This window comes from Muntiacus reevesi, chromosome 10, assembly GCF_963930625.1.
Source record: "Muntiacus reevesi chromosome 10, mMunRee1.1, whole genome shotgun sequence".
Classification (NCBI taxonomy): Eukaryota; Metazoa; Chordata; class Mammalia; order Artiodactyla; family Cervidae; genus Muntiacus; species Muntiacus reevesi.
The window spans coordinates 73,792,590-73,933,309 of NC_089258.1; the positions used below are offsets into that span (position 1 = coordinate 73,792,590).

Genomic DNA, 140,720 nt, shown 5'->3' on the forward strand with positions numbered 1-140,720 from the left:
GCTTTCAGTGGCTCAGAGAAAAGAGCATGCAAAAAAAGGAAGCGGAGGATAAGTCCCCAACCCTGCCTCTACTGCTCATCCATCACCTTTCTGGATGGGAAGAGAGATCAAAAGTGATGACCAGCAGGACAGGACAGCATTCTGCAAACGTTTCCACCCCGCACCTCATTCCCACCTGTGAGGAATCACTGCCTCATTAAAAGTCATTTGGCCTTGATTCAGCCTCAGAGAGCGGCTGTTGCAGTGGAATTCCCTTCCGGACTTAAGAGTGTCTCTGCTGAGCAAAAACAAAAAAAAAAATGACAGGAGAGCTGTGTGACCAGGACCGAGGCGTCCGCTGCGCTCGTCTCTGAGAAGTTCCCTGGCCTGGGAACAGGAGGGCCGGGTGGCAGACCTGCCCGTGGCTCTCTGACGACCCTTCCTAGGAATGCAGGCCTGGCCCCTGCACCGCCCAGAGGAGGGCTCCTGCTGGTGGGGAGGGGGCCGTCCCCTTCTCCCTTCCTCCATTTGCAATCACTGTTTATTTATCTTTGGAAGTTGAAGGAACCAGAGCCTGCAACTGGGAGAGGCTTGTGGAGCCAGAAGAAGCCCGTGTCTGGGCTCAGCGTCTGCCGCCCACACAAGGGAAAGAAACCCTTCCCAGGAAAGAGGGTGGGAGGGGGGGAACCCCGCTGAAAGGCCACTGTGCTGGAAAAGGCACCACACAGGACCGCGGCACCAAAGAAGGCGGCGGTCATCAGAGAGACCACTTTGGTGGCCCAACGGAGGACGGGGAACGGGGGGGGGGCTCGCCTCAGGGGTCCCCCAACCCCGGGCAGCCTGCGTCTCCACCGCAAAGGTGCTATTAAGTGGCAGAAAAGGCCGCCTTCGTGGGGAAACTGAGGGAGTAGGCACACTGGGCCACACTTCACTCAGCCCTTCCTTCCCCAGCCGGTTTCCTAGCCGACATTACAGCCCATCTAGGACCCACTGAGAGTTTTCATCGCCACCGGGGTCGCCCCCGCCCACTCACTCATTCGCAGGCCACAACTTGCAGTCACCAACTAGGGGGCGGAAGGGCCCCTTTGGACTGCGGAGATTTGACACCCCAGGATGTCAGGGACTACGTCCTTAATCAGAGCCGCCCAGACCTGACCGGGCCCTCCTGACTCACTGCAGTGCTCTTCCCACAGCCAGTGGGAATCCCTGCTTTTGCCTTCTCAGTTCTGCTCATTCCCACCCACCAAGCAACCCTCACACACACCCGCGCGCGCGCCCATGCGCACGCACAGAGACGTGGAAAAGGTAGGCCCCTAGATCTGACCTGCCTCGGCCTTTGACCCCTCCTGGCCCAGTGACATGCAACCCCCGCTGGGCGAGGTCACCCGGCGAGTCCGAGAGCCTCCTTCGTCTCCAGCTCTTATGGAGCAGGGCTGCGAGAGTGAGCTCCGGGCTTCCAGCCTGGCCCACCAGGTCAGGGGTCAGGGGAAGCCGAGCCTCGGCAACCCCGGAGCGGGGTACAAAGTTCATTTCCACCCAGGGACATCTCTGGTCAAGCCCGCGGGCCGATGAAAGCCCCAGAAGCATCGGGGTGCAGGCTGGACGGGCAAGAGTGAGGCAGGATTCCGTGGGAAGTGCCAGCGGTTGGCTGGGGTTGTGGAGAGGAAGAACCTCGGCTCGGGGGAGAGGGGCGGCCGGGAAACGTCCAGGGTCAGGGCGGGCGCGGGGGACGCGTGGGGCCTCCCGCCGGCAGGCCGACTGCGACTCGGAGGAGGGCAGCGGCCTGGCCGCGCATCGGGAGGCGCTAGGGCCTCGCGGACGGACGAGCTGGCGAGGGGAGGGCGCCCTCTCGGGAGGGCGGGTGGGGGCTGGAGGCGGCGGCAGCGGCGCCGCGCCGAGCTGCCTCCATCCATGGCACGGAGCGGCGGCGGCGGCGGCGGCGGCGGCGGCGGCAGGAGCCCGGCGCGATCCGCTAGGTCCCAGCCCCGCGCAGAGCGAGCAGGCGACGCGGAGGGGCCCGGCCTCATCCGGCCCAGGCGCACGGCGCCGAGAGTCGGGCCGCGCCGCCGGGGGCCGCCCGAGCTTCGCTGACAGCCGCGCCCGCGTCCTCCCCGCCGGGGCGCTCGCCGGACATGCCCCCGGGGCGCGGCGGCGGGGACCCCGGGGCTCGCCTCCGCCCAGGGCCCCCTGCCCCGCCCTCGGGCGCCCCGGGCCCCCGCTGAGCACGCCTCCCGCCCGCCCGGATCCCTCCGGCAGGCGCGCAGACGGGCCCTGGCGCTGTGGGTCCCCGCGGGGCGATGGGCTGATGGGCGCCGCGGGACGCAGGATGCGGGGGGCGCCCGCGCGCCTGCTGCTGCCGCTGCTGCTGCCGTGGCTGCTGCTTTTGACGCCCGAGACTCGGGGCGCGCCCGGCTGCCCAGTCCCCATTCGCAGCTGCAAGTGCTCGGGGGAGCGGCCCAAGGGGCTCAGCGGCGGCGCCCCCAACCTGGCGCGCAGGAGGGTGGTGTGCGGCGGCGGGGACCTCCCGGAGCCTCCCGATCCCGGCCTTCTGCCGAACAGCACCGTTACCCTGTGAGTACCCTACTCGGGCCGGCCGGGCCCCAGTCCCGACGAGGGCACGACAGGACACCAGACGGGAGGACTGGGGGACAGAGACGATGCCACCACTTGAGAGACTTCAGGCCTGAGTCCAGAAGCCGAGAAGGGAGGCTTGGGAGAAGCAGAGGAAAGATTAGGGATCCAGGCGTGGAAGGAGCACTAAGGACGGATGCACCCCAAAGAGAGGCACCGCGGGGCTCCCACTCACCTGCACAGGTGAAGGGGAACGCGCGCTGGCGGGACGCCCAGACCCCTTGGCTTTCTAGCCGGGGCTGGTGTTGCGGACTTCGGGGACCTGAGGTGGGTGGGATGGGAGGAAGGCTCAGCGGAGATCGGCGCCCGCGGCCCAGTAGGTGCCTGTGGTCGTTACCACCACGGACGCTTCCCTGGCCGCACTGGGGGAGTTGCCCGGGTTCACCCCGCGGGCCTGGATCCTCCAGATGGGGGCGCCCCATCCGACCCCGGAGCCTGCCAGCCCCGCTTGCAGCCCGTCTCTCTAGCTCAGTCAGGAGGGTGGGTTCGGAAACATGCCTATCCTTGGGGTGCAGGCGCTTCTGATGTGAACGAGACCCCCCGGCGTCCCGATTCCTCTTGGGCCCCTGTCCCGCCGCGCGCATCTGTGAATTGACCTGCGCTCCTAGTCCTGCATCCCTTCCTCCCCTCTCCCTCCTCGGATGTGAAGACGAAGTGTGGCCGTTTCTCGATTGACTTCGCGCAAAGATTGCAGAGAAAGAAACCGGGCGGAGGGGAAGGAGGCTGCCTCCCAACCTCCCTCCGTCGTCCCGTTTCCCTTCTCAGCCCGGGCCTTATTAAGCCCTCATTGGCAACCGGCTCTGCCCGCCGCGCCACAACCCAACCCCCAGCCTCCCCGATGGGGGTCCGAGATCCCGGCACCCCGCAGGAGAATTAGCGACCGCTCCCCACCGCCGCGATTTCCTGCGGGGACCACGTGCTCGGAGCTCCACGCGCGCCGTGGAGTGGGGGCTCCGGCCCTGGCGGCGGCCCCTTCCTGTCCTGTCCTAGACCCAGCCTCCAAGCCACTTCCCCTTCCCTGTCCTCCTGACCCCGGTGGCGAGCGTTTCCCCACCGCCCCTTGCCCTGGAGTTGGGAGCTGGCTCAGGGTCTATCCGATTGTGTCCAGAACAATACAGTCAGGACTCTGGTTGGGTGAGTTCAGAGGCCGTGCGCTTCCTGACAGGACACGACTGCTCAGCCTCTGACGTTGGCCGCCTGGCCTGGGGTGTGTGTGTGCCTGCATGTGTTAGTGGGGTGGAAGCCGTGTCTCTCTGCTCTCTACCCGGTTCCCGCCGCTCAGGGGATGGGGCCATGGCCTGGGAAGACAGCTGTGGCAGCTGACTCCCGCCCCCCCTGAGAGTCCACTGGTGTGGAAGTGTCCAGACAGGCCTGGGCATTCCCCAGCCCACTCAGTTCTGGAGGAGAAAAATGCTTGCTGTGTGGAATGGTTGGGCCAGTGTGTCTGTGTGAGTCCCCGCTGGGTGATGAGAATTGAGCTCCAAGGGGGGTGTGTGTGTGTCTGCCGTGGATCTTTCAGCCCTGCTCACACACATCTGCTGAGATTAGGGCATCCTAACATACTGATGGCAGAAAGAAGGGGAAAAACATTAAACGTGGTTTTGCAGTACATCTTAGAATGATTTGGCAACTAATGCTTTCCAGCCATGGCTAATTCCTGTGGACGCCACTCCAAGGAGACAGAGTGGGGTGAGAAGATACATTCTCAGCAAGAGAGATGCTGGGTGAAAAAATCTGGGGACAGGTTGGCAGTCAACAGGATCCCTAGCTCACCTTCCCATCCCTAACCATCCCCAGAGGAAGGGCCGCCCCCCTTTTGTCCCAGGCCACCGACCTACCTGGCTTAAGATACCTTCCAAAGAACAGCCTCCCACCCCTCAGCCAGGCTAGACATCTCTGCAGGGACAACGGACAGCACAGGCCAAGCTGGAGCAGACCCTGAGAGCCCGCTGGCCCATCAGCCCGCCCTAGGGTGGGACTGGGACCAGCCACAAACATTTGCTTCAGAGACCACCCCACGGACTCCACCTAATCCAGATCCAGACTGCAACCCGTCCCCCAAGCTGGCTTCTAAAGGAAAAGAGCCCACATTCTCCTTCAGCAGAAGCTGGGCACAGATTCTCTTTGGGGGCTCGGTTCCCCCAGTAAACCCATCCCTAGCCAGCATGGATCTCAAGGGAAGAAGGGCTGGGAAGGGGCTTCAACCACTCCAGTCTGGCAGCAAAGGAAGGCGGAGAGCACAGAAACCTTCACACCCTCCCAAATGCCTCCCTCCTTTATTATTTCCGCCCCCCCCCCAAATTTCTCCTTTCCCCTTTCTGCCCATGACCTAGGGCAGACAATGGGCTCGGGCCAGTAGCCTTTGCATTATAACTTTCCCCTCTCTCCTCCCCTGTTTCCTCTAGAATGGACCGCCAGCTCTAAGTTCCCTCCACACACTGCCCTGCCCATGTGGGTCCTGGGCCGGCAGGGGGAAAGTCAGGCCTCTACCTTGGGAAGCCTGGCAGGCTCTCCAGGCAGAGAAAGTGCTAGATAAGGTGCCCGTCTGCAGCCAGCCTCCAGGCTGATCAGGGGCAACCCTGTCAACAGAACCGCTCACCTCCAAGGAAAACCCTTCCACCCCCACCCTCTTATCTGCAGTCCCGCCTTCTGTTTTGCAGGCCCCTCTCTCCACCCTTGGCTTTTTTTTTTATCCTTTCCTCTAATGGTTTTTCTTTCGCAGTTTTTCCAGGAAAGTAGAACTCTTGGCTTTCTTCCTGATCCATCTGCCCACCCCACCCCCTAGTCTCACAGCTGGTCCAGGGGGCAGCTGTGGGCATGTCCCCACCACCCCGCCCCCAGCCCAGAGCAGGAGCCTTTATGGGCCTCCCTCGAGGGGCAAGTTCTCTTGGGGGGAGTGGCTTATCACAGGCAGGGGATGGAGACACAGACCACTGTGAGCCCCCTACTCACCCCTGGGCAGCAGCTGATGGGCCTGCCCTCTGATTCTGGGCTCTGGGAGTTACGGAGATGGGGAGAGTGGAGGGGGGATGATCAGGGATTCCACGAAGAGACTGATAATGGATAACTCTAGAAGGAAATCTCCGATGAGGACCTCCCAGGACCTCTGAGCGGGCCCTCAGAGGATACCTACCAGGCAGGGTCATAAGTTCCTGGGCCCCTGAGCCGAAAAGAGCCTTAGAGACCAGCGGGTCCAGCCCCTACATGAACATCTGACAGCTGAGCAAACTGAGGCCAGATGGGGAGAAGGCCACGTCTTGCCCAGAGCCTCACAGCTTAGCTGGCTCATGCCAGCGTCAGGATTAGCTGGTGGGGTTCCCCTCGTGTTCCTTTCAGGTGAGAGAGTGTGTTCACCTGGCTGGACTTGGGAGCCAAAGGACACAAAGGCTGATTTAGAAAACCGGGTTCCTTCCCAGCAGGACCCAGGCCCCTTTGACCTGGGAACATTCCCAGGCTGGGTGGGGATGGGAGGCAGGCATGGGACAGGGGCAAACCCTCATCCACTCAGTCTGGGGGGTTGCCCACCGCATAGGCTGCCCCCACAGGAGAGAAGGAGCTTGGGCCATGCAGATGTGCCTGGCGGTGGCGAGGGCCCTTTGCTGTGAGTTTGGTGGTCTTCAGAGCACCATGGGGGAGGGAGGCCCCTTCCCAGCCCTCCCCCGATCCCCTACCCCTGTGTGCCCTCCCTTCAGCGCCCCTGGCCCCAGCCGTGGGGTCCAGTTAGGGGGAGCTGGGGGCAAAGTGTGCCAACAGCCTGCAAGGAGCCCCGAGGGGAGGGGAGAGATGCTGGCTGGAGGGGCGGGCCCACGCGGCCTCCCCACCCCCCCTTCCCTTCCACCCTCTTTCCCCCATATGGTTCTCATAAGGTCTGGGCTCAGAGACAGCAGCCAGAGGAAATGGCTGTGTACAGAGAGCTTTTGTGCGGGAGAGGAGGGGGAGGGGGAGGGAGCGAGGAGAAAGGAGGGAAGGAAGGAAAGGAGGGAAGAGGCTGGGGACTCCAGCACACTCTCCCCTGGGGGGGGGGCTCTGGGACCCCCGCTTGTCTGAAGTGAGGGGCCCAGAAGAAATCCACGTGCCTCCCTGACTCTCCCCCGACCGCCTCCCAGACTTGCAGGACCACCAGAGCCCAGGTTCCAGGACTCATCAGCCCTTCCTGGAGATGCTAGGAACCCGTAGGTGCAGGGCCCAGGGTCTCACCTCAGAAGCACTAGGCAGACAGTGGAGCCATCCATGCTTCGCTGGGTTGAGTCCTTCTTGCACCCGAGATGTTGGACCTAAAATTCAACCCCCATTCATCCCCGAGTGGGGCCAGGACTCAGAATGGGTTATTTACAGAATTATTCAGAACCCGTGCAAGAACCCAGACACTCCTGACCCCCCCAAGGAAGTCTGTTTTTGCTACTTCGGCTCACCCCTCTGGGCTGGGCTTTCGGGGGATGGGGAGGTGGGCTGGGATGCGATCCTTAGTCCTAGTGAGTCTGAGAATTTCCCCCAAAGGCACAGGCAAAGCAGTGTAATTTGAACCTCACCATAAATTGACCCTTAAATTTGGGGTCATGTTTTTAAAGGGAGCGAGTGTTCCTAAGTTTATGCCACATGGGAGTCATTGGGGTAAGAACTCTTTCCTGAAGAAGAAAAAGTTCCAGCCACCTCTGAGTTGATCCCCATGCTTCCATTCCGGCAAGCATGTCATCCCCAAAGCCCAGAGAGGGGAGGCAAGTTCCCCAAGGCCACACAGCCTGGACTGAGACCCCCCTTCACTCCCCCCCCACACCCCTGCGGTAGAGCCTTGGCCTCCAGGGGCCCAGACGGAGAGCAGGGGAGGGGAGGGGAGGGAAATGGCCCTGGGCTGGGGAACCAGAAGGAAAATCCGGTTGACGGCTAAGACAGGGCTGTTCAGAGGGGCTGTTTATTTTCATTCCCCCAGCCCAGCCGCTCTGTTCTATTTAGAGCTCAGACACTGACAGGACAAAGCTGCCTCCTCCCCTTCCTCCCTCCTCCTCCTCCTCCGGGGGGCCCCCATCCTTCCCAAACTCCAGAACATTCCTTTGCTTTTAGGACTGGGTGATGGGGGTGGGGGAGCAGAGACACTGTGAAGTGTAGCTAACGCCCAGCAGCCTCCCAGGACACCGCTTTCCCAGCCCTGGGAGTGGGGAGAGGCCGGCTGGGGGACACGGGGGTGTGCAAGATGGATGGGGCCAGGTGAGGGGCAGGGGACAGGCTGTCACGGAGGAGCAAGGAACCGGCTGGAGGGAGCAGCCCGGGAGGGAGTTCCAGCCTGAGCTCCAGGGCCCAGACGTCTCCCAGCTGGAAAGCAAAGAGGAGGTCGAGAGCCCCCACCTCCGGCTTCTCTCCCTCCCGCTCCGCCCCCCGCCCCCAGGGCGCTTCGCCTGCTGGGAGCTGTGTGTTGGAGCAGAAACTCTAGACTTCAGGAGACTCAGGGTGGGAAAAGCCGTCACGCTGAGGAGTGGGCGTTTCCAGTCCACCCTTCTTTTCCTAAGAAAGCACCCCAATTGCAGCTGACCTGCCCAAGGTCACCCAACTCCCAGCCCGATCCCTTGACTCCAGGTCCTGGTCAACCCCCTGTTCCCACATTGACCAATCAGAGCCGTCCTCCCTGGGGACCAGGCAGGGAGAGAACCAATCCGCTTCCTCCAGTGGGGCACCCACCCACGCTGATACACGTGTGCTTAGGGGACCACTGGGCAACATCACTGCACAGAGGACCTGCTGGGGAAGTGGAGGCAAAGAGGAAACTGCCTCCTGAGTTGGGAAAACTGGGAGTTCATGGACCACCCCCACTTCACCTGGAGCTCTGCCCCAACAGACGCCCACCCACCGAGCCTGCCAGTTGCGTGTACTGTGTGTCTGGCCTCCCGTGCCAAGGGTCCATAGAGAGCTGGTCTCTGCCCTCAGGGCCTTGCAGTCTCACTGTGGAGGCTGGATACAGGCTCACAAAGCAGACAGAAGTGGAGCCTCCAAGTTCCCAAGGAGAATCTCTGGGGTGGAAGGATTAAAGGACTAATTGATACTTAGGTGTAAAAGACTGATAGCAGATCCTTTCAGGTTTATTTGGGTTTTGTTTTTGTTTTTTTTTTTTTTTGGGTATTTTTTTTTTTAAAAACCCACTTTCTTTGCCTAAAAGTCTGAGTCCCCAGTGGTGAGATTTTAGGCTGTGTCTGCAGGAAGTGTGATTAGGAGTAAGCTCCCAGCTTCCTGAAACCAAGTGGACACAGCTACATAAATAGTCCACCCTATCTGACACACCTTCTTCCACCTTCCCTGAGTGGGAAATGGTAGACATCAGGTCTCATTTGTGTTTGCAGCGCTGGCGTGTTCCCCAGGGCCCAGCACATGGCAAGTGTTCATGGAGGATTGGTGCTGTTCCCCGGGGCCCGGCACACAGTAGGTGTTCATGGAGGATTGGTGTGTTCCCCGGGGCCCAGCACACAGTAGGTGTTCATGGAGGATTGGTGCTGTTCCCCGGGGCCCAGCACACAGTAGGTGTTCATGGAGGATTGGTGTGTTCCCCGGGGCCCAGCACACAGTAGGTGTTCATGGAGGATTGGTGTGTCCCCTGGGGCCCAGCACACAGCAGGTGTTCATGTAGGATTGAATAATGAGTGAGTGGACGCCCAGGGGTAAATGCTTACAACAGACTCAATTCCAGTGCTGGGGGCTCCCACATCCCCTCAAGGCATATCAACTACCCACCAGAAACAGTTGTAGGTTCGCCTTCTCCAGTTTCTTGGTTTCTGCCTACTGATCGCCAAGATGCAGTGCCCTTGCAGAGAGGGCAGGTTAGAGAAGAGGACCGTGGGAAGGCCCCGTGTGGAGGAGCCATTGCAAGACAATTTTCCCTCTTGACCTTGACCTCAGGCCCTGCCTGGACAGCTCAGCTTCAAGGCTGAGGTCAGAGGCTGTCTCAGGACATGGCCCCCTAAAGCCTGGGGAGAAGAGGCCCCAGCTGGGTGACCTCCTAACCAGTAGGTGTTCAGGGCTGACCGAACAGTCTTCTGGCCAAAGGAAGGATGGCAGGAGGTCTGGGACTGCTGTGTGTCCTCTCCAGCTCCTCTGTGCCCTACAGTCAGGCTCCGTGGACATGGGCACAGCCTTTAGGCAAAGGTATGTGTCAGAGCCGGGCCGGTGGACCAGAGGCAGTCTCACATTTAGAGGCCCCATTGTCCCATCAGTCGTGCTAAACTGCACCGACATCCTTCATGAAACTGAACAATGATTGCTAATTGGCATAATACAACGTTTGGTAGTTCTGTGGTTAAACCTTCATTCATTTACATTTGTAGCATTTATATTCAGTAGTGATTTTTTTTTTAGCTTTCAGATGCCCTTGAGGGTCTGGAAATGCTCCAAGGCCCTGGGTACTGGGCCCACAGGAGGGGGGTTAGGGGAGGTGGGAGAATGGTCTCACATTGATAGTTATGAGCCTGGGGCCCTTCTCGTGTCTGCAAGCCGACCACCCTGCTCCCCGCACTGACGGTCTCCCAAAGACACGGCCAAGGTGCCAGCAGCAGGTGTTGGCGATGGGGCCCTCGCAGCCCAGAAGACCCTGGCAGCGGCCTGCATTCCAGGCTCAGGATTCCTGGAGAGCGTGGGGCCATGGCGTGTGTGTGTGTGTGTGTGTGTGTGTGTGTGTGTGTGTGTGTGTGTGTGTGTGTGCTGGGTCAGGTGGGGGCTGGGAGGACATGTGTGACTCTTCCTGCACGTGTGAGACCCCTTCGGAGCAGGCATATGCTGGCCCCACGCCCCACGGAGCGGGGCCCGCGGGACCCCTACAGGCTCATCTTGGACGTCGGGCCGGAATCTGGCGAGTCCTTGCGGCTGCCCGGAGGCCACAGGGCCCCAGCCGACGCCAGCCACTCGCTCCTGGGGCCTCCAGCCTCATTAGCAGTAATGCTGCTTGCTCCTCTCCCTTAAAATAAGACCCGAGCGTGGAGACAGTTCTGGAATGGACGCCGCGTGTCCCTCTCCTTGGCCGGGTTTCAGATTCTGGGGTAGAGAACAGGGGCCTCCAGGGACTGGCCCCCCTTCCTGTGAAAATGTGACCCTGGGTGGTAGTGGGGGGCAGCGGGGAGGGAGGAAGAAGTTGAGGATGTTGGGCTGGGCTAGCCCGAGAGGCAAGTGGCGTGGTTGGGAAGTTGGGAGGAAGGCCCACCTTGTAGGTGCCCTGTGCTGCGGCTGGGGAGGCTGCTGATGTCGATGCCGTTGGGAGAGCGCGGTGGCCAAGGGTGTTAGGAAGGAGGGTCAAGGCTGCACCGTGTCTGCGACTCTGGACAGAAGCGTGGGGCCGCCCAGCCTGTTGGCCTCCCATGGGAGCCGAGTGTGGTGGGAACATTTTGCTTCCTAATGGGTGAGGCTGTGTGTGTGTGTGTGTGTGTGTGTCTGTGTGTGTGTGTTTCGTTTACCCCCATAAGCAGCCTTGTGACTGCCAGCTTCCTACCTCCCCCAAACGCAGTCCCAAATTCCTGGCCAGACACACAGGGGGCACCTCCAAAGAACTGAACCCGCAGGCACCGTTATTTCAGTCCCCACGCTCTGGGACGGACATAAAATCTCCTCCGCCCGATCTAGGTTGTTAAGACTAAAAGATCCATTTCTGGGTACTTGGGGGCTAAACCATAAAGGTATTGGTGACGTCTTTCCAAGAACTGGAGATGTGGCAAGAGGGGGTCCATTGGAGGGGGGGGATGCAGTGATGTTGGCCTGGGGTCCCCACTTCTGTGGGTGACTTAGAGGGTGGGGGATCAGGAGAGCATATTCTCGAACAGAAGAGAAAAAAAAAATCTCATTTCAAGACTCTCCAGGCTGGGAGTTTGCCCTGGGCTAGCCCAGCCGGCCGCGTGGGCTGCAGCCAACCCCACTCCCACACCGCTGTTCCCTCTCCTCCCCGGCCCACAGAGGCCGCTTCAGAGGGGGCAGGATTCAGGAGGGAGCTCTTCTGGACCAGAGGCTCAGCCTCACTTGCCTCGGTCACTGGGCCCCATCCTTTGCTCTGCTCCCAGGCCACACGCACACAGACACACACACACACACACGCACACAGCACCCCAGCTGCCTCAGGATCTCCCCGGCAGCCCAGACTTCCTCGTGCGGGGCGGTGCTGGCTACAAGCAGACTAAGTCAGGAATGAGGGTTAAGGTCAGCAGCCCCATGTGGCCTCCGAGTACTTGCAGTGTGACTGGTCTGAATTAAGTTGTGCTGGAAGAGGACAGTGCACACCAGATTCCAAGACAGTACAAAAGGGAGGAACATAGTTCATTCATAATTTTTGTTATGTGTACAATTTTTATTTTGTATTTATAAGTATATAAAATATACATGTAATATTTTCTGTTTATAACATAATTATATGTTTATAATATATAATTATATATATATATATATAATACATAATAACATATTTATTACATGTTGAAATGATAACATTTTGGATGCACTGGGGTAAAGTCTATTATTAAGATTAACTTAATTTTTAACTTTTAAAAAGTGTGGCTGCTAGAACGTTCTGAATTACATATGCAGCTGGCGTTGTACTTCTGTTGACTGACTCTGGGTTAAATTTGGGGTATGTGGAAGGTGTTCAAGGGTTAAAAGCTAGAGTCTGGGGAATGTGGGGTACCTACTCCCCAACACTACCTCTAGACTTGTCTGGATGGGTTTCTCCAGTTAAGATCCTGAGTTTTAATATCAGGGATTTGGAAGTTGGAGACTTTTTTTTTTTTTTTTTTTGAGTTGGAGACTTTTTAAATTTTCTGTTTTCAATTCAGCAATCTTTAAACAAAAATCTTTTGCTGATAATTTTGAGATAATTGTTTCTTAGAAGGTATTTTCATAGCGTAAGATTTTCATTCCTAAGATCAGCGTTTCTCAAGCTGGGATCCACAGATACATTTGCAGGATATAAAAGAGCTTTCCCCTCCCTTTAACAGGTCCGTATGCCACTCAAGCTTGGCAGCGTTCTCAGGCTTCCCCCTTGGTGCTCTGGGCTGTGATAACCTGGCTTCCCCACTCCTCTGTCCTTCCATACCCCTGACCTCTCCCTGTGCCCCCTACCCCTGTCAGCATCCTAATCTGTCTTCCTCCCAAGACCCAGGCAGGAGTCATCCCTGGAGAGACCTTGGCGGGGGGGAGGCTGAAACAGATGCCCTTTCTCACCCTCCTCCTGGTATTTCAGGATCTCTCCCCCACATAAGGATACTGAGGGGTCCTCTCTCCTTTTTTGACAGTTAATGCAATCTCTGAGCCTCAGACCCTGAGGCTGTATGAAGGAATGAGGTGCAGATGATGAGGGGCAGGTTTGGATTTAAAACTCACACCATCAAAGGCTGTCACCACCAAGGGGGCGACCCCAGCCCCACCAGACCCTTAGAGCCGTAAGAACTGACAATATTATTTACAATCAGCCACTATAGGTAATGGGAAATAAAACCGTCCTTGGGAAGATTGCCTGGAGGAGGAAATGGCAACCCACTCCAGTATTCTTGCCTGGGAAATCCCATGGACAGAAGAGCCTGGCGGGCTACAGTTTGTGGAATCACAAAGAGTCAGACACAACTTGGTGACTAAATGAAACAAGAACAAACCCATAAAATGAGAATAAAAGGGTTCAAGAAAGTTCTAAGTATTCATCTGATGACTACTGTGGTGTGCTTTTTGAAATATCAAGGGGTGTGTGTGTGTGTGTGTGTGTGTGTGTGTATGAAACACAGCACTTCCCTGGAACCCGTCCACACAGTCACTGCGGATGACTCGGTGGAGAGACAGTGAGGCAGGGTCCAGGAGGGGAAGAGGGGCGTCTCTGCAGAGCAGAGAAAGCAGGGAAGGAGATGAGCTGTCCACCTCTTTCCCTTGACCCGCAAAGCCCCTCCTTCCCATGCCTCCATCCGGCCACCGTCTGTCCTCCATGTGCCCCTTGAACTTGGAGTAGCGCAGATGTCTGGCGTCCTCTCACTGTCGGGCTGGTGTGTGCACCCACCCACTTCCAGGAGGCTGTGCGCAGAGCTCTGACAGCCCTTCTCATGCGCAGTCCCTGCCCCCTGCCCTTTCTCTTACTGTCCAGCCCAGAGGCTGCCCACTGGAGAGGCGGCCGGAGGCCTGCCCCTCTGGCCTTCCCAGGTCTGCTCTCCACCGCTCAGAGCAAAGATGGGAAACCCTTTGCAAGAACTTGGTCTGAGAGGCTCATAAAACTTTTTTTTTTTTTTTTTGGTCTCACATGGCATGTAGGATCTTAGTTCCCCGACCAGGGATCGAACCCACGCCCCCTATAGTGGAAGTGTGGAATCTTAAACTCTGGACCACCAGGGAAGGTCCCTCATTAAAGCTTTTTAATAAGCAATTAACTCAAGGGATGAGCCCTTTGGCTGGTCTGGAACTCTCTCCTCCCAGCGGGGAGCCTGGCAGAGAAAGACTGAGTGGGTGGGCAGAGTGGGTTCTGTCAGGAGCTTGGGGCCCCCTTTCTACCTCCCGCCAGAACAAACGAATAAATAAACAAAGACTCAGAGGCAGAGCCTGAGGCCTGGGCTCCCCCGGGGACCCAGGACTCCATCAGTTTCTGGTCAAGGTTGTAGACAGGCTTAGGGACCCATGGGCACTCTGTTCCTCTGAGTAGGGGGCCTTTGAGGGCGGGAAGGGAGGGGTCCCCTTCTGGTAAGGCCCTCAGCTCCCAGAGTGATGGGGACCGCACGGAAGGGCAATCCCTTTCACTTGCCCCCACACCTACTGGCCTTCTTGTTCTACTTGCCAGACTTTTCTCCTCATCACTGTCCTCAGGTCAAGGCAGATGGGTCGAGCAAGACAGAGCTATGGGGCAGGGGGGTGCGGGGAAGGGGGTGCTGTGGGCTTGGCCCGGTGATTCCCAGGTGGAAACAGCGTGGGGTGTTTGCTTATATAGAGCCCAAGTCAGATCCAGGCTGTGGGATCCCAGGCAGGTTGACACTTCCAAGGTGGGGCTCACTGGACTGACTATATTCTGCCAGAGCTATCGGCTGGCTTCTCCCTGTGGTCTCCTGGAGCCCAGGGTGGGGCTGCTCCTTGCACAACTTCAGGGGGCGCCACTTACACAGAAGGCAACCTTCTCCCATCTCTGTTCTCCTTGGTCCTCCAGGCTCTTGAGCAACAACAAGATCACCGGCCTCCGGAGCGGAGCCTTCCTGGGACTGTCCCTGCTGGAGAAATTGTAAGCGCTCGGGCAGGGTGGGCCGGGGAGGATGAGGGGCGATAACTGCAAGAGGCGCCGCGACCCAGAACCTGCTGGCCGAGCAGGGCCCCGAGTCGGACTTGACCACCAAGTGGAGGTCGGAGGGGCTGGTCTGGGAAAGAGAGACCTACTCCCTCCCCGGGGACAGCAGAGAGGCCTGGGGACACCTCGCTGGTCCAGGCAGGGGTGGGGCTGTGGGAAGCTCATTAACGCTCTTTAATGAGCAATTAGCTCCAAGGGCTGAGCCCCTTAACTGGCCAGAAGCCACCGCCCCCTCCCAGCTGGGGGCCCAGCAGACCGGGCAGAGGGAGGGTTTAGTGTGACTGGGGCCTCTTTCCTGCTTCCCTAAACACAAGCAATAAACAAATTCCCCAGGGCCCAGAGTCCTGGCCAAGGGTGGGGACATAGGGTCACATCCAATTCTCCCGCTCCATGTTCCCCTACCACCCTGATTGCTGTTGCATCAGCTGCCCTGTGGGGCTGGAGGTGTTGGTGGGGCCTTCGGTTGGCAAGGGTCCTGCTAGCCCGAGAGAAGCTCCTTCCCCGAGTTGGGGACCTGCCTCCATCACGGGCAAAGTCCATGCCAAAGGAGAGGGTTGAGTCAAGCCCCCTCTCAGATCCCCATTCAGTTGGCAGCGTCCGATCCACGGCCTGTACAACGGCTATGGGTCCTATCTTCTCCATGGGACACCTGGACCTCCTGTCCCCGCTGGAGCCGCACCCTTTCTAGCTTCCCCACCTCCAAGCCCCCCTGTCTCCCATCTCTGCTCCCACCCACTGGGCATTCCCAAGGCCTCCAGCAGGGCCCTATCCCCTCCAGTACCATTTTACCTAAAAAGCTTAGATCAGAGCGATGGAGGCGACTCAAGGATAAGGCGGACGCCTGCTCTCAAAGAGCCAAAGAGATTACCGTCTCGTGAGACCACAGACCATGCCATATATAGAAAAATGAAGCAGGTCGGGGTTTCTGTGAAGTCCAAAGGAGGGATCAGGGAAGGCTAGAAAGTTCAAGGGTAGTAGAGAAGCAATATCTACATGACATCTTTATCTGGGACAACAATCTCATGAGATTATCTCTATGATGCCCACTTCTCAGGAGAAGGGCAAGCCCCTCTCCCAGTCCTCCTGGGGCTCCGGGACAGCTTGGTGGCCTGGCTGGGCTCATGGGGGTGGCAAGGCAGAGCGTGTTCCGTGTGATCTGGGCATCTTGGAGTTGGGAGGGGTCCCGGGATACTGGCCTCGAACACACATAGCCATGACCAGTCCTGCTGACCATCTGCTCCAACAGGGAGGTAGGGCTGCCACAAAACCCCTTTTTGAAAAGACTCATTAGGGACTTCCCTGGCAGTCCAGTGGATGAGACTCTGAGCGTCCACTGCAGGGGGCACGGATTTGATCCCTGCTCAGGGAAGTAATATCCCGCATGCCAAGTGATGCAGCCAAAAATTAAAAATAAGTTAAAAAAAACACTCGTGGAGATGGAAATGGCAACCCACTCCCCTATTCTTGCCTGGGAAATCTCATGAACAGAGGAGCCTGGCAGGGTAGAGTCCATGGGGGTCTCAAAGAGTTGGATATGACTTGGCAACTAAAAGATAACAACGAATATGCATTTTACAGTTATTTTTTCACACGGAGTATTTTTTTTTAAACAAAACGTTTTATTAATTAAAAAAAAAAAGAAAACTTTGTATAAAAGCAAAAAAAAAAAGCAAAATGCTCATTAGGTACCAACAAAAAGGGAAAGATTTTCTCTCCCAGGAGCCGCTAAGCACTCGGGAGCTATAATTCCTGTGCTCAGCCCAGGTCTTAGAGGGCTGAATTGCCAGAAACCAGATGCTGTCTCCAGGGATCTTTTGGAGAAAGACTAACCGCAGAAGCGTCTGGAAGCCTCTAGGACATCCTTCCAGCTTTACTGTCTTGCCTCATCAGCCCCAGACATCCTGGGTCTGCCCGCTTGCTGGGTCTGCCAGGTCATTCTTCAATCCCAGGAGGGTATATTTTCTGATGAAGATGAGAAGATGGCCCTCTCCCCTATATCCCATGCAAACCTACAGTACCCATGGGGACCTGGATCACTGCACTGCAGGTGCATTCAAACCATGGTGAAAGTGAAAGTGAAGTCGCTCAGTCGTGTCCGACTCTTTGCAACCTTTGCAACCCCATGCAGCCCGCCAGGCTCCTCCGTCCATGAGATCCTCCAGGCAAGAATACTGGAGTTGGTTGCCATTTCCGTCTCCAGGGGATCTGCCCAACACAGGGATCAAACCATCAGTCAGCCTTCTGCAGAGAGCACCGAAAGGAGATGGATGTGTGTGTCCTTATATAAACAGGCAAAGAAATTAGCCAGTTGGGCTTCCCAGGAGGCAGTAGTGGTAAAGAATTCACTTGCCAATATAGGAGATGCAAGAGCCACGGGCTCAGTTCCTGGATTGGGAAGACCCCCTGGAGAAAGAAATGGCAACCCACTCCAGTATTCTTGCCTGAAAAACTCCATGGACAGAGGAGCCTGGCGGGCTGCAGTCCATGAGGCTGCAAAGAGTCAGAGATGACTGAGCCTGCACACATACATTTAGTTAGCAGTTTTATTTTTTAGCTGCACGGCAAAGCTTTCTAGATCTTAGCTCCCTGATCAGGGATTGAACTCAGCCCCATGGTGGTAAAAGTGCCAAATCCTAACCACTGGGCTGCCAGGGAATTCTAGGAAATTATTTCTTTATCCACCTGCTAATGCAGGAGAGTTCTGTCAAAGTGGATTCGATCCCTGGGTCGGGAAGAGCCCCTGGAGAAGGAAATGGCAACCCACTCCAGTATTCTTGCCTGGAAAATCCCATGGACAGAGAAGCCTGGCGGGCTACAGTCCATGGGGGTCTCAGAGTTGGACACGACTTAGTGACTAAACAACAACATAAAGAAATTTATTTTAAGAAAACGGCTCTTGTAATTGTGTGTGTGTGCATGCGCCCCGCTGTGTCTGACTCTTTGTGATCCCATGGACTGTAGTGTGAATTGTGGGGGCTGGCAAATCCAAAATCTGTAGGACCAGTCAGCAGGTTGGAGAGTCACGCAGGAACGGATGCTGCACTCTGAAGGCAGAACTTCTCTGGAAAACCTCGGTTTTTACTCGAAGGGCCTTCAACTGATTGGACGAGTCCCACTCATGTTAGCAAAGTCATCTCCTTTACTTAAAGTCAGTACCTCCACAGCAGCACCTAGATTAGTGACTGATTAAGTCACTGGGCGCTATAGTCCAGCAGTCCCCAACTTTTTTGGGTACCAGTTTTGTGGAAGAACAAATTTTCTACGGACAGGGTGGGGGGTGGTTTCTGGATGATTAGAGTGCATTACATTTACTGTGCACTTTATTTCTATGTAGTGGCAATCTCAGGATATTCCGCCTTGATTTTAGGGTGAGGGTTCATGCTCCTGTGAGAATCTAACGCTGCCACTGCTGATCCGAGAGAAGCCAGAGATCAGGCAGTGATGCAGGTGACGGAGCGCGGCCGTGAACACAGATGGAGCCTCAGTTGCTCCCCTGCCGCTCATCTCCTGTACAGCCTGGTTCCTATGGGCCACGAATCGGTGCCAGTCTGCAGCCCGGGGATTAGAGACCGCAGCTGTAGTCTGACACATAAAGTGATCATCACAGTCACTCCCCAGAGGTGGAGAGAGGCCCTGGGCTCTGGTCCTGGAGATGCTAATGATCAGGTCAGCAAGGGCCTGGGAAAAGTTGACAAGGTAGGCAGGCGATTCTCATGCCCGTCGGGGTTGGGAACCAGCAGACCAGATGACCCTGACACTGTGGGCCTAATCGTGGTGAATGAGACGCCGGGGGCTGGCGAGCAGTTGGTGCCAGGAAACACTGATCTCTCTGTCTTCTTGGTCTGGGCTGCTCCAGAAAGTGCCAGAATTGCCTGCCCATGCCGAGTGCCCGTCTGGCCTCTGCGGATGGGTGGGGTGTAAGGGGCCCCTGTTTTGCAGTGCAGAGGCCCGAGGTCGGGGAGGGGACACAGAAAGGGGACCTCGAGGGAATGTGCCTGAGAGGATCCTAGGGGAGGTCCTGTGCCCCAGGGAGGGGGCGTGGGGTGGGGAGACACACCTTTATCAGCCAGGCAGGCTGGAAGGGAGAACCTGAAATAGCCGGGCAGCGTTCAAGGACAGTCCAGGCAGGTGACTGAAGCGCCCAGACCTGTGACGCCCTGCCTCTGAGCCCCGTGGCCCACCGCCCCTCACCGTGGACTAGCCTGTTGTCCAGAGGAAAGACCTTTGGGTGAAGGGGTGGGTGATGAAATGGCACAGGACTTCTCCCTGGAGTGAAAGGAGACTGGGATGGAATTGCTCCTCCATCCTTCACCTTCCTGGTGCCTGTGTGAGCCGCAGGCTTCTCGCCTGGATCAAGGGGCAAGTCGCGGCTCCCTGAGGGGCGATCACGGGGGTAAAGAGGCTCTCACCCAGGAAGACAGCAGGGGGACACGTAGGGCTTTCAGTACAGGCGGTCCCCTGCTCCTCAGAAGAGTGCTAAGTGGCAAGATGTCACACCAGCCGTCCCTGATCGTTTGATTCATCCGCAGCCCCCAGCCCGGGGAAGGCGGTGGTGGAGACGAAGTGTCTGCGCAGAAAGGTCTTGCCGCGATCGGATCGTCTCTCGGTCCCGCGCATCTCCGCCCGTTCAGCAGGGACCCGGCCCCCGGACTTTCCCCGCAGACCCGAGCGGACCACGGAGCCCCCGGCGGGGGTGGGGGGAGGCCGAGGGAGCCCAGGACTGGGCGTGCGGGCCTGCGTGTGGGTCCGCGTGGACGCGCGCACGCCCCCAGCGGCCCGAGCACGCCTTCAGCCGAGGGCCCGGGGTGGGAGCCTGGAGCCGAGGCCCGGGATGATTTGTCGTTGCCTAATGAGATTAATGAGCCCCGGGGGCTGGTATGCGGCGGCGCTGGGGCTCTCATTAGACGCGGATGCTCACGGGAACGGTGGGGGGCGGGCGGGGGGCTGCGGGTCCCGGGCCAGGTGGTTTCCATTAATCTGTGGGCGGGGCCGGGGCCGGAGGCCGGGCGCTGGCCTTCCCCACCCCCCCACTCCCCACTCCCTGCCCTCCCGGCTCGCGCCGCCGGAGAGGAGCGCGGCCCAGAGGCTGCCCGAGGGCCCCCGCAGGGAGGCTAATGGGTCCGGGGACAGCCCTCCTGCTCGCTGCTGTAGGCCCAAGGCCTGGCACAGGGTATGTGCTCCATAAATACCTATTGAATGAGGTCAGAGACCAGAGGGGCCCGGGCATGGGGGTGGGAGGGGGCCTCGGACCGTCTGGGTTTTCCTCCTGGACCCCAGGACCTCTCCCTCCCTCCACCCCATCCCCGAGACGTCCTCTGTACCCGCGAGGGTGTCGCGCCCACTCCGCAGCCAGCCCTCCCCACCCCCCCTTCCGAAGGAACCCTGAAAGTCCTGGAGGGCCCGAGGGAGCTGCTCTGCGGCCTCCAAACCTATAATTTGGTTTTCAAACCCACAAGCAGGGAGGTCTGTGGGGGCCAGAGGGAGCCAGCGTCGAGTGCTGCCCCACCCTGTTCGAGTGTGGGTACACACTCACACACATACACACACGCACACTCAAATACATAGTGTCATACAAGCGCACACTCAATAGTTCAGTGAGACCTAATTTACGTACCATAAAGTTCACCCATTTAAAGGGGAGGATCCAGTGGTTTTGAGTACACTTACAGCTGTGCACTCATCGTCATAATCTAATTTTAGAACATTTTCATCATCCCCTAAAGCAACCTTGAATCATTAGCAATCACTCCCCCCATCCTCCACCCTCTGTATTTTCCAGCCCTGAGCAAACGCTGGGCTTCCCAGGTGGCTCAGTGGTAAAGAACCCGCCTCCTAATGCAGCAGACTCTGGTTGGATCCCTGGATCAGGAAGATCCCCTGGAGAAGGAAATGGCAACCCACTCCAGTATTCTTGCCTGGAGAATCCCATGGACAGAGGAGCCTGGCGGGTTCCAGTCCGTGGGGTCGCAGAAGAGTCGGACACAACTTAGCTTCTAAACAACAAACAATGGTAGCTTTAACTGCCAAGCTGTTTTCCAAAGAGGCTGCGCCATTTTACACCCCCATCGATAACATATAAGGATTCCAGTCTCTGTTTTTAAAATTATAACCATCTTAGTGGACAAGTATTTCCCTAATGGTGTTGAGCACCTCTTCATGCATTCATTGGTCATTGGTATATCCTCTTTGAAGAAATGTCTGTTCACATCCCTTGCTCATTTTTTCAGCTGGACTATTTGGCTTTTTATCATTGAGTTGTAAGAGTTCTTTATATAATCTAGATAAAAGTCCCTTATCAGATAGATGATTTGCAAATATTTTCTCTCATCCCATGGGTTGCCCTTTCTTGGGTGATATTCTTTTAAGAGCAAAGGTTTAAAATTTTCAAGTCCAACCTATCAATTGATCTGCTGTTTTATTGCTTGTGCTCACACAGTTTTACACACTCAGCTCCTTGCACTCACACACTCAGTCTTACACACTCAGCTCCTTGAGCTCCTTTTCCCCAAGAAGGGTATAGGGTGAGATTTGCTCCCAGGAGTCCCCTGCCCCCCAACTTCTGCCACAGGGGGATCCTGCTTCTCCATGTGGGCACAGATACGGGGGGAGGGATATGTGTGGGGTTGGGGAGCCCGGTCTGGATTAGGAGTGGTGAGGGTGGGGAGGGAGGTTCGCCCATAAGCTGCCTTTTCTCCAGGTTCCAAGAGCAGGGAGGGCCCTGTGGAATCAGATGGGGTGGCGGGCGGGGCGGGGGGGGGGGGCCGGGAGATTACAGAAGGATGCACATCATGGACGCATCTGTGCGTCTTGTGACCTCACCTAAGAGATGAAGGGATAGGATGAGAAAGACCAGAGCAGGGGTTTGTAACCTGGGTTCCACGAGCCTCTGAAATCAGGTGCATAGTACTGGGGGGTAGTGCATTCTTCTGCGGCGGGACTCCATAGCCCACACCAGATACTCAAATAAGGATTCCGCTCAGCCAGGAAGGTGCTAAACCGCCAATCAGCCGGTAAGGGCCTCAGAGGCCCACGGAAATACCCAAGTTCTGTGTGAGCATCTCCTACCTGCCACTCTGGAAGGTACAGCCCCAGAGCTGCGCCCCCACCTTGGGGACCAGGAGGCCTGAGCTGCTGGGGGCGGATGGGAGCGGGCAGCCCCCTTTGGGCTATCAATTCAGTGCAGGGAGCTGCCCCTGGCCCGTCCCCCCCTCCCCCTGGAGAGGACCGGGACGGGTAGATCCGGGCCAACTCTGAGAGCACTCCATCCAAGGGCTGCCATGCCCACCCCGGAAGCTGCTCCGCGGGTGGGAGGCTAGGGGGTCAGGACCGCCGACACTCGCTGGAAGCTCCCCTCTCCGAAGGCCCCCGTGGCCGGCGGGGGCTGCAGGAAGCCCGGGGCAGGAAGGGGCTGGGCCCAAGCCGCCTGCCTTGCTCCCATCTGTGGAGCATCAGTGGGGCAGCTGGGTGGGGGTTCTTGGGGGGGTGGTGTTGGGGAGGAAATGAGAATAAACACAGTGAGCAGAGGGAAGGGGCGGGGGGCTGCGGCCCGGGCCCCTTGGCAGCCCATGAAGGGAAGTGACACAATGAGGAATGTGTTTCCCCCGCACGGGTGGGAGGCAGAGCCCTGAGAACGGCCAGACCCCCAGAGGGGCCAGGGGGCACAGGCCAGAGCGGCATCGGAGGCGGGGGATGTGCGGGTGGGGCTCTGGGCAGCAAGGGGGGGTGGGCAGCGGGCAGGAAGGGCAGCTTGGGGTGGGGGCCGTCCCCGTCTCCAGACTCCACCCTGCAGGAGCCTTCTGGGCGCTGCGTTCTGGCACATTCCCCGCCTGCACCCTGGGGGTGGAAGTCACCCCGTGGGACGCGGCCCTCCTGGTGCCTTCCTCTTCTTTCTCAAGGGCACAGGGTCATGGAGGTCTGGGCCTTGGTGGGAGAGGGCGCTGAGGTGTGAGGACCCCGGGCCAGGGGCAGGGCTGGCAGGGACGTATTCCACTTCCCTGTGTTCATCTGTCTCTCTGTCTCTTTCTCTGTTTATGTCTTTGTCTCTCCGTCTCTCTGTCCACGTCTCTGTTATTGTCTGTCTCCGTCTCTCTGTCTCTGTCTCCATCTCTCTGTTTATCTCTCTGTTATTGTCTGTCTCTGTCTCTCCTTGTCTTTCTGTCTCTCGGTCTCTCTGTGGGTGTTTTTGTCCCCAGCTGGGCCGGCCAGTGTGAAAACAGGCCCCCTGGTGGGAAGGCGCCTCCCCATCCTGGACACCCATTTCCTCTCCCCCTGCAGGGAGCTGGCTCAGTTAACCCCCTCCTGCCCAGAATCCAGAGCTGCCCCCAGGCTTTGGCCTACAGAGCCAAGAGCCCCTTCCTGGGGCTGGGGCTGGGGCTGGGGCTGAGGGTGGCCAGGCCTTGGAAAGCAGGTTGGCCCCACCGGCCAAGCTAGGTGGGTTACTTCAGGACCACCACCGCCCCGCGCCCCCCCCCCAGCCACGCTGCCTCTCTCCTGGGTGCTTGGGGGGGCCTGCAAGGATGCTGGAGAGCAGGAAGCAGAGTGGAGAGCCTGCAGCCCCCTCCCGATGGGCAGTGAGGCCTCCTGGTGGGGTCTCTGTGAGCCCTGAGCTGGTTTGGTTCAGGAAAGACCCAAGTGGGCCTCAGGGAGTGTGGGCTGGACAAGGAGCCGGTCCGGCCGGGCCCCTCTCCCGCTGCTGTGACCACAGGAGGATGGGGCGCTGACACAAGCCAGGGGCCTGGCCCTCACCTTGGTGGTCCCAGAGGGCTGCCGGGTCTGGTGGGGGTGCTGGGGCCAGGTGGGGGTCTCTGCCAGCCCTCCGGGACGTGACAGAGGGGAGGGAGGGTGACACTCTGGCCATGCGGTAGAGTCTGAGCCACAGACTCGGCTACCCTGCAGGTCACTGCTCCTGGGGGTGCCCCTTGGCCCTGGGGAGCCCGGGGGGGCGGCCCCCATCTTGCCTTCCGTCCAGTCTGTGACCTGCTAGAGGCCAGCCGGAGGTGACACTTCCCCTGCCGCCTTCTGTCTGCACTGGGGGCTCCGAGGCAACCTGGCGGAAGGTGGCCGGTGGCCCCTGTGGCCTCAGCTTTCCCATCTGAGGGCTGAGGGGTGCGGCTGCATGATAGACAGCAGGCGGCGTCCCGCAGCAGCCAGCCCGCCAGCCAGGGACGACTCCTCACCAGCCAGGACGAGAGAGCCACAGGATTAACTCCAGCATATCTCCCCGCAGCCAGGCTCGGGGACTGCCTTTGTGTGGCAAATCCCCGTGCATGGAGGAGGAGCCTGGCGGGCGACGGTCCGTGGGTCACAGAGAGTCGGACACGACTCGGGGCCTGAGCACGGCGCGGCAGTCCGCAGAGGACGGTCACGCCCGTTTTCAAACGCTGTGACGGCAGCTCTGAGAGATGGAGAAACTCGGGGCCACTCGTGGGAGCTGGGGCCTCCCGACACCAGGGTCAGGGGGTCGGAGCCCTCCCCTTCCATTTCCACCGGGTTCGCCGCCTCGTTCGTCCATCCGTCCGTCTGTCCGAGGCCCTTCTGCACCCTCCCTGCGCCGGTCTGACCAGGGAGCCAGGGAGACCGCGGGCACCTGTCTGATGGGCCAGGTGCTTCATGCCACCTCCCGGCCGGCACTCAGGAGAGCAGGGATTTAGAGAGAAACAGAGAGCCCACCCCTGACTAGGGCAGGGGCTGCCCGCCCAGGCGGGCCGTGTGCCCCCCGCCCCGAGTGGGCGAGGTGTCAGGGCTCCCCCGCTTGTCTCCTGCAGGGACCTGAGAAGCAACGTCATCAGCACGGTGCAGCCCGGCGCCTTCCTGGGTCTGGGGGAGCTGAAACGCTTGTGAGTGGTGTGTCCCGACCAACCCCGCGCCGCCCCCCCCCAGCCAGGCCCTGCATCCCTGGAGGAGGTCCCATGGATCCCAGTCACCCACCGTCCCTCTTCACCACACATATGGGGTGGGGGGGCAGACACTTCACACCCCAACCCCGTCTCCTTTTTCTCCGCTCCCCACACAAGCCCCAGCCTCACACGTGTGTCCCTCACACGTGGGCCCATGTGCTGCCACGTGGCCGACATGCTGAGGGTCTGCGTGTCTCTCCAGGGACCTCTCCAACAACCGGATCGGCTGTCTCACCTCCGGGACCTTCCAGGGCCTCCCCAGGCTTCTCCGGCTGTGAGTGCGGGGTGGGGAAGGCGGGAGGTGGGGGCCAAGGGACGGCTCCCCAGACCCTCACGGGCCCTGCATTCTCACGGCTCATCCCCAGCCCTGTCAGCCCAGGGAGAACCTAAGATCCTGTCTCCCTGTTCCCCTGCAGAAACATATCTGGCAACATCTTCTCCAGTCTGCAGCCTGGGGTCTTGGATGAGCTGCCAGCCCTTAAGGTGGTGTGAGTATCCTTTCCCCAGGCCCCTGCTTCCTTCCTCGAACAGGAGGGGGACACATAAATGCTGCGACCACGTGGCCAGCTCTCTGAGGAGGCGAGTGGACGATGGGCTGAGCGAAGCCCCTCTGAGTGCGGTGGTGATGGCCGCAGGGTGCACGCACGCGGAATTTGCCTTCTCCAGCCTCAGTCTCTCCCTGGGGCTCCATCCCCACCCCGGGAGTCCCGGGAACCCCTCTGCTCTACCCTGGGTCCCTCCACCCTCTGCAGGGACTTCGGCACCGAGTTCCTGACCTGTGATTGCCGCCTGCGCTGGCTGCTTCCCTGGGCCCACAACCGCTCCCTGCAGCTGTCGGAGCGCACGCTCTGTGCCTACCCCAGCGCCCTGCACGCCCAGGCCCTGGCCGGCCTCCAGGAGGCCCAGCTGCGCTGTGGTGAGCAGACCCAAGCCCTCAAGGCTTCCTCCTGCAGGGCCCCCACAGACTCAAGGCTCCCGAGGTGGTGGGCTTGATCTCCAGGGTGTCCTTTCCCTTAGATCCTACTGAGGACCCATCCTCCATCCAATTTTCTAAACTTCCTTGGGGAGCGCTGCTTGGTTTATATTTTCGTCTGGTCCCTCCTCTTGGGGTGACAAAGCGTGCTGTGGAAAGAAGCACTTTTACTCGTTCAAAACCCACCTGCTCCTCTCCTCTGCTTTAGTCTCTGGAGACGCTCCAGCCCCCTCCTTCTGAACTAGGGTGGGCTCCAGACAGAGGGGCCTGGTCCCCACCTGACACTCAGCCTCACTCGCGGTGTCCCCGCCCGCAGAGGGGGCCCTGGAGCTACACACACACCACCTCATCCCATCCCTCCGCCAAGTGGTCTTCCAGGGCGACCGGCTGCCCTTCCAGTGCTCGGCCAGCTACCTGGGCAACGACACCCGCATCCGCTGGTACCACAACCGGGCCCCTGTGGAGGGCGACGAGCAGGCGGGCGTCCTGCTGGCCGACAGCCTGGTCCACGACTGCACCTTCATCACCAGGTACAGGCCCCGCAGCCCCTTCTCAGCCCAGAGCACAGACGGGGGGAGCCAGAACCCTCACCCATCCACCCCTGGCAGGAGCTGGTCTACTCCTGGGAATATCTCTGGGCACGTTTATGCAGATCCAGAACTAAGTCAGAAATGGTCTGCATGAGGGATACACATTGAATTGTTGTTTTAGTCAGTAAGTTGTGTCCGACTCTTCTGCGACCCCATGGACTGTAGCCTCCAGGCTCCTCTGTCCATGGGATTCTCCAGGCAAGAATACTGGAGTGGGTTACCGTTTCCTTCTCCAGGGGATCTTCCCGACCCAGGGGTCAAATCAGAGTCTCCTGCATTGGCAGGCGGATTCTTTACCACTGAGCCACCTGGGAAGCCCTACAGATTGCCTGATAGGAAAAAAACTGATTAAATCTGACATTTCTTCAGTACCTTTACAATGATACAGAGGGTCTCACCTATATTGTTGGACTTGCTCTCTGCAAAAGATTTGCAAGAGAGGTTTTATTACCTCCATGATGAGGGTGGGGAGACTGAAGCCCAGAAAAACACTATCGTAAGGCCAGCATTAAAGGAGTATGAGCCTGTACCCTTGGGGACTTGCTTGGTGATCCACTGCTGGGGGCCCAGGTTCCATCTCCGGTGGGGGAACTAAGATCTTGCATGACTCAACCGAAAAAGAAAAGAAAGAAAAGAGCCTGAAGCTGGTGCCCTGCGTGCTGCGGCACCCGGGCGCTTGGGGAGGGTGGCGTGGCCGCCAGGAGAGCCTCCAGCCAGCCCTCGCCCGCCTGCCCGCCCGCCCGCAGCGAGCTGACCCTGTCTCACATCGGCGTGTGGGCCTCAGGCGAATGGGAGTGCTCCGTGTCCACGGCCCAGGGAAACGCCAGCAAGAAGGTGGAGATCGTGGTGCTGGAGACCTCGGCTTCCTACTGCCCCGCTGAGCGCGTCGCCAACAACCGCGGGGACTTCAGGTTCGGGACCACCCCTGGCCGCCCCCATGCCCCCCAGCCTCTGAGACGCGGCTGAACAGTCTCCCCACCTGCTCTAAGATGGAGAAAACACTTCCTGTTGTCATTCAGCTCCGAGTCCCGTTTTGGTGTATTTACAGAAACCATATATCCTTTTGTATAAAATCACCCTTCAAGATGTGCTGTGCAGAACAGGGGTTTGGGGATTTTTTGGGGGGGGGCAGTTGCTTCCTTACATGCATAGTTGACAAAACTCTCCCATGACAGATGTCACATTTTAATATCCCAGGGGCCTCTCCCTTAGTCAGGGCAGGTGTTACTCTCCCATCTTACAGCTGAGAAGACTGAGGCCCAGAAAGCATAAGTGACCTGAACTCAGGACTCCAAGGCCAGCCCCGCAGAGTGACAGCAGTCTCCCAACAAACACAGCTTAAGAACGCAGGGGGAGCTTGGGAAGCCCTTGAAGTCCAGTCCACGTGGCCTCTTCTGGACCCTGCCTCCAGCTCCCAAGGGGTCTGGCCTCACAGTTCTCAGGGCAGGGAAGGGACGGACCCTGGCCCCGAGGAGCCTGGGTCATCGGCAACTCTCCACCTCTGCCCCCAGGTGGCCGCGAACTCTGGCTGGCATCACAGCCTACCAGTCCTGCCTGCAGTACCCATTCACCTCAGTGCCCCTGAGCGGGGGAGCTCCTGGCACCCGAGCCTCCCGCCGGTGCGACCGAGCTGGCCGCTGGGAGCCGGGGGACTACTCCCATTGTCTGTACACCAACGACATCACCCGGGTGCTCTACACCTTCGTGCTGGTGAGGCTGTGGTGAGGGTGGAGGCAGCGAGGAGGGGGAAGGGGAAGGGGAGGAGCTGGCTGGCCCCACGGGGCTGGGGGCCCCTGCATCCTCGGGAGGCATGGCGAGGAGCCACGGGGCCCGCGCTGTGTCTCGTGCTCATCTCCTCTTCCAGGGGATTCAGACTCCCCAGGGCCACACTCAGGACGTGTGGGCCACCCCGAGCATCTTTGTCCCCCAGTACAGCAAGGTCAGCCTTAAGAGGAAAGCGTGAGGTCGTTCCGTTGTCCTTAGGCGGTGGCGCAACTGGAGGGCAGCCCTGAGTTGCAGACCTCGCTCCTTATATCTGCATCTCCCATCGGGATCAGACTAAGACGTGGGCAGGACCCTGCTCCCCAGGCCCCGTTGCCGAGCGTCAGCACAGAGAAGGGGGCTCCTGGGAGGCGTTTTGGGGGAGAAGGAGCCGGAATGGATGGTGCCCTTTCGTCCCCTCTCCAACCCAGATGCCCATCAACGCCTCCAATGCGCTGACCCTGGCCCACCAGCTGCGAGTGTACACGGCTGAGGCCGCCAGCTTCTCTGACATGATGGACGTCGTCTATGTGGCTCAGATGATTCAAAAGTTTCTGGGTTATGTCGACCAGATCAAAGAGGTGAGATTCAGTCACGCCTCTGGGTCCCTTGGAGATCACCCGCCCCCCTTAACTGCTCAAGCCTCTGCTGCCCCAGGTCCCCTCCTGCCCATGTGACTCACGCCTCTCCTGCTCTCCCAGCTGGTGGAGGTGATGGTGGACATGGCCAGCAACCTGATGCTGGTGGATGAGCACCTGCTGTGGCTGGCCCAGCGCGAGGACAAGGCCTGCAGTGGCATCGTGGGCGCCCTGGAGCGCATCGGGGGAGCCGCCCTGAGCCCCCACGCCCAGCACATCTCTGTGGTACCGTGGGCCAGCTGGGAGGCTGCCCCAACCAGGGAGGGACAGGGAGGGGCCTTAGAGGTGACAGGGGTCAGCCCCAGCCCTCATCATCCAGGAGCAAGTCCAAGCGTGGGCCGGCCGCGTGCCCGACTTATCAAGAATCCGAACGTGACTAGGGTCCCGTCCCGGTCATGTGGCATCAAATTCCAGCTTGTCAGGGGCAGTGCAGAGGACAGGGAGGCCAGTGACACCATAGAAGTTACCCAAGGCTTTGTGCGGGGAGCAGATTTGAAAGGCTGTGTTGTTGTTTAGTCACTAAGGTGTGTCCGACTCTTTGCAAACGCATGGACTATAGCCCGCCAGGCTCTTCTGTCCATGGAATTCTCCAGGCAAGAATACTGGAGTGGGTTGCCATTTCCTTCTCCAGGGGCTCTTCCCTGCCCAGGGATTGAGCCCACCTCTCCTGCACTGACAGGAGGATTCTTTACCACTGAGCCACCTGGGAAAGCCCTGAGTTGAAGGGCTAGGCGGGTGGAAACACACGAGAAGGGGCAGGGAGGAGGAGAAGGACCAGAAGGAAGGTTTGGAAGCAGGCGGCAGCGCTGGGATGGAGTGGGGGTTAATGGAGACTTCTGTTCCCCAGGAAGCAGGGACGTTTCCAGTGAAGGGTGGTGAGCTATTAACAGTCAACAAGAAGACCACAGCATCTCCCCTGGGCACCCGTGGGGGCGGGGATACGAGGAGGGGGCACATGGACCCTGCCTTCTGGCTTAGTTGGGGCAGGAGGACCAGGGTGTGTGGGGAGCTGAGCCGGCTGCAAGGTGGGGGGCAAGTGAGCAGGAGAAAGGGCGGATCGGCACTGGGGGGACTCCACGGCTGACTCGGGGCTCCCTGGCCCTTGGCGATGGGCAAGGGACCGGGGGTTGGTCGGAGCAGCTCTGTGGTCTCGAGCAGGAGCAGGCTGGGAGAAGGTGACGGGGTCCCTGTCCCTAGAACTCGAGGAATGTGGCCTTGGAGGCCTACCTCATCAAGCCACACAGCTACGTGGGCCTGACCTGCACGGCCTTCCAGAGGCGGGAGACGGGTGCACCTGGCACACGGCCCTTGGGCCCCGGCCAGAGCCCATCGCCCGAGCCGGAGCCCCTGGCCGACCAGCAGCTCCGCTTCCGCTGCACCACCGGCAGGCCCAACGTGTCTCTGTCGGCCTTCCACATCAAGGTGGGCGTCGGGGAGGCAGGGTGCTGGGTGGGCGGGGGGGAGGCGAGGTGCCTAGGGGGGCGGGGGGCGCAGGCGGGGAGACCGGGGGGGGGCACATGGAGGAGCCCTGGGGGCCAGCAGAGTCCCGGGGACCCCTGGCGTCTCTGAGGAACTCCCGTGTCCCCCCCAGAACAGCGTGGCCCTGGCCTCCATCCAGCTGCCGCCCAGCCTGTTCTCATCGCCCCCGGCGGCCCTGGCCCCCCCGGCGCCCCCAGACTGCACCCTGCAGCTGCTCGTCTTCCGCAATGGCCGCCTCTTCCGCACTCTGGGCAACACCTCCCGCCCCGGAGCCGCAGCGGGGCCTGGCAGGAGGCGCGGCGTGGCCACCCCTGTCATCTTTGCGGGGACCAGTAAGGGCCCAGGATCCCGCCCTCTGTCCTGCCCTGCCCCGCCCTGCCCTTGCCCGCACTCCTGATCCCCGCTGGAGGCAGGGGACTGTGGCCCCCGCACCGTTTCCAAGGACGATGCTGGACGGGGGCGTCCTGTGAAGAAAGAGACGGGAGGAGAAAAGGCTCCGGGGACCCGGGGTTTCACATCCCAGACTTGTCACATTTCTGAAGGGCTCGAAGCACAGACCCTCCACCTGCATGGGCCTCCCTCTGCTCCCCGTCATCACCTGGTGCCAGCTCCCCCCACGGGGTGCCTGCCCCCCCCCCCCCCGTATCCTCCCTTCACTCTGTCTACCTTCTTGTCCCCAACCCCCGAGTCCTCCCTTCCTGGCCACGTGGCCGCGACCCCTTTGGCACTAAGGTGGGCCACCAGCTCGCTGTGCCTTTACTTTGATTCATCCTTCCATCTCCCCAGTTAGGCTGAGGCTCTGGGGTGGGGTGGGGGGCGGGCCTGCATGTGGCATCTAACTCTATCCCCCAGCACCCCCCAAGCCCCCGCACACCCACCCAGGCCTGAGTGGACCCCCCTCCCCTTCCCACCCTAGGTGGCTGCGGCGTGGGGAACCTGACCGAGCCAGTGGCCGTCTCGCTGCGGCACTGGGCTGAGGGGGCCGAGCCTGTGGCGGCCTGGTGGAGCCAGGAGGGGCCTGGGGGGCCCGGGGGCTGGCGCTCCGAGGGCTGCCAGCTGCGCTCCAGCCAGCCCAACGTCAGCTCCCTGCACTGCCAGCACCTGGGCAATGTGGCCGTGCTCATGGTGAGCCGAGCGGGTACCCGGGGTCGGGGGCGGGGGGCACTCGGACCGCCTGGGGCCACAGGGAAATACGGAAAGAACGGGGCCTGATGGGCCTCGAGATGGGGAGTCCCTCTGGTCTGCCCAACATCTCTCCATCTTTCAGGAGGCAGGGAGGTCCTCAGGCCCTCTTATCAGGAAAGGGAACGTGTTAGTCGCTAACTCGTGTCTGATTCTTTGCAACCCAATGGGCTATAGCCTGCCAGGGTCCCCTATCCATGGGGATCCTCCGGGCAAGAATACTGGGGTGGGTCATCATTCCCTTCTCCAGGGGATCTTCCGGACCCAGGGATCGAACCAGGGTCTCTTGCGTTACGGGTGGGTTCTTTACCGTCTGAGCCACCAGGGACGCCCCAGACCCTTTTGGCGGGGAAGAAAAAGGAAAAAAAGCCCCACAGCCTTTTGGGAAAAACAGATAGACAGGGAGGTCCTCTATTCCCATGTCGAGAGAGATGGCTCAGGACCCACCAGGCCGGGTCTCCACATCCTTCACTGACACCCGGCTGTTAAAGTGAAAAATGAACCTGGGAATGTCTGCCCTCTGTCATGCTCCCCGCCCAGCCCTGTCCAGCCCCCCACCTCCTGCACACGTCATAGCCCACATTCCCAGATCCTGAGCAGGTATACAGCTGTACCATAGAGAGTACCTTCTTCCTCTTTACTCATCGCCGACTTTCAGGCTGGGAACCTGCCAAGTTCTCAGAAAGGCGGGTCAGGAATGCCACCCAGACCAACTTTTTAAGAGTAAATATGGTGGTGCTTACATCTTTGCTACCCGGATAGCAAAGGGCCAAAGTTGGGGCCCAAGGCTGACTGGGCTTGGGAGGGGAGAACCGGCGTGGGGGACCGGCCCAGACCCCACAGGAGGCCTCTCGGCCCCTGGCTTCCTGTTCCTCACTCCCTGTCTCTTCTCTCCAGGAGCTGAGCGCATTCCCCAGGGAGGCGGGGGGCTCCGGGGCGGGGCTGCACCCCGTCGTGTACCCCTGCACCGCCCTGCTGCTGCTCTGCCTCTTCTCCACCATCATCACTTACATCCTCAACCACAGGTGAGCTCCTGCAGGAGAGGGTTTGCGGGGAAGGCCGAGGGGGTCACCCAGCCCCGGCAAGTGTCCCTTCCCCAGGCTCCTGCCCCGCATTTCCTGCGAGCGTTCTGAGGTTGGAAAACACGCCTGGGGCTTAAAGTGTCTGTCCCATTTCACGCACGCACACCGATGTCTGCCCCATTTCACGCACACACACCGATGTCTGCCTTCTTCTATTCGACTCTCTCAGTGGTCTTGAGAGCCCACAGGCCCGACCTTGGGTTGCACGGTCCACTAACTAGACACCGTTTCTGCGGCAGCTCCATCCACGTGTCCCGGAAGGGCTGGCACATGCTGCTGAACCTGTGCTTCCACATGGCCATGACCTCCGCCGTGTTTGCGGGAGGCATCACGCTCACCAACTACCAGATGGTCTGCCAGGCGGTAAGCAGGGGGAAGGGCTGGGGTCTCCAGGATGGGTGCCAGCAGCCTGGGCACAGAGGAGGGAGGCACACAGGCCGGAAGTAGGGGTGGGTCATGGGCTCCAGCTCCATGGTTCTGGGCCCAGCCTTTTGGGGGGTGGTATGGGCATGACAGCAGGGGGTGGTGAGAAGCAGAGAAACTAGGAGCTGGGGTGAAGTGGAGGGTGGGGGGCCTGCGATGGAAGAGCAGTTGGGGACGAGGCCGGCAGCAATGACAGGGTCATGGAGCCACCCCAGCACATGGAGGAGAGCCCTGGGCTGGAAGTAGAGAGGGTAACAGCAGGGACGCAACCCTGGGGAGGGTCTGGGTGGAGCTGGGGACGGGGCACGTGGGAGGCGGGGGAGAACACTGGGGGCTGAGGCTTCGGGGTGGCCGGCCCCCCAGCCCTCAGCCCTTGACCCCGCAGGTGGGCATCACCCTGCACTACTCTTCACTGTCCACACTCCTCTGGATGGGCGTGAAGGCCCGCGTCCTCCACAAGGAGCTCACCTGGAGGGCGCCCCCCCCACCAGAAGGGGACGCGGCCCCGCCTGCCCCCAGACCCATGCTGCGGTAGGCGCTTCCATCTGTCAGCTTTGCGGTGGGGAAGGGCTCCGGGGGTGGGGGAAAGACATCAAAGGCAGCTCTCCCAGGGTGGATGCAGGGTGGGTCCAAGGACACTCCCAAGACACAAGAGGAGGTGGGGGGCTTCCCTGGCGGTCCAGTGGTTAGGACGCGCTGCTTTCACTACCATGGCCTGAGTCCGGTTGCTGGCCAGGGAACTAAGACCCTGTGGCTCTGTGGCCATTAAAAAAAAAAAAAAAAAAGGCAGGAGGGGCAAGGCCTTAGGTGGCACCCAAGTGTACCCAGTGCTATGGAGGGGTGCCGCCTCAGGGTTTTCAGGTTTGCCACGGCCAGGCAGTAAGCGGCTTCGCGGGGCACTGGGCAGGAATCCTGGGAGCGGCACTGAGTTCTATGCTGTTTAGGGGGACAGAAAGCAACTCTGGCCTTTGTCCCTTGGAACAGTCTTGGCCAAATCCCCTAGGGACCTAGACCTGCCCTAGAGGGGCCTTGCATCCCTAGGGAAAAAAAAAAAAAAAAAAAAAACTCGCACACGATTTCCCGGGGAAGGAGGATGGGGCAGAGACCCCTCGGTGAGGGTTCCGAGCACCAGGTCCCCTCCTTGTTCCCCATCTCTCTGACCCCCAAACCCCCTCTCTCCAGATTCTATCTGATCGCGGGAGGGATCCCGCTCATCATCTGTGGCATCACAGCCGCTGTCAACATCCACAACTACCGAGACCACGGCCCCTAGTGAGCGCCTTGCCCCCGCCCAGACCCCCTGCCTGGCGCGGGGCACCGCCCACCCGCCCGGCCAGTCACCCAGCCCCAGCCCCTGCATGTGGCCCCAGCCGCCTCCCCACCCACCCGGCCTCGGGGCCCACCTCATACACGCCGCCCGTGTCTCCCCGCAGCTGCTGGCTGGTGTGGCGCCCGAGCCTAGGCGCCTTCTACATCCCGGTGGCTTTGATTCTGCTCATCACCTGGATCTATTTCCTGTGCGCGGGGCTGCGCTTACGGGGTCCCCTGGCACAGAGCCCGAAGGCGGGCACCGGCCGGGTCTCCCTGGAGCCGGGGGAGGAGCTGAGGGGTTCCACCAGGCTCAGGAGCAGCGGCCCCCTCCTGAGTGACTCGGGTTCCCTCCTGGCGGCTGGAAGCACAGGGGTGGTGACGCCCGGGCCGCCGGAGGACGGCGACGGCCTCTATTCTCCGGGGGTCCAGCTGGGGGCGCTGGTGACCACGCATTTCCTCTACCTGGCCACGTGGGCCTGCGGGGCGCTAACGGTGTCGCAGCGCTGGCTGCCCCGAGTGGTGTGCAGCTGTCTGTACGGGGTGGCGGCCTCCGCCCTGGGTCTCTTCGTCTTCACCCACCACTGTGCCAGGCGCAGGGACGTCAGGGCCTCCTGGCGCGCCTGTCGGCCCTCGGCATCGGCCCCCCGCGCCTCCCCCCGGGCCGCGCCTACCGGCCCGGAAGACGGATCCCCGGTGTTCGGAGAGGGACCCCCGTCTCTCAAGTCGTCCCCGAGCGGCAGCAGCGGCCACGCGCCGCCCCCGGGGCCCTGCAAGCTCACCAACCTGCAGCTGGCTCAGAGCCAGGCGTGCGAGGCGGGGGCGGCGGCCCGCGGGGAGGGGGAGCCCGAGCCCCCGGGCCCCCGGGCCGGCCTCGGCCCGCGCCACCCTAACAACCTGCACCACGGCCGCCGGGGCCACAAGAGCCGCGCCAAGGGGCACCGTGCGGGAGAGGCCGGCAGCAAGAACCGGCTCCGGGCGCTGCGCGGGGGCGCGGCCGGGACGGCCGAGCTGCAGTCAAGCGAGAGCGGCAGCCCGCACCACAGCCCGTCCGAGAGCTACCTGGGCAGCAGCCGCCACAGCCCGGGCGCCGGGCCCCGGCTCGAGGGCGAGGCCGCGCTCACGCCGTCTGAGGGCAGCGACACGAGCGCCGCGCCGCCCCCCGAGGCCGGCCGGCCGGGCCAGCGCCGCAGCGCCAGCCGCGACAACCTCAGGGGCGGCGCGCTGGAGAAGGAGAGCAAGCGCCGCTCGTACCCGCTCAACTCGGCCAGCCTCAACGGCGCCCCCAAGGGCGGCAAGTACGAGGACGTCCCCTCGAGCGGCGCCGAAGCGGCCGGCGGCGGCTGCATGAAGACCGGCCTCTGGAAGAGCGAGACCACCGTTTAGAGTGGGCGCGCGCGCCGCTTCGGCAAGAGCTGGCTGTGCGGGCTCGTGGCCCCGCTTCTCGGGGCGGGGCGGGGGGCGCCTCAGAGACGTCGATCGGTACGCCTCCAGGTTGGAGCGGAGGTGCCTCGCTGTAGCTGGGCTCTCCAGCTGTAGTCCTGGAGGCCGGGGGCGGGGAAGGCGCAGGCCCACCACTGCGGAGAGGGCCGTCTCCCGCGGTAGCGACAGACAATCCCTGGACCGCGGGCGGGGTAGGGTTCCGTCCCGGCCCAGGCCGGTTTTCGGCAGCACCTGCCGTCCAGGCTTGCGGGCTAAGGTCCTGCCGGTCTGCGGCGCGACCGAGAGTGGCGGGGACAGCACAGCTCGGGCGGCCCCGTCTAAGGTACCCCGCCTCACTGGCGGCGGCCGCCTTATTGGGAACACTGGTGATGGAGCCTGAGTGAGGCGTTCTCGCCTAACCGCCCTCCTCTGAAGTCTCCTCTCTGTGCCCATACCCCAGAGCCTCTCTCACCCCGACTCTGGCTAACTAGGGCGCCTAGCGGATGAGCCAGGTGACCAGGACAAGCCGGAGGGAACAGGTGCTGCTTTTTGGAATTAACTATGCAAGAGGAGGGGTGGCATGTGAAAGGCGGCTGCCGGGATCAACCAGCTCTCTGGGAGGGAGGGAAAGAGGGAGAGGGGCAGGTGGAAGGGTGCAGGATTAGGGCTGGAGGCCACCCCCACGGAACCGGGACAAGAACCACATGGCAGGATTCAGAGGGGGCACTTCAGGACCAAGCTAAGGCCCCACACCCAAGACGCTGACTGCCAGGCAGCTGGGGAGGACGGGAGGATAGCAGAGCTAGTACTTCGATTTGGGGCTGAAGGTAGTCCTGCCTCAAACCTAGTCCTACTGAAAAAAAAAAAAAAAAACGCTCTAAAGAGGGGCGCCACTGCCAAGCTGCAGGCGGTGCTGGAAAAGCACTTACTGTTAATCGCAGAGCCCATATCCCCAGTCTCAGCCTTCCACCTCCCAGGGACTAAGAGCCCTCCCCACCTCCATGAGGTCAGACAGGAGAATCTTATCGATGATCTCATGTCTAGGTCCATATTAGAAACCTCCAAAAAATCAAACCAGCTTCCTGCCCCACTGAAGCCCAAACCAAATCCCCAAGGCAAAGGGTAGGGCCCCTGCAAATCCTGGGACCTGTGCCTTCACTACTTTTAAACACCAGCACTCATATTTTCCCCAACCTAAAGAGCAACCACCAGCCTTTGATTACAGCACACAATGAAAGTGGAGGGAAACTTGGGCCTCATGCGAAGCAACAGGGAAACTCAGCCCAGTGTCCATGTCACTCCAGCCTGATCGCCAAGGCAAGAGCAGACAGACAGGGGAAAGGGAGAAAACCCACATGCCCTGAGATGGATCCTGTTATTTATGCTTGCTGCACAGACAATATTAGACAGAAAAAAAAAAAGGCAAAAAAAAAAAAGCTTCATATTATTCTTCCACGTATGCTGGCTGCTGTTTACATACCCCGCCAATGCCTTAGCACTGGAGAGCTTTTTGCAATACGCTGGGGAAAGGGGAGGGAGGGGATGAAAAGTGCCAAAGAAAACATGTTTTTAAATGCTCGGGTTTTATACAATAGAATGTTTTCTAGCAGATGCCTCTTGTTTTAATATATTAAAATTTTGCAAAGCCCTTTGAGCTATGACCTTACTCCTCCACCCACGGTCCTTTAGTGATGAGAGAGGATCTCTAACACTGTATGCATGAGCCCACAGGGTCTGTGAACAAACACAGGGCCGAGGGTTGCTGTTTCCATCCTCTGAGGGCTGGTAACGCTGGGAATACCCACGATCCACACCAGGAGAGGCCCGCCAGTCCCGCAGCAGCCGTGTATCCAATCCAATCAGGGAGCAGGAGAGCCCATCGCTGCTCCAGCAGCCCAAGAGAAAGCCAGCCCACAGAACCAGGAGGGAGGCAAGCTGCTCTCTGGGACCAAGGGATGGGACTCTCTCCAACCAGGGCATCCTCACGCTCCTTCTGACTTCACCTCTGGAATTGCACAACCCCTCTTGGGTCCCTTAAACGAGAATGGAAACACCTGAGGGCTTGTGGACAGTGATTCCTCTGGCTGTGTCAGGCCGGTTAGCAAGTCATCAGATGAGGGGAAGTGCCCTCAATGCCCAATGTGCATCAGGGGGGGTTCGGAACACTCTGGGCGGCTTGTCTAGCTGCCTGGGCCTTCTGGAAGTCCCTAACTTCCTGAGGGGTACGCAAATACTGCTCGATTTCACTATCAGAAATGTCTTCATCTCCAGTGACCGTGGAGACAGGGGGGGTGGGACAGACTCGCTTTGGGGGCTTCAACATGCAGGGTGGGAGGAGGAGGGCAGGGCTGGCAGGCCGCTTGACTACTGGCAGCTCTAAAGAGCTACTCCCCACATCCTCCTCTTCTGGTCCTTGCTCCTGCCCCTGGCCCTGCAGCTCCTTCTCCCCGGGGTCCATCTCGGCTGTTCCGTCCCGAAAGGCCTTGCGGACCAGCATGTGGCGGTGCTGGAGGAGGTCGCCGATGTGCTTGACCACAGACCGTTTGTCAAGCTTCAGAACCTGCAACCAGGCCAGCTGCTCGGCCATCCGCAGCAGCACAGCCAGCAGCTCCTGCAGGCGGGAGGAAGCGGGGTAGGGCAGGTCCACATTCGCCAATTTACAAAATCGGGCAAGGGAACAGGTCAGCCGATCTGAAGGCCGCAGGGACTGCCACGCCAGGAAAGTGGCGGCGGTGATGACGGGCAAGGGGTGCCGCCCGGTCACCAGCCACGTCTCATCAGCCAGCTCCACCAACTGCAGTGTTCGCGACAGCATCTTCTCCTTGTCTTCCACGTACTTGGCTGGCACAGACGGGGAGGCTTCAAACAGCTTGAAGCTGAAATAACCAAAATGAGGGTCTGGTCTCGGTACCTCCAGGAGACACCTCTTCCAAAGCGCAGAAGATAGGCAAGCTATGCTATCCTTCCGGGAACACACAGCCTGCTGGGGAGCAACTTTATTCAGGTACCAGGAGAAATCAGGGTGAGTCTCCTGCAGGAGAGGTGAAGGGCAAGAGAGTGCAGAAGGGCGCTAATGTCTAATGACAATCCCGCCTGCCCCCACCATCAGCCATCATTCTGAGTAAGTGCTTTACAAAATGTTCTCCTTTACTCAACACCCTGTAATGTGTATTTAAGAGTCGAAAAACTTGCCCACAGTCATCCAGCTTGGAAGTGACCAAGCTTCAAACCCAAGGTCATTCAACACGGACAGCTTTTGCTTTCTACCGTATTTGTCAGATATAAAGAAAAGAACACAGCTACTTATTAAAGAAAAAAATTAGCTTCTAGGTCCAGCTCTGTCAGCTTGCTCATACTCTCTCAGCTCTAATCACACACAACGTGATCGCGCTGAGGCAGGGCTGTGGCATTTAATCAAGCCGACCTGAGTGGTAGAACCCAGAAGCCCCGTGCCAAAGCTGATACTTAACCTCCCTACAGCATCAGGCTGCTGTGACAGCAAAGGGATCTGAAAATGATACAACATTCTAGAAACGTAAAACGGGATTCACCCGACCAGTGCCAGGCACGGGAGGAGGAGAAAAGGTTTTTTTCCCCACATCCTCGTAGAATGGACTTTGGTCAAAAAGAGACAACCGGAGTTAAAAGGATTCGGGTCTACACCCGTCCCACCCCCGTGTCTCCCGCCAGGCACGTACCTGCTACAGTAGGTCTTCACCAGGTCCACCAAGCACAGAGATGGCACGTCCAGCCCCAGGAGCTTCACTATCTGCATGTAGGTTCCAGAAAACACATCCAAATCTGCATACAGCAGGGTGCAGATGGTCCCCATGGTCAGGGGCCAGTTTCGCTGCCGGCAGGTGATTAAGACACAGCAACCAACCAGCACCTCCTTCTTCTGCAGCCTTGCCGTGCGGATGCCAGCGTGCTGGTACGCCTGCTGGTAGTAGGCAACTGCCGTATCCTCAAATGTTGGTGGCAGCTGCAGCACTCGACAGAGGTCCCTCACTCGGCGAAGACCTAGGAAAACCCGCGGCAGGAGTTAGAGGGGTTCCCAACAATACGTTAACAGTACCAGACAATTTGATCAAGTGGGATTTTACCCAAGGATGCAAAGATTTTTCAATATCCCTAACTCAATCAGTGTGATACACCACATGAGCAAACTGAAGAATAAAAACCATATGATCATTTCAATAGATGCAGAAAAAGCTTTTGATAAAATGCAACATCCATTTACGATTTAAAAAAAAAATCTCTCCAGAATGTGGGTCTAGAGGAGACAACACATAATAAAGGTCATATATGACAAACTAACGCTAGCATCATCCTCAATGGTGAAAAGCTGAAAGCATTTCCTATAAGATTAAGAACAAGACAAAGATGCCCACACTCGTCAATTTTATTCAACATAACTTTGGAAGGTCTAGTCATAGCAAACAGAGAGGAAAAATAAAAGAAACCTAAATTAGAAAGGAAGTAAAACCATCACTGTTTGCAGATGACATGATATTATACATGAAGGAGTCAAAAGGGCTCCCAGCAAGTTCTGTTAAACTCACCTTGAATACCACATGCACAAATAATGGATCTTTCTACAATGATAAGAGTGACACTTGGTAAAGCCATTTGAAAAGCACAAAGACATTTGTGGAAAGCAGTCAATACTTCACTGCCTCATCTTTTGCAGCTTGGTTTTGATTTGTGACCAAGCTTTGACCTGGGTTCCTCAAATCTACCTCAAATATACCCAAGCAGACTTAAATCTTCCACCTAATTGCTACCTCTCCTAGAACCACCTCCATCCTTTACTTCTAATTATCATTCTCTTCTTCTCTACCTTTACACAGTAATGCTGGAAACAGAAAAGACAAGCAGACGAGCTGGACCATAAGGAGAATTTTCTTTAAAGCCACTGTGTCATAAAACATTGATTCTCACCTCGCTGCTGGCTTCGACTAACTTGTTCATTCTCCCCGGTGCTTCGAGAATATGTTACTTCTGTAAGATAATGGACAACAAACAGCTTGTTGAGTCTCTGTTCACGGACCCCTGCCCTCTCACCACACAAAACCAGGGAGCAGAATCCAAATCATCAGGTACCCATTCCCTGTCTCACAGAAGGTGCTCATCTTTGCAGGTAAAAGGTCCATCTGGTTTTCTATGACCACAAGCAATTCCAAATACACAGAAGGCTGAAGATTAGGATTGGCACTAAAACAGTTCTAAATTTCCAGCCACCCCTCCCGTACATTCAATTCAGGCAATTTTCCTGCCTGTAGATTGTGAGGGTTGCACTGGTCAGGGACTTGGAACACAAATGAAAAAAAGAAAAAAGTTTTTGCCGATTAGTTTTCCAAACTGCTTCAGGGTAGTAGTATCTCCCGCATTCGCACAGCATTGACCTATTGATATAATGCTTCCAAATAGGCAGACTAGGTAAACTGAGTGGAATTTTGTTTTTCTGTTTCATTTATTCAACGTTAACATCTACATGTAACAGATATGCTGCTAAGAAAACATAATGGCAGCCCCTGACCTGCAGTTCACTCGTTCACTTTCCCTGTTTTCTCCCATATCTAAATGTGCTCATGACTGGGAGAGGGCAAGAGATAAGAAGCATCTGACGTCAATCCCTCCATCGCCCCAGGCTGTATCCACGGCCCTGGAAAAGCCCTCACAGGTACCTCGGAGGTTGCCCTCGTCACTGAAGGTGGTCGTAAGAACGCCCTCGGTGACCACGCAGCCGCAGTCGGAGCACACGAGCTGGTTCTGGGAATAGTGCGAGTCTTCCACGAGCTCAGCGGAGCCGCAATCGGGACAGCTGCCTCTACCCGGCATCGCACCAGCGGTCCAGAGACTAGGCTGCTAACCGCCCCTACCGCCCTCAACAGCAACTGTGCCGAAGCAGGAAGTAGGAGCGGAGTCTTATAGGGTTGCACCTTCCTCTTCCGGCTAGCGTAGCAGCCGTACTGTTGGTACCTCCTCTGCGGTTTCCGGTCCATTCTCTGCGGACTCGGGTAGAAACGTGATCGAGGAAAGGAGGTTCCTGACAGGACTGTATCTTCGGATTCCCCGCGATCTGTACTTAGTTTGAGGTTGGCTGTCTAGGCTCGGGGTTACTCTTGAGTGAGCTTTCTACCGCCCCGGACGCGCGTAACAAACAAAAAATTGTTGCCAGCCACAAACAACTCTTCCTTCTAAAGCGCCAAGGGTATCTCAGATTCTCCTTTTCTCTTTGGTAACAAATGTTGATTCTGGCCATAGTACAAAATTTGTGGCCTAAGAGGGAGAGTAGTGTATTGAGAGAGCAGGAAATTGTGTCCTTTCCAGAGCAGCTTCCCTTCAATCACGTTGTTTCCTCTCTTTGCAGTTTGTTTTTCTCCCCTGTAGGATGAGGGAGTTGAATTAAAATCCAGAGTGACAACCTGGGATGCTTCCAGAGAGTAGGCAAAGAATGTCTAAGGGAGTTGGAGAGAAAGAATATGGGGGTTGGTGAGGCCCTTGGCAGTGTGAAGAGTTTAAGCAGATTGAGATGTTTTTAAAACCTTAAGCTTTAGAATGCTCCAAGATTCTAGCTCCGAAGTTCCTGGCATGGTATAGTATAGATCAAAGAATTGAGCAAAAGTGCGCCTCTAGTGATGTTCCAGAAACCAAGCTCACAAGTGAGAGATTTTGTATGTCATATTTGAATATAACTTAAATGTCAGCAAAGAGTGTGTGTTTTCTCATAAGTAAATCCCGATTGCATTCATCAAGAATAAAGGTTTTCAGGAATTCCCTGGTAGCCCAGTAGTTAGGACCCTGTGCCTTCACTGCTGAGGGCCCAGGTTCAGTCCCTGGCCAGGGTGTTGTAGCCACGCATTCTGGAAAACAAACTCACTCAGAAGGACAATGCAGATAGTGGAGTGCAGTTTATTACACAGGTGGGCCCAAGGCGGAGTCTCCTCTTAGCCAAGGACCCTACCAGTTTTTCTGAAAACCTTATGTACCCTAAGTGTACATGCCCAAACCCACCTCCCCAAATTCCCTGAAACTAGACTGAACAAAGGAAAAGAAAGATACAATCAAAGTTAACCCGTGATTCATATGCCTTAAGCCTAGTTAACAGTGGACAATTATCAATAGGCCTGTGGTCATACCCCAATAAGCACAATAGAATGTATGATTCTATTCAGTTACCCAGATAATTAGGGTATTCTTTTAGGCAACAGAGAGTCTAGGTATGAGCCCTGGTGCTCTTCCATCCAGGGGGCCTGGTTTTCCAGTTCGTCTGTCGTTTCCATAGATACTGGGCATAGAGCTCAAAGTCCACAGTCCGGCCCAAGATGGAGTCCTGCTTTCAAGAGGGAGCCTGTTCTGTCTGTTTCCTCTTTCAAGGGAACCAAAATTCCACAAGCCATGTCGTGTGGCATAAATACATAAATAAATAAATGTTTTTTAACACTTGAAAGTTTTAGAATCAATTGTGTCTGAAAAATAAGACAATTGAGTTAAAATTACAAAGAACAAAAAAAAAAAAAAAAAAAAAAATTACAAAGAACCATGGCCAGCCCCTCTGACTCCAAGAAAACAGATGGGAGTTATCATAGCCAGTGCTGAAAGTATGTGGGGAATTTCTGCTTCTCAGTTTGATCTTGGAGAATTTCAGGCAGGCTCTGGCATTAGCAGATTTTAGATGTTAGTTTCAGACAGTGTAATTGACATCCTTACTGGGAGGGTAAACAGGTCCCTAAAAGGAACATAACTGGCCCTGGAAGTATGTCTTTACATTCCGATAGAGATGCCGCTCATCCCAATTTTGTGCAGATCATGAACCTAACTGCATTTTTTTTAAAGTGGGATTTCACTACAGAGTCATCTTCCCATGACAGAAGCCTTGAAATTCTGCTTTCCCTGACAGTTTTCATAGTAAAGTAGAAGAGCAGTTTTATGATCCAGCAACTCTGGGGCTTCCCAGGTGGCGCAGTGGTAGTGAATCTGCCTGCAATGCAAGAGACACAGGAGACTCAAGTTCAATCCCTGGATCAGGAAGATCCCCTGGAGGAGGAAATGGCAACCCACTCCAGTATTTGTGCCTGGAAAATCCTATGGACAGAGGCGCCTGGCAGACTATAATCCATGGGGTCCCAAAGAGTCAGACATGATTGAGCACACACACAGCTAGCAACTCCAGGGGTGGAGGGGTAATTCTCTTCCAGCCACAAGTGTGTGATGGCGTCAGAGAGCCTCACTCTCAGACGCAAACAGGCAGGGAGGTAGGCAGGACCCAGGCCAGAAGATGGCGCGCTCTACTAAGACATGCAAGTCTAGGGTTCGCGTTCTAATGAAGAAAACCATTTATTTAGGAAATTCATTTGTCTTCCTCTGGGAAATCAGGACATACACACCTTCCTCGGTGCCTTTCCTTCTGATACAAACTCTACTAAGATTTAGGGTTTTCCTGGTGGCTCAGACAGTAAAGACTCTGCCTGCAATGCAGGCGACCCGGGTTAAGAATTAAGCGTCCTTGGTGATGATCTGTTTAACAGATGCTTCTCAAAGCCCTCTCCCCAGCTCCTCCCCAGGCCTGTGAAGCTGGCGCCACGTTCCTGTCCCTAAGGCCAGAGCCCACGGGTACTTGGCACATCGGCTTTTGGAATGCTGAGTGCCCAGATGGGCTGGATTAGAGCAGAAAGCTACTGAGGAGGGAAGGCCACTGGAAAGGATGCCTCAGACGTGATCCAGATGTGAAATACTGACCTGGAGGCCAGAGTTCTTTCGAGAGAGGAGGCCGGAAAGGAAGGCACTGATGTCCTCACAGAAGGCCCCTGGCCAGTCATCTCTGGTTATATGTGTGTGTTCGTTAGTGGTCTGCCTGTCTGACTTTGTTACAAGTCTCCCCGGGCATGATCTGGCTGTCTCATCCCTGTGTCCCAGGAGCACCGGTTACACCAGAAGGCTGTTCAGCTCCTGTGGACACCGTCCTGGGTAGGCCGGTCAGAGGCCACGCATAGATGGAATTCCTCAGAGGCAGGATCATTCCTAATCTGGAGTGAGTAACTGGGGGGAGGTGGGGTTGGGCTTCTCTCAAGGCCTCACCCTGGGCTCCTTCCAGCTCAGATGACTCTCTCACCCAGTTTCACTCTGAGCCTGGAGAACCCACTCTCCTCGCCACCCTGGGCCTTGGAGCTTTTCTGACCGGGTCCCCATCACCGCGGTTTTTCAGCAGATGCTGATTCTCCTCTGACAACCATGGTGACATGACCTCAGTCCAGGGCATGACCAGGGCCCTCGCTCATATTCACTTTCCGCTTTCCTGTTGTTTATTCTCTCCCTCCCCCTGGCTGAGGATCACTGTGTTGGGTTTCTTGATCTCCCAGGAACAAAGGCACCTGGAAACTCTGAGGAGCTGGCCACAGGCCTAGAGCTCAAAGACAGCCAGAACTTCCCTCCTCGGGAGACGTGGCTTATATGGCCTTGTCTTGAGTGGGCTTGAGTCACGTGGGCTCCACTTCCCCTGCCTGCTCCCATCCTCCGGTATTCCAGGTCACTCAGAATATTATCTCCTTGGCACCCGAAGTAATCCTAGACTGGATGTCCAAAGATGTTTTCTGAATAGGGCCTGAAAGCAAATATTTAGGTTTGGTGGATGCGAAAGTTTTTATTTTAACCGCTCAAGTCTGCTTTTGCAGCATGGACACAACCATAGACAATTACTCAGACGTAGACAATGAACTCGGCTGTATCCCAAGAAAATTGTGTAGACAATGAAATTTGAATGTCATGAATTACTGTTATTTTGATTGTTAAAAGAAATGTAAAAATCTCCAGTATTCAGAACAATGCTGTTGACTGCTGTCATCACTCTGGCCATTTGATCTCTAGACTTGTTCATCCCACATTAAAAAAAGAAAAAAGGAAAAATCATCCTTGTTTTTTGTTGTTGTTGGGAGTTGTACTTTTTTTTTTTTTTTTTGCTGCACTGAATGGCTTATGGGATCTTAGTTCCTTGAAGAGGGATTGAACCCAGGACCATGGCAGTGAAAGTACAGTATCCTTCCCCTGGACTACCAAAGAACTACCAGGAAAAATCACCCTTGGTTTGAGGGCCACGTGAACAAGAGTGAGGCCATAGTTTGACACCTGTTCTAGAACCCCAGGTGGGATAGGTGAGGAGTTCAAATCCTTTCTTAACTACCTGCTGTGGGACCCCAGGCAAGCTCCAGTTCTGACGCCTCTGAAAGTCTCTGTTTTCTCATCTGCATAATGGAGATATTATCTGCCTTGATGAGAACTGGAAACAGTGCTGAGTGACATGCAGGAGCTCAATAAACAGGCCTTCCTTTTGGGTCAAGTTTCAGCCTGAAGTGAGCACTTGATGTGCACGGACGGAGCAGCTTCCTCTCTGTTCTGAGGGCCTGCCGGTTTCACCAGGGTGACTGTTTCTAGGGCTCAGGATACAGGTGTGTGTAAGAGGGTCAAACATCACAAGGCCACATGAGGACATCTTCCCTCGGATTTTGTGCCTTTGGGAGCCCCTGGCCCCAGAGGGCTCAGCTTAGAGCTTTGAACTCGAATACAGAGAGATTGCTCCCACCTTCTCAGGACGGCGAGACTGCAGAGTCCAAAAGATGGCACCCCCGATCGGCTAGGAGGCAGGGTCTGAGGGCTGGGAATGTGCATGGTGCTGACGCTTTGGCTGTGGTCAGAGTGGGAACGGTACCCTGTGATGTGTTCCATGGGGAGGTGGGCAGGGTGCCCCCCAAAAGTAAGGGAGATGAATCTCAGGGGAGAGTTGGGGTCATTTGTACAAACATTCCTTCCTTGGAGACCCTTTCCAGAGAGCTTTTTGGTTGTTTGGACCAAACCTGGAAAGTTGTATGTTTTAGGAGAAACCACCTTTGTATCATTTTACACGGTGGTTCCACCATCCACATCTGCTTGGGCAACCAGACCCCTCCACCCAAACCAGGGAGGCCCTCGGGAAGCTTCCCCCGCCCCACCCAGGAGCTACCCGGGCCCACCTGCGTCTGTCCATCTACAATGTGACTTTCATCCCTGAGAGCTTCTCTTCCATTTAGAGAGCTTGGGACCCTTGGTTGAGGCAGGCAGACCTCTCACTTCTTCGGGGAAGGGTTGGAGATTAGTAGAATGAGCTCAGGAGGAGTCTTTTACAGCCATGATCCCCTCTACTCAGAAATGAATGAGCTATGTTTGTGGAACCAGAGACCTGGCTCCTAGATCTGGGCCATCCTGAATGCAGAGTGAATTCAAATGAAGCTCCAAAAGTCAGGATTTCACTCTCTGGGGAATCAGTGGGGCGGGGGTGAAGAGGTGTGTGTGTGGTGGGAGGAGAGGTGGCACAGGGTGGAGGCGAATCAAGAAAGTGGCCTTGTTCATCTGCTCAGCTTAAGGAAAAGGTGGCAGCTTCTACCACTAGGGACAGGAAATTCAAACGATGTCCAGCTGATAAACGCCAGAGTTCCCTCCAGCCCCAAATATGGGGTGTGTCATAGGGAGGTCATCACAGATGTCCCAACACCCGCAGGAGAAGCTGCGCTGGGGCCCTTGGGTACCAGATAGAGTGGCAGCAGCAGGAACCCAGGCGAGAGACCCACGGGTGACCCACTGGTCACCCCCTAAGAGAGATTCTGCAGGAAGCCAGAAATTCTTATCACACCCATACAAAAAACCACAGACACAAAACTTTGAAAGGTAGTACCAGGACCATTTTATTTAGTGTTGTAGGAAATTTTTAGGTTACTTCTCAAAAACAAAAGCAAAGAAATTCAAAATTCCCAAAGTAACAAGGCAGGAGATAAGAATTCTATAATCCAGAAAAGCTGGGTGAGCTTTCAATCAGAGGGAGGAAGAGGTCACGTCAGTAGCTCACACAACAGCTACGGAGGAAACCACAGGCTTGAGATTGGTGTAGAAATTGGAGGTTAAGCTCTCCACGCCCCCGAAGGCAACAGATCCTTCAGCCTGGAGGAACCGTTCATCAGTGAATGGGTCTTAAAGAGAAGGGGCACCGGGGGTGAAAATTGTGCCTAATTTTACATCAAGTTGCCTCTGGCCTTCAATCTGGCAGGTGGCTGCGGGTCGTGGACCCTCCCCACTCCGTGCCCTTCTGAGCTCCCGCCGTCAGCAGAGCTGGAAACCACACACATGTGCCACTCACTGCCCACACACCCTCCACTCCGGGTCAAGGGTTGTTTATGTGGCGAAGGGCAGACTTTCTTGCTCTTCCTTTCTGCTACCTCCGAGGCTGACCCACAGGAAATAAAAGGGGTGGGCAGGACATCTGTCAAAGCCCAACGACAGAGATGATATGAAACAACTGGGCAAAGGATTGACTTTTTTTTTCCAGATGCTAACCTCCAGTGGAAGGTCATCACACGCTGGTATTTTATTGGATGCTTCCCTGAAGTACTGACTGGTCTTCTGGGGGCGGGGGGCAGCCAGGCAGGGCCAAGAAAGAGCTGCTCCTGCTTCTGCAAGGCATGGCCTCCTCCCAGGACCCATCAGTTCAGTAAGCATTCTCAGCAGCCAGAGGCTAAACCAGACTCTCCTGGTTTACACCTAGACAGCGGGGTGTAAGCCCTCAGACCCACACCGGCTGCAGGAGCTCCAGCCCTCCAGTCCACCTGCCCCTGTGAACAGCTCAGAGCTGGCTCCAGCTTTCCCAACTGAGTTCTCCCTCACAGTAGAGTCCTCAAGGACAGGTGTTAACCGGCGTCCTTGAGCGGTGTAGGAATGCTACCCGTGGAATTTTTTTTCCAGCAGTTGGTAGAAACCAGACACTCTTGAAGTTGATTGTCCTTCATTCTCCAGAGTTCTCGAGTGGCATCTCAGAGCAGAGGAATTTGCTCTCTTAAACACGGACCGGGTCCCATCCCCGAGGTCCTAGCAGCAGATCTCCCACAACGAAAAGTTTTCGGGAAGAACTCTGGTCTCCATATGAGCTCTTCCTGGGAGAAACCACTCAGAGCCCCCGCCACCCAGGGCATGAGGGTTATCACAGTCCAAGTACACTGACATCAAGTAAAAAACATATTGCATAACAAATATATACACGTGTATCTCCGGAGTTCAAGCGAACATCCAGTTCTCTTTATAGGGATGTAAATAAATCTCGTAGCGCTACAAAAATAACAAGTCGTCTGAGAGGTTTACAGTGGTCCCCAGTATGTAGAAGGGTATTAAATAAAACAGCTATCGATAATTAAAAGTGAATTAGTTCAATCAAGTTACAGTATCATCCTTCAGATTAAAGTGCTCTGATATTAACTAATGTGGCAGCAAACATGATCCTGAGAAGGAATCCCACTGCCAGTCATCTTGCCTCCTAACTTCAATACAACAAGAATGAACACAGAGAGAGTTCCGTTTAATAACTGCTCTCTCCTCAAGCCCATGCCCTTGGCCTATGACATTCTCTCCCGAGGAGAGATGTTGGGATTTGATGAGATTCTGTCTCAACTGGAACAAAAAAAAAAAAAAAAAGAGTAATATAGAAAACATTCTAATATCAGGTTACTAACAATGAAATTACCTGGAGAGTCTGAGTTGTTTAGTCGCTAAGTCATCTCCAACTCTTTGCGACCCCGTGGGCTATAACTCATCAGGCTCCTCTGTCCATGGGATTCTCTAGGCAAGAATACTGGAGTGGGTTGCCATTTCCTTCTCCGGGGGATCTTCCCAACCCAGGGATTGAACCCCCATCTCCTGCATTGGCAGGAGAATTCTTTACCACTGAGCCACCAGGGAAGCCCCAAAGAATCTGAACTGATGCTGTTATTTAAGAAGGGGTCCTAGTTTTTTAAAAAATGTGTGTTAATCTAGTTTTAAAAACACAGCCATCTAAAAATAGGTATCATCTTGCTCTTCACAATGTTATACCAAGGGGGGAAAATGCCAGGAAGAGCTGCCAAGGAAACCAGGGAGCCAAGCGAAGGCATGGGGGGAGAGGGCCAACAGACCCCCTGCCATTGCTCCACCCCTGGTAGAACCATTTTAGCAAGTTCCTGGAGCACTCAATCGATAATCAAGGCACTGTCTCAGCCACTCCAGTCACAGGGACCCTGCGATCACCAGAGGAGGGGCTCTGACAAACCCCCTCGAGGGCAAAGTGACACTAAGTCCCCTGGTCTGCTTCCCGTACCTCCATACAGGCCCTCTCCATTGATAAAGAGCATATTTTAAAGGCTACTGTGGTGTAGAGGCTGATGTCTGGAAAAGGTGGCTTGTTATAAATCTCAAAGGCACACTCTGCACTCCTCTGCTCCAGTCTAAACAAATGACCAAGTCCGAGGAGTCAAGTAGGTTTACACGGTATCAAAAAATTTAGCATCTGCAGCCAAAACGCCACGCCTGAGCTACTCAAATGCCAAGAAGGTATGTGCAACACAGCCCCGATCGCCTGGTCCTTGTCATCTCACCCCAAGCTTTAAAGACCGGGGGTGGGGGGGGAGCAGGGAGACGTACTTTAAAAATCTCAAATTCAAAGAAAGAAAACCCCAGTGTTTAAAATACATTAATTAATACCCCCCCAGCGCCATCTGAACCTCGGGCCAGGATCAGATCTTATGACCATGTCTCCGGTCAGGGCATAAAATATTTACAACGTGGTTAAAGGCACAGTGGCATTTAAAAATAAAACCCTGGGAATGGACAGTAGAAAGATCCGTTGTAGTCATTGACCTGGCTTCCGTGGGTGGGAGGGACTCCTGCCAGATAACCTGGGAGGGATATAGCAATCTGTGCCCGGCTCTCGGGCACAGCGAGTGCTCGGCCTCGGGAGCTAGTGTCGACAGACTCACGGCAGAGTCTCGATGCTGGAGGCCGGCGGCTCACATCTTTCCTGCTTTTCTGCCGACCTGAGAGGGAACCCGGAGGATGTTCGGGGTCTCCTCCATGACCCTGACGAGCAGGTTGTCGATGTAGTCTTCCAGTTGGCGCACCTGACATTCCTTCTTGCTGATCGTTTCCTTCTGTTTGAGGACCAGCTGAATGAGCTCGTCGTGGGTCAGCTGCGCGTAGGCAAACGCGGGGTCCGAGGGCTTGTATTTCTTTGGTGGGGGCCAGGGGAGAGGGGACAAGAAAATTGACAATGTCAGCCAAGAGGTCAAACATATCAGAGAAATACAGGGACTCCCTTGGTGGTCCAGTAGCTAAGACTCCACGCTCCCAATGCAGGGGCCCCAGGTTCGGTCCCCAGCCAGGGAACTAGATCCCACATGCTGCAAATGAGAGTTCATATGCCACAACTAAAGATCCTGTGTGGCACAGCTAAAACCTGGTGTAGCCAAATAAATGAACAAATAACTGTTTGTAAGTAAATAAATAAAAGAAATATAGAAGAGGTAGCTTTTAGTGATTGAGTCTATGATCTGAGTCTCCTAGGAATTCATTTTCAATTTCAGTGGAAACCTATGGCAGATGAAGCTTTCTGTAAAGGGCCAGAGAGTCAGTATCTCAGGATGCCCAGGCCACAGATGAACTTTGCTGCACATTCGTCTTTGTCGTTTGGTTTTTTGTTTCAAGACCTTTTCTTTCTTTCTTTTTCTCCCTTTTGGCCCTACCATGAGGTTGGTATATTTAACTTATATTTCACTTATTTGCAGAGTACATCAGGAGAAATGCTGGGCTGGATGAGGCACAAGCTGGAATCAAGATTGCCGGGAGAAACATCAATAACCTCAGTCATGCAGATGACACCACCCTTATGGCAGAAAGTGAAGAAGAACTAAAGAACCTCTTGATGAAAGTGAAAGAGGAGAGTGAAAAAGTTGGCTTAAAACTCAACACTCAGAAAACTAAGATCATGGCATCCAGTCCCATCACTTCACGGCAAATAGATGGGGAAACAATGGAAACAGTGACAGACTTTATTTTCTTGGGCTCCAAAATCACTGCAGATGGCGACTGCAGCCATGAAATTAAAAGACGCTTGCTTCTTGGAAGAAAAGCTATGAGCAATCTAGACAGCATGTTAAAAAGCAGAGACATTACTTTGCCAACGAAAGTCCGTCTAGTCAAAGCTATGGGTTTTCCAGTAGTCATGGAAGGATGAGAGAGTTGGACTATAAAGCAAGCTGAGGGCCAAAGAATTGATGCCTTTGAACTGTGGTGTTGGAAAAGACTCTTGAGAGTCCCTTGGACTACAAGGAGATTCAACCAGTCCATCCTAAAGGAAATCAGTCCTGAATACTCATTGGAAGGACTGATGCTGAAGCTGTAACTCCAATACTTTTGGCCACCTGATGTGAAGAGCTGACTCATTTGAAAAGATCCTGGTGCTGGGAAAGATTGAAGGCAAGAGGGGAAGGGGACGACAGAGGATGAGATGGCTGGATGGCATCACTAACTCAATGGACATGAGTTAAACTCTGGGAGTTGGTGATGGACAGGGAGGCCTGGCATGCTGCAGTCCATGGGGTGGCAAAGAGTCAGACACGACTGAGTGACTGAACTGAGGTTGGTGGGATCTTATTTCCCCACCCAGGGACTGAACCCGGGCCCTCAACAGTGAAGGTGCAGAGTCCTAACCATGGGACCGCTGGGGAATGACCGATTGAAAGTGTGAAAATCATACTTGACTCACAGGCTGCAGACCCCTGGACTAGCCTCTAGGCCTGGGGTTTAGAGACGTCACCACTGGAGGCCTGTGAACACCAGAACTGGCACAACCAGGCATCCAAGCCGACCTGAGCCCCAGGCCGAGGGGACCCGTGAAGAAACGCTAGCGGCAGATGACGCAGTAGGCAACACTCTCCTCCCAGTGCAATACGTGGACCTTTATCCCAGACAGTCTGCTACTGCCTCCACGATGCTCAGGAGACCTGGTGATTAGGAGGACGGCCTGGGAGACCCCAGTCTAAGTCATCTCACTCTCAAAACCTACGCAGAGTCAAAGCCAAGGGCCAGCACACAGCCATCGGTGGGGCCCCGTCGGGGTCCCGTGGCCGCGGCCGCCCCCTCCTGACCAGACCAGGGGCCCCAGGGATTATGATCATCACCTGGGAGGCCTGGAGTCTGACTGCAAACTGCTCAGGCCCCAACCACGAGGAGACACAAGACAAGCGTTATGGGAACTAACATGTTGTCCCCAGTCTCCAGAGAGATGGGGAAAAAATACCCAGACTGACTTTTCCTGAAGTCTGTGACTCAGGTTTGAAAGTTGAAAGAGACGAGGTCATGGGGCAACCTCGAGACAGTTTTGCCTGCAGAGTTCTGAGCTAATCATGGTTTCAACACCGTGAGGGTGGTGAGTTCCACTGAGGAAGGCCTAGAACCAGCTGCTCCAAGAAGCAGTCACGTCAGGAGCAGGTGAACCATGACACAACACGAGAGGTGGCCCTGTTCGGTCCAGTGATGCAAACTGCCGGCACGGCGGCCAGAGTTCCAGAGAAATGCTGTCCCTCTTGTCCTGGCTACAAGGAACAGCACGATGATGGCTACTGACTTAGAAACACTCCTGAGACTTCCACACACGCAGCAGGCTGAACTTCACCCAGGAGGCCTAGAAAAAGGTGAGATGCTGGTGGTGGTTGTTTAGTGGCTAAGTCGCGTCCTACTCTTCTGCAACCCCAGGGACTGTGGCCCACCAGGCTCTTCTGTCCATGGGATTTCCCAGGCAAGAATACTGGAGTGGGTTGCCGTTTCCTCCTCCAGGGGATCTTTCTGACCCAGGGATCGAACTCATGTCTTCTGCATTGCAGGTGGGTTCTTTACCACTGAGCCACCAGGAAAGCCCCTGAGATGCTGGACCACTTGTCAAAAACTGTTTCTCTGTTTTAATCTTTTTTTTTTTTTTTTTTTTAGTTTGTTGAATGCAGACACTCACAGGGTCCCCCACTCTGGACCTCCATCATCCTATTTGTGACTTTCAAAAAAGTTGCATGTCTGGGAAAGAACTCTGGAGATTGCTTGTGCAACAACACGAATGTCCTCAACATTGCTGAAATGGACACTTAAAAACAGTTGAGGGAGTAAATTTTATGTTACGTTTATTTGATCACAAGTTTTTTCTTCAAAGTGGCACGTCTGTTTACACATCCTACCAAGAAAACAAGTAGTCTTTGTAAAAACAACAGCCAAGAATATATCCTCAAGGAGTTTTAGATTATACCTCTGCCACAGAAAGATTTTATCTGTTCAACAATATTGATTACAGGACTTCCCTGGTGGCGCCGCGGATAGGAATCCGCCTGCCAATGCAGGAGACACGGGTTCCACCCCTGGTCGGGGAAGATCCCACGTGCTGTGGAGCAACTGAACCTGCACACCACGACTGCTGAGCCCGTGGTGCTCAGGCCCCGCCAGGCACGACCACCGAAGCCCACACAGCCGTGGGCTTCTCTAATAGGAGCACAGTCACCCCAAGAAGAGCATCCCCTCTTGCTGCAACTAGAGAGCCCTCGGGCAGCAACGGAGACCTAGGGCAGCCGAAAATAAATAGATAACCTCCCCTTAAAAAAAAATATATTGATTACAGAAGGCATTCGCTGGAGCATCTGGGAGACAGAAGCAGAGGCGGACACCTGGAGGGAGAGTGCTCCTCGGGGGAGGCGCCAGGCCCCCACAGGGTCTGACACGCCTGGGGCTTCACCTGGTGCAGAGCATCAGGGTCCAGGAGGACAGGGCGAGCTCCAGGAGCAGGACAAACCAGAGGCCGTGGCTGCCCGGGTGATGGAGGCAAGCTTCAGAGATGGAGTGGTAACCTCTGATCCAGACTCTGGAGATGAATTAACATTAATTGTCTGTTCATGTTTCACAGAAAACAACCAAGTTCTGTACGGCAATTATTCTTCAATTAAAAAATAAATAAATTTTAAAAAAAATTAATTTTGCCCACAATAACAGGATTGTGTTTTGAACTGTAAAAGGAATAATTTATTTATCATAGAAAATCATGTCAATGTATGGCAAAAACCACTACAATATTGTAAAGTAATTAGCCTCCAACTAATAAAAATAAATGAAAAGAAAAAAAAAAGAAAATTTCACATCCAGAAGAGGGGAAAAAGTTATTACTCATAACTCGAGCACCTAACACTTGGGTCTCTTATTGGTAATGGGCGTTCTTTGTGATAACTTTAGCCTCATACAGAATCAAGTTTTACGGCTTTTGAAAATTGGGTATTTTGTGAGCATTTTCCCATCATTAAATTTTAGAAAAATTGCTTTTTAAATGGATGTTTTAAACTTAATTGTACTTTAACCATCTCTCTGCTGCTAGTCATTTAAGTTGGTTTCAGTTTTCACAATTAAATAAGAACATATTTAAAGGTGTGAACATAAATCTTTGGTCATATCCCTAAACATTTCCTTAAGACCAAGGCATAGAACTGAAATGGCATGCATACTGAAGTTACCTCCTGAGTGTTAGTCGCTTAGTCGTGTCCGACTCTTTGTGACCCCATAGACTGTAACCCACCAGGCTCTTCAGTCCATGGGATTTTCCAGGCAAGAATATTGGAGTGGGTTGCCATTCCCTTCTCCAAGGGATCTTCCTGATCCATGGGTCAAACTCAGTTCTCCCACACTGCAGGCAGACTCTTCTCCATCTAAGGCAACAGGGAAGACTAGCGGTACCTCCTACAAACTGTCAAACAGCTCTTCCATTTGGACTCTATAATCTGAAGAAGAAATGATGCAGGACTTTGAAGTCATCAGAAATTTCTATTTATGTGATGACTAAAAAAATTAAAAAGCAATCCAGCAGTCACAGAAAGTGAGCAAGTGCCATGGAGAGGAAGAGGTGCAAAGAAAATACCCATTAACTCAGGAAACGATGGTGCCCATCATCACGTGTTTCCTTCCGGGACTTTCACATTGGACTTTTCCCCCCATCGTTTTACCAATAATGATGTATGTTCACGTTGGTCTTCCACTTTTCCCATATAATTTGACAGAAGACTTTTTGGCTCTAGTTGGCTGTGCTATTTTTAAATGGAAGTGTGGAAGCCACCTGAATAAATAATACATTCCTAGTTATTAATCATCTACAAAAGATGGTGGCCCTAACACAATAACCAAAAAAGAAAAAAAAAAAAGCCACTATAATAATGAGTCAGCTAGGTTCCCATAACTTTAGCCATGCAATTTCTTTCCCTAACCTCTCTCTCACTTTGCAACATTCCAAAGAGTAGTTATTTTTATAAGTACTGTTTATGCCTTAGTACAAAGCGTCTATTCTATGGCCAGCCAATGGCAGTCTCCAGGAACCTTTCCTTATTTACTCAGAGGAGTTACTAGGTCTGGTCTGGGACGAACAGCTCTGTGACAGCCAGGCAGAGGGGCAGCACTGGGGCTTACAGATCACGAGCAACATAAGTAACGGCTGCCTTTGTTTTAAGGCAAGTTACTATCAGTTGGGGCCTGGAGATAAGCCCCTGGTTAAGTGAGCCTGGACCAGTAAACAGAGGGGACCAAGGGTCTTGCGGACTTCCCGAAAGCTGGGTGTTTGTTTCTCTTTGGAGCCAAGCTGCATTCCACAGTTAAAGGAAGAGGGGTGGGGAGCTGCGAGATGACCCTGGGTTTCGTTATCGTCCTTTCATGTTATTCTTTTGCCCAATTTCCTGGTAAATATCATCCATGCCAGGAAGACAAGTGCTGCTTCTTCTAACACAAGCAAAGAAGCCAGCCGAGCTGGGCTGGTGAAGTTACAGCCAGTCCATCTTTAGGCTCGGGCTAAAAGATCATAGGTACACAGTTCTGGCTACAGTTGGTCATTTTCAGACTGATGCCCCATTAGCACGGGCTACAGGGAGGAGAAGGCAAGACGGCTGGAAGATGCTAAATGGTTTTCAGCATCAGTTCCTTATTACCACTCTGCCTCTTGACCCAGAACTCAGATCTCTGGCTTTCAGAGGACGACCTTCAGCCCAGTTCCTAGAGGCAAAGATGCAACAGAGCCAGAGGCATCAGCCATCACCCCGCACTTAAAAATACCTGCAGGAGTGAAGGAGATGTGAGCAAAAGTCTTGTTTTTAAAAAACACAAAAACTGGAACTTCCCTGGTGGTCCAGTGGTTTAGAGTCCGCGCTTCCACTGCAAGAGGCACAGGTTTGATCCCTGCTCAGGGAACTTAGATCCTGTATGCTGAGTGGTGTGCCCCTGCACTGGCCCAAAAAAGAGGAAAAAAAAAAAACCCACAAAAACTATTTGACATCCTGGAGTCCCTGGGACTGTACAATCTATGATTGAGTGAAACTTCTGGACACCTGCAGTAAAACAGAAATGAAGTTTATGTCTCCCAATTGTAGTCTGCAGGGTCAGTTAGGAAACATGTGTTTCCACGTGCCTGAAACACAACACACCTCGGCTCATTAACAGTCTCCTGTCACTCACAGATCATTCTCCTCCATCCGTGTGACAATGAGTCAAAGATGAAGAGGTTGGTAGCAAGGCAGGACTCAATCCCTCTGGTTCTAGAACCAGAAAGGGCAGGATGGAGACACTCCCCAGCAGAACTCATGGGGGTGGGAGGTGGGGGGTGGTTTTGGTTTTTGGGGGAGGAGCTGCTTTTTTCAGTGGTAGCCACTCAAGCTTTTTAAAGAGCAGAGATCCTCTCATCAAGCAATTGTCTTCCTGGAAATTCAGCTTAAGGAAGTCAACTACGAGAAGGGAAAAGTCCTATGCAAGAAAACTACGGACTACAGTGTTATTCATATGGAAAAAAAAAGAGAACAAGCTAAATAGCCAATTACCCAACTGGGGAGTGGGTAAGTATAGACTAGCATAACCATTTCAAAGAATAATTAAGTAGCAACATGCACAAGTGTGTATGATAAAAACTAAGCGAGCAAGAGGATTTCAGAGGGTTTCCATGCAGGCGATGGGGCTGGAGACCCATCCTTCTGCTACTATCTGACTTCATCAGAGGACATTGAGGCATGTGAACGGGAGGTTGATAAAGAGCAGGAGGTTGCATGGCCTGAAATGAATTCCTCACATATTTCCTGCTAACTGTGAAGGGGAAAAAATAGCTACTCTGCACTGAAGAACCCAGGGGACACCACCTCACCTAAGTCACCAAGTGAACACCCCGCTAAATGGACAGAGTGCCGTGGGCCGTTTACAGGATGTGCTGGGACGGGTGTGTTGTTCCTACAGTTAATACCTGCGGAGAAGGCCCAGCCTCCACCAAACCACGAGGAGACGTCAGGCAAATCCAAACGGGAAGATTCTACCAAACAACTGATCTAAACTCTTGAAAAAGGTCAACGTCTCCAAAGACAAAAAAAAAAGCCAAGGAACTGTTCCAGAATAAGGGAGATCCTCGAGATAAGACATCAGGTCTCTCGGTGACCCTGGACTGGAAAACAAAGAAGAAAGGCCACCACTGGGACAAACTGGTGACGCTGAAATACAGACGACAGATGAGAAAACAGTGTGATGTGCCTGTTACGTTTCTTCATTTCAATAAATGTCCTTATTCTTAGGAATTACACACTTAGGTATTTAGGAGTAAAAGGAGCATGACGTGGGCAAGTTACTCTCAGATAATTCGGGGCAGGGGGGTGGAAATGTATGTAGGTACAAAGAGAATGGAGAAGGTGAGGGTGATGAAGCAAATCTGGTGAAATGCCCACAAGCTGGGGATTGGAGTAAAAGGCGTACAGGAGTTCTTTGTGCTATGCTTGCAACTTTTTTCAAGTTTGAAATCATTTCAGAATAAAGTTACAAAAAAAGTCTATCTGTGCCACAGTTACAACTACAAGAATTTTACCTTCTTGCCAAAAGATAGGAAAAGACGCATGGGAAAAAGGAGAATGTCTGATTGGCATGACCGGGGTGGGGGATGGGGGGTGACATTTTCTTCTCATTAAAAAGAAGTACTGGTTGCCAATCGTGTTGCCTGAGACACACACACACACACAAATCCAACAACAGCCAAATAAATAACTGAGGGGAAAAGCTGAGTATGCCATGGGAGGTGCATGGGCTTCCAAAGATCATCCAAAGACAGAGACTTGTGGTTGAATCATCCTGGGGTTCCCCACTGCCCCCGGGAGCTGTCTGCCGTGGTGACTCAGACAACAGGTTTTGGAGATCCCTAACTAACCTGCCTGCTCCCCGAGAAGACATACCTTCATCCCGGCTTCGTTGATCAAGTTCTCACTCATGATCGTGGCAGTTCCCGAGGTGGAGTTAGTGACCTTGGAGGCTGTTGTGTTCATGGGCTTCACGGGATGAAGTCTGGAAGAGAAGGGGGAAGGGACCCTTAGACCTGCGGGAACGGCAGCACTGAGCGACCGCCTCTCTCGGGGGTGGCAGCCAGCGAGGCAGGCAGCAGGGGAGCCTGGAGACAAGGGCTCACACCTCGGCCCCGACACACGCCGAGGCTCCTTTGGGAAGGGAGGCAGTCAGCGCGATGCAGCCGCACACGCACCCGGCAAGCCCCAGACACCGCTCGCAAATGGGTGTCCTGACCTTCTCCCGGGACCCTCGGCCTCGCTAAGCAACGTCAGGAGAACCCTGAAGACGGTCTCCTAGTCTTGGAGGTAACTGCAGTCCAAGCCTCTGCCTTGGAGCCCTGCAGAGCTCGGATAGACAAGCCAGCTTCCCACCGGGCGGGGTTTTTATAGAATAAGCTGTCCGCCTGGCTGGCTTTTCCCACTCAAGTCTCAGCTGGCCTCTGAGACCAGAAAAGAGAACTCGGCTCCCGATGCCTCTCTGCAAGGAGAGATCCGTATCAGACAGGGCAGGACAATCCCCACCCTGTCTCTGAGGACGGCCGCTGCTGCGACATTTCTGCTCCAAGATGCAGGGGTGTCCTCTCTCGGGTCTCCCAGCCCAGGGGACGGCCCTGCCCAAGGCTCTGCTCTCAACACTAGGGAGGACATGCACCACCAGGATAGCTGTGCGTGAGCAAGCCCTCGCGCCGGAGACAGAAGCAGGGGCGGGGGGTCGGCTGGATTACACTCCCGAGGACGGTCCCCCCGCTCCGCACCGGCTCTCACCTGTGCTTGGCCGGCCTGCTTCCAGCGCTCGGCTGTGTCTCTGAGGGGGAGACCCGGGCCTGAAGAAGCGGCTTCCTCTTGCCGGGATTTTCCACGTTACCCGCGGAGCCCTCGGCTGTTGCTTTTTTTTGAGATTCTGCTGTATTGGTGTGGGGGGTGTCAGAGTGTGCAGAGGCGGGGAAGGAGCGTGTGGCAGGAAGCAGGGGAGGGGAGGGGGAGCTGGACACAGGGGACCCCAGGGCAGCGGACGGAGGCCGAGGCGGGCTCCCATCTCCCGCCGGTCCTGCCTCCCCGCCGTCATCAGGTGTCTGTTCTGCAGAAGCCGGGGCCGGTGCTCTGGATGTTCCAGGTGCTCCCAGCTTGGGGTCACGCAGGCTTTCTGCTGCTGACCCGCCGGCCTCCTCACTGGATGCCCTGTCCGTGTCAGGCTGGACAGGCCCCGTGCTGGAGGACGGAGCCCCTCCTCCCCGGCCTGCCACCAGGGCCACCCCTCTGCCGTCTTCGGGCTGATCACCTCTCTCGTCGTCCGACGCGACCTCGGGGATGGAGGGCAGGGTCAGGTCCAGATGGGCCGCGCCGGCGGACTTGGCCTCGAAGGGGGCCTGGAGGCCCCGCAGGGGGTCGGACAGCAGACCCTCGTGGTCACTGGCTTTGCTCTGGTTCCATGCCATCCGGGTGTCGTCTCCCTGACTCCTGAAGAGGGGACCGTCCCTCCCTGAGCTGGTCGCCCGCTGGGGACCCCCGGAGAAGCTCCCCTTGGAGGAGAGGGGGGGAGCGCGAGCTGCCAGAGCCGCGGGCCGTGGTCCGGTTGTGGCTGCCCCCTCCTGGGAGTCTCCCGTGTCCGTCACGTTTCTGGGAGCAGCCCCTGGTGGCGTTGGCTCCTGGGGGGCCCCTCTGTCCCTGTGGACCAGCCTGGGGGCCTCCTCCCCCGCCTCTTCCGCAGAGAGCTGCTTGTTCTTGCTATCCTTTCCGCCATCACAGGCATCCGGACCCATCTCTTCATGTCCCTGCGTCATCACAGAGTCGGGTGTGGGGGCTGACTCCCCCATTTCTTTAACTGTAGGACTCAGCCTGCCACCCCCACCTGCATCCCCCGCAGAGTCTAGGCCCTCCCCGCTTGGGAGCTTTCCAGGGGGGCTGCCCTTCCTGCCTCTCCCGGGCTCAAGGGCAGATGCTACTTCTCGGGCCTCGTCCGATGAAGCGATATTGCCTTGTGGTTCTTGCCGGGGAGACCCCAGAAGCCCTCCTTCTTGCCCCTCTTCAGGCTGTGTCCGGAGAGACTGTGCCGGATCGTTAGTACTGGTCTTGCCTGGTGAACAGTCTTCCCTCCCTCCAGTCACCGGAACGGGTGTCTGCTTGGAAAGCGAGCCCGCGGCGTGGGGATCAGTGTTTGGAATTCGTGTCCAAGTCTCCTTTTCCAGCTCTAGTTCCAAGAGCGAAGGCGGTTCTTTGGAGCCGGCCTGGCCCGGGTCTGCAGAGGGCCAGTTCTTAATTGGGGTGGATGTGGAGATGGGGGCCGCTATGGGAGAGGAGATAGAGGAGCAGCCTGAAGGGGACTCAGAGGACGGTGTCTCTGAGTCACACCCCGGCTTAGAAGGGACAGGTATCTGCCCAGAGCCGGAAGGGAGAGCAGAAAGAAAGAGCGGAGAGTTAGTGGAAGGAGGGGGCCTGGGTGCGGGCCGAGCCTCTGGAGACACTTCCGGCCTGCAAAAAGGACAAAATAAAACCTGCGGGTCAGTTGCAGATGCAACATGAGAGGCAAGAGATATGTAAAACTATAGTCTTTCCAAAGACAAGAACTCTTTTTTTTTTTTTTTTTAATATATTCTGGGGGCAGTACCTTCAGAAGTTAAAGAAGGAACACCAATACTTAACCCATAAAAGGCATGCTTTTTATCACCAAGCACATCTGCTACAGAAAGGTCTGTTGCAATAGAAACAAAAAGGTCCAGGGAAAGCAACAGCCCGCAGTCTCTTCTGGTGATAAAAAAAAACCATCTAAAAAAACGCAAAGCCATTCAAGGCGCACCACAGGGCAAAAGGCAGATTTTGAAGGGGAGCAGTGTGTGTGTGTGTCTGTCTGTGTGTGTGTCTTTGTCTGTGTGTGTATCTGTGAACTCAAAGTAGGCAGAATCTCAAAAAAAAGTCTCTCCCACCCCAGCCACTAGGAATACCATGACGGTGAATATGAGTCATGCCGAAAAGCAGAACCCCCAAGGCTCTTGCAACAAGTTGCAGAGTAAACACATAGAGGACCGCCCAGACATACTCGACAGGGGACCAAGGGGCTCTTGTGGCAGCAAACCCACACCAAACTGCCAGGAGGAGAGATTACATCTGCCTCCAACGGAATACACGGGAAGAACGGACTGATCCCCAGTTCTGCACGCACCACCACCACGCAAACCTGGTGTTCTTCCCAGACCCTGACACTCAGAATCTGCTACAAAACCTGAGCGCTCCACTGCGCTCTGCTTATCTCACTGAGATGGACAGACCAGTCCTGCGAACTTTTGCCAGAAGCAGAAAATATTTGCAGGGGAAACACTTGTGGCCAAGATATCTGGGGCAGAGATACTTACAGAGGATATACCGGACAAGGGACAGACCACGCCTGCTGGCAGAGGCCCCGGGCTGGGAAGCGTAGCGGCTGGCTAAGAGTGACTTAGACTAGTAAACCCCCGGCTGCTACAGGGCCCACCACAGACCAACAAGCAAGGCCTGCTCCACAGTAGGCCTTCTTGCCAGGAAGGGCCGAGACTCACCGGGGTTTCACGGCTCTGGTCTGGGGAGCCCTGGGCGAGAGAGCAGGTGGGACAGGAGCAGCCTTGGGCTCTGGGTCAGCTTCTCGTTCTGGGAGCGGCCCAATTCCAAAGGGGTTCGGCGCTCGGCCTGGTCCGGAGGCAACAGGCGCGGCCTCTTTGTCCGATCTCTTCGCAAGGTCATCAGCAGGCCCTGGCTGGTGCTCCCCTGCCCTGAGCACGGCAGGCTCTCCCTCTCTCTCCTTCCCGGAGGCGGTGGCGAGAGGGCTTTCACCCTCGCTGCCCTTGGCCGGATCCTTCTTTCCAGGCACCATGAAGAGCAGAGCGGACTTCTTGTTCTCCTGTTTCTTGCATTCTTTGGTTTCCTTTGCAGCCTCCAAGGTCGCCGGGGGCGCGTTCTCCCAAAGGTCCCTGCTGACCTGTGGCTGGGAGGACGGCAGGGACATAGACTTGAGGGCATCCTTTGTGGAAGACTCGGGAGGCACCACGCCTGCTTCCCCAGGCTCCCTCCAAGGCCGAGAGGCCAGGTTTTCCGAAGACGAGAACCACCGCTTCTTCCTGAGGCCTTGGGGGGACGGGGAGGGCGACGGGGAGCTGTCCTTGGTCTCGCTCTTGGCTTCGGGCGGCTCCGCGTAGACATGGTTCCCGTTGATACAGACGTTCGAGCGGGAGAGGACGTCGTTCTTAGACCGGAGGCCGCCCAGGAAGGAGAGGCCTTCCTTCTTGGGGAGGCTGAAATTGACCTGGTTCAGCTGCTTAGGATCTGCGCTTGCTGTCCTCTTGTGAGACAAGACTGCGGGAAGACCCAAGAACCAAGGGGGTTAGAAGTTAAGAGAAAGCACATCTGAGTCCTTTTTCTGATTGTCACAGCTGGGTGGGGCGTGCTATGGCATCCAGCAGGCGGAGGCCAGGACGCCGCTAGAGATGCCACAGAACACAGGCAGGCTCCCGTAACAAAGAGCTATCCACCCCACTGCCAACGGTGCTGAGGTCAGGAAGCTGCAAGGACCAGGGAGAAGGGCAGCGCTCGTGGCTGGGCTGCAGAATCTGGCCAGTAGAAGGGAACTGGTCACTGAATTTCAAAATACCCAGTTAATTCAGAGTTAAGGGAACTGGATTCCTCAGCTTTCATTAGGAATGTATTTCATGGAAGCTCAATACAATATTTGATGAATTAATGAGCTATCAGAATTATTGTAAGGTTCTATGGTTTTATCCTTAATCTAAAACCAAAAAACAAAATCAAAACCTTACGTGATAGCCCCAAAAGCTTGTACTAACGCTCATTAGTTATACAGCCAGACATGAGAAAGGAATTTACACATTCCCAGAAACTAGAGGACTTAGAAATAGAGAAGGCCTCCTAACCTTAGTCGATACTCTTAAGTACCCACATTCATCACTACTACGATGACCACTGGCACCAGTACCAGCACCAGCATCTCCAACACCATCAGTAAAAGCACCACCACCACCATCATCATCACCACTATCTACACCACCCACCAACACCATCACCACTTCTATAACGACCACCATCTACAGCATCCCCCAACACCATCACCATCACCACTGCTGTGACCACCACCATCTACAGCATCCCCACCATCACCACTACTGTGACCACCACCATCTACAGCATCCCCCCCATCACCATCACCACTGCTGTGACCACCACCATCTACACCATCCCCCCCATCACCACAACTGTGACCACCACCATCTACACCATCCTCCTCCACCATCACCACTGCTGTGACCACCACCATCTACACCATCCTCCTCCACCATCACCACTGCTGTGACCACCACCATCTACACCATCCCCACCATCACCATCACCACTGCTGTGACCACCACCATCTACACCATCCCCCCAACACTATCACCACTGCTGTGACCACCACCATCTACACCATCCCCACCATCACCACTGCTGTGACCACCACCATCTACACCATCCCCACCATCACCACTGCTGTGACCACCACCATCCACAGCATCCCCACCATCACCATTACTGTGACCACCACCATCTACACCATCCCCCACCATCACCACTACTGTGACCACCACCATCTACACCATCCCCACCATCACCACTGCTGTGACCACCACCATCTACACCATCCCCCCAACACCATCACCACTGCTGTGACCACCACCATCTACACCATCCCCACCATCACCATCACCACTACTGTGACCACCACCATCTACACCATCCCCACCATCACCACTGCTGTGACCACCACCATCTACACCATCCCCACCATCACCATCACCACTGCTGTGACCACCACCATCTACACCATCCCCACCATCACCACTGCTGTGACCACCACCATCTACACCATCCCCACCATCACCACTGCTGTGACCACCACCATCTACACCATCCCCACCATCACCATCACCACTGCTGTGACCACCACCATCTACACCATCCCCCACCATCACCATTACTGTGACCACCACCATCTACACCATCCTCCTCCACCATCACCACTGCTGTGACCACCACCATCTACACCATCCCCACCATCACCACTGCTGTGACCACCACCATCCACAGCATCCCCACCATCACCACTACTGTGACCACCACCATCTACACCATCCTCCTCCACCATCACCACTGCTGTGACCACCACCATCTACACCATCCCCACCATCACCACTGCTGTGACCACCACCATCTACACCATCCCCCACCATCACCACTGCTGTGACTACCACCATCTACACCATCCCCCATCACCATCACCACTGCTGTGACCACCACCATCTACACCATCCCCCCCATCACCACTGCTGTGACCACCACCATCTACACCATCCCCCCCATCACCACTGCTGTGACCACCACCATCTACACCATCCTCCTCCACCATCACCACTGCTGTGACCACCACCATCTACACCATCCCCACCATCACCACTGCTGTGACCACCACCATCTACACCATCCCCCATCATCACCACTGCTGTGACCACCACCATCTACACCATCCCCACCATCACCATCACCACTGCTGTGACCACCACCATCTACACCATCCCCACCATCACCATCACCACTACTGTGACCACCACCATCTACACCATCCCCACCATCACCACTGCTGTGACCACCACCATCTACACCATCCTCCTCCACCATCACCACTGCTGTGACCACCACCATCTACAGCATCCCCCACCATCACCACTGCTGTGACCACCACCATCTACACCATCCCCACCATCACCACTGCTGTGACCACCACCATCTACACCATCCCCCCAACACCATCACCACTGCTGTGACCACCACCATCTACACCATCCCCCACCATCACCACTACTGTGACCACCACCATCTACACCATCCCCCACCATCACCACTACTGTGACCACCACCATCTACACCATCCCCCACCATCACCACTACTGTGACCACCACCATCTACACCATCCCCCCCATCACCACTGCTGTGACCACCACCATCTACAGCATCCCCCCCCATCACCACTGCTGTGACCACCACCATCTACACCATCCCCACCATCACCACTGCTGTGACCACCACCATCTACACCATCCCCCCAACACCATCACCACTGCTGTGACCACCACCATCTACACCATCCCCACCATCACCACTGCTGTGACCACCACCATCTACACCATCCCCCACCATCACCACTGCTGTGACCACCACCATCTACACCATCCCCACCATCACCACTGCTGTGACCACCACCATCTACACCATCCCCCATCATCACCACTGCTGTGACCACCACCATCTACACCATCCCCACCATCACCATCACCACTGCTGTGACCACCACCATCTACACCATCCCCACCATCACCATCACCACTACTGTGACCACCACCATCTACACCATCCCCACCATCACCACTGCTGTGACCACCACCATCTACACCATCCTCCTCCACCATCACCACTGCTGTGACCACCACCATCTACAGCATCCCCCACCATCACCACTGCTGTGACCACCACCATCTACACCATCCCCACCATCACCACTGCTGTGACCACCACCATCTACACCATCCCCCCAACACCATCACCACTGCTGTGACCACCACCATCTACACCATCCCCCACCATCACCACTACTGTGACCACCACCATCTACACCATCCCCCACCATCACCACTACTGTGACCACCACCATCTACACCATCCCCCACCATCACCACTACTGTGACCACCACCATCTACACCATCCCCCCCATCACCACTGCTGTGACCACCACCATCTACAGCATCCCCCCCCATCACCACTGCTGTGACCACCACCATCTACACCATCCCCACCATCACCACTGCTGTGACCACCACCATCTACACCATCCCCCCAACACCATCACCACTGCTGTGACCACCACCATCTACACCATCCCCACCATCACCACTGCTGTGACCACCACCATCTACACCATCCCCCACCATCACCACTGCTGTGACCACCACCATCTACACCATCCCCGTCCCCCACCACCATCATTTTAACAACTGAGGAACTAAATGAAAATGGTTCTCCTAAGATTTGTTCATTTCTTCTCTTCCAAAGCAAAGGAGGGGGAGAAGTCACGTGCGAAGGAGGAGGAGGGGACTCACCATCCGAGGCAGAGGAGGACTCGTCCTCGTCATCGTCCTCCCACCGGGACTCAAAGTCTCCAGGCCGAAGCATCACTTTGTCTGACTTTGAGGTCGGCAGGACGGACATGGACTGGGAAAGCGGCGTTCTCTGCAGGTTGGGCTTGGAAAACAAGGTCTTGATCTTTGACTTCTTCTTCTTGTCTTTGGAAGGAGACTCGTCATCGCTGTCAGCCGAGGGCGTCACGCGGGGGACGATGGCTGACACCGTGTCGGACGCGCTGTCCTTATTCTTGCCCTTGATCTTGTCCTTCAGTTTCCCGAACGGGTTCCGAGACTTGTCCTTCATGGAAAGGTCAAACATGCTTGCTGTCATGTTGTTTCTCATAAACTGGATGTCAACCTCAATTTCTCCTCGCTGTTTATCCTTCTTTCCCGGTTTGGATTTCAAGGTGTACCACCTAGGAGGAGAAAGGCTGAGAGGTTACCTTTGAACTGAACAGCCTAAAACAGGGTTCACAGTCCTTTATCTGGCCTCCCCTCCCTGCTACTGCCAGCCTCATATACAAACACATCCTATGCTCCCTTCTTCGGGGAAGGTGGGGAGAGGGGTGGGGAGGGGAGGGCAGAACTCGCAGTTTTATTTCCAGGGACTTCTCCAGGCAGCAGTACTGGAGAGGGTTGCCATTTCCTTAGTGTATAGTCACCTAAAATCCTGAGTCAGTAGAGAGTTATTTTAAGAATAATATACACATTCCATCAAATCATTTCCTATGACTGGCTCTGACTGGTTTTTTCCTTCAAAGGGGTAAAACAGTTACAAAGATAAAGTGCAAATTTACAAGAGTATCTCAGAGAAAAACAAGGGTTTGTAGAACAGTCCCTGCCAGGGAGTAATGGAAACTGCAAAACACAGTAAAAAATTATCTATTAAAGAAAAAAAAAAAAGAGTGAAATTAAGCCAGAAACAAAGTGACAAGTACTGCATGATTCCAGGGATGTGAGGCTTTCCCTGGGCAAAAGTGTTCCTCGCTCAGCTGTGTCCGACTCTTTGCGATCCCGTGGAGTATACCATCAGGCTCCTCTGTCCATGGGACTCTCCAGGCAAGAACACTGGAGTGGGTTGCCATTCCCTTCTCCGGGGGATCTTCCCAACCCAGGGACTGAACCCGGGTCTCCTGCACTGCAGACAGATTATTTACCATCTGAGCCGCCAGGGTAGCTTAAGGCAAGCCAGTTTCAGAGACAGGAAAGAGAATGGTGGGTGCCAGGCACTGGGGATGGGATGAAGAGGAGTTAGTGTTTAACGGGTACAGAGCGTCAGCTGGGGGATGAAAAGTTTTGGACCTGGGTGGCGGTGACAGCTGATGACGTGAAAGTAAGTAAAGCCACAGAACATGAACATGGTTAAAATGGTCACTTCTGTTGTATGTATTTTACCACAATGGGGAAAAACGAGAAACAAGAGGAGACACTCATCTCCAGCTTAATGATCAGAAAAAGGAGTGTTTCAAACATGATTCAAGTATTTCACTCGGTCCTTTGCAAACAACCTCATGATATGGCAAATGATATTCTATCAGCCCATGAAAGACAAACTGCAGAGAAAGGAAACTTCTCCTTGGCATGTTCCATCGGGTGAATTGCAAAAATGGGAGCCCGGTGAGTGGCACGACTTCCACTGAACAAACAACTCCAAATACAGGGCCTCCCCACAGTCACCCCTGGCGTCACGCTCACACGCTGAGAACCACACTCTGATGTTGTTCTCGGTGACCTATTTAAGCGCTGAGGGCTATGGACTTTAAGGAAATGATGGTTTTGCCCAAATAAACACAATTTCCTCTTTCACCTTCAGCTTGTCTTACTCACTGGGGTGGACTGCTGCCCCCAGTGTCGTAGCTCATTCTGCACTTAAAGGGGCAGAGGGAAGCAGAAACGCATGGAGAAACATCCTCCTTTAACTCTCCTGAGAATGGCATGAAGTGGACAGTATACCCACTTTACAGATAAGGAAAATTGAGGCTCACAAGTTAGATAACTTGTACAAGGTCTTGCAACTGTTACAAGGCACACCAGGACTCTGAACCAGCTCTGCAATTTCCCCAAAGCTCCTTTCTCTACACCAAGATTTCAGCTCAGCACTCTCTCTGAACTCATTCTGCCTGGGCCATCTTTTACGATACACAGAAAAACGGGCTGGAATTAACATTCTTTTTGAGGGAGGCTTAAACTTCCAATTTAAATGTTCTAAGTCAAAAGAGGAGAAGGGGGAAAGCCCCTATAGCCCACCTCAGCCCTAAGTCACAAGGCTGCACGTGAAGTCCAGCACACAGTGTCATCGAGAAGGACTTATACTGGGTTGGCAAAATACAACCAAGACCTGAGAACATGGTGGGAGCTTCAGTTTTGGACCTTTAGAAGAAATCGTTTACGATTTTCAAAACTACAGTTCACAGCTGGAGAAGAAGGGAGATGCAAGGTCTTTACAGACAGCCTCGCCTCGCCAGCCTGGTGTGTTTCCGTTACACGTCCAGGGCCTCGAGGAGAACAGTTTGCATATCTGTCATTTAGATGTTGAGAGGATTATTTGTATCTTTCTCTCCTGACAGTCACGTGCTAACGTGGTGGCCTTGGTGATGAGGAGTGGCTAGCCTTAGTAAATACCAAGGGTAGGCACCTGAAAAGGGGAAGTTCCTGTGAACTGAACTCTGAGGCTCAAATGACCACACAAGCCACAAGGGGAGACCTCACCTCTCCACCAGGGCCACCTCCCAGCTCTTTCACTCAGCCTCTCTGCTCACCCTCCAGGGGATGCAAAGACTCCCGACCTTCAAAGAATACCACTTGTCCACTCCCCTGGATGGGGCCGCCTTCCCCAAAGTATCAACGCCAAAGCCTGTTTATTCTGAATGAAGCTGCAGCCAACCCCAGGATCCTCCCTGAGGGCCTGTTACCACCTGACGCTTGGGTTCAGTCCCTGGGCACAAGAGTGGGATTTGTTTTGGAAATTTCCAACGCCACCAGGAGGTGTGAACATGCACTTCGACGGTTCCTATCGCTTATTTTCACCAGCAAACCCCAAACCAAAGGCCAGGTAGCCAAGAACAGCCACTGCACTATTCAAGGATGTGAAAGGCGGGCTGAAATACAGGCAGGGAGGCAGCCCCCTCTCAATCTGGGCTGGATATATCAAAGCTGGAAAGGAAGACAGGAACTCTTTCAGCAACATTATCCTGATCATTAAATCCACACAGTTAAAGCCAGGGAGCTTTGACACACGCATAATCTGATAGTTCATGAAAACCATGATCCAGAAATGTCTCACCCTAAAAATTTCCAAACCAGGACAAATTTGTGGGTTTCAACACTGAAGCATCAGTTCAGTTTTTCAGTGCTTCTGTGCGCTTGATTCTCAGCGCACTTAATTCCAGCATATCAAGGAAGTAGTTCATAAATAATCAGATCCCAGTGTGGCCAGCATGTGATGTCAGCCTGGGTAGGACCCAGCACCACCCTTCACGTCAGTCCAGAAAGCTTGAGTTATCTCAGAAATTAGGGCTGGGTTTTCCCAGTACAAAGGGCAGAGTACAGACAGAAAGCCATAATTCTGATGCAGGTTTATTTTTAAGCCTATAGTCTTAAAAAAATCCTGCAACCTATCAAAAAAGTGAAAAATAGAAGGATCCCCTCTATAAGCAATCATCTTTGTTTATAATTAAAACTTAGTTCTTCCAAAGTTAAAAGAATCTTTGAATATACAGCAAGTGACAGGACACGTACATAAACTATATTTTATTTTATTTTTTTCATAAACATATTTTAAAGAAATAACAGCAACTGTTATTTTACAATGATGCTTTTACAAAATGAAGATTTTCAAGAAGACTCGTAAAAAGAACTTAATCTTAACAAATGTAAGTTTCTGGTAGCCTTTAGATAATCCCACTGAACCGAGTAACAAATGACAAAAATTTTGCTTCGCTGTGCTCAGTCATGTCTGACTCTTTGCGACACCATAGACTGTAGCCCTCCAGGCTTCTCTGTCCCTGGAATTTTCCAGGCAAGAAAACTGGAACAGGTTGCCATTTCCTACTCCAGGGGATCTTCCTGACCCAGGGATCAAACTCTCATCTCCTGCATTGGCAGGCAGATTCTTTATCACTGCACCACCTGGGAAGCCCAATAAACGACAAAACTCGACTGAAAAACCTGTTTACTTCATCCAGATCAACAGGAATCAATTACATGGGACTGAATGAACTGATAAGTATGGTTTACAACTTTATGACTTTGGGGAAAATATACTAACTTTAATCTCTGTTTTGCAGAAAAACCTCTTCTCTTATGCTATGACCTACAATGAATTGATAAAGTATACCTCTGTAAACAAACAAAAGAAAAAGTAATAACAGGCATGGGGTAAAAATTCCAATCATACAAAATGGTAAAAAATGAAAACTCTAATTTCCATGTCCCTCAGTCAGGCGAGGGTCTTGGGAATAAACATTCAAGCAAAAACTGCCTGTTATCCAAACAGTTGCCCTACTGTTTGGGGTGTTTTTTTTTTTTTTTTTGGTTTGGGGTCTTCTTGGTCAAACATAAGCCAAGGCTAAACAGCTGAAAATACAGAAAAATTCATTTAAGGCTTTTACCCTTTCAAAAAGATGTTTTATGAAGAAAGCAGCAAGGGAACTTTTAAAAAAAAGAATGAACAAGGTGCAGGAAGGGAAACATACAGAATGCAGGACACAGGGTCTGCCTCCCGAGGGGCCTGGCTGGGGGACTAGAGTCCAGATACGCATTGTCAAATCTCCTGGGTTTTTAAACACTCAAGTTTTGAAACAGCTAAAACAACCCAGCCGTGCGCAATTCTCAGGGCTGGTTCGCCTCAGCATGTAGGTTTCTCAGGACAAGGAAAGCTGATCCCAGGGGCCCTCGATTGGAATGTGGGCAGTGTGGTTCCTGCTCTGGGGAAATGAAAGGTCTTGCAGTGCATCCCAGAAGACATGCGGGCTTACGGTTGTGTAAAGGACGGGCCAGTACGCCTCCAAAATAATCTGTCTGCAGCTGAAGCAGACATGTTTTTCCTTTAAAACATTCCAGAGGGTAGACACAGAAAAAAAGGAAAAAAAATGACCGCTTCAGAGATTCAAGACGGAGACAGGGAAATGATGGCTACAAAGATGCGTTCCATGTGCTCTGGCACAGCGGGCATTGGAATGACAGAACCGAGAGGCCAGACAGGGGGAGAGGGGACCGGCTCACCCGACAGTCACGGAGTGTCTGTTACACTGAGCCAACGGCTGCTTTTTCTTTCTGATTATGAAGCGTGAGAAAATAATTAAACATGAAAAGAAATTCCTGCTCGCGTATACACTTTCATCACAGATAAGGACACGTGTGAAGTCACTCAGTTGTGTCTGACTCTTTGTGACCCCATGAATTGTAGTCTGCCAGACTCCTCCGTCCATGGGATTTTCCAGGCAAGAATATGGGAGTGGGTTGCCATTTCCTTCCCCAGGGAATCTTCCCGACCCAGGGTTCGAACCCGGGTCTCCTGAATTGCAGGCAGACTCTTGACCCATTGAGTTACCAGGGAATTCAACAAATAAGGACTGTCATACACAAAAAAGTTTCTAAGTTAAGTGAAATCCCAAGGGGCTAGAAGAACCACCTACTTGGGGACCCAGCAAAATGAATTAAGGCTCTACCCTCCCATCAGACACAGGAAGCTCCACGAAACACAAAGGCAAAGGCAACCACTAGCTCCTCATTTTAACATGGTAGTGTTCATTTCAAGGGATCCTGTCTATACGGGCTCCAGGGTCAAGGGCAGACCGCCTCGTTCCCTTCCAGTGCAAAATCTCCACCCTGACTTGTAGCGTGAGTCATCCCCATGGTAACTGAACTTCAAGACACAGGAGGTCATGGCCTTGGGTGAGGGAAGAAGTAGGAAGAACAGAACAGCACCTGAGTTTCATGTGTTTGAGATGGAGGATGCACTTGATGGAAAAATTTTAAAAATCAGTTCCTTCACTGTCTTCCTCGGGGAAGAAAAATAAGGCTGAGAATCTCGCAGGGTCAGCAGAGGAGGATATCTAAAAGGGGTTGTGAGAAGGAGTGACTCCATGTGGGTGAAGTGTCCAGACTCTTCTCTTGGTAGTACAGAAGTAATGCATAGCAAACAGGGACAAAGACGTTTAAGACCTATAAAATGTTTGTGGGGTGTACCCGGCAGAAGCTAAGTAGTTTAATAGGTTTTGTTACTGACCTAGGTAGCTGGTCCTCATTACCTAACTCTGAATACAGAAACACTGATCAGCCATTCTCACCGCCCCACTCCCTTCCCCCAAGGTGGACTTTCCCATCTGCCCACTGCCAGCTACTTGGTGGTAAATTATGAGGATTGCAAATGGTTACTTTTTGATCCTAATCCGTGAAACAGCCATTCTGGCAGCACTGAAAGGCTATCTGTAGCCACCAAATTCAATCCTTAACAGTTAGAAAATGATATGGCAAAGGAGAGATCATATAAAAAGCAGGTTGAAAATGCTTTTGATCTTGCCATACTATTTGCTCAACAGAAAGTCCCTTAGAAAGTAATTAAAGCAGGTTATAGGAAAAAAAATTTTAACTGACTCTCTTTAATGCTAATTCAACCATTCCCTTTTGATGTATTTTCTTGAAGTCTTTTTCCTGCATGTTTTAACTGAGAGACTTCAGACAAATGACTTGACTTCTCTGGCTCCTCCTCTGAAACAAGGTTAAAAGCACCTTACAAAGGATGTTACAAAGATTGTTACAAAGATTGCTTAGTCGCTCAGTCCTGTCCAACTCTTTGCAACCCCATGGACTGTAGCCCACCAGGCTCCTCTGTCCATGGGGATTCTCCAGGGACTAATATTGGAGTGGGTTGCCATGCCCTCCTCCAGGGGATCTTCCCAACCCAGGAATTGAACCTCAGTCTCCCACATTGCAAGCGGATTCTTTGCCACCTGAGCATAAATGGCTTAACATATGTAAAGAGCTTAGAACAGTGCCTGGCACTTAATAAACACTTGGTGTTAACTATGACTATGACTTGGTAATAACCAGAGAACACATGCAATTCTATTTGTAGTGTGTTAAATATAGCTGTCGTGCAGTCCCCATATCCACCATTTTTAATGGCTGCATGATATTCAGTGAATGCATTTATACCATCACTCAGCCATGCACATGGTTCTCAGAATGGAATTTAAGATACAAACAGTTCAGACTGATGGTATTCCCAGGGATCCAAACTGACACCATCAAACAAATAACAATGATTTGCATTTGAAGGGAGTGGGGGGAAAACTCAATTACAAAATCAATTTGTATGATACAATTTCCAAAATTAAAAAGCAGATACGGTATTTTAAAATATCATGTTGTTGTTCAGTCGCTCAGTCCGGTCCGACTCTTTGTGACCCTGTGGACTGTGGCACGCCAGGCTTCCCCGTCCTTCATGAAGTGAAGTGATCAGTATGTAATTCTGTAATTTATCGTGAGATTTAATGACCCTCAGAACTCTTCAGAGCTTCTACAGAAGTGGGAGAGACAAGAAACAGGGCCCCCAAATGATTTCAGACACAGGCCAAGATGACATAACTGACTGAAGGGTGAGGATCAAGGCATATTTTCTAAGTTGAAAGCAATACTCAACTCCTTGTAGGTAAAGACTACAGGAAATAACCAAGCATCAGTATTTTAAGATTCGCTAAGAATTAGAAAAATTAACACATTTATAAACATGGAAGTCTACCACTCCTGCTATCATCTAGTTACCAATGTTTTACTTGACCATATCTCAAAAAACCACAAACATCAATATTCTAACATCAGATCAGGTACCTTGCCTTTTGCCCCAAGGTAATGTATTTTACGTGATCTGTCAAAGAAGGGTCTCCATAGGGTCCTTTGTCACTCAGGCACACAGACCTTAAGGATGGAGAAAGGAAATGAGATGGTCTGGTTCACCACCTCTTGGCCAGAACAAAAGAAGACAAACTTCAGCACGGTCGACATCAAAGAGCTTTCGGTCCTCTCTCAGCCCCCCAGACAAACTCACACTTCTTTCTTTGGGAACCCCTGGTGGGGAGCGTGTGTGTTAGTTGATCAGTTGTGTCTAATGATTCTTTTTGACCCCACGGACCAGGGCCCCACCAGGCTCCTCCACCCATGGGACTCTCCAGGCAAGAATACTGGAGTGGGTCGCCATTCCCTTCTCCAGGGGATCTTCCCAACCCAGGGATCAAACCCCGGTCTCCTGCATTGCAGGCAGACTCTTTTACCATCTGAGCCACGAAGGAAGACTCTGCTTCCTGGTCGGGGAAGCAGGGCATCTGACTCAACTGCTTATCAAGGTGAGTCCCAAGGAGCGGAAAAAAAAAATCCATACCGAGAGTATTTCAAAATCCTGTTCTAACAACAAACGTCAGTAAGAATGAAGCACTCCTTTCGTGTAAGAGGAAACCCCACAGCCCGGTGCTGTAGGAGGCGGCCCCCTTGAAGAAACAGCCCAGGGGCCCGCCTGTCCCTCACACAGGACACGGTACTCAGGATCACAAGAGGCCTTTTCAGGCCTTCTGGAGGCCGTGGTGGCTCTCCCCGGGCTAGCCACGTCTCTTTTAATAAACGAGAAGTTTAAAAACGAAGCGTGCAGCCGTCACACCTCTAGAAAGGTTTTCTGGGATTTCTTATAAAACGTGTTCCCTCGGCTCCACTGGAGAGGGCAGCGTTCAGGAAAAGACACTTAATTCCAGCTGCCTTCTTTCTCCCCATGGGCACATTCCTAAATGTGTCCTTCAGGGACACCCTGGAGACGAAAGCCCTTGATTTCTCTCTAACAGATTACCTACACGCCTCTCTCTGCAGGAAAGGAATTTCTCATCTCATTAGTGGCTAAAAGCAGCTCCTTTGCCAAAGGCACCAGCAAGCCCCCGGGCTGCAGGTGACCTGCTTCTCCGGTGCTGACGGGCAAGCCAGACCCCAAGTTCACACCGAGGCCACCCTTCATCTCTAATCCACTCAGCTAAATGTAAGATGGCTTAAAACTCAAATTTCAAATAACTAAGATCATGGCATCTGGTTCCATCACTTCATGGCAAAACAGAAGGGGAAAAAGTGGAAACAGTGACAGATTTTATTTTCTTGGGCTCCAAAATCACTGCAGATGGTGACTGCAGCCATGAAATTAAAAGACGCGTGATCCTTGGAAGGAAAACTATGACAAACCTAGACAGCAGATTAAAAAGTAGAGACGTCACTTTGCCAACAAAGGTCCAAATAGTCAAGGCTATGGTTTTTCCAGTAGCCATGTCCAGTTGTGAGAGCTGGACCATAAAGAAGGCTGAGCACTGAAGAATTGATGCTTTTGAATTCTGATGCTGGAGAAGACTCTTGAGAGTCCCTTTGGACTGAAAGGAGATCAAACTAGTCAATCCTAAAGGAAATCAATCCTGAATGTTCATTGGAAGGACTGATGCTGAAGCTGAAGCTCCAATTCTTTGGTCATCTGATGTGAACAGCTGACTCTTTCGAAAAGACCCTGATGCTGGGAAAGATTGAAAGTGGGAGGAGAACAGGCAACAGAAGATGAGATGGTTGGATGGCATCACCGACTGAATGGACATGCAACTGAGCAAACTCCAGGAGCTGACGATGGACAGGGAAGCCTGGCGTGCTACAGTCCATGGGGTTGCAAAGAGTCAGGCACGACTGAGCAACTAAACAACAACAAATTTTTGAAATTAGAACACTAATTTTAAACTTCTTGTTTATTAAAAGAGACGTGGCTAGCCCAGGGAGAACCACCACGGCCTCCAGAAGGCCTGGTCTGAAAAGGCCTCTTGTGATCCGGAGTACTGTGTCCTATGTGAGGGACAGGCGGGCCCCTAGGCTGTTTCTTCAAGGGTGCTGCCTCTCATAGCACCGGGCTGTGGGGTTTTCTCTTACACGAAAGGAACTCTTCATTCTTACTGAAGTCTGTTGTTAGAACAGGATTTTGAAATTCTCTCAGTATGTGTTTTTTTTTCCCCTTCTCCTTGGGACTCACCTTGATAACCAGGTGAGTCAGATGCTCTGCTTCCCCACCAGGAAGCAGATTCTTCCCTGGTACCTCAGACGGTAAAGATTCTGCCTTCATTGCAGGAGACCCAGGTTCGATCCCTGGGTCGGGAAGATTCCCCTGAAGAAGGGAATGGCAACCCACTCCAGTATTCTTGCCTGGAGAATCCCATGGATGGAGGAGCCTGCTGGGGCCCCAGTCTGTGGGGTAGAAGTGTTTAACAAAGATTAAACGCTTCTCCATGTCCTACTGGCAAATGACCGCCTGCCCTATGTCTCCAGGGGCTGCAACTTGCCCATTCAGAGATGTCGGAACACCTGGGCTGGGTCACACAGCAAATGAGGAGAGGGCAGTGGGCCCTGCACGAGGGAAAGCGGGCCAGCTGGCCTGGTCTCCTGCTGGGCCAGCTGCAGCAAGAGGTCCGACCTAGGACCCCTTCAGGGGAGCACAACCCGCTCACCAAGTCTTTCCACACCGATGCTGGTTTTCTTCAAAGGCTGATCAAGGTTCTGGTTGTTAATTCTGTTGGAATTCAAAGGCCCTGAGGCTTAGAGATCCAAGTAGGCTCTGAACCAAAGGCCCAGCTGGGAGATGAAATGAGGCCTTAAATACCCTCAAATCACTCCTTCTGTTTGTGGAGGACATCTGAACCCACTAGAGTTAAGCCACGGCCAGCATCCTTCCCAATGTACAGGGTGCGAAGTAGCTTTCTCGGACATAGAGCAATTAAAACCAGAGCAGTGAAATGGAGACCGAAAAGATTATTGTCCGGGGGGACGGAAGAATGATGTCAGCAAATACAGGTTGGAGCTGATGACAGTTTAATAAGCACATGTATTGTTTTTAATGTAATCATAACATTTTTAAGTTAATAACTACAATTAAAATGACAGAGATACTATTTATAAAAACCTTCCTCTGATGGTGGTTGTAGAAATACAACAGAGGTCTTTGTAACCAAAAGGAAGTTAAGCCAAACAAGGCTCTTTTGTTCATTCACCTTCCCCTGATGCGAAAAACCTTTACATGGTTGGAATGGTTGACTTACTTGCCTCCAGAGTTGTGTTTTTCATTTACGGAGTTTACTTCCCCTCGTGTTGTGTATTATTTTCCCTTTTCTTGGTCCTATGTTTCTTGGGGCAGTGACTCCACCCGCCGTGTTGGTGCAACCAGTGAGGTCACAGCAGTTACGCTATTACAAAACAAAGACTTGGCCTCTGCTAAAACGGCAAACACTTGAGGACACACATGCACACGCCCTGGTTTCGGTGGTGTTTCCTACTCATTTGCTCCAATGGAAGACTCCACACACAGGCATCAAGGCCCATGTTGTCTTTGCCAAGACATGTTGACCTCACTCTTGTATCACGGTGACTGCTGGGGAAAGCAAGCCGTCACCGTTTCCTGGTTCACGTTCAACAGCAAGTTCTCCTTATTTTATTTGTTCGTTCTTATCACTTCCTCTCGTCACCCCCACCCACATCCAATCCACCACCAGTAAGGCCAACTGAACCTCGGAAATATTTCTGAAAGCCACCCACCTCTGTCCCTGCCCACGCCTGTCACCCTATGCCTGCCAGAGCCTCCCATTCCACCTGTTGGGTTCCAGGCTAGCCCTGCTCCAAATCTGCCCTCCATCAGACAGCCAGACTTTCACAACTGGATCACGTCACCCCTCTGCTTTCAACACTCAGCAGTTTCCATTGCTCTTAAAGGAAGCCCGGCCTTCCTCTTCAGCCTCAATCTAGGCAAACTCTCCAGCTTCCCAGGTCTTCCTGCCTCAGGGCCTTTCACAGCCTGCTTCGCTTCCTCTACTTTTCAGTGGAAAAATTCCTCTTTATCCTCCAGGTCTCTGCCTCAGAGGGGCCATCTGCAATCTTTGCTCTCTTCTCTTATGATACCCTGTTCTCTTCCTCCACCACATTCATCACAGCACAAGATTACTCATCTTTGTGTTCATCTACGTTCAGTTGCTAAGCTGTGTCCGACTCTTTGAGACCCTGTGGACTGCAGCACTCCAGAGTCCTCTGTCTTTCACTATCTCCCAGAGTTTGCTCCAATTCATGCCCATTGAGTCAGTGATGCCATCCAACTATCTCATCCCCTGTCACCCCCTTATCTTCTTGCCCTCAATCTTTCCCAGCATCAGGGTCTTTTCCAATGAGTCAGCTTGTCGCATCAGGTGGCCAAAGTATTAAAGCTTCAGCTTCAGCATCAGTCCTTCCAATGAATATTTAGAGTGTGTTTACTGTCTATCTCCCCACAAGGCTCTGGGCTTCTTGAAAGCGTGGATCATGTCTGTTTAGTTCATCACTGTTTACGATGTCTACCCAGTGCCTCAAAAATAGTAGGTATTAAAAAATAATTACTAAAAGTATGGATGAACTTTAAAAACAAGGGGGGAAAAGGCAGTGAGAACCTTCGCATTGCTAACTGAATGCCTTGTAAATGAAATCACCATCAAATCATATGACAAAAAGCACACCTTTCACATCACAGGAACCGTGTCTTTGATGCGCCCTCCCCTTCTGAATCACTCCATTCCCCCACTGTGAACAGGCTGGGGTTACTTATTCCAGGACACTGAGCTGGACACTGAGCTATCAGTTTCCCACACTGGATGGGAGGGGCCTCTGCCAGTTTGGAGGTGGGAGGGTTTCCAGTAAAGCCCCAATGTCATCTTTAAGGCGAATCTCAAAAAAAAAAAAAAAAAAAATACTTAACCAGTAACAGCATTGCTCAAATTTTCCAGTCTGTTACAAAAAGCCGAAAAGTGCTTAGGAAACCCAGAGGTATTCTATAAGCGCAAACACTGACGGCTCAGATTTGTGAAGCTGAGATCTCTGTGCTCATCTGTGACTTCTCTGCCTCCCACTCTCCCATAAAAACAATGGTCTCACCCTTCTTCTTAATCACCTGAGTTTCCTTTGGCAACATATTACACCATCTTACTATACTTACACAGTTCTTCAAAATGTCTAACCTTTATCAGTATCCAAATCCTTTCATATGCAACCAAATTCTCTCTTGAATCTTCAGGAAAGATGAGAAAATGACCCTCCATCATTCAGTCTCTCTCCATATCTGAAAGGCTATTGTGGTATCAAATTTCATCCTATCTGGTTACACAATGGCCTTCCAGTCACCAGCCTGAATATTTATTTTAATCTGTCTTTAAGTGATTACTGCCCCCACTTTTATTGCTGTTAGTATTCTAAAAAGATGCATGGTTTTGAGTTTGTTTTTTGTCCAATCTAGGACCCCAAGCTACTCAAGACCAGACAGCAGAGAAGCCCACCTGTTGGTCACCTTACTCTGCCTCTCAGATTCATGTCTGTTTCATAATTGCGGGACTTAAATGATTTCCATTTAACCAAGGCTCAGCTGAGATGACAGAGAAGTATGGATGAATCTGCCCTCTGTATCCACAGGTCCTCAGATTCAACCAAAATATAAATATCTCAAAAATATTCAAGAAAAAAAAAAAAAACTCTAGAAAACTCCAAAAAGCAAAATGAATTCATGCACTGGCAACTATTTACCAGTATTTCCATGGTATTCACAACTACACAAGAAGCCTGGCATGCTGCAGTCCATGGCTTCGTAAAGAGCTAGACACAACTGAGCCACTGAACAACATGGCATATATATCATATTAGGTATTATAAGTAATCTAGAGATGATTTAAAGTATACAGGAGGATGTACAGAGGTTATACACAAATATGAAGCCACTTGATATAAGGGGTTTCAGCATCCACAGATTGTGGCACTGGGCGGGGGGGGGGGGGGGGCAGGGTGGCGCTGGAACCAATCACCCTTGGATATAAGGGACAATTGCATTAATATCAGTGCAAAATCAATTTATTTCAGTTTCTTCTTACCTAAAGGGGCCATACACTCTTCCCTATTAAACGGATCCTATCTATATGTCAATCTCTGTTCAGTGTTCTAAAGATATGTATCATCACACTGCAGCCATGAAATTAAAAGACACTTGCTCCTTGGAAGAAAAGCTATGACCAACCTAGACAGCATATCTAAAATAAGAGATGTTACTTTGCCAACAAAGGTCCGTCTAGTCAAAGCTATGGTTTTTCCAGTAGTCATGTATGGACGTGAGAGTTGGACTATAAAGAAAGCCAAGCACCGAAGAACTGATGCTTTTGAACTGTGGTGTTGGAGAGGACTCTTGAGAGTCCCTTGGATAGCACGGAGATCCAACCAGTCCATCCTAAAGGAACTCAGTCCTGAATATTCATTGGAAGGACTGATACTGAAGTTGAAACTCCAAAACTTTGGCCACCTGATGCAAAGAACTGACTCAATGGAAAAGACCCTGATGCTGGGAAAGACTGAAGGCAGGAGGAGAAGGGGGCAAAAGAGGATTGCAAGAGATGGTTGGACGGCATCACCGACTCTGGACATGAGTTTGAGTAAGCTCCGGGAGTTGGTGATGGACAGGGAAGCCTGGCGTGCTGTAATCCATGGGGTAGCAAAGAGTCGGACACAACTGAGCAACTGAACTGAACTGAACTGATCATCACCCTAAATCTGAGGTTAACAAAATCTGAGTCATTACAAAAAGCATATTCTCTTGATTCCAAATATGTGATATGTGGGGTCTTACTAAAAGAACAAATGAAAATATCAGCACAGTTAGCTCTTAACACCTTGAGTTTTAACTTCTGGACCACAACTGTTTTCTGTAAAGATTAACATACATGCACACACACATACACACACACACATAAAACTATAGGCCAAGATGTGAGCTTTTCTTTTGGTTTTGGTTTTAATGTCTAAGGCGGAGTCAAACCATTAATAACCAGTTCAAATGATCCTTCTAGCCCAACCAGTTTCTTTCTGTTAAACTTCCACCTAACAGCGCTTATCTTATGCTCCAAATCGCAGCTATCTTGAGCACCCAAGTGATGTACCAGGACATCAAACAGGCCTGGTTTAACTGAGTTTCCCCAGCATCTTGGAAAGTCCCAGGAAGTGACAGATGAAAAGCTTACAATTTTGCCTATTGCTGGAGGAGCGAAGAAGGCTTCCTTTGCAGTTATTAAAAAATCAACTAAGCATGGTTTTCCTACAAGCTGACATTGTGACTAAGTGGTCACAAGCTCATATAATAGGGACAGGAGTAATCACCTAGGCTTAGAATTACATCAGAGAGGATGAGAAAATGAAGGCGCAGAGACTGAACCCTTCCTGAAATGGAGAACTTGAGGAGGTTTTCGTTCCTCCCAAAGCAGTAACAGGACCTTTTGAATCTATACATGGGGCTCCATTAATCCAGGAACCCAGAAACATCTTATAAATATCAGTTACGTCTGGCCACAAGCTCCATCTGTACATGGGGAAACTTGGTTGTTTAGAGATGGAGCATCCTGAAGCCCAACAATGAGTCAGGGCCAGAGTGGGCACCAGACTCAGGGATCTGGAATCCCCATCTCTGGCAGGGAGATCCAATCTACCTTTCAAGGGAATAAGAAGCAACAGATGGTAGAGACAGACATGATATCCACACATCTTGGGATGGGACAGACAAAGGACAGTAAATCCAAGGCCCCAAATGTCATTTAATCAAGCAGAAAATTAGGACTGCTTCGGCCCCTGGTCAGCAAAGATGCTGCTGCTCACCTTACAGCTTGTAAACTGATGCCACAAAGATACCCCATCCATCCTCACCTCTAGGCTCTCCCTTTTTATCTGATTCGAGCTCAGAAATGCCTGTTCATCTCTGGCTGGATAAAGGAAGCAGTTATAACATTTGCAAGAACCTACAGAAAAGAGAGTCTGGTAACATCAAATCCTCTGGTTCTTCCTGCTTCCTTCCCAAGGGAAAGTTAAAATACCATTTATATCTAAAACATACAGCGTGAATCAGAGTGCTTCGTAAACCACAGGAATTAGGTGATAACATGACTAACATATTTAAGGTTCAGTCAAGTAACCAATTAAGCTAAGCGAGGCTGTGTGTGTGTATGTGCTCAGTCGGGTCCAACTCTTGTGGGACTCTTGTGGGACCTCATGAACTGTATAGCCCACCAGGCTCCTCTGTCCATGGGATTTCTGGGCAAGAATACTGGAGTGGGTTGCCAGTTACTTCTCCTGGGGATCTTCCCCACCCAGGGATGGAACCTACATCTCCTGCATTGGCAGGCGAATTCTTTACTGCTGAACCAGTGGGGAAGCCCTACGGGAGGCTAGTTTTGGGTATACCAGATGAGCATAATCAAATGTTCCATTCCAAACACAGAGAAAACAAATTGGTAACACTTCAGAATGCACAGGGGTTCGCTTTGCTTTCCCTGCAGAAGTGTGATACCCTAACACAAACATCTTAGGGAGGGAGGGGAGCTACAGGTGGGCAGCCATCCTGCCCTGCCAACCCCCCACTCAGTAGGACCAGAGAGAACTTTGCAAACTCCAGAGGGAAACAAGGCCTACTTTTCAGTTCAGCCTGGCCAACCGCAGGCCCTGGTTCCAGCCATCACTGGGAAATCCTTACTAATTTGGGGCCGAGGGCAAACACGGTTAGTGTATTTTCGGTCTGAAAGTTAAGACCAAACTGCTCCAGCATTCCTAGAGGAGGAGAGGAAGGAGGGAGGGGCAAATTCTCCGATCGATCCCTAAGGCGGTGGTGAGGTGGGGGTACGGGATAGCCCTCGCTGGGCATCCTGCGTTCCCCTTTCCCCACCCCCCATCCACACCCACACCCACCCCGCACAGTAACGCCCCCAGCTCGGCCCCTGAGCGAGCCTCTAGGGCTTTAGTGTCAGTGGATTTAACTGCTCCAGTTGGTTTTCCCAGCGCCCCGGCCCAGCCATTCACAGCTCGGTGTCCAGTACAATGAAATACCCAGGAGGCTTTCCACGTAAGCTAAGGCGTACATCAAATATACACAGCTACTCAGCTAATAAGAGGAATTCGTCAGCCCACACATAGTTTCAATTCATCAAAAATTCATATAGTGATTACTAAATGCCAGGCGCTGAGCGCCGTCCCGCAGATTAAAAAAAAAAAAAAAAAAAAAATCCCCAGGTACCGGAACCGACCTACTGGGAGAGCCGGGGCGGGACAGCCCAAGAAGGAGAAGCTAGGCAAGAATCCTAGAACCGGCCGAGCGGGTGGGGGGGGGGGGGGGGGGGGGGCCTCTGCAAAGGCGTGGCCCCGGCCGTCCCCTTGGGGAGACACACTCTGCAAGGGTCTCGGCGCTCCCGCCAGGCTTCGAGCTCGCACCGCCCGTCTCCCCGCGCTCGACACCCGCCCGCTCACTCACTGGGTCCTCCGGCGGCCCTGATCCTGGTGCAGCCGCCGCAGGTCCACCTCGGCGCGGCCCAGGAACTTGTCGAGCCCGAGCAGCGCGCGGTGCAGCACGGTGAGCTGCAGCGTGGCGGCGGCGGCGGGCGCGGCCTCGGCCGACAGCAGCGGCGGCAGCTCGAAGGTGGCCTCCTCGCGCCACACGGGCGCGCCCAGGCTGCGCTCCGACACCGAGGTGGCGTACTTCTCCTTGCCCACCTGGATCACCGCGTACGCGTCGCTCGTGCCTCCGGGACCCTTGGCCCTCAAGCCCCGCGCCTGCAGTACCGTCACCTGCACGTGCGTCGGGGACCACACGGCCCCGGGGCCCCGGCCCGCCGAGGCTGCCAGGGACATGGTGGCGGTGCTGCGACCCGACCGAAAAGGAAGGAGGTGATCGCCACGACAGGCGGCCTCTACCGCCCGCCCCAGTCGCCGCGGCCTCTTTAAGGCTTCCGGTCACGCCCCCTTGGTGCCCGGTCCCCTGCTAGGCCCCGCCCACCGCCCCACCTGCAGGACCTGGCCGACTCCGCCCCTTAGGGCCCGAGTCGGCCCGCGAGGGCGGGGCGGGGCGGGGCGGGGCGGGGCTTGGAGACTTCTACCCCAAGAGGTGGTCAGTTCTGTTCCGTTCACTCGCTCAGTCGTGTCCGACTCTGCGACCCCATGGACTGCAGCACCCCGAGCTTCCCTGTCCATCACCAACTGCAGGAGGAAGGTGTACCCAACGGCCAAAGGTCGCGCAGCCCAACCGGATCTGGCCGGAGCAGCGATTAGGGGAGTCAAACCTCATTTCCAGCCTGGTCTTGCCCTCTGGCAGGTGTTTGGCTTTGTACAGATTCCTTAATTACCTTTGGGTCTCAATTTCTTTATCTGTAAAGTGAGAGAGCAATCACCTCAGAGAAGTGCTGTTAAAAAAAAAAAAAAAGTCATGTTACCTGGCACAGGGTGAGTTCTCAATCAATGAGAACAACTATGAGGATGAGTGCTAAAGTGTCCGCGTGCAATGGAGGAGACAAAAGTTCGATCCCTGGATGGGGAAGATCCCCTGGAGATGGAAATGGCAACCCACTCGGGTATTCCTGCCTGGGAAATCCTATGAACAGAGGAGACTGGTGGGCTACAGTCCAAGGGGTCGCGAAAGAGTCGGACACGACTTAGCGACTAAACAACAAATACAATGCGAGGGACTGCGAAGGCGATCCCAAATTCGTTGCTCTTCCTACTTTGGCCGCTGGGGCCGTTACTCCGGAGGAAAGTCGGTTCGGGGAAGGTGCCAGGTGGGTGGCGATTGATGAGGATGTTTTGAGGGCCTGATAAGGGGGAGGTACACAGAGGGGGCACCTGTGGTGGCTTGGGAGCGGTCTACTTTGCCCCACCCTCACCAAATAAGGTGAGGCTGAGAGGCTAAGTCTGGGAAGGGGGCTAAAGGAGGAACTGGAAATGGGATTGCCAAACGGACCTCCTCGGGAGCAGAGGCCCTCCCCCACCCCCACACGCGCAGTTCCCCATTTCTCCTGGCTGGACCCTCTGCAGTCTCTCCTCGCTCTTTAACTCTGGGCTCTCGATCAGGCACTTCCTGGTCCGCAGTTTCCTTTAGATTTGCGATTCCCTTCATTTCCAATATCCTGGGGACTCAAGTACCTATTGAGCATCAGATTGCAGAGGTCACGGAAGGTTTTTAGATTTTAAAGTTAAGGAAAGGCCCAGAGAAGCAGAGAAGTGATTTGTTCAAGGCCCTACAACACAGCCAGGACTAGAGCCCAGGGTGTCTGACTCCCATCCAGTGTGTCTGCTGCATCCCTTGCTTCTCCCAGATCCTCAGAACGTGGATCTTGGATTGCTGTTAGTTTCCCACCTGGTCTGTAGGCTCCCTTCCCCTTGAGCCACACTGCACATTGTCTGCTGGGAATTCTGCAACATTACCTCCCGATCAACTGCATTAACCTCAGACTTAACCGAGATTCCAAGGCATTCCTATCTGGGCCCCACCCTGATTCCCCCTCTATCTCCTAAACAAACTGTAGCCCAGATTAACTTCCCACTTCAGGCATTTACTCACTAGGCTGGCCCGCAGCTGCCCAGCCCATCTCTCTCTGTGGCCAACCCACATCCTATCCACTGCAAGGCTTCACTCAGATTTCTCCAAGCTTTGGCTTCCAACAGTACTCTACAGGGCAGGACCAGGTGGTGACTTGCTTCCTCCAGCAGAAAACCTGAACACATAGTAGGTATTCAGGAAGTGCTACAGAATTGAAGAGCTGGCAAGTTATGCCAGTCAACCATGTTGTGCCTGCTTTTTACCATGTAAGAAATTAGAAGACGGGAACTTCCCTGGTGGTCCAGGGGCTAAGGCTCTCGCTGCAAATGCTGGTGGCCTGGGTTTGATCCTTGGTCAGGGAACTAAATCCTGCACGCCACAACTAAAGATCAAAGATCCTGAAGAAAAAAAAAAAAAAAAGATCCTGCTTGCTGCAACTAAGACCCGGTGCAGCCAAATAAATAAATATTAAAAAAAAAAAAAAGAAAGAGAGAAAGTAGAAGACACACATTTTGCCTCAGGTTTCCTCCTGAGAGGTGCTGCAGTGCGGGAAAGTCCTATTTAGTACATTGTAAATGTTTAACAGTGATCGGAAGGGGGAAAGGAAAGGAGGTACCAGCCATCTAAGAGGCAGGAAAACCTAGCATAACTCTGTTGTCTTCATGCCATTTCCCCTGTTTGACAATCTGTTAACCTCATTCAACCTCGTGGCTCCATTCGTTACTTTAAAGATTTATTGAGAACTTACTTGGCGCCCAACGTGTGCTGGGTGCTACAGGCTGAGAGCATGAAGTTCTTTGAATGAGTCCTGGTCCCTCGGCACACCCTGATAAATACCGTGAAGGAAGTCCTGTATCCATAAAATGCTTAGGGTATTTTGAGAAGACCGTGATTTCTCTAAGCTAGTGCATTTTTTTAAATCATAGTTTTTTACAATGTTGTGTGAATTTCTATTTTACAGGGAAGTAATTCAGTTATACACACATTCTTTTTAAAATGTTCTTTCTGCTGTGGTTTATCATAGAATATTGAACATAGTTCCTTATGCTATACAGTAGGACCTTGTTGTTTATCTATCCTACATATAATAGCTAACATGTACATAGTCAGTGGATTTTTATGAAGGGAATGACATTGAGCTGGGCCCTAAAGGAGGTGGCAGATTTGACAGGCAGAGCAGGGAGTGTGGAGGAAGGGCTTTTCAGGAGAGAACAGCCAGCCAAAGCAAAAGTGTGGGGGCCAAGGTGCCCCACTGGGGCTGGACTGTGGGATTCTCTAGAAGCACACTGGGGGAGATAAGACAGCCCTGGTAGACCAGCCCAGATCATGCAGACCGTGGACACCAGGCTAAGAAGTGTGCACAGAGAGCCAGACCAGGTGAGCCAGCCTCCAGGGGACTTTGAGCAGAGGCGTGATCAGCCCCTAGGGCAGTTAGGAGCAGAAGCAGCCCAGCAGCCAATAGCAGAGCAGGTCACAGCCAGGTACCTGCCGTCAGTTTCACCCGGGGACTGCCTGCCTCTGGCTGTATTCCACCCCACCTCTGATCCATCCTCAGTGACGATTCTAAGTTGTGGGTGCGTGCTCAGTCACACAGACGTGTCTGACTCTGCAACCCCATGGACTGCTGCCCGCGAGGCTCCTCTGTCCATGGGATTTTCCAGGCAAGAATACTGGAGTGGGTTGCCACGCCCTCCTCCAGGAGATCTTCCCAACTCAGGGATCAAACCCCTGTCTCCTGCATTGGCAGATGGGTTCTTTGCCACTGAGCTCCCTGGGAAGCCGGTTGTACTGATTAAATAACTCATACCACACTCCCCTCTGGTTGCCCTGCCTATCCCCTGCTCCCCTACATCACAGCTGGCCAAAGATTTGACATCAAAACTGACCCTGGGAGTCAAGTTTTTCTTTTTTTGGCGAGGGGGGAGTCAAGTTTTTCATCTCCGGCCTCCCCTTCTCCCCCACCCTCACATGGTTAGTGCCACCCCCACCGGAGACAGAATCAGGAATGAAACCCAGCAGGACAGCCCCACAGGCTGAGAAGGACTCTGAAGCATCGCTTTCCTTCAGGGAAAGGACTCGAGGACAGAGAGAGGGGTTGGAGGAGGGGAGGAGAAACCTGATGACCTCATGTGTTTGGGTTTCTGTCAGACACAAATAGTCTCTGTGGTTAAACAGAAGCAGGAGGCTGGGGGAGAAGAGGGCAGCTTCGCCCCCCGCCAAAGCCCCCCTCCAGATCCTTCTCTCTAGACACTGGACATGGGCAGGGGTTAACTCAGAGGAGGGGACCTCACGGGAGGCCGGAGTTGGAAACCCGTCAGTGGAGAGATGTCAAGAGGTCCAGCCCAGGGCGTGCTTGGGAGCTGGCTTCCTGCTCTCCCCACGCCTCAGGGTGGCTTACTCTCCTCCTCCAGACAGAGCACATTGTCGGTCAAGGCCACCCGGAGTCCAAGAGGCTGCCTTCCTCCAGCTTTATAGACCCAGAGTCCGGGTGTGGAGGCGAGGGGGCCCCAGCGACAAGAGCAAGGCCGGCGCCAGGCCTATGCCCCCCCAGTCCCGGGGGCCCGCTGACCCCTGGCCGGCTCTCTGGATTCCCCGAGTGTTTGTAAACACCTCCCACCCCGCCCCGGGTGTGGAGGAGGGTTGACTGCTCTTCCCTCTCACCCCACCCTGCCCGGGTGCTCTGACAGGGGAGAGGAAGGCGGTAGAGTCAGACAAGGTGCCTGGCAGGTTGGACTGGCTGGGTCAGCCGCCTATGTTCCCAGAGGAGCAGAGCAGAGAGACCCGGGGCCTCTCCCTGGGCAGCGCCAGGCTTTGCAATGGGTCTCTAGCACGGATCTGCTCTTCGGCTCGGCTGGAAAGCTCTCCCGTTTTGTAAGACGTCGTGCGGGTCTGGGCCAGGCGGGAGGCAGGGCCTGGGAACCACGGTCATCACTGCCTGTTAATTTCGGCCTACCCCCTCACCCTCACCCCTGGCCCCTCGGCATTCCCCAGCAGCCGGAGCACGACCTCAGAAGTCGTCCTGGGGACCCTGAGTGCGCCAAGATGCTCGCCCCCAACCGAGGATGAGACGGGCTGGCAGGGCTGTGCGTCCTTCTTCATCTCGGCCTCTGGGGTGTGGCGACAGCCGTCCACACACATGACTCATGCACTGGGCGCCGCCCAAACAGCCCTCCGGCTTCTCCTGCCCACTCGGCGGACAGTTTCCTTTAGAGGAGCAAGCAACTCGACTTCCTTCATGGAGTCAGTGAGCCCCACACTCAGGCTCTTTTTCCTGGGCCCAGGGGGCTGGGAGGAGGCTGAAACCACGGCCAAAGTACCTTTTCCCTCCAATCTCCACAACAGTGTTCCTTTGTTTAACAAAGCTTGCCTCACAGATAAAGCAAACCTATAGCATTTCCCACTTGTCAGGTCCCTTCAGAAAAGGCCCCTGAAAGGCTACAAGGCCTGTGCAGCCCTCCCCCTCCCACTTTCTGCACAAAGCTTCTCCTGCTGCCTTTTCTGGCCACACGAAGGCGTGGGGGATCTTGGTTCCCAACCAGGGATTGAACCCGTGCCCCCTGCAATGGAAGTGTGGAGTCTTGACTACTGGATCGCCAGGGAATTCTCTCTAGCTTATTTCCAGCACTACCCTCTGAGTACAGCACCAGGTTCCAACGAGTTTCTCTCCTTCAAAGCCCCCTGCTTCCTGGCCTCCATCATACCTCTTATGAAGCTCTGCACCTCTTTGGGAAATCCTATTCTTTCCCCATCCTAAGACGCATAATACCACTCCTAAGTCTGAATCATTCACTCTGGAGTAGCATTCCCACCCCAACTATCCACACTCCAGGTTTGGGGGCTGCCTTTAGCCAGGAAGTGTAGTGACACTAAACTCTTAGAGAAGAGCTGGGGAAACAAATTACAAAAGAGCCTGTTTCATGGCACGATCAGGTCCTCCAATTTAAGTTTTCTTCAAAACCTTTTGGACCAAAAATACATACACATGTCCCTTAAACAGACATTCCTGACAGAGGGTACCACCTAAACCCATAATGAGAATGAAAATATTGTCATAATCATTCATAATTTTAATATACATATGTATTGAAATCTAATATATTCAGGAAGGGCTTCTCTGATAACTCAGTTGGTAAAGAATTTGCCTGCAATGCAGAAGACCCTGGTTCGATTCCTGGTTTGGGAACATCCCCTGGAGAAAGGAAAGGTTACCCACTCCAGTATTCTGGCCTGGAGAATTCCATGTCCAGTCCATGGAGTCGCAAAGAGTCGGACATAACTGAGCGACTTTCAACAACAATATTCTGGAAATGAAAGAAAGGTGTTTATATAAGATAGGAACAGATTTTTTTTTTTGCTTGCTTGTTTTCTAATTTTTTTTAACTTTTTATTTTGTGTTGGGGTACAGCCAATTAACGAACAATGTTGTGATAGTTTAGGTGAACAGTGAAATGACTCAGCCATACATACACATGAATCCATTCTTCCCCTCCCATCCAGGCAGGAACAGATTTATTTTATTATTTTAGCCACACCTTGTGGCATGTGGGATCTTAATTCCTCTCCCAGGGACTGAACCTGAGCCCCCTGCATTGGAAGCAAAGTCTTAACCACCGGACCACCAGGTAAGTCCCAGGAACAGATTTTTTAAAATAAACTTTATCATAACATTACAACAGAGCTATAATCAAGGAACAAAGAGGGAAGTGTGCTGTGAAGAGGGAAATGTACTGTAAATGTTATATGGAGAAACATACCAAAAAAGTGTCCAGCCTGGTGAATTTTCACCACTCAGATCAAGACACAGAACAGGGCCAGCCCCTGCGGAATGTCCTCTTGGCTCACCCCCAGTCACTGGGTGTCCTCCTTTCCAAATGTGAGCATTACCCAGACTTCTGTCCCACAGATCAGTCTTGTTATTTTTTGAACATGACGTAAATGAGTCATACATTAGGTATTTATTTGGGGCCTGGCTTCCTTCAGTCAGGATTACGTTTAGGAAATTCACCAACGGTGTTCATATAGCTGTCACGTGCTCACCTTTATTGTTCTGTAGTATTCCACGGTGTGATGATACCACCGTTTTTCATTCTACAGTTGTGCTTCTGGCTTCCAGAACTGACAGCCAGAGAATGAATTACTAGTGCTTTAAGCCACCAAGTGTGCAGTCACTGGAAACGAATACAGGCTCTGTTGCTGTTGTTGGATAGTCTCCAAGTCATGTCCAACACTGCAACCCCATGGGCTATAGCCCACCGGGCTCTTCTGTCCCTGGGATTCTCCAGGCAAGAGTACTGGAGCAGGCTGTCACTTCCTTCTCCAGGGGATCTTCCGGACCCAGGGATCAAACCTGCATCTCCTGCATTGGCAGGTGGATTCTTTACCACTGAGTTACCTCCTTTCGTAGGAATAAATTCGCTGTGCATTCTCGTATGTCTTTTGGTATGTATGCATAAACATACACACACACCTAAGAATGGAATTGCTGGGTCACAGGGTGGATGTATGTTTAGCGCTAAGAGAGATTGCCAAATCATTTTCCAAAGTAGTGATACCAGTTTATGCTCCCAGCCACAATGTCTGAGAGACCTAGTTTCTCTGCCTCTTTGTCAACCTTCATACTGTCAGTCTTTCCTACTTTGTCATTCTGGTGGGTGTGAAGTGGTTTTGATTTGTACTTTCCTGATGACTCAGGGGGCTGTGAGCTTGTTTATTGACCATTTGGATATGGTCTTTTGTAATATGCCTGTTCATTTCTTTATATACATATATATGCAAATTTTTGAAATTTTATTTATTTTTGGCTGCACTGGGTCTTAGTTGCTGCTTGGGCTTTTCTCTAGTTGCAGCAAGCGGGGGCTACTCTCTCGTGGTGGTGTGCTGGCTTCTCATTGCAGTGGCTTCTCTGGTGGCAGAGCAGGGTCTCTAGAATGCGGGCTCAGTAGTTGTAGCTCCCAGACTCTAGAGCAGAGGCTCAATAGTTGGGGCACATTAGCTTAGTTAACCTGTGGCATGTGGGATCTTCCCAGATCTGGGATCGAACCCACATCTCCTGCAGTGGCAGGCGGATTCTTTACCACTGAGCCACCAAGGAAGCCCTGCCTGTTTATTTCTTTCGTCCATTTTTCTTTTCAGTTGTCTGTCTCATTGATTTGTAGAATATATGCAATATATGTGTGTATATTATACCTTTGTTTAAAAAAATCTAATGCAAATATTTCCTCCCACTCAATGGTTTCCCTTTTCACTCTCTTAGTGGTGTTTTTGGGTGAAAAGAGATTCTTACATTAAATGAAATCTGAGTTATCAATCTTTTATAGTTGGTGCTTTTGTATCCTATTTAAGAAACCTTTGCTGCCTCGGACTCAGAAATATCAGCTGCTTTATAGTCTTCTAGAAGCTTTATTGCTTTACTTTCGCTTTTAAGTTAGTAGTCCATCTGAGATTAACTTTATTGTAAACATAATCTGTCAAAATAAAAAATGACTCATACAGATGTAAAAATGAACAAATGTTAAAGGTTTACTTAATGAATTAAGAAGGAAAAGTGGCAAGGTATTTCAACCTGTTCCAAGGTGAATCAAGAATAGACACATGTACACATCAGGAATACTTTAATAAATGTGCAAAACTGAAGCAAAACCAGTTTTTTGAAGATTTGAGGGTGTGTCCCTCCACCACACAGAATTTTTATTTCTATCAGTAATCTACAAGTTGCAGAGTTTCCGTCTGTTTGAAGAGGGTTTTTACTTGGCCGAGCAACACAGCACGCAGGAACTTAGTTCCCCAGCCAGGGTCAAGCCAGTCCCCCTGCAGAGGAATTGTCTAGTCTTAAGCACTGGACCACCAAAGAACAGAGTTCTAAAACAGCCACCATAAGATCAAAGTCAGTTAACCCAGAGGAGATGTTACAGAAAATGCAGTTTTCCCTGAAGCAAAAAGTTTTCCCCACCAGATCATATCAGATAGAGGTCAATCTTCCATTGTCTATTAGTCTATTGGTGGGGGGGGGAGGTATTTTTATATATTTATCTATTTTATTGAATGAAAGATTATTTAAATTCTCACACACATGATTTCATATAATCCCATGATAACCATTTTCTTAATCCTCTACCTTTATATTGCCCCTCTGTGCTTCCCTCTCCCGACTAGGAACTACTAGTTCACTCTCTATGAGTCAGCTTCTTTTTTGTTTTATTGACCAATTTTTGTTGAAATTTTTAGATTCCATATATAAATGATATCTTATGGTGTTTGTCTCTCTCTGTCTGACCTATTTCACTTAGCATAATGCATGGATGGACTTGGAGGGCATTATTAGTCTACTCTTGAACCAATGCCACACTGTCTTAATTATCATAGCTTTTTTAATACATCTAGATGTAGAGATACCTAGATATCTAGGTATCTAGTCACATAAAAGTCTTCAGCCTTGTCCTTCCTTTGTTTAGATTTCTTGATTATTCTTGGCCTTTTGCATTTTCATATACATTTTGAAATCCATGTTTCAATTCTTTGAAAAAAATTTTTATTGAAATTGCATTGAGTTGATAGATTAATTTGGAGGATATTTGACATGTTCATAATATTGAATCTTCCAAATAATGAATAGGCTGAACTACACTTAAACCATCCTGTAGAGCATTTATAAAGTGAGGAGAGGACTTCTCTGGTGGCTCAGTGGTAAAGAATCCACCTGCCAATGCAGGAAACACAGGTTCGATCCCTGGTCCGGGATGATCCCACTTGCCACGGAGCAACATGCCAGGAACAACTGAGCCCACTCAACCAAGAGTAGCCCCCACTTTCTGCAACCAGAGAAAACCCCGCATGCAGCAACGAAGACCCAGCACAGACAAAAATAAAGAAAGAAAGAAACATAAAGGAAGGAGGACCTCACAGTCTACCATCATGAGATATTTTAATTAAGCATCATTAAACATTCATATTGTATGGGGAATGATCTTTATAAATGCTAATCCAAAAACAGAGTAAGACTAAATTCTTCTCAGAATTTATGTCTAATAGAAAAAAAAATAGAGGGAAACATATTTGGTGATACTTTCCAAAAGTCCATAAAGAGAAATGGTTACAGCATCGACAGTCCTTGATTAGATCTTTGGTCTCATGTAGGAAGACAAACAAAAATTTACAAGTTGAAAAAACTTTAGGCAGAAAATAATTTACACACAAACGTTAAAATGAAACCACAATAAGTTCTATGAGATATCCCTTATCAGCATTTTTCAAGATGTTTTGACTAGCATTCTCCATCAAATACAGTCTTCTCAGGACCTATAGGACTTAATACTGTAAACTTCTCTGAGAGTAACATCCAGAGGATGAATAGAAGTTAAATAGCTGAAGATAGTACAAGCGGAGAAAGCAATATGTGCAAAGGCCCTGTGGCAGGAGAGAGCAGTGATGGGGAGGTATTGTAAAAAGGGGCTAATTGATTGAATCTAAAGAACAAGGGCAATCATAGTGTGCAAGGAGGCTGGAAGAGTGCTTGGCCTCAGAGGCCATGGCAAGAACACTTGTCTTAGGATCAGATTTGTGTTTTGAGAAGATCACTGGGTAGAGTGGAAGACAGAGGTCAAGGGAGGTAAATTAGGAGGCTACTGCAACAGGTCCAGTGAGAAGTTATGGGAGGTGGATTGAGTAACAATGGTGGAGGAGGAGGGAAGTGAATACAATCTACAGACTGCAGGCAGTAATTAAAACCCACTCTGTTCCCTGCACTGTTGTAGGCCTTGAAAATACAGCAGAAAATAAGGCAAGCCCAGGTCCCCGCCCTCCAGGAGATTATAATCTGGCTCCAGGCTGCTGGCTTACATAACTGTGTGGGTGATGATGCCATTACTGAGCTAGGGAACACTGGAAGAGGGACCAGTTTCCATTTTAGACATGTTGAGTTTTGGGTACCTTTGAGACATCCAAGAGGATGGTATACAGACTGGTGGATAGAGGAGAGGTCTGGACTGGGAATCTATTTCCTTCATCAGATGTAAATAGAATAAAACCAAGGGTTCCTTATGAGGCTACTGTGGAAAAACTGACTTTGAAGTGTTTATAAGCCTGGCTTTTTCACAGAAAGTGTGGAAGTTGGCTTCATCTTTACCCTGAGGCCACATTTTTGTGACAGCACCATATAATTGATTTCCCCTCCCCTAAGCCCTTTATTGGAGAAGGAAACGGCAACCCACTCCAGTACCCTTGCCTGGAAAATCCCATGGACAGAGGAGCCTGGTAAGCTACAGTCCATGGGGTCGCAAAGAGTCGGACACGACTGAGCGACTTCACGTCACTCACAAGCCCTTTATACTGGGCTTCCCTGGTGGCTCAGATGGTGAAGAATCCACCTGCAATGCGGGAGACCTGGATTCGATCCCTGGGTTGGGAAGACCCCCTGGAGAAGGGAAAGGCTACCCACGCCAGTGTTCTGGCCTGGAGAATTCCATGGACAGAGGAGCCTGGCGGGTTACAGTTCACGGGGTCGCAGAGTCAGACACGACTGAGCCACTAAGCCCGCAGAGGCCCTTTATAACTCTCCGAACCGTTTGCTGTCTGAAACACTGTCAGAGGGTTTCTCCAGTGGCTCCGCCGTAAAGACTCTGCCTGCAGTGCAGAAGCTGCAGGAGACGTGCGTTCAATCCCTGGGTCTGGAAGATCCCCTGGAGGAGGAAATGGCAATCCCCTCCAGTAATTTTCCCTGGAAAATTCCAGGAACAGAAGAGCCTGGTGGACTACAGTCCATGGGGTCACAGAGAGTGGGACACCACTGAACAACCGAGGGCCCCCCCCCCACACAAACACTGTCATGACCTCTATATCTCCTTGAAATTCTACCTGAAATACACAATTGATACAATTAATATAATGTGATTTTTTTTTACCCTGTTAATATGATGGATTATCTTCAATGAATTTGCAAATATTGATCAAGCCTTACATCACTGGAATAAACTCCATTTGTTTGCAGTATATACATATGTATATAATATAAATAAAAGCTGAAAGTGCCACAAGGATTCATCTCAGATGACACCATCCTTGCCTACTGGATACTTGGAATACAGTGAAAAAATGACATATATATGAATGGTCAGCTACTACATATCTCTACACACCCACTACATACTTATACACGTGTCATTGTTTGTATTTACTGATAACTTTCCCTGTTTGTGTTGCTATTGTTGTTTCACATCCAGGGGTCCTGAACTCCTTTGTCAGCAGTAACAGTGTTCATCAAAATCTGCTTTATGTTAGAATTAATTAAGCATGTCTATCCTTCATGAACTTATAAAGGATAGGACCAAGAATTCCCTGATGGCCCAATGGTTAGGACACTGTGCTCTCACTGCCAGGGGCCAGAGTTTGATCCCTGGTTGGGGAACAAAGATCCCACAAGCCTTTGGGCATGGCCAAACAAAAGATAAAGGGTAGGACCACATCTAAACTTCATTGTTTTCCCTAATTCTGCATTTAGTTTTCTTCTCCCTCAGACACATTCATTCATTCCATCTACTAGTGGTCCAGATTTGCTTCTGTGCGTATCTTGAGACAAACAGTTAAAATAGTGTACATAACACAGAGTCATTCCTTGAATACTTTAATTCCTAATTCTATTATCTCACATGTGTGTATATATATGTATGTATTAAGTGTTTGTGTATATATATCATCTACTTCTGTAAAAAAAATTCCAGGCACAGTTATACTTCTGTTTAGATGTTAAAGAAATCAATATGGGCAGTGAGGTGAGAAAAGGAGTGGTCTGGGAATCAACAGTCATCAATCTTACTGTAGACGCTTTAGCTCTGGAAACTTCAGCAGGTTCTCTAACTGTTTCCAGCCTCAATATTCTGCAAGGATGGCATCCAAAGATCTCTATGATCTTGAGTGTGTGAATGCTCAGTCGCTCACTCATGTCCGACTCCTATGACCCTATTGACTGCAGCCTCCCGATTCCTCTGTCCATGGGATTCTCCAGGCAAGAATACTGGAGTGGGTTGCCATACCCCGCTTCAGAGGACCTTCCCAAACCCAGGGATCAAACCTTCATCTCTTACATCTCCTGCACTGGTAGGTAGGTTCTTTACCACTAGAGCCATCTGGGAAGCCCCTCTATAATCTTAGTCTCAAAAATTCTCTGAAATCCAGTTTTATGGTAAAAATGACTTTTCAACATTGAGATATCTCTGACCACAGGTCTTTGGTTGAGACACCTCACTGAAGGCAGGGAACTACTTATAAGTATTTGGTATGGCTACATTCATCTTTTAAGACTGGAGGGGAAAATTGTGAGTTAAAACCGAAAGCCAGGGCTGGTGCTTGAGGTTGTGAAGCATCATCTGGTTTGAAAGCGATTCTAGGAAAGGAAGGACCACCTATTGGGGAAGGGGATGGGTGGTCTTACAATTTGAGAATAGCTCAGGTTTGTTCAGTTCAGTTCAATTCAGTCGCTTAGTCACGTCCAACTCTTTGCGATCCCATGGACTGCAACATGCCAGGCCTCCCTGTCCATCATCAACTCCTGGAGTTTACTCAAACTCATGTCCATTGAGTCAGTGATGCTATACAACCACCTCATCCTCTGTCATCCCCTTCTCCTCCTACCTTCAATCTTTCCCAGCATCAGGGTCTTTTCCAATGAGTCAGTTCTTCACAACAGTTGGCCAAAGTATTGGCGTTTCAGCTTCAGCATTAGTTCTTCCAATGAATATTCAGGACTGATTTCCTTTAAGATGGATTGGTTGGATCTCCTTGCAGTCCAAGGGACTCTCAAGAGTCTTCTCCAACACCACAGTCCAAAAGCATCAATTCTTCAGTGCTCAGCTTTCTTTCCATGAATGTATGAAAAGGCAAGAAAAGATAAGACACTGAAAGATGAACTCCCTGGGTCGGTAGGTGCCCAGTATGCTACTGGAGATCAGTGGAGATATAACTCCAGAAAGAATAAAGAGATGGAGCCAAAGCAAAAATGACACCCAGTTGTGGATGTGACTGGTGATAGAAGCAAAGTCCAATGCTGTGAAGAGCAATATTGCATAGGAACCTGGAATGTTAGGTCCATGAATCAAGGCAAATTGAAAGTGGTCAAACAGGAGATGGTAAGAGTGAATGTTGACATTTTAGGAATCAGCAAACTAAAATGGACTGGAATGGGTGAATTTAACTCAGATGACCATTATATCTACTACTGTGGGCAAGAATCCCTTAGAGGAAGTGGAGTAGCCATGATAGTCAACAAAAGAGTCCGAAATGCAGTATTTGGATGCAATCTCAAAAATGACAGAATGATCTCTGTTCCTTTCCAAGTCAAATCATTCAATATCACAGTAATCCAAGTCTATGCCCCAACCAGTAATGCTGAAGAAGCTGAAGTTGAATGGTTCTATGAAGACCTACAAGACCTTCTAGAAATAACACCCAAAAAGGTTGTCCTTTTCATTATAGGGGACTGGAATGCAAAAGTAGGAAGTCAAGAAACACCTGGAGTAACAGGCAAATTTGGCTTTGGAGTACAGAATGAAGCAGGGCAAAGGCTAATAGAGTTTTGCCAAGAGAATGCACCGGTCATAGCAAACACCCTCTTCCAACAACACAAGAGAAGACTCTACACATGGACATCACCAGATGGTCAATACCTAAATCAGATTGATTGTATTCAATCTGATATATATTGATTATATTCAGTCTTCTCCAAAGATGGAGAAGCTCTATACAGTCAACAAAAACAAGGCTGGGAGATGACTATGGCTCAGATCTTGAACTCCTTATTGTCAAATTCAGATTTAAATTGAGGAAAATAGGGAAAACCACTAGACCATTCAGGTATAACTTAAATCAAATCCCTTATGATTGTACAGTGAAAGTGACTAATAGATTCAAGGGAACAGATCTGATAGAGTGCCTGAAGAACTATGGACAGAGGTTCATGGCATTGTACAGGAGACAGGGATCAAGACCATCCCCAAGAAAAAGAAATGCAAAAAAGCAAAATGGCTGTCTGAGGAGGCCTTACAAATAGCTGTGGAGAAAAGAAGAGAAGCAAAAAGCAAAGGAGAAAAGGAAAGATATACCCATTTGAATGCAGAAATCCAAAGAATAGCAGGGAGAGATAAGAAAGCCTTCCTCAGTGATCAGTGCAAGGAAACAGAGGAAAACAATAGAATGTGAATTACTAGAGATCTCTTCTAGAAAATTAGAAATACCAAGGGAATATTTCATGCAAAGATGAGCACAATAAAGGACAGAGACAGTATGGACCTAACAGAAGCAGAAGATATTAAGACGAGGTGGCAAGAATACACAGAAGAACTATACAAAAAAGATCTTCATGACCCAGATAATCATGATAGTGTGATCACTCACCTAGAGCCAGACATCCTGGAATGCGAAGTCAGTGGGCCTTAGGAAGCATCACTACAAACAAAGCTAGCTAGTGGAGGTGATGGAATTCCAGTTGAGCTATTTCAAATCCTAAAAGATGATGCTGTCAAAGTGCTGCACTCAATATGCCAGCAAACTTGGAAAACTCAGCAGTGGCCACAGGACTGGAAAGGACAGTTTTCATTCCAATCCCAAAGAAATGCAATGCCAAAGAATGCTCAAACTACCACACAATTGCACTCATCTCACACGCTAGTAAACTAATGCTCAAAATTCTCCAAATCAGACTTCAACATTACATGAACTGTGAACTTCCAGATGTTCAAGTTGGATTTAGAAAAGGCAGAGGAATCAGAGATCAAATTGCCAACATCCACTGGATCATCAAAAAAGCAAGAGAGTTCCAGAAAAACATCTCTTTTTGCTTTATTGACTATGCCAAAGCCTCTGACTGTGTGGATCACAACAAACTGTGGAAAATTTTTAAAGAGATGGGAATACCAGACCACCTGACTTGCTTCTTGAGAAATCTGTATGCAGGTCAGGAAGCAACAGTTAGAACTGGACATGGAACAGACTGGTTCCAAATAGGAAAAGGAGTACGTCAAGGCTATATATTGTCACCCTGTTTATTTAACTTATATGCAGAGTACATCATGCAAAATGCTGGGCTGGATGAAGCACAAGCTGGAATCAAGATTGCTGCGAGAAATATCAATAACCTCAGATATGCAGATGGCACCACCCTTATGGCAAAAAGTGAAGAACTAAAGAGCCTTTTGATGAAAGTGAAAGAGGAGAGTGAAAAGTTGACTTAAAACTCAGCATTCAGAAAACTAAGATTATGGCATCTAGTCTCATCACTTCATGGCAAATAGATGAGGAAACAGTGGAAACAGTGACAGACTTTATGTTCTTGGGTTCCAAAATCTCTGCAGATGGTGACTGCAGCCATGAAATTAAAAGGCGCTTGCTCCTTGGAAGAAAAGCTATGACCAACCTAGACAACATATTAAAAAGCAAAGACATTACTTTGCCGACAAAGGTCCCTCTAGTCGAAGCTATGGTTTTTCCAGTAATCATGTACGGATGTGGGAGTTGGACTATAAAGAAAGCTGAGCACCAAAAAATTGATGCTTTTGAACTGTGGTGTTGAAGAAGACTCTTGAGAGTCCCTTGGACTGCAAGGAGAGCCAACCAGTCAATCCCAAAGGAAATCAGTCCTGAATATTCATTGGAAGAACTAATGCTGAAGCTGAAACTACAATACTTTGGCCACCTGATGTGAAGAACTGATTCAATGGAAAAGACCCTGAAGCTGGGAAAGATTGAAGGCGGGAGGAGAAGGCGATGACATAGGATGAAATAGTTGAATGGCATCACCGACTCAGTGGACATGAGTTTGGGCAAACTCCAGGAGTTGGTGATGGACAGGGAGGACTGGCATGCTGCAGTCCATGGGGTCGCAAAGAGTCGGACATGACTGAGCGACTGAACTGAACTGAACTGAATTTCTCTGCTTTTTAGTATACTGTCCAGGTTGGTCATAGCTTTTCTTCCAAGGAGCAAGCGCTTTTTAATTTCATGGCTGCAGTCACCATCTGCAGTGATTTTGGAGCCCAAAAATATAAAGTTTCTCAGTTTCCATTGTTTCCCCATCTATTTGCCATGAAGTGATGGGACCAGATGCCATGATCTTGGTTTTCTGAATGTTGAGTTTTAAGTCAACTTTTCACTCTCTTCTTTCACTTTCATCAAGAGGCTCTTTAGTTCTTCTTCGCTTTCTGCCATAAGTGTGGTGTCATCTGCACATCTGAGATTATTGTTTATAACTAGTATTATGAAAATGACCACTACTCTGATCGACTTTTGTGTGAAAGTTGAAGTCATCATACAGTGCACTGTTTTGACAGGAACAGCCCTGAAAGGCATCATTCCAAGTGTCAAGAGAGGCAGATGCACAGTTAGAGAATGAAACCAGGAAAGGGTTGGCAGATAAGGACATTCCCTCTTTCTGTCCAGGCCTTGCTCGCTAGCTCTCTAGATTTGGAAGAGATGTGTGCGTATATCCTAAGATGGTAGCACTGTCTTAAAGTAGGCTAAAGACTAGGAAAGAGGGACCCCTCTAATGGAAAATGAAATAAAAATTCCTAAACCGTCACTCAGATGACCTAGTTCCCTGTTATTTTCTGCCTCCATTTTGCTTATTTCTTTAGAAGTCATTTCAAATGTTCTGACCTTCTGGGTTTAGAGCTTTACAAGCTTTGCAGTGAGTTTTAAGGGAAAGACCACAAGTCCACCACAGTCCAAAACAGTTAAAGGGACACAGCATCCCTGGTCCCCACCCCACCCTAAGGCTTAGTGGTAACAGCAGCAAGATAGAAAGATGCTGGGGGACGCCCCAGAAATGCCAGGGTGGAGGTCAAAGTCAAGGCTGTGCTGTTCTGTCACCTTTTCCCATAAGCAGAGCCTCTCTCTGTCATCAGCCATGGAAGATTCTGGATGTTATGGTGGCTGAGGGATGGAGTCATTTTCTTATATTAGCACAAGTTCAGCCGATATCAGAGCATCTAACCTTTCAGAGCCCTGTTTTTCTGTCTATTTATTTACCCTGTCCTGTTTCGAAAAGGACTTAAGGATGCTTATAAAACCACATAACGAAGTTAAAGCACATAAATTAGATCAGTACTAGGGAAAGGCTAAGCAGAGAAAAAACATGGGTAGGGGTGTGAAACTGTGCTAAGGGTGAGCAACAGCCCATGGAGCCCCAAAGTCATGCTGGGCTCTGGGCTTTTAAAAACTTGCTGAAGCTGTCAAACCAGTGTTGTTTTCATTCCCCAGAATCCTGTCATTGTTGGGGACAAAGCCCAGTGGAACAATCAAATCCGGATTCCCAGGACAGAAGGAGACCTCCTACCTAACCCAGTGCCCTAACCCGTGGGGAGACCACAGCCAAGTTCACCGACCAGTCCCTGCACAGGCTTTCCGGAACCTGCAATCACTGGACTGAAGCCTAAATATTAAAAATACGTTTAAGGAGGGACTTCCCTGGTGGTCCATTGGTTAAGAATCCGCCTGCCAACGGAGGGAACAACTAAGCTGCTGAGCCACAAATACAGTGTCCCAGCACCCCAGAGCCTGCGCTCTGCAACAAGAGAAGCCATCGCAACGCGAAGACCATGCCCTACAATAAACAGTAGCCCCCGCTCAATGCAACAGAGAAAGCCTCCATGCAGCAACAAAGACCCAGTGCAGCCAAACATAAATAAATAATTTTTTTTAAATAAGTTTAAGGAGATGGCTTTCAGGTGTTTGCTGTTTTACCATGGCATCGAAGATGCCTCAGAGCAGTTTGAGCTTTCCGCAAAAAGGAAGACTCCTAGGACCAGAGGAAGCAGGCAAAGTCATGGAGGCCACCTCCAAGCTGGATGGAGAATGAGTCAGCCTGGCTGGTGCAGGGCAGTGTGAAAACGCCTCCGAATTTCCTGACCCCTCCCAGACAAACTGCGGTGGCCACCACCCAGGACTTCACCTGAACTGCATTCCAAAGACATCAGGGATGCCAACTGAGAGCAGATCCAGTCCTCCCCCTCCCTGGGGCCAGCTAAGGAGTTGTTTAGAGGTTGAAGAGGAAGGAGGTTCCTGTCTCCCCCACCCTCCTCTGCCTGGCCGATGGAAGGAGAGAGTTGCCAGGGTAGAGCTGCCCCACTTCTCAAGTTGAGAATTCGGGGTTCTTCTTCCCAGTTCCTAAGTTTGCTAAACAGCACCACCTACTGTCTCAAAAGTCGGGAAACAGGGGAGAGCCAATGTGTGTGAGCCTGAAAGAGTCCCGTTCAGAGAGGAATGAGTTTCCTTCCCATTGCACCCATAAGCCTCTTAGGAGAAGCAAAGATTGAGCAGGACAACCAGGCAGACCATGGAGATGGCTCCGTATCCCCTGCCTCCTCCACTGCAATCCCTCCTCCATCAAAACCCACCCGTTTCCCAAGGCTTGACGCTCACCTCAACTGTGGTGTTGGAGAAGACTCTTGAGAGTCCCTTGGACTGCAAGGAGATCCAACCAGTCCATCCTAAAGGAAATCAGTCCTGAATATTCATTGGAAGGACTGATGCTGAAGCTGAAACTCCAAAACTTTGGCCACCTGATGTGAAGAGCTGACTCATTTGAAAAGACCCGGATGCTGGGAAAGACTGAAGGCAAAAAGAGAAAAGGACGACAGAAGATGAGATGTTTGGATGGCATCACCAACTCAATAGACATGAGTTTGAGTAAACTCCAGGAGTTGGTGGTGGACAGGGAAGCCTGGCATGCTGCAGTCTGTGGGGTCGCAAAGAGTTGGACACAACTGAGTGACTGAACTGAACTGAACTGAATGCTCACCCCATCCCCACACCAACCACATCAGCAATACCTGACATACTGTTGATAAGACAGGTCCTAAACCCAAATTCTGTCATTGAACTTCTGCACTTCCTGGTAGCCGAGGGACTCGTGGGGTAGACCGCCTAAAGGTTCCCATGGAAGATGTGCTGTTGCCCACTAACTTTTCTTTTCTTTTCAGTAGTGGTAAAACACACATAACACAAAATCTACATTTAAAAAAATTTATTTATTGGAGTATAGTTGACTTACAACGCTATGTTAGTTTCTGCTGTGTAGGAAGATGAATCAGCTATACATCTACATATATCCACTAGTTTTTAGATTCTTCTCCCATTTAGGCCATTACAGAGCATGGAGAAGAATTTATACAATATAAAATTTACATGTCTTAAGTTGTACGGTCCAGTAGTCTTAGGGGCTTCCCGAGTGGAGTAGTGGTAAAGAATCCTTCTGCCAATGCAGGAGATGCAAGAGACTCCAGTTCAATCCCTGGGTCAGGAAGATTCCCTAGAGGAGGAAATGGCAGCCCTCTCCAGTATTCTTGCCTGGAAAATTCCACGGACAGAGGAACCTGGCGGGCTATAGTCCATGGGGTCACAAAGGGGCGGGCATAACTGAGCATCAGCAAGCAAGTCCAGTAGTGTTAAGGACATTCACATTCTTGTGCAACCAAACTCTAGAACGCTTTACATTTCGACCCTGGTATCATTTTTAATATCATTCTCCTCCTAGGTCTAACCTCTATTCCTTATCTCATACCTCAAATTCCTCTTGATTCTGAAAAAAAAATATGATCTTCAGATTTTTTAAATATTGTTTATTTATTTATTTGGCTGCACTGGGTTTTTGTTGCTGCAGGTGGGATCTAGTTCCGTGATTAGGGATTGAACCAGGCCCCCGGCTTTGGCAGTGTAGAGTTTTAGCCACTGGATCACCAGGGACGTCCCCACATTTTTTTTAAATTGATGTTATGAATCCCCATGCAAGGACCTAGGAATCCTGCCCCTCAGAGGTAGCTGACTTTGTCTCTAAAAGAAAATTCAGGAAATGAAGACCACACTTAGGTACCAACCCAGTAGATACACCAACACACTTAGATACCCCAGTAGACTGGAGCTGCTGCAGACAGGTTTCTGCCGAACTGCCCTATCCCAGGAGGCATTTTCTGGTCCTAATGTTCGAAGGAGCAAGGAGGCCATTAGTTAATAAAAATGCTATCACAAATACTGGAGAGATAATCTTATGTGCCAGTCACAGGCTTGACAGCACAAATATATTCCTTGTGCTATTATAAGTTAAATTGGCAAAGTCAGAGAATAAAGCAAAATAAATACAAACTGCACCAAAAAGAATAAAGACAGCAAGAAGGAAAGGCAATGAGGTGATTGCGGAGGAGGGGAGACCTTACTTTGTAGGTTGTGTGTGTTAGTCGCTGGGACCTGTCGGATTCTTTGCTACCCCATAGACTGTAGCCCGCCAGGCTTCTCTGTCCGTGGGATTCTCCAGGCAAGAGGACTGGAGTGGGTTGACATTCCCTTCTCCAGGGGAATCTTCTTGAACCAGGGATGGAACCCTGGTCTCCATCATTGCAGGCTGATCTTTACCATCTGAGACACCAAGGAAGCCCATACTTTATAGGCTGGTTACATAAAAACCCTTGAGTGTGTTGAGGGAGAGGAGGGGGGCAACATTTAAGCTGAGAGCTGGAGCCCATAGGATGAGAAAGAACAGACCTTGCAAGAAGCAGAGAAAGCAGGAGACTGTGCCAAGGGCCTGAGAAAGGAAGGCTTGTTTATACTGGAGGAACTGGAAAGAGACTGGTGTGGCTGGACAGTGGTCAGAAAGCGAGAGAACGGCGCTTAGATCTCAAATCACGGGATGGGATGAGGGTCCCTGTTAACACGTGCACGGGAGGAGTCGGCTGCCGGCCAAGACCCTGGTGCCCAGGCAGGAGGGGAACCGCGAGCGAACGCGAAGCCTGCTGGGGGCGCTCACGAGCAGTCCCGAGCCGGTCCTCCACCAGGGCCCTACCCCGCATAGCACCGCTGATTGGCCCTCCAGCCTCCTCCGGGGACGCCAGCCTCAGCCTTCGAACAGGGGCCCAGACCTGTTCCTAAGTGGAGAACGCCTTTCTCCCAGCCCTCGGCTCCCTTCTACCCGCCGGCGGGTGGTTGGCCCGGTAACCCCGCCACCCGCAGTCCGATGCTCTGCCCCGGGGTACCTTCCAGTTCTTCCAGGGTCCTCTCTGTCCTGGGGCCTCCTCGCTTGCGCCATCACAGAAGCCCATCCTCGACTTTCCTCAACCCAAGTTGGGCGTCCCCCCAACCCTGCCTCCCTCCAAAACACACACAGACACCCAGGATTTGGGGGCGAGCCTGGGGCCATCTCTACCTACAGAGAACTGGGTTTCCTAGAAGAAGCGCTCTGGTCGGGCTTCTCCTGGTACATTTGCAGCCACTCGCTGACCAGTGAAAATCAGAAACAACCTCGCAGATTTTCTTTCAGTGGAAGGTCTTGCTGAGACCTACAGCCGATGGAAAAAGGGGAAAGGCAGCCCCAGAAATGCTGGGAAAGCTCAGGGCACGCAATCACAAACTGCTGGACTTGGCTCCTGCAAGCATGAGTAGAAACTGGGGGACACTCGTCCCTGGATCTTTTGGAATCTTCTGGAATCCTGGCGCGCCCTGGCGGGGATAACCTTGGAGTCTCAGGGCACCGACAGAGGTGGATTCACTTGAAGACCAAGACCCCCGATGGCAGATGTAGGGGGAAAAGATGAGCGTACCGTGGAACACTTCCTCCTTGGCGCCCTGCTCCCCAAAACTCACACATCAGATAATTGAAGATGCCTGGGCCAGTGGGGTTCCCCGGCGGGAAGCTGCCTGGCACCAAGGGAAAGCAGAACCGCAGGGTCGGTGCAAAATTGCCTGACCCGGAGCCTGAAACCTGGCTTCCCTGCAGTTTCGCCAGCCACAGACTGCTCATTTTATTTTATGTGCAGCACAGCATGTGGGAATCTTAGTTCCCCCACCAAGGATCAAACCCCTGCCTCCTGCATTGGGAACCCAGAGCCCTAACCACTGGGCAGTCAGAGAAGTCCCAACCCACTACCCTAGAGCTGTTGGTGGAGCCCACCTTCTCCAGCAGGGTTTTCTGGTCCTAAGAAAGCCTGTGGACCCGTCCCTCCCTCTTATGGTTCCTTCATATCCTTGTCCTGATCAGCCCTCAACTTAGAGGATTGTATTTGCTGGGCAGGGAAGGCAGGGGAGGGGAGGGTGGGGGGTGCTTGGGGGCAAGTAATTCTGCATCTCTTAATTCTCTGCAAGACGCAGGAGGTAACCTGACTCCAGGCTGGTGGACCCTGGAGGCTCCTCTAGGCCCTAGCAGTCTCCCACTGGGCTCTGCTCTGGGGGCTTATTACCTCCTGGGGGTTGGGGGGCAAGAATGAAGGGGTGATGGAAGCAGCCCGCCTGGGGGAATGCAGCACCCCGAAGCAGGAGTCAAGGCACCAGGACTGGTCTGCAGCTCTTGTCAGCTGTGTGCCCCAATCTGGACAGGTTACTGGTGCTCACCGACACTGTAAACAAGGATGGTAATAATAATATTAACTTACCTGCTTGAAATGTTATGAGGATTAAGTGAGAAGATGGACCTGAAGTGCTCAAATAGTGCAGCTTCAGGTAGCATTCCACGACCATCAGCTATTATAGTAAAGGTCGTTGTTGCAGCCTGGACTCCTTGGAAGAACTGGATGCATTAACTGACAGTTTCCTCAACCCAAGCTCCCATGTCTCCAGTGTCCTACATTGCGTTTCAAAGAAAGACTGGCTCCCAATAATAAAAAGTGAAAAAATATTTCTTCCCATGTTATCACCACCCCAGTATGAAGAAATTCAAATGGAAAAATTTCCCACCTCCTACTATTCCTAACAAACCATTATTTTCAGTCTTTCATATTACTCCTGGCTTATATGCATGGAATTTTGTATTCTTATTGTATAAATATTTCCTTGGTTGCATGTAAGTGTACTACCTGGTATTAATAATGATCATTTTAATGAGTGCATAATATTCCACCAAGTTGATAAGTTGATATTATTGCTTCACTATATCCTTATTGTTCAGCTCTTAAGATTTCACAAACTTTCATTAGTAATGCTGCTATGTAATCTTCGTTAATAAAACTTTTAAACTAAAAGTTTAAAATAACTTATTTTAGGGAGTTCCCTGGTGGGCTAGTAGGGCTTCCCAGGTGGCTCAGTGGTGAAGAATCTGACTACCAACGTAGGAGATGCAGGAGACACAGGTTTGATCCCTGGGTTGGGAAGATCCCCTGGAGTAGGAAATGGCAACCCACTCCAGGATTCTTGTCTGGGAAATCCCATGGACAGAGGAACCTTGCAGGCTGCAGTCCATGGGGTTGCAAAGAGTCAGACATGACCAAAGCATGCATGCCCATACTCTATGCACTGGTGGGCTAGTGGTTAGGATTCCATACTTTCACTGACATGACCCAGGCTCAATCCCTGGTGGGAAACTGAGGTCCTGAAAGCCAGGTGGAGCAGCCAAAAATAGTAATTCTTATTTTAATGTTTTCTTTTAAAGCTTATTTCTCTGAAAGTTATGCAAATCAAATCACCAAGACTCACCTCCTATATAAATTTTTTAAAAGTAGTGTTTCATATAAAAGTTAAAATACACAAATACGAATGTTATTTGTAATCCCATCAGTCAGAGATGCCTTAGAAGCATATCCTTCCAAACTTTTTTGAATATAAATATATATTGATATATAACCTGAAAGTCATTAGGATTATTTTATTAGGCTCAGGAGGTTGGGGAGAGCCTGGATGAATAAATTCTATCTTTATGCTTTGAGGATGATTAAAAATGCAACCCACAGGCACTAAGGGTTTTTCTAGAGATCTTCTGGCATTCAGATTAGAAGCCCTTAGAACCTGGGATATAGGAATCTTCAAAAGACCTGAGAGAATAATCTTCATCTGTAGACAAACACTGACCCAAGATAAATTCACCTTTAAGCAACAGGAAACCAAAGGAGATGACTCCACTTGCTCTATGAAGTTGCTTGCAATCCTGCTCACTTACGAGACCTCTAGACAGAATCTCTGCCTCCTCTCACAAGAATTACAATTTAGGGAAAGGAACTATTTATTTTCCAGGCAGGAGCCCCCCAGCCTTTACAAATAGGTTTGGGGATCTTAAGCCCAACTCCACGAGGCTGTTCACTTTGTCTGCGCCCCCTATGAGAACAATCTCCAGGGAATTCCAAGACACTAAAAATGGACTTGCCTAAATCCTTATGCTGTCACACTCATAGTTTAGTACAGTGAAAGGATACAGACTGAAATCAGCAGAGGAAAAAGGTAGATAGGATGGAATCCAGGAGATACCAGGCAGAAGCTTCCGGTTTCCTGTCCAGCTGTCCTGTTCCAATTGCACAGACAGTGCTCAGTTCTTGCAGCACCAACTTGTGACGGTGTGTGTGAGGTGTCGCCAGTGAGGCACACCAAGACTTTGGTATCACCAGTTTTTATGGGGGGCTCAATCACGTGGGCATGCAGGGCCTGTATAACTGACCTTAACTCCTCAGTCGGCAGCCCCAGACACACAACTGGCACAGAATGACCCAAGGGCTTCATCACACAAAGCCACTCTTTTTTTTTTTTTCAGTTGGAGGCTAATTAGCCTTCACAACATTTCAGTGGGTTTTGTCATACATTGACATGAATCAGCCATAGAGTTACACGTATTCCCCATCCCGATCCCCCCTCCCACCTCCCTCTCCACCCGATTCCTCTGGGTCTTCCCAGTGCACCAGGCCCGAGCACTTGTCTCATGCATCCCACCTGGGCTGGTGATCTGTTTCACCATAGATAATATACATGCTGTTCTTTCGAAACATCCCACCCTCACCTTCTCCCACAGAGTTCAAAAGTCTGTTCTGTACATCTGTGTCTCTTTTTCTGTTTTGCATATAGGGTTATCGCTACCATCTTTCTAAATTCCATATATATGTATTAGTATGCTGTAATGTTCTTTATCTTTCTGGCTTACTTCACTCTGTATAATGGGCTCCAGTTTCATCCATCTCATTAGAACTGATTCAAATGAATTCTTTTTAACGGCTGAGTAATAGTCCATGGTGTATATGTACCACAGCTTCCTTATCCATTCGTCTGCTGATGGGCATCTAGGTTGCTTCCATGTCCTGGCTATTATAAACAGTGCTGCGATGAACATTGGGGTGCACATGTCTCTTTCAGATCTGGTTTCCTCGGTGTGTATGCCCAGAAGTGGGATTGCTGGGTCATATGGCAGTTCTATTTCCAGTTTTTTAAGAAATCTCCACACTGTTTTCCATAGTGAAAGCCACTCTTGTCAGGCAGGAAACTCTAAGCGCTCAGACTTCATTTCTCAGCCATTGGTCAAGGGCCATTCCTGAAGTCCCTTAGAATATATGAAGTTTGGGCACTTAAGTCCTGCTGGGTTAACATTTCCCTGAGACTTACTTATTTGCATGTCGCCTTTTATGATTAGCTCCATTTTTAACACGTGAGTTGTTTTTCCCCAGCTGGGGTGGAGGGTGTCATAAGAGCGTCAGCAGTGTCATACCTGCTGGGGGTTTGCAGAGTTCTATGTGTTAACACACTCCCAATAGTTACTTTAGTGGCCACAGTGCATTGGGTGGCAAAGAGTCGGACACGACAGAAGCGACTTCACATGCCTACATGCAAGGCTCATCCTCCAACGAGATTGTTCACTTCCAGAGGAAATGAACTGGACTGTGTCTGCTTTTTACATAGCTTTTGATGCCTGGATGCTATGGTCTGCATATTTGTATCCCATCAAAATGCATATGCTGGGACATCTCTGGTGGTCCAGTGGTTAAGAATCTGTGGGCCAATGCATGGGACAAAGGTTTGCTTCTTGGTCCAGGAAGATTCCACATGCCACAGAGCAACTAAGCCCCATGTGCCACAACCACTGAGCCTGTGTTCTAGAGTCTGTGCTCCACGACAAGAGAAGCCATTGCAATGAGAAGCCTGGGGACCACAGCTAGAGAGTAACTCCTGCTCACTGCAACTTGAGAAAGCCCATGTGCAGCCAAAAAAAAAAAAAAAAAAAAGCATATGTTGGAACCTAATCTCCGATGTAAAGGCAATGGCACCCCACTCCAGTACTCTTGCCTGGAGAATCCCATGAACGGAGGAGCCTAGTGGGCTGCAGTCCATGGGGTCACTAAGAGTCGGACACGACTGAGTGACTTCACTTTCACTTTTCACTTTCATGCATTGGAGAAGGAAATGGCAACCTACTCCAGTGTTCTTCCCTGGAGAATCCCAGGGACAGGGGAGCCTGGTGGGCTGACATCTATGGGGTCGCACAGAGTCGGCCACGACTGAAGCGGCTTAGCAGCAGCAGCAGCAATGTCAGATGTGATGGTATTGGGATGTCATTAGGTCACAAAGGTGGGGCCCTCACGAACGGGGTTAGTGCCCTCATAACAGAGGCCCCAGGGATCCCTCAGTCCTCCCGCCATGTGAGGTTGCAGCCAGAGGTGCTGCTTATGAACCAGGAGATAGGCTTTCACTAGGCACCGAATCTGTTGGTAACTTGATCCTGGACTTCTCAGCTTCCAGAAATCTAAGAATCTTAATGAATTTCTGTTGTTTATAAGACACCCAGTCTATGATATTTTGTTACAGCAGCCCAAATGGACTAAAAGACACCAGATTAGGCCTCAATATGGTACGTGAAAGTCACTCAGTCATGTCCAACTCTTTGCAACCCCATGGACTATACATGTCCTTGAAATTCTCCAGACCAGAATACTGGAGTGGGTAGCCTTTCCCTTCTCCAAGGGATCTTCCCAACCCAGGGATCAAACCCAGGTCTCCCACACTGCAGATTCTTTACCAACTGAGCTACAAGGGAAGCCCAGTATATGGTATGGTAGGTGCTCAACAAATATGAGATGGTTAATGAATGCAAACATTCCCTTCTTTTCTGGGTCTTTTTTACCCCTCTTTGCTGAGGCCAGGCCAATGCTTTATAGATAGATGGGGAGCGAGAGAGTGGTCTGCAGAGAAATGAATAGTAGCAATGAATAATCAGCACAGGACTTTTGTAAAGACTAAAGTTTTTATTCCAATCAGGGGTCATTTACTTTCAGAAGCTATTTCTCTGAGTCCTTTGTGAAGCAGACAGCCTCATTGATGCTCGCAGTGATGTAATCTATGTTGTAGGAATTGATACAGGTGAAGTTGATCCGACCATTCTTGGGGATATAGATATGCTTTTTACTGATCAGGTATTCCACCTGTTGGGCTGGTGACGACCATAGCGTCTCAGATCCTAGGGTGGTCCCATCCCGCTCCCCTCTAGCCCAGGGTGAATTATGGATGGTAGGAAGTGTCAGCATTTCTGGGGAGCCACAAGAGTCCCAAAGCAGCTCCACTTTCCTCAGGAAAGAATCAAAGTCTGAGGTGAAGCTAGCGACGGGTTACCTGGTCCATGAAGATAATGCTCAAATACAAGCCCAAATCCAAGGTCAGAAATGAGAGAGCTGTCCCTTCCTAGGTACTTACAGTTGAGTCCAAGATAGCTATGGGACCCTTTCTGCTCAGTGATGTGATCCCAGGAGCCAGGGGTTCCCAGAAGCCGGAGCTTCTCCTTCACCTTTTCCTTGGTCATCATGATGTTCTCTACAACCCCTTCCAGGCTCTGTCGCCTGCCAAGGGAAGGACAGCAAGAAGTGGACAGCGTAGGGTCTCCCCTTGCTCTCGACCTCTTCATTGTCTTTCCCCTCTTCTCCCTTCAAAAGTAAGCATCCATCTGAGATGGTTATAAATGGGAGGGGGTTTTAGCCCATACTAATGTAAGCAAGGGAAGCAGACTCTCCAGCCAACTTTGCCAGAGGAGCAGGTCTTTGGTGCTTCCTCATCTCCTCTTGCAAACTGAGAGCATTCAAACAATTCAATAATAAGCTGACCTGTGCCCCCAAAGAGCATCCCGTTACCCACTCCCCCAAGGCTGGGCAACCCTCAGCACTGCTACTGGGACGCGGGGGCCCCTCAGTAAAAGAGGCAACGTGGGCAGGAAGGTAAGCGGCCACAGCATCCTGTGAGTCGGTGGGTCTGTGGGCATGCGGAGCCTCTGCCCACCCGTCCTGCCCCGCTCCCCGCCCTTACCATTCTCCCTGCATAGCAGGGTTGCAGAGGACGGAGGTGATGATGCGAGCGCCCGTGGTGGGAGGGTTTAGCCACAGGGCCCGCGCGAAGTTCATCAGCTGGGAGAGGACGCGCAGCAGGAGCTGGTTGTTGAGCGCCACCACCACGAGGGTACCCACTCCTTCGTCTGCAGCGATGGGACAGACGGCCTGTCTCAGAGCCCCCACCGTTCCTGGGGGGTACCCTCAGTCTCTGCCTCCAGCCTTGCAGAGGGGAGGTCTGGACGACAGGGCCCTCCGCCCAGCCTCACCAAGGCCCCATCCAGGCCCCAAGCAGTCGGTGCAGGCTCCTCTTGCCGAGAAAAGTAGGTGCAAGTAAGAGTCTTAAAGGTGGAAGGCAGCCCCTCCCTGTGGTCCAGTGTTTTAAGAATCCGCCTGCCAATGCAGGGGACATGGGTTCAATCCCTGGTCCAGGAAGATTCCACATGCCACGGAGCAACTAAGCCCGTGCACCCCAACTACTGAGCTTGGACTCTAAAGCCCGGGAGCCACAGCTACTGAGCCCCTGTGCCCGAGAGCCGATGCTCTGCAACAGGTGAAACCACCGCAGTGAGAAGTCCGTGTACTGCAACTAGAGGAAGCCCAAGAACAGCAGCAAAGAGCCAGCACAGCCAAAAATAAATAGATTGCAAAAATTTTTTTTTTTAAAGGTGAAAGGGATTGAAAGATCGCTAAGTCCCACCCCCTCATCTTCCAGGTGAAAAAACAGAAGCCTAAGTGGTGTGAGATGATTTAACCGGAGTCAGCTTTAGTGGCTGAGCTGAGACGGCACCACAGACCCTAATGTGTAGCTCAGCGCTCTTCCCTTCTGCCTCCAAGGTGCCCTGGGTGCTCCTGGGCTCCGGGCTCTCTCCAGAGGGTAGGAGACGTCGAAGGTGTTCTGTGCCCCAGGTGTGGCGCCATCAGGCCCTCCCGCACCCCCTACCCACAACGTACCATAAATGCCAAAATTCTTGGATAGAGACTGGCTGCAGAAGAACTCGAAGCCTTGAGACACAAAGTAGTGTAAGAATATAGCATCTTCCTCCAGGTCACCGGTGGATAAACCTTGATAGGGAATGTCAAAAAATGGAAATATTTCCTTGCTCTGTAAGAGAAAAAGAGAATGAGAAGGGGGAGGGACTCCCGGAGGCATGGGAGGTGCTGAGAAGGAGGAGCGCGGGGCGAGAGGCGGGCTCACCTTCATCAGGGTCATCAACTGTGTCCACTGACTCGAGGTCAGCCTGCAGTTGCCGATACTCCCGATCACAAAGACGCAGCCGTGCGGGGCATGCTGCAGGGAAAGACCGTCCTGTCGGGCGCCTCCCTGACCACACAGGTCGTGGCAGGGGACGCTGGGAGGAGAAGCTATCCTCCACGTGGGTTCCTACTAAAGGGCTGTGAATCTGAGCCTATAAAAGGTCCTGGATGCCCGGAGTCGGGGTAGAGGGGGGCGGTTAGGAGAAAATGGAAGCTGTAAACCAGGTCTGGGGAGCAGCTGCTGAGAGCGGGGGAACCTCTACCTCCACCACATCGAGGAGCATGTTGGGGTCCAAGCACAGATGTGCGGAGTCCCAGAAGGTGTGCTCATAAACTGTAAAGCCCATGTCCTGGAAGATGAGTCCATGCGGTTCTGTGGGAACACAGCGCCCCCCGCCACCAGCTGGCACGTGAGAAGTGGAGAGATGGGAGGCAGAGACACCAGAGAACGGGGGCGGGGGCAGAGGAAGGGACATTAGTCTCCGAAGGGAGGACAGGAAGAGGAAAAGGACAAGAATATCTCGGCCCGTCCACCGTTTTTCTCAGGACAGAGTGAGGACAGCAGTGAAGATAGCAGGTGGGGTGGGAATCAAGAACGGGGCGAGGGGCGTGGGGCCGGAGTCTGCCACTCACCTTTTTGAGAAGAAACGATGTAAACTATCTGAGAATTCTGACACCAAGTTTTGAGGAACTGAGCCCCGAGTTGGAAAGCGCCGCTGTCCCCCACGGTTTGCACACCCCCTGCCTGCCAGCCAAAAAAAAAGGTGTTGGTGTCTCCCAACGTTGGGGAAGGAGGACCACTTGCTCCAGGGGGTCAAGGCCACATGCTCCCACACATGCACCTCCACTGACTCATCCAGCGGGGTTTACCGAGCACCTACGAGGTGCCAGACACTGTGGTGGGCGCTTGGGATACATAAGAGAATAAAACGAACCCCCTCCACCCCTGGTGGTGCTCACATTCATACCAGGCCTGGGCAGCCTTTGGCTGCAAAGGACCAAACAGTTGCTGAAATGGCAACCCACATTCCAGTATTCTTGCCTGGAGAATTCCATGGACAAAGGAGTCTGGTGGGATACAGTCCATGGGGTCCCAAAGAGCTGGACACGACTGAGCAACAATCACTTGATCGCTCGCTCACTCAGGTCATATAACTACTCAACACTGCCGTTAAAGCAGAAGGCGGCTCTTGACAAGACAAGTAAATGATCATGGCCATGTTCCAATAACATTTTTCTGGACACTGAAATTTGAATTTCATGTCATTTTCATACGTCCCCAAAATATCATCGCTCTTTGATTTTTCAGCCTTTAAAAATCATAAAAACATTAAAAAAAAAAAAAAGAGTGATGGTGATACCAGCACCACTTCAGGTTCAGATCATTCCCTTCTGGAAAGAGCTGCCACCCCAGCAGTGGGGACTGGTGTGGAGACCCCTGACTTTGGGTCTTGATCCTGGCCCCATCCTCCAATGACTGATCCTGGGACTGTCTGAACCTCGCAGGGCCCCTCTAAACTCTTCACTTTTGCACTCATACAATCCCAGACCCCCAGTCTCTACTCCTCGTGTCTCGGTGAGCGAGGGAAGGGCCCTGCTTCTCACCCTGTTCTCCACAATGACTTGGCTGTTCTTTCCAAAGAGGAGGTTCAGGGAAGCCTGGATGAATGATTTCATGCCCATCACCGGCGTGTACTCATAGTTCAGGGAGGGATCTTGGGCAATCTGCATTCGAGTCTTGCGCACCACGGAGGACACCCAGGGTCTGCCTTCGCTGGTCATGCAGACTGTGAGGGGAAGGGCAGAGGGGTCTCTGGAGGCCCACTGCGGTGCCTGCAAGCTTGTGGGCTCTGCAGACAGCCCACGAATCTGTCCTGGTTCTCTTGGGGCTTTGGGAAGTTGCCTAGGAAAAGACCACTTTCCTTTTCTTCCCCCAACTCCTTTATAAAAAACGATGTGTTGTTAGTGGGTATGTCTAATTTTCACCTTTTTGAAAAAGACAACAGAAACCTATGCCACTTTAAAGGGCAAAAATGATAGACAATGGGAGAGTTACAGGTTGGGCTTCCCTGGTGGCTCAGACGGTGAAGAATCTGCCTGCAATGCAGGAGACCCAGGTTCGATCCCTGAGTCGGGAGGATCCCCTGGAGAAAGAAATGGCAACTCACTTCAGTACTCTTGCCTGGAAAATCCCACCGACAAAGGAGCCTGGTGGGCTATAGTCCATGGGGTCGCAAAGAGTCAGACATGATCGAGTGACTAACGCTTTCACTTTTCATCTGGGACTGAACAAAGGTCACACTGACTTTCACCGTGGCAAGGGCTGGCTGCATCCCAGGACAGTTTAGGAGCCATTCTTGGTTCAGGAGCGGAGGAAGGAGAAGGGGAGAATGAACAGGCTGTAGGAAACGCAGGGTCCTCACAGGTTCCAGCACGGGGGGGGGGGGAAGCACACATGTGTGCGAGTGTGCTAAGTTGCTTCAGCTGTGTCCAACTTTTTGGGACCCTGTGGACAGTAGCCGACCAGGCTCCTTTGTCCATGGGATGCTCCAAGCAAGAATACTGGAGTGGGTTGCCATGCCCTTCTCCAAGAGATCTTCCCAACCCAAGGATCGAATCCCAGTCACTGACGTCTCCTGCATTGGCAGGTGGGTTTTTTGGTACCACCTGGGAAGCCCGCGAGAGGATACAGCCCTTATCAAATGCCAGGAACCCTCGGAGAAGGGCAGAGGGCCCAGACCCACCCACGAGATTTTCTGCTCCTTTCCCCACTGGGCAATTCTGCTCACAGGAAGAGACCTCTCTGTCTAGGGAGGTTTGTGCTCTCTCGACCCCTCTGTGGGGGTCCTCCTAGAGGCGGTCATGGTACCCGGCGTCTCACACCCCCAAACGACGAGGCTTCTACCTTTATAGGCCAGGAACATCTTGTTCGGGTCGTCATCTTGCTTATAGGTCTTGAGCAAGCTGCCCTCTAGCTTCTGGGCCATGGGCACATCTGTGAACACAGACAGAGTAGGCATCGCTGAGGGAAAATAGAACCAGGACTGCGCTTCTGCTCCTGCGTTCTTCTCCTGAAGGCTTCTGCCCGCAGCCGGCCTCCAAGTCTGGGCCACCCAGATCCGCCTCTTACCAGAACCTTGGTGGCAACCAGTCACCAGAGCAACAGAACCCCATCACTCACTGTGTCCATGGTGGCCCTCCTCAAGGGCTATGGGAGTATTCCAAGACGCCTGGGGAGGACCCTCTGAGAGATGGGGCAGGAGGAGGTCACAGCGGGGACCTAGAACTACCAGGCGCTTCTCCCTAACTCACTGCCTCCTCTAGTCACCTAATCCACCAATATTTTTTTTTTTTCTTTTGGCTGCACAGCATGTGGGATTTTAGTTTCCTGACCAGGGATTGAACCAGTGACCCCTGAAGTGGAAGCACAGCGTCTTAACCACTGGACCGCCCATCTACAATAACAGATCAGCCCCTTAGAAGACACAGCAACACAGGCAGCCATGAGCCCAGAGAGGGCTTCTGCAGAGGTGAAACCTCAGACCCAGCAGTAATGTGAGTCCAGGGACACATTTAAAAAGCTTCTACTTTCATTTTACTCAAGGGTCCAGGTGTTTAAAAGAAAAGAAAAACAACACTGCTTTCTTCCACAATTATTTTCAAGAGTCCTATTTCTAAAAAGAGTGTAACTTGCCATTCCTGTTGTTGTCTTAGTCACTCAGTCCTGTCCGACTCTTTGCGACCCCATGGACTGTACCCCACCAGGCTCTTCTATCCATGGGATTCTCCAGGCAAGAAGACTGGAGTGGGTTGCCATTTCCTCCTCCAGGGATCTTCCCGACCCAGGGATTGAATCTGAGGCTGTGCTGCAGGTGGATTCTTCACCACTGAGTCACCAGGGAAGCCCATTAAGACAACCCTATATATCTGTTATTTACAATGAAGAGTTCTACAATTGCTAACTCTTTCAGTGGTGGCCCAGCAGCAAGTGTAGAAGGCAGAGATCAAAGGCAGAAAGCATTGGCCTCTGTAGGATGTCTTACATTTTTTTTTTTCCCAAGTGACTCTGTGACTGTTGCAAATGTAGTTGGTGTCTCTCCCAGATACCTTTACCAGCCCTGCTGGTGGATAAGAATTTTCTTTCTCACCCACCTTCCAGATTGTGCTTGGCAACAGGAAGCCACCCGGCAGGTTACACTCCCATCAGCAGGGCAGCCAATGACTACCTGATCTTGGTGTACAAAAAGCCAGCCGTGGGACTTCTCAGGCGGTCCAGTGGTGAATACTCAAGGTTCCACTGCAGCAGGCACCAGTTAGATCCCTGGTGGGGGAATTAATATTCCCACATGCTTCAGTGTGTCCAAAAAGGTTTTTTTTTTTTTTAATTTAATTTAAAAAGTCAGTCCTCAAATAAATAAATAAATAAAAAGTCAGTCCTCTTGACTTGGGGGATGCATGTGGCTCATTTTGCACTTCAGAGCCCATCCCCCAATCAGGCCATGGCTAGACTTGACCCAGGGCCCCTTGTGTGGCCCTCTCCTCTTTACAATCCTGTTTCTTTCGCTTCCTCGTGGGTTCCTCCTACAGGGCACTCCCTCTGCAAACCACATGCCCCAGATCCCTATCTCAGCCTGTGTTTCCAGGGAACCTGCCTGGAGACAAGTGATTGTGCAAGTTATCCCTGCTACTGCAGAAACCTTTGGAAGCATTTATTTATTTTTGGCTGTGTTGGGTCTTCGTTGCTGTGCTTGGGTTTCCTCGTGTGGTGAGCCAGGCTACTCTTGAGTTGTGGTGCGTGAGCTTCTCATTGAGGTGGCTTCTCCTGTTGCAGCCCACAGGCTCTAGGGCACGCGGGCTTCACTATTTGCATCACGCGGGCTTAGCAGTTGTGGTTCCAGGGCTCTAGAGCAAGGGCTCAGTAGTTGTGGTACACGGACTGAGTGGCCTCTCGGCACGCAGAATATTCCTGGACCAGGGATTGAGCCCATGTCCCCTGCATTGGCAGACAGATTCTTAACCACTGGACTACCAGGGAAGTCCTGTAGAAACCTTTAAAACTTAAAAATATATATATATATGTAACAAAGAACACAGATGTTCTACAAGCAACCGACAACCACAGTTAACATTTTGGTGTACCCTTTCTGGTTTCTTCTCTAAGATGTTTATATTTTAAGATTATGGATATCAAAAGCACCATGTCATTTTTCATCATACTTTTTTCACTTCACATCTTGGTTGTGAGGATTTAATATCAGTGCCAATGAGAACTTTTTATGCAGCAAGTAATTAAAAAACCAACCCAAACTAGCATGAACGGGAGAGGAAATTCATTGCCTCTGTAAGTGGGCAGGCCCGTGTTCATCTGACTTCGAGCATCGTTCAGACCAGAGCATAACAAGTCGTCAGGGTTCCAGCTTCATTTTCTGTGGTTCCCTTGGCTCTCCTCTTCTGGAGGGTTCCACTTTGTTCTTGGGCTGACTCTGCGCATGGGAGCAAAAGCAAATGTAGTACTGATGCAAAGGATACGCATTTGAGCAATTTCCATTGTAGCTCTATTTGCAAATAAGCTAAATGCTGATTACTAAAGGAATGTTTACATTGGAATAGCCATATAATGGAATTCTGTGCAGCAGTTAAAGGCAGCCCTACAGATACAAATGCATAAAAATATCCAAGATACATCATTAGGAACAATGGAGGTACAAATGGAGAGCAAAGTAGAGAACACTGGGAGAAATAAAAGATCATTTGCATGTATAGGCACAGAGAGGCTCTGGAGGGATGCAAGAAGAAGCAGGTAACTGTGATCACCTCTGGAAAGTGGGACAGGCTGGCCGGTGGACAAGGACAGGTACTAATGCTGACTTGCTTTCTTACCCTACTTCATCCCTTGGAAATGTTAGACCACATGCAGATGGCTGTTCATTTAAAAAGTGTTGATGTTTCCAAACAATAACTGCAGCACTATCCAGAGGAAGAGAGAGCATCTCTTCTCTTGGCTCCTTGCAAGAACCAATAAGTTTCCTTCCCCAAAATCCCCACCACCGTTCTCTCAACTACAGTGAGTCAGTCACTGGCCCATCTCTGACCTTATCGTGGCCGAGGATGGGATACTCTGGGGAGTGTAACCCAACCACCTAGAGCTGAGGGGTGTGTTCATCCCTCCCAAACTGCACATCTAAGAACGGACAGAACCAGGAGAGCGTGCTCAGTTGTGTCCGACCCTTTGCGACCCCATCAACTGTAGCCCACCAGATTCCTCTGTCTACAGGATTCTCCAGGCAAGAATACTAGAGTGGATTGCCATTTCTTTCTCCAAGGGATCTTCCTGACTCAGAGATCAAATCCGTGCCTAGAAGAGTTCCCTAAAAGAGATTCCACAAGTTCTCAGAAATGAGAGAGGGGAGAAGGGGGGCTGGGAAGAAAGTTAGAGAGTGCTCACAGAAGTATCCATTTCCAAGTCTTAAGAATTACCATCTTGGAAATTCCCTGAAAGTCCAGTGGTTAGGGCTCCAAGCTTTCCCTGCTAAGGACCTGGGTTCAATCCCTAGTCAGGGAACTAAGATCCCATAAGCCATGAGGTGTGGCATAAAAAAAAAAAAAAAAAAAAAGAGCCACTCTTTTTCTTTTTTTAAAATTATTTATTTATTTGGCCACACCAAGTTTTGGTTGCAGCACACAGGATCTTTAGTTGCTACATGTGGAATCTAGTTCCCTGACCAGGGATGAAACCTGGGCCCCCAGCATTGGGAACACAGGGTCTTAGCCAACTGGACTGCCATGGAAGAAAGACCAAGAACAAACACCATTTTTAATGGCTTTTTTTTTTTTTAAAGAGTATTTATTTATTTTTTGGCTGCATTGAGTCTTAGTTGCAGCATGTGGGATCCTGGGGACTGAACCCTAGACTCCTGTGATGGAAGCTTGGAGTCTTAGCCACTGGACCACAAGAAGATGGACCCAAGAAAAGCTGCCATCTTTAACAACTATTTTTATGTATGTTGGCCTTGTGCTTCCAAACCTGTCCAACATCCGTATCCCAGCAGAGGCAATGAGGAAGTCTCCTCTCTAGACTCTCCCAAGCTACAGAGAGTAACAGTAGGCAGGCGGTAACAGAGGCGGTGGTTGGCTTGTGCCTTGAGGCTCTGCCCTGAAGCTGATCAGCCAGTAACTGGGGATGGAATGTTCGTGGCCCCAAGTTCCATTTCTCACCAGCCCAGGTACAGATGTGGTTATATAAACTAGAATATCCTGTCTTTTCCACAGAACACAGGACCACAGGCCTGTCTTAGCCTTTACCAGCTGTTTCTGACCATTCCTGGGGTGTTCTCAAGTGACTCTGGGGCTCACTTCCTCACATTCATCCAGTCCTACCCCCTCATTGATACTTATTTCTTAGCCTGTCGTTGGCTCCAGCACTTCCACATTGCCCAGGAACTGGCAACCATGCTGACGATCACACGGTATCAGTGTGGATGCCAAGGGTTCGTTCTTCTGAAGCCTCTCAAGCCACAATGCTCACCTCCCAAAGCAGCAGGCACCTGCCTGTCACCCTCAGTGTCCACTGAAAATCCTTTGTTCCGTTTTTACCTGCCTCCCTCTTGGCCACAGAACCGAGACCCTAACTAGAGCCTCCTGATGTTTGAAAAGAGGAGAGTCTTTGGTATTAGGGAACCTGGCTTTCTATCTCACTTCTTCCCCTTAGTACCTACAAGGCCTTAGGTAAGTAATTTAAAATCTCTTCATCTCAGTGTATGCATTTTTTTTAAAATTTGGCTGCGCCGAATCTTACTTGCAGAACGTGGGATCCTCAATCTTTGTTGGGGCATGCCAGATCTTTTCATTGTGACACGTGGGATCCAGTTCCCCGACCAGGGATCAACTCTAGGCCCCCTGCACTGGGAGTCTCAGCCACTGGATCACTAGGTTAAGTTCCATTGTATTCATTTTTAAATCGGGAAAACAAACATTACAGAATTGTGTGACGTTTGTTATGGAAAGAGATGTGTCCCCTGGGCCATCACAAGGAGAGAACTATAAACATAAGATCAAACGCAAGAATTCTTGATTATAAAGTTTATACTATAGAACTCTTGGGAGGTCTCCTAAAATAAAATGGACGTGTGAAAAAACTAGGACTTTGATATTTCCCCCCAGAAAATTGCAGATTCTGGTAGTCACACTCACAGAAGCTGGCTGCTAAAGCAGAACAGCCCCCTTTACCAATTCACCCCACAAGCAATCTTTACTTAGCCCCTCTCAGGCTCAGCCAGGGAGACCAAAGGATAAAGGAAATTCTTGATAGGAGGCTGGGGGAGAAGGATGCCTTCATTAACTGACCTCAAACGCTCACTCGAGTGCCAAGAACGTGAGTCCAAAAATGCTGCATTTTATGTTCGTGTCCACACAGTTGTGGGGTCTGCTGCTCTGGGACCAGGGACTGCTGTCTGTCACTTCCCTTCCCTGCTTTTCTAGATGGGGGCCTTTTAGCAGTTTTCCTCTCAGCACTGAACACTGGGTACCCTGAGGAGTGGGTAAATTCACTTTGGGTGTGTAAGCTACAGCGTCATGCATAGCTACTTTTAGATGAAGAAGAGGCACCGTGAGGTGATCCTAAACCACAATGGATGTTGGATGTGACCTGAGCTGTTCCCTTTGGGGAGGAGAATGTGCGTTTCTTTGTTGTGGAAACACTGCATCCTGTGAGGTGAGACCGTTCCTGGAATTACATGTTGGAGGAAAAGAACACTGGCGGATGAGCTGCCAAAAGGTGGAAGGTAGTGGTTTTTCACAAAATTCGCCCAGAAACCCTTTTCCTACTCCTTCTGGTAAGAAACCCCACTGAGCCCCCAGCCTTGGTTCCCAAGTCCTGGGGACTGCTCTGAGAAAGAGGCATGTGACTGAGCCTGGCCTATTGGAGTCCTGTTAGAACTGGCAGAGAAGAGCCTTCTGTTACCCCTCTAGTCAGGGTGTTCTCAGAAAATGACCTCAAAGTTTGAACCTACAGGCCCCTGACATACAGGAAACACTGATAAATGCTGCCAATCGAATGAGAAGAGAAGCATCTTACTGGCCTCCAGCCTCTCCTTCCTCTCGGTATCAATCTGGATTTTCGGTTGCAGGCGACAGAAATTGACTCTTGACCAAAGCATAAGAGGGGGGTTTATTGAAAGGATATCTGGTAACTCACACGGTGGATGGGGAAGCTGGAGATCTGGGGCCAGAAACACGACCACGATCAGACCACAGAAGGAAGGAGGTGAACTGCCAAACAACAGACGAACAACACACAGTGCTCTGACTAATTCCACCCCCACGTCCCTCTGTTGGCCCCGATGCCCCTGCAGGTTCCAGGACGGGGTCTTGGCCGCCCATCCTTCCATCCCAACTTCACGTGCTCCGGAAGCACAGACCAGGAGCCTGTTCTGATTGGCTGAGCCCTCTCACGTGACCCACTGGCCCCACCCTATTTTCCAGCTAAGGGGTTCAGTTCAGTTCAGTGGCTGAGTCGTGTCAGACTCTGCCACCCCATGGAGTGCAGCTCACCAGGCTTCCCTGTCCATCACCAACTCCCGGAGCTTGCTCAAACTCATGTTCATCGTGTTGGTGATGCCATCCAGCCATCTCATCCTCTGTGGGAGAAGTGAAAGTCTGTTGGTTTCAGCTTCATTCCTGAGAGGTGGGCTCTGCCTCCTGTCAAGACTTAATGTGGAGACTTCTCCAAACCTTAGAATTGAAGTGAAGTGAAGTCGCTCAGTCGTGTCCGACTCTTTGCGACCCCATGGACTCTACAGACCATGGAATTCTCCAGGGCAGATTACTGGAGTGGGTAGCCTTTCCCTTCTCCAGGGGATCTTCCTAACCCAGGGATGGAACCCAAGTGTTCCACATTGCAGGCTGATTCTTTACCAGCTGAGCCACAAGAGCAGCCCCCAAAAGAAAAAAGGGTGGCCAAAAAAGACAGTGTCACAATTACATTACACCTTCTCCTTTCTCTTTAAATATCCCACCCTCTACCCTGGTAGTCTCAACTACCGATCTTACTTCTGTTAACAAAGACAATAAAAGTAATTGGAAGAGGCTCTCACATGTTCCCATCATAGCTACCAATCTCCTCCCATGGGTACTCACCCACAACTTAGCATCATGCTTGAGCTCACCTCTCCCGAGCCCCTGTCGCCTTCAAGCTTTCTCTTCCTGCCCTGGGTCCCAGCTCCATGGACCCTGCTGTTGGGCTTTCTCTGCCTTTTCCTCCATCTCCCCTCTCTACTAGAACATCCTCTGGAACGTACAAACAGGTGCGAATCTCGAATCTTGAACACAGACACTCCCATGACCTCACATCCCCTCACCATCTCTTACCCCATGCGTCCTGCAGTGCTCAGCCAAGGAAACAGCACTCCTGGGAGTGATGTGGGTGTTACAGGAACTAGATCTCACAGGAGTGGAGGAGAATCTGGGGGAGTGAAGATCCAGAGGGAGCTGGAGAATCAGAAGAATTATGCATCAAGCTGCTGAAGCCCCTGTATGTGGACATCTTAGAGTGTACAGGGAAATTCGAGAAACCAGACACATCCAGCTGCATGGGGGGTTAGAGGCAGGGGTGCATGGGGGGTCTACAGGAAGATCTGCAGCTAACGCCGTGTGGGGCGGCAGCCAAGTGTTTCATCGTGGGGTTGGGTGCTGCGTCACGCAGCAGGGCATCAGTCTGTGAGAAGAGCTGGACGTGAGCCGAGGGGAGTCTGAAGACAAGTTGGATCCCACCCGGTGCCTCTGCTTCCGTATCTCACCCTGATAGCCTTTAGGTATTAGTGGACGCTGCTCCATTTCCAGCTCTCGGATCTGCGGCAGGTTCCTCTTTTGGCCAACACTCACCCGGAATCTAACAAGGATTCTGGGAAACAGGGGTCCCAGATTTAAGCAAGGTGACAACAGGGTCTTCGACCACATCATGTTCTCTGATCTTCCGCGCCATAGCTATTGAAGGAGCATGTGTAGTCTATCTTCTCTTCACTTTCCGAGGTCTGCCGAACCCACTCTGATCAGCTCTTCATCACCTCCATCAGAGCTGATCTTGGGGTCTTCCCTGGTAGCTCACTGGTAAAGAATCCTCCTGCCAATGCAGAGGACACAAGATCCGGGAAGATCCCACCTGTCTCGGAGCAACTAAGCCTGCACGCTATAACTGCTGAGCCTGTGCTCTGGAGCCTGGGAACCGCAACTACTGAAGCCCTTTCGCCCTACAAGCCACCACAGAGAAGCAATGGAGGTGAGCCACACTCATCACAGCTAGAGGAAAGCCCGCCCAGCACCCAAGACCCAGCACAGCAGAAAATAAGTCAATCAATCAAAATTATTTTTAAAAAGTCGCTCTTATCAAGGTCACAAATGACAGATCTCTGTACTGTCTAATCTGAGTGTGTTCTCAGTCCGCTTCTTACTTTATGCTTCAGTAGCGTGCACCACAACTCATCACTTCCTTCTCAAAACACCTCCTTCCCATGGCCCCCAGGGCACTGCTTGCTTTTGTTTCTTCTTTCTCACACGGCTTTGCTTCCTTCCTTTTCTGACCTTTAAATGTTAGAATGCTCCAGGGCTCAGTCCTCTGAGTTCATTTCTTCCCCCTTGCCTGGAGTTAATTTTTTTTCCAGCTTTATTGAGATGTAATTGACATATAATGTATAATTCAAGATATGCAATGCTTTGATTTGACCCACTCTGAATTCTCTTCTCTAGCTGTGGTCACCATGCAGGTGAGTTTATTCACTTCCATGAATTTAAATACTCACTTCCTTTTTAATGTTAATTTATTTTGTTTGACTGCATCAGGGGAATTGTGGCATGCAGTTCAGTTCAGTCACTCAGTCATGTCCGACTCTTTGAGACCCCTTGGACTGCAGCACGCCAGGCCTCCCTGTCCATCACCAACCCCAAGAGTTTACTCAAACTCGTGTCCGTTGAGTCAGTGATGCCATAACAACCATCTCATCTCTTCAATCTTTCCCAGCACCAGGGTCTTTTCAGATGAGTTAGTTGTTCGCATCAGGTGGCCAAAGTATTGGAGTTTCAGCTTCAGCATTAGTCCTTCCAATGAATATTCAGGACTGATTTCCTTTAGGATGGACTGATTGGATCTCCTTGCAGTCCAAGGGACTCTCAAGAGTCTTCTCTGACACCACAGTTCAAAAGCATCAAGTCTTCGATTCTCAGCTTTCTTTATAGTCCAACTCTCACATCCATACATGACTACTGGAAAAACCATAGCTTTGACTAGATGGACCTTTGCTGGCAAAGTAACGTCTCTGCTTTTTCACATGCTGTCTAGGTTGTGGCATCAGGGTCGTCTAATTGCAGCCTATGGGATCTAGTTCCCTGACCAGGGATTGAAGCTGGGAGCTTGGAGTCTTAGCCACTGGACCTCCAAAGACGTCCCTTAAATACTCATCTTGAAGTAAGACATAGATAGGCCCCAGGCTGAGCAGCCACAACTGGTCTCCTGCCGATGGTCTGAGGTGGGATGTCAGGCCTTCCGTGTTGGGGAAGGACCAAAGGAGAGAGAGATGCCAGTTGGAATCCATCTTAACTGCGAGATGCTCACCCATATCAGGACCAAATATGGAGGTGATTGGCCAGAGACAGTCCAGAAAACTACCCCCATATAAGCAACCTAAGCCACTCCTGTGGCAGGTAACTCACTCCGAGTCTGCCCGTGTCTTCTTCCACACGTACGCTGCCTCTCATAAATGCTTTTATCTTTTTCACAGTTTTGGTCTCTTTGCTGAATTCTTTCTTCAAAGAAGACAAGAATCGAGATTTTTTTTCTTCCAGCCTTTCACTGCCAAAATCCATCAAACTTACTGTTGCGCTGCACCTGAAGGCCTGCAAACCCTGTACTTTCCCTAACCCAGCCTCAAAACCAAAGAAAGAGCCCGGAATTGGCAAAAGAGACATCAACAGCGTAACGGATGAGGGACCTTACATGTCTAAAGCGAGGTCCTGGAGCGACACCCCACAGTATGGGGCAGACCGCGGATAAGACAAGGTAGTAGGCTTTGCTCCTGGGGTGATAGAGAGATTGCAGTTCTGGGGGAGCTGATGTCAGGTTGGCTTATCAGTTATTGGAGAAACCAGCAGAAGAGCGTGCCCCCCACTGCCCCCCTTGACTCACTATCATAGCTGAAGTAGTTCTGATCTGATTAGAACTATCACTGTCTGTGGCTGAGGCAAACACATAGGCATTTACTGATTGGGCTCCATGATTAAGAGGGAAGGTCAGTCAGGGGTGAAGTCTACAGGTGAAGCAAACCCTGGTCAAGCAGGAGAATTACAGAGAGCAAGAGAACAGCCATCTTGGGTGGCCCAACAATACACCTATACATCCAACTCCAGCTTCTTTCCTAAACTTTAGACTCAGAAATCCAAATACCTACTTAATATTCCAATAAATCTTGAGTAGACTTTTCAAATTCACGGTGTTCAAAAACTAACTGGTTGTTTCATATCCTCCATTATTTCCCCCCATTTTAGTAAGTGGCAAGTCCCTTCTGCCAGGTTCTCAGGCCAAAATATACATCCCAGACTTCTCTCTTTTTTTCTTACACTCTATACCCAAGTCATCTGCAAACTCTGCAAGTTTTACTTTGTAACATATTTAGAGCTTGTTCACTTCAAATGTATTATTTAATTTATTGCTGAGAGGGATGGATGTGTGAATGAGCAGAGGGTACAGTCTGTGTGAAGGTACAGTGACAAAGAAAGTTGAGTTCTTCAGTCAATTTAAGTGTGGTTGGAATTCCATGGCAGTCCAGGGGTTATGACTCTACACTTTCACTGTCAAGGGCCTGGGTTCAATCTCTGGTTGGGGAACTAAGATCCCAGAAGCTGCACCCTCCAAAAATTACTTTTTTAAGTTTAAAAAAAATTAAATGTGGTTGGAATAAAAGTGTACAGGAGAGGGGAGTGGTACGAAATCAGATTGGGAAGGCAGGCCCTTGTCTATCTAACGCTAAGCCCTTGAGTTAGGGTCTGAATTCTACCCCAAATGCTTGAAGATTGCTGAATGATTTTAAGAACGGGAATGACACTGTCAGATTTATGTTTTCGAAAAACCTCTCTGGGGGCTGCGGAGGACGAACTGGAGAGGAGCCAGAACTAGGCAAGAAAGTCACATGAAGACTATTTTAGTTAATTCGGTTAAGAAGTGATGAAGGCCTGAGATATGGCTGTGGGTAACGGGTAAACTTGTCAGATGTCCTCCATAAAAATACCAGGCACCACACCAAGCCTGGAGGGAGATGTCAGTTCTGCAAAATATCTGCTTAATGTAAACAATATATTATGTATCAGTGCTAATGTCTGCTTACTTGTGTCCAACTTTTCTACCTTCTTTTATTATTAAGAAACAGATCTTTCTCATTACGACTTGCAAGAAATGGTAAAGGAAAGTAAAGGCAAAGATTTTTAAAAACATTTCACTCTCTGAAGTCAGACGTGCAACGCCAGAACAGGTGGAAACCAGCTAGCCAGCAGACCTACTGAAGGGATGGGCATGAGGGTGGGTTGGGAAGGAAGAAATAGTTTGCTCTTAAGATGAGTTCTTCCCTCCGGGCCTTTGTTGCAGTGAAAAGGAAAAAAAGAGGATTGAGTTTTTCTCCTTCCCTTTCCTGAGGACAAAGAATATAAAGAGAACAGTGAGCAGGCCTGAACATTCCTAGTTTTTTTTTTTTTTTTTTTTTACTTTAACTGCTCCTAACTCTGAATGTCTGTGACTAAGTTTGCTTTTCTGCCCCCCAACTCTGCAGGAGCTATACTTCACACCTATTTTCCTCTGACTCTGTGCTAAACACATCCCCTAGACAACACCCTTCCCCTTGGAGTTACACGCATCAGAAAGAAGGGCGCAGAGCTACCCAACTGCCAGACTCAATTTCTGGGCTACTGACGCCAGTTTATGACTGCCTTTGAAACAATGCAAGAGGAAGGAATCAAGATCCTATCAGCTTCTGTCCTCATCGCTGACTCCTGACAGCCAGCCCCTGCCTTGTAAAAGCCCCTGGACTTCTCACGCAGGTGGGGACACAGGTCTTGAGGCGTGACCCTACTGTGTTCCCCTCTCCCCCCGCTGAGAATAAAAGCCACCTTTCTATTTCCTCCAGTCTCTGTCTCTGTATTTTTCTTTTGGCTTCGGTGGGCAGAGTAGGCCAAGATCTTGGCCAACAACATCTTGACAACTGCAGTGATGTTTGCCATCAGCCCTGTATGTTTCTCTTTCCCCCAAGATGGTCAGAATGTCTCCATTGGGAAAGCAGTTGCCTGTGGCTCTGGGACAGCATTCCAACGGCAATTAGATTCGGACCTTGGCCCAAGGGGAGCCCTCAGGGGAAGGGCTCGAGCACTTGATCCACTGACCAGGGGGGAGAAAACAGAGACGCCGTGGGTGGTGCCCAGCTGATGCAAAGCTCTCCCAGTCCCGGCAACCTCTTCTCTGGGAGGAAGTGGCCCATCCGCTCTCCCTCCTGGGAATACCAACAGCCTAAGTTGGAAGACTTCATCTAGTTTCTTACTGAAGTAAGAGGCTTTGAGAACTGTGTTCACTGCCTTACAAAGTGTGGCTCCTCCCTACTGAAGTCACTCAGTCGTGTCCGACTCTTTGCGACCCCGTGGACCGTAGCCCCCCAGGCTCCTCTGTCCATGGGATTTTCCAGGCAAGAATACTGAAGTGGGTTGCCATTTCCTTCTCCAGGGGATCTTCCCAACCCAGGGATCGAACCCAGATCTTCCTCTTTGTAGGCAGATGCTTTATCATCTGAGCCACCAGGGAAGCCTAGTCACTGTTTGGCTCCTCCCTAGCAACTCAGAAATGAAAAGTGTAGTGAAATGGGTTTCTTAGTTCCTAATTTTCTTAAAAGATAGGGAGGGAGGTAGGGAGGGAGGAGTCACAGAATGACTAGTCATTCTCTTAGGCATGAAGGACGGAGGCTGGGATGCTCTTCCTGGACCAAGCAGACGAGAGGCTCCCAGAGATCTTTGGAGAAGAGCAGACCACAGCAGATCTTAGGACCTTCCAGAGTTCAGGGTCCCATTGTATTCTGGTCTCTGATAGGAAATCTTTAAAAATATGACCAGAGATGGATTCGTTTTTTTTGTTGTGTCACAAATTACCACAAAGCAGCTCAGACAACACATTTTTTCTTTCTTTCTTTCTTTTCTTTTTTTTGGCCACACCTTATGGCATGCAGGATCTTAGTTCCCCCCAACTATGGATCAAAACCGTGCCCCTTGCAGTGGAAGCGTGAAGTCTTAACAACTGGACTGCTACGGAAGTCCCAGCACACATTTATTATCTTAGTTTCCATGGGTCAGGGGTCTGGGTCTCGGGCTCAGGGTCTCACCAGGCTACGGTGATAGTGTTGGCCAGGGCTGCAGCCTCACCTAAGACACAGGGTCCTCTTCCAGGCTCACAGGGAACCCGTTTCCTTGTAGCTGTAGAACTCACAGTGGCGGGCTTCCCCAAGGCCAGCATGAGTGTCTCTCTGCTGTCTATGACCTTCTCTTAAAGGGTTCGCCTGATTAAGTCAGGCCCACCCAAGATCATCTCCCTTTCTGTGAAGTCAAATGATTAGGGATCTTAATTACATCTTCAGAATCCCTTCCCGTCTGCCATATAATATGACATAATCACAACAATCACATCCCATCACCTTTGCCATTTTCTGCTTGTTAGAAGCAAATTATGCCCCCACCCACATTCACGGGGGAGGGATTATGCAAGGACACGGGTCCTTGGAGGTCATCAGAAGCTTCTGGAGAGAACAGTCCTTCCATGAGATGTGACTGGGTTGGATGATGATTTTGCAAGATAAGAACTCTGTAGAGTTTACAAGGATCCTCTCTGTAATGGGTTGAACAGTGACCCCCTTTCCCCCACAATTAAAGATACGCCGCCCAGAACCTCAGAATGTGACCTTATCTGGAAGAAGGGTCTTTGCTGATATAATTAAGGCAAAGATCTTGAGATGAGATCATCCTGGTTTAGAGCAGGCCCCAAATCCAAGTCCGATCTGTCTTACAAAGACAGATCTGTGTCTTTAAAAGAGAGAAGGAGAGGCCACACAGGGACACAGCGGGAAAGTGATAGCAGAGGTAGACATCAAAGCAATGTGTCTGTAAATCAACAAAAGCCAAGAATTGCTGCAGCCCGGGGCCTGGAACAGAGTCTCCTTGGGGGTCTCTAGAAGGAACTAGCCCTGTCTACTTGATTTTAGGTTTCTGGCCTCCAGGACTGTAAGAAAATAAATTTCTGCTGTCTTAAGTGACCATGGTTGTGGTCATATGTTGTGGTAGTCTCCGGAAACGAACACACTCATGGATCATTGTCCCCATAGGAATCAATGTCGAGATGGACTTGGGGGCCACAGGTGTGATACAAACTCAGACTTTATGGAGATGCCAGTTCCCAGAGATCAGAAGTGCCGAAGGGGTACCAAAGCAAGCCAGCTTTATAAGCCAAGCCACATTCATTACAAAATGTAGGAGATGCCCATTCATTGTTATATCTTGTAGTCTCCCTTCACTGATGAATGTGTTTGATTCAGTTGATGTTTTAAAAAAAAGGCTAAAACAGCTGTAGCTTAAACAAGATAGAAGTTTATTTCTCTTTAAGAGTTGGTGATGAACAGGGAAGCCTGGCATGCTGCAGTCCATGGGGTCACAAAGAGTCAGACACGACCGAGTGACTGAACTGAAGAGTCCTAAGCATAAGCAATTTAGGACTAAAATGGTAACTTCACACTGTGGGACCCACAGGCTCCCCTGACTGGTTCTTCTGTCATCAGCAATATATGGTTTCCATCTCAAGACCCAACATGGCTACTTCAGTCCTTACCATCACAGCTGCATTCCAGCCAGTTGGAAAGGGGGAATCAAATGTGGAGGATATACCTTTTCCCTTTAAGGCCCAGAAGCGTCACAGTTCATTTGACTAGAATTTAGTCACTTAGTCACACCGGGCCGCAGGAGAGGCACCAGTGTGTTTTTAGGGAGGCCATGCAATGGCACCCCACTCCAGTACTCTTGCCTGGAAAATCCCATGGACGGAGGAGCTTGGTAGGCTGCAGTCCATGGGGTCGCTAAGAGTCGGACATGACTGAGCGACTTCACTTTACCTTTTCTCTTTCATGCATTGGAGAAGGAAATGGCAACCCACTCCAGTGTTCTTGCCTGGAGAATCCCAGGGATGGGGGAGCCTGGTGGGCTGCCGTCTATGGGGTCACACAGAGTCGGACACAACTGAAGTGACTTAGCAGCAGCAGCAGTGCCTGATAAAACTTAGGCGTTCTGTTACTCACAGAAGGAAAGAATAGAGAATGGACAGCAAATTCCACCAACAGGAGAAATCAAACACAAGGTCTGACTGGATGAGGCCTGTGATCTGTCATGTCCAACTCTTTGCAGCCCTGCAGCCTATAGCCCGCCAGGCTCCTCTGTCCATGGGATTCTCCAGGCGAGAATACTAGAGTGGATTGCCATTTTCTCCTCCAGGGAATCTTCCCAACCTGGGGATTGAACCTCTGTCTCTTGCATCTCCTACACTGGCAAGGAGATTCTTTACCTTTGCGCCACCTGGGAATCTTCTGACTTGATGAATCACCTCTCAAATCTGGGGCCCAGAGAAAAGGCTTAGAAATGGAAATCCAGGGATGCATAGCACCCTCACCACCATTCTGACTGATTATAGATGTAATAGGCTGGGAAATGTGGGTTCAAAACATCAGCAATAAGATGAGCATGCAGAGGCTGCAGTAAGACTGTTCCTCCTTCCCCATCACACCCTGAGCCGTGGGTTGAATTGTACCCCCCAAAAAGATATGCTGAAGTCCTAACCCCCATCACTTGGGAATGTGCTTATTTGGAGGTAGGGTCTTTGCACGTGTAATCAAGTTAAAATGAAGTCACACAGAATCAAGCTGGACCCTGATCCAATGGCTGGTATCCTCAGAAGAGGAAGGAACTTTGGACACAGACACTCACAGTGGGAGAAGGCCAGGCGAAGAGGGAGGTGGGTGTCGCCCTGCGACAGCTACAAGCCAGACAACACCCAGGAAGCTGGAGGCAAAAAGGGCCTTCCCCCAGGGCCTTACCTTGGTCCTGGACCTCTAGCCTCTAGAACTGTGACAATACTTTTCTGTTTGGGATAATCTGTTATGGAAGATTTAACAAACAAATATACAATCTCCCTCTTCTGGTTCTTTAGGGCCCCACTCTCATGAAGATACCATAAAGCCCTGACACCTAGAAGTGCCCTCGCTCTTAAACCTTCTGTCCATCCTTTTTTTCTTTTTGGCTATGCCACACAGCATGTGAGATCTTAGTTCTTCGTTCAGTTCAGCTCAGTCGCTCAGTCGTATCTGAGTCTTTGCGACCCCATGGACTGCAGCACACCAGGCTTCCCTGTCCATCACCAACTCCTGGAGCTCGCTCAAACTCATGTCTGAGTCGGCGATGCCATCCAACCATCTCATCCTCTGTCATTCCTCAACCAGGAATCAAAGCCAGGGCCCCTGAAGTGGAAGCTCAGAGTCCTAACCACTGAATTAGCTCATTATAGAGACTTCCCTGGTAGCCCAGTGGCTAAGATTCTGCACTCCCAATGCAGGGGGCCCAGGCTTGATCCCTGGTCAGGGAACTAGATCCCACATGCCACAACTAAGACTCAGTGCAGCCAAATAAAGAAATAAAACTATTTTTGAAAAAAAAAAATTAGATCATCATAAATGCTGCAACCCAGTGATAGGGTGAGCCAACAGTCAGGCACAGGCCAGACCAGGGTCTGACATGAAAAGAGGGCCAAAGGAGGAGGTGCACAGTGACGTGGGTGTGACACCAGTGGGATCGCTGATACCTGAGGTGGGGACGAACCTGCGGGAGGAAGACCAGGCAGGACACACCCACCGTGACCAAAGGTAAGTGAGTCCAGGATCTAGGCTGTCGATGTAAGCAGGACCAAACGAGGACTGAAGCCAGGAGCCCTGGGACTGAAGCCAGGAGCCCTGGGACTAGTCCGAGCCCCACACTCAAATGACACCCCTTAGAACTGGGAGGACCCTTTCAGTTTCCAAAGCTTTTCACATACAGTCTCTCATCTGAGCTTCAAAACCAGTCTGCAAGAATTGAGTAGAGCAATTGAATCATCTCCATTTGATTCACAGGCCAAGAGAGAGGCTAAGTCAGTTGCTCTGTGTGGCTGATGGTGAGAAGTCAGTGCAAAGAAAGTGAACTTGGGAGTCTGGTAGACTGGGTTAAAATCAGCACAGCAAGCTCTTTGGTTTCTACACAGCTGTATTTTTTCCTTTGTTGTCACTGTAAGGTAACATTTGGACAGCACCTCTTACAAGGTTGGTATATTTATTGGTACTCCTAAAAAAGGTCATTTCTGTCCTTATTTGTTTTTTTCCAGCTCCAAATGCCATGCAATTTATACTGAAAACACAGTGTTGCCAAGTAATCTTGGATACTTACAATTCATCTTGCTAGAGATCAGTTTCTTCATTTCATCAAAGGACTGGGCTAAACCATTTCCAGTTGAGCTATTTCAAATCCTAAAAGGTGATGCTGTTAAAATGCTGCACTCAATATGCCAGCAAATTTGGAAAACTCAGCACTGGCCCCAGGAATGGAAAGGGCAGTTTTCATTCCAATCCCAAAGAAAGGCAATGCCATAAAATGCTCAAACTACTGCACAATTGCACTCATCTCACTTGCTAGCAAAGTTATGCTCAAAATTCTCCAAGTGAGGCTTCAACAGTACACGAACCAAGAACCAGATTTTTTTCAAGCTTGATTTAGAAAAGGCAGAGGAACCAGAGATCAAATTGCCAACATCCATTGGATCACAGAAAAAGCAAGAGAGTTCCAGAAAAACATCTACTTCTGCTTTATTGACTACACCAAAGCCTTTGATTGTATGGATCACAACAAACTGTGGAAAATTCTTAAAGAGATGGGAATAACAGACCACCTTACCTGCCTCCTGAGAAATCTGTATGCAGGTCAAGAAGCAACAGTTAGAACTGGACATGGAACAACAGACTGGTTCCAGATAGAAAAAGGAGTACATCAAGGCTGTATATTGTCACCCTGCTTATTTAACTTATATGCAGAGTACATCATGCAAAATGCTGGGCTGGATGAAGCACAAGCTGGAATCAAGATTGCCAGGAGAAATATCAATAACTTCAGATACATAGTTTACACCACCCTTATGGCAGAAAGTGAAGAGGAACTAAAGAGCCTCTTGATGAAGGTGAAAGAGAAGAATGAAAAAGCTGGCTTAAAACTCAAAATTCAAAAAACAAAGATCATGGCATCTGGTCCCATCACTTCATGGCAAATAGATAGAGAAACAATGGAAACAGTGAGAGGCATTATTTTCTTGGGCTCCAAAATCACTGAAGATGGTGACTGCAGTCATGAAATTAAAAGGCGCTTGCTCCTTGGAAGAAAAGCTATGACCAACCTAGACAGCATATTAAAAAGCAGAGACATTACTTTGCTGACAAAGGTCCCTCTAGACGAAGCTATGGTTTTTCCAGTAATCATGTACGGATGTGGGAGTTGGACTATAAAGAAAGCTGAGCATGGAAGAATTGGTGCTTCTGAACTGTGGTGTTGGAGAAGACTCTTGAGAGTCCCTTGGACTGCAAGGAGATCCAACCAGTCCATCCTAAAGGAAATCAGTCCTGAATATTCATTGGAAGGACTGATGCTGAAGCTGAAATTCCAATACTTTGGCCACCTGATGCGAAGAACTGACTCATTGGAATAAGACCCTGATGCTGGGAAAGATTGAAGATGGGAGGAGAAGAGGACGACAGAGGATGACATGGTTGGATGGCATCACCAACTCGATGGACACGAGTTTGAGCAAGCTCCAGGAGTTGGTGATGGACAAGGAAGCCCGGCGTGCTGCAGTTCATGGGGTTGCACAAAGTGGACACGGCTGAGCTACTCAAGTGAGCTGAAACCATATCCATTTATTGATATTTATTTATTTTGGGCCACACAACGGCCATGCGAGATCTTACTTCCCTGACCAGGGATCCAACCCATGCCCCCTGCAGTGGAAGTGCGCAGTCTTAACCACCAGACCGCCAGGGAATTCCCCTGACCAAACCACTTCTAGGGCCTCTTCAAGTTATTTCAGGTCAGGCCTGCTTGTAAACGCGGTCTACACCTGTTGTGCTTCAAACAACCATCAGGGGGCGCCTCGCACCGATTATGCCTTGAACGGAGCACAGAGGCTTGCAGAAACGCTGAAGAAGCAGAACTCTGCTTAGGGCTTCCCAGAGGTTGATGAGAGCCAGCCATCGCAGTCACCTTCATTCCCCTTCTAAAGGCAAGAGAGAAGAGAAAAATTTATCCTCCGTTTACTTTATAGATGGGGAAACTGAGGAATGTGCTTCGATTTTCTTTCATCCCATAATACGATGAACTATGAAAAAGCCAATGGCTTTCTTTGCTGCTAATCAAACAGTTTCACATCACACCTCAACTGCTCACTAGCTGGCCTAAGGCAGACTATCCCCAGGGCATTTGGCAGAGGGCTAGGGAGGCCACTGGCAGGTCTGTATACCCTCTGCTGACTCCCCCCTTCCCCGCTGGACAGACACAGAAACACAGACATACTGCCCCAGCCCAGGGGTCTGAGAAGGGAGCCTAGATCTCTGGCTTTTAGGATGGTACTATAAAGGGCACCATTTCCATGGTCTTCACCTGTGCCTGCAGGCCGAGAGAAAGAAACCGCTAGACACCGTAAGGGATGAGGAATGAAGCTGGTGTGGAATGTTCGCCCCATGACTGCCCACGACTGCAGACTGCACTTACCACTGTTCTCCAGAACAGGGGTCCCCAGCCTCTGGTATCTAAGGCCTGACGATCTGAGGTGGAGCTGATGTAATAATAATGGAAATAAAGTATACAATACATATAATGCACCTGAATCATCCCGAAATAGCCAGCCCCTTCCCCCCACTCCATGGTCTATGAAAAAGTGGTCTTCCAGGAAACCAGTCCCTGGTGCCAAAAAGGCTAGGGACTGCTGCCGCTAGTGGTAAAGAACCCTCCTGCCAATGCAGGAGACATAAGAGATGTGGGTTCAATCCTTGGGTTGGGAAGATCCGCCGGAGAAAAGCGTGGCAACCCACACCAGTGTTCTTGCCTGGAGAATCCCATGGACAGAGGAACGTGGTGGGCTACAGTACATGGGGTCGCAGAGAGTCCATCACAATTGAAGCTACTTAGCACACATGCACACCACAAAAGAACCTACCACGGGGGAGTCCTAGGAAAGCCTGTTATCAACAACACCCTCCCCCTAACTCTGCCTGCTCCTCAGAGGTGTCAGAGGTTGCAGAGGCAGGTTCCCTCTGAAAAAGCCCATCACTCCTCATCCCGTGTCCTCCAGCATAGCCCCTTCCACCTTGTCACTTCTGGTCAGGCAGAGCCAGCAGTTCCACGGACCCTTTTTCCCTCATGGGTTCCAGGTGGTGCCGTGGTAAGGCATCCACCTGCCAATGCAAGAGATGCAGATTCCATCCCTGAGTTAGAAAGATCATCTGGAGGAGGAAAGAGCAAGCCACTCCAGTATTGCTGCCTGGAAAATTCCAGACGAGCCTGGAGGGCTATACAGCTCATGGGGTCCCAAAGAGTCGGGCACGACTGAGCATGCATCACTAGCACCATCTGCAAGTCTTCACATCTCTAGGCTCAGAGGATGGTTGGTTGTCTTCCCCAGTTCAAGTGCTCCGGGCCGGTGCTACAGAGAGCCACCCACTCGACATCCAAGGGTATAAATCTCCCCTGGCCTGACACCTGACCGAAAGTTGCTGGAGAAATGACGGGAGCGGCTGGCTGCCTCTGCACCTGTCAGACAGTGGAGACAATTCACAGACGGAGTCCACAGCCCCAGCGCAAGTCTAAACACTCCAGAGGAGGCTGACAGCTGGCACACGGGTGCGTAGCGAGTAAAACTCAAGCCCTGTGAGCTCCTGGATGGCGTTCAAGGACAATTCTACAAACCAGATCGCCCTCCCCCCCCCAAATCATTCTTCTCCCCCTGCCTAGCACCCTGGCACCGACTGGACAACTTCCCTCAGCGATGTTGGGAAAATATCCAGAGATGGGGAGAGAGAGGAGGCCCTCTTATGCTCAGGCTAAAGCGAGACTTCCTCCTCTGCTAAAGGTTCAACAAGTTGAGTTCTTGCCAAGAAACCTTCCACACCTCAGACACCAGAGATCTCGTACTGCTCTGAGTGAAGAAGGAGAAAGTCATCTTTGGTATGCAAACATCGTAAGAAATAAAACTTGGACTCCTAGACAGAAGAAAGCAGCTAAGGCCAGGTCCAGTTCACAGGGAACACCCATATGTGGAAATCCACCGAGCTTATCCTCAGGGCCGATCAGTTTTATAACCCTGGAGCCCCTGAAGGTAGACAATGCATTGTATGCTGCCGTCACCCAGCTCGTTCAACTTTTAGTGATTTACTGGCTGTCCTGTAAATCAGCCTGGACAATGGTCTGTGCTCAAGGAGTCTAAATAAGAACTCACAAAATGACCCAGGGGGTTTCCATAGAAATTTTCTTTCCCTAGGAAACTGCCTGATAAGATTCATAAAATTGGCATAAGGGAGGAAAAAATTATCTTGGAGCTCAAACTTGTAACTCCAGTTTTAGTTCAAGAAGATAATACAGATTTCTGCTGCCCAGGAAAGGGAGTGGGAAGGTAGAGGTTAATAGAGGTTATGGAAAGGATAAGAAATGTCAGACTATATTTATAACCCAAGAGAATCTGCCCAACACAAACAATGGTCTGTGCCGCCACACACACATATACAGCACCGGACAAAACTGGTTCCTGGTGACAACGGGATATTATGAATCCACCTCTGGCTTGTAGCGCAAGAGCTCCATGTGCCCTGATCCCTGGAACAGCAAACCCCACCCTCCTGCGGACACTTCAGTGAATCCCGTGGGCAGAATGGCCTCCAGGGTGGGGAGATCGGAGTGTCCAAGGCTCAAACTCCGTCTCCTTCACCCCAAAAGACTTTTCATTCTTTGTTTCATGAGGATCAAGAAGAAAGGGACAAGGATTAGTCCTAATTTACTGCCTCTGTCACAAGTCAGCTCTATGAAAGGAGTAAGCGGATTACACAGAGAAAACAAATGGGAGAGGAAAGAGGGCAACGGATAAACTGCATTCAGTAAGATTTATTCATTTGATTTCAAAAGGAAAAGAATGGACCCATTCTAATGGTTCACCTTCCCACGAAACCAGGAGCATCCCCCACACCCCAAACTCTAAAGTCCTGAAACTGCTGTGAGGTAGGTGTGTCTACAATGAGGAAGCCACGGAGGACAAAACCCCAAACCGTGACCTTCGCCAGCTTCCTCTTCTCAGCCTGGGCCTCCAGCACCCCGGCGGGTCCCTCAGGGTCTGGGAGGCAGAAGGAGCAGAACGAAGGTGCCCGCCTTGCCGCTGCGCACACAGCACACAAGTGAGACAGGTGCGGATGCCCGGGCTAAACGCAGCCCAGCTCCTGCTCCGGCACCGGGGCATGGGCAGCCGGACTCCCCAGCTGCTGAGGTAGCGGTGAAGTTCAGGGCTGGGGTTTTAGAAACTTCTCTCAGAAAGAAAGAGAGCCGGCCAAAACCCACTTGGTAAGGATTTCCCCTCCCTAGTCAGCCGCCATCCGCCTCCCAGGACCCCGTCGTCAGTCAGGCGCCTGGAGGGCAGAGTTTTCCAGCTGGGAAACTCCACGGGGCTCATTCTGAACCGAGGCCGCCCAGAGGCTTTCCAGAGGTTCCGGATCAACGGAGCTGTTTCTTCAAGGCCTAAGAAAGTCCACAGGAAGCCCTGAAAAAGTGGAGATAACAGTATCTTGGGGTGAGGGGGCAAAGGGTGGGAACGGGGGGGAGAGGGTGGTCAGGGACCTTGGGAAACCCCTCTGGGATCCACGAACTACAAAGGCCACCCCCAACTCCAAGCCGACCC

At 51.5% G+C, this 140,720-nt stretch overlaps 5 protein-coding genes across 7 annotated transcripts in view; 1 reads left to right on the forward strand and 4 right to left on the reverse strand.

The window, feature by feature from the left end:
- The first annotated feature begins 1,854 nt into the window (after positions 1 to 1,854).
- Positions 1,855 to 37,268, forward strand: ADGRA2 (adhesion G protein-coupled receptor A2). Its single transcript, XM_065947617.1, has 19 exons — positions 1,855 to 2,550; positions 14,732 to 14,803; positions 24,631 to 24,702; positions 24,965 to 25,036; positions 25,179 to 25,250; positions 25,515 to 25,678; positions 26,052 to 26,265; positions 27,072 to 27,236; positions 27,837 to 28,035; positions 28,518 to 28,667; positions 28,788 to 28,949; positions 29,922 to 30,146; positions 30,316 to 30,535; positions 31,120 to 31,328; positions 32,283 to 32,410; positions 32,707 to 32,830; positions 33,276 to 33,421; positions 34,073 to 34,162; positions 34,324 to 37,268. Exons 1-19 carry the CDS (start codon positions 2,285 to 2,287, stop codon positions 35,582 to 35,584), a joined length of 4,011 nt encoding a protein of 1,336 aa, XP_065803689.1. The 5' UTR covers positions 1,855 to 2,284; the 3' UTR covers positions 35,585 to 37,268.
- Positions 37,269 to 37,282: 14 nt separating this feature from the next.
- Positions 37,283 to 41,517, reverse strand: BRF2 (BRF2 RNA polymerase III transcription initiation factor subunit). Its single transcript, XM_065947618.1, has 4 exons — positions 41,308 to 41,517; positions 40,562 to 40,621; positions 39,319 to 39,640; positions 37,283 to 38,496 (listed from the first exon to the last, which is right to left on the reverse strand). Exons 1-4 carry the CDS (start codon positions 41,459 to 41,461, stop codon positions 37,767 to 37,769), a joined length of 1,266 nt encoding a protein of 421 aa, XP_065803690.1. The 5' UTR covers positions 41,462 to 41,517; the 3' UTR covers positions 37,283 to 37,766.
- Positions 41,518 to 47,309: 5,792 nt separating this feature from the next.
- RAB11FIP1 (RAB11 family interacting protein 1) lies at positions 47,310 to 84,785 on the reverse strand. 3 transcript variants are annotated; one of them, XM_065947116.1, is made up of 6 exons: positions 84,339 to 84,785; positions 66,977 to 67,416; positions 62,340 to 63,129; positions 59,575 to 61,278; positions 58,702 to 58,810; positions 47,310 to 50,673 (listed from the first exon to the last, which is right to left on the reverse strand). In XM_065947116.1, exons 1-6 carry the CDS (start codon positions 84,713 to 84,715, stop codon positions 50,455 to 50,457), a joined length of 3,639 nt encoding a protein of 1,212 aa, XP_065803188.1. In that variant the 5' UTR covers positions 84,716 to 84,785; the 3' UTR covers positions 47,310 to 50,454. The 3 variants fall into 3 exon arrangements, with proteins under 3 accessions (XP_065803188.1, XP_065803189.1, XP_065803190.1); XM_065947117.1 differs by having other exon boundaries at positions 84,578 to 84,658; XM_065947118.1 differs by lacking the exon at positions 59,575 to 61,278.
- Positions 84,786 to 112,378: 27,593 nt separating this feature from the next.
- On the reverse strand, positions 112,379 to 117,690 carry GOT1L1 (glutamic-oxaloacetic transaminase 1 like 1). The gene is made up of 9 exons (XM_065946426.1): positions 117,576 to 117,690; positions 116,276 to 116,457; positions 115,304 to 115,415; positions 114,934 to 115,043; positions 114,612 to 114,704; positions 114,368 to 114,518; positions 113,394 to 113,559; positions 112,791 to 112,933; positions 112,379 to 112,530 (listed from the first exon to the last, which is right to left on the reverse strand). The coding sequence occupies exons 1-9, from the start codon at positions 117,688 to 117,690 to the stop codon at positions 112,379 to 112,381; spliced, it is 1,224 nt and encodes a 407-aa protein (XP_065802498.1).
- Positions 117,691 to 140,560: 22,870 nt separating this feature from the next.
- The window catches only part of ADRB3 (adrenoceptor beta 3), a 1,913-nt gene continuing 1,753 nt past the window's right edge, over positions 140,561 to 140,720 (reverse strand). Inside the window, exon 2 of the mRNA XM_065947292.1 lies at positions 140,561 to 140,582. Within this exon, the coding sequence (XP_065803364.1) occupies positions 140,561 to 140,582 (22 nt within the window). The remainder of the gene's footprint in view (positions 140,583 to 140,720) is intronic.

What these genes read in the sequence shown, in the direction of transcription:
- ADGRA2 (XM_065947617.1), top strand. Translation starts at nt 2,285, where the DNA reads ATGGGCGCCGCGGGACGCAGGATGCGGGGGGCGCCCGCGCGCCTGCTG. An exon ending in GACTGCACCTTCATCACCAG is followed by an intron (nt 26,266 to 27,071) that starts GTACAGGCCCCG and finishes GCCCGCCCGCAG; the next exon opens with CGAGCTGACCCTGTCTCACA. An exon ending in ACCAGATGGTCTGCCAGGCG is followed by an intron (nt 32,831 to 33,275) that starts GTAAGCAGGGGG and finishes TTGACCCCGCAG; the next exon opens with GTGGGCATCACCCTGCACTA.
- BRF2 (XM_065947618.1), bottom strand. Translation starts at nt 41,461, where the DNA reads ATGCCGGGTAGAGGCAGCTGTCCCGATTGCGGCTCCGCTGAGCTCGTG. An exon ending in TGACGAGGGCAACCTCCGAG is followed by an intron (nt 40,622 to 41,307) that starts GTACCTGTGAGG and finishes ATTATCTTACAG; the next exon opens with AAGTAACATATTCTCGAAGC. An exon ending in GTGAAGACCTACTGTAGCAG is followed by an intron (nt 38,497 to 39,318) that starts GTACGTGCCTGG and finishes TGGTTATTTCAG; the next exon opens with CTTCAAGCTGTTTGAAGCCT.
- RAB11FIP1 (XM_065947116.1), bottom strand. Translation starts at nt 84,715, where the DNA reads ATGTCCCTGGCAGCCTCGGCGGGCCGGGGCCCCGGGGCCGTGTGGTCC. An exon ending in CAGGGCCGCCGGAGGACCCA is followed by an intron (nt 67,417 to 84,338) that starts GTGAGTGAGCGG and finishes TTCTCCTCCTAG; the next exon opens with GTGGTACACCTTGAAATCCA. An exon ending in ACCAGAGCCGTGAAACCCCG is followed by an intron (nt 61,279 to 62,339) that starts GTGAGTCTCGGC and finishes TCCTTTTTGCAG; the next exon opens with GCCGGAAGTGTCTCCAGAGG.
- GOT1L1 (XM_065946426.1), bottom strand. Translation starts at nt 117,690, where the DNA reads ATGCCTACTCTGTCTGTGTTCACAGATGTGCCCATGGCCCAGAAGCTA. An exon ending in AAGTCATTGTGGAGAACAGG is followed by an intron (nt 115,416 to 116,275) that starts GTGAGAAGCAGG and finishes TTTGGCTGGCAG; the next exon opens with GCAGGGGGTGTGCAAACCGT. An exon ending in CAAGAATTTTGGCATTTATG is followed by an intron (nt 113,560 to 114,367) that starts GTACGTTGTGGG and finishes CCATCGCTGCAG; the next exon opens with ACGAAGGAGTGGGTACCCTC.